Here is a 125107-nt window from a genome sequence, read left to right as displayed (position 1 = left end):
GGAACCTGGTGGTTTTGTGTTGACTATCTTCTCTTAAAAAAAAAAAAAGTCACATCCAAAGACTCCTAATCTGTGCCCCAGGCCGATGATGTCCGCGACTACATTGCTGGATCCTGTTGGTTCAGCTGACTTGACCTAAGGAGTGGCTACTGGCAAGCAGAGCTTGAACCAGATGCACGCCCCCAAGACGCCTTTTCCTTTGGCCAAGGATTATGGCAATTCAAAGTGATGCCTTTCGGATTTTGCAATGCCCCAGCCACATTTAAACGTCTCATGGAAAGGATTTTGTCAGGGGGTGTGGGTTCTTTGTAGCATTTTTCAGGTTCCACCAGAGGGAGCCAGAGGAACCATTTTCTGGAGGGTGTTTTGCACACCTGTGGTGAATTAGGGATCATCTACCAGCACTATATCTGCAGCTGATTGCCAGTCCTTCGTCGCTTGAGCGTTGAGCCTCTGTGGTAAAACCTAAGCCCTCCAGCGAATTCCTGTATCCTCTAACCCTTGAGAAACTTTAAGAATTCTTGTTTTTTTTCCACCCTGCGATGGACTGGCGAGCTGTCCAGGGTGTACCCTGCCTGTCGCCCAAAGCCGGCTGGGATAGGCTCCAGCTTCCCCGCGACCCTGAATTGGAATAAGCGGTTCGGAAAATGAATGAATGAATGAATGTTTTTTTTCCCAGAGACACTCCTTTGTGGACTCTCCCGAGCTACCTGTGATTTTCCTCCCAGCGACCAATCATCTCCAGTAGTGATGGGAAAATGAGGCATCATGAATCAGTGAGGCATCGCTGCCAAGTGTATCACACATTGGTTGGCGCTTCATCAAGGTGCTTCATTTGCTCTATGTCTCCATTGTGTGGACAAAAAAATGAACTACACACTGGTTCAGTTAAAGGGGTTCTGACACAGAGCTGTGAAATGTGCTTGTGTTACTTGTTGTTTGTGCTTTTGTGACTTTATATTTGTGCTTGTGTTACTTGATGTTTGTGCTTATGCAAAACTGAATAAAGATGTAATTTAAAAGTATCCATTTTTTATTTAGAAATATTAATTTATCCAGTGTTTTGGGAGAAAGACGATTTCTTTTTTTGTACAATAGTTCTCCAGCTTTAGAAAATACCCTTTCACAGGGCACAGACGAGGCAGGAGTGCACAGAAATGCCACAGCTAGTTTGTACAGATTTGGATATACAGCCTTCTGTTGCTCCCAATACTTCAGTGGGTCTGATTTCCTCAAGATGTTAGGTTCTGACAGGTAGGCTTGGACCTCCATTGTGGCACCTGCAGTCACATTCGTCGTTCTAGTCTGCTGACTAGTTGCATCAAAGTGATGCCACAATTTGCTTCCTACAAAAAAAATGAATAAATAAACATTACTTATTAGCACAGTTGTACTGTATTAATTACCTTGCTCCACAGATTGAGTAGCTGATGTTGATGGAGTGGATGGAGATGGAGATGATGACTGATGATGCCTTATAATAGCAACACACTCTGATATCAGTCTTGTCTCTGCATCCACTGCTTTATTTGGGCTAAAGAAACCAATTTTTTTAAACCTTGGGTCCAGAAGTGTTGACCAGTACATGATGCTCATTGACTGGATGTTATTTAGTTTGTCCCTCAGCTGTCTTCGAAGAAACTGGGCCATTTCTCTGCTCTCTGCTGTCTGGATCATCCCAATCTCCTCCTCTTCCAGGGAACAGTGGAGCATTGAAAGGAGTGGAATAACTTTTGACCCCGACACTCTCTTCTCCTCAGACAACTCAGTCGTTGCCTGATTGAAAGGCTCCAAAACTTTGAGGCAGTCTTTGATAATTGTAAAAGTATCTGCCGACAGCGGTTGAATGTCAGTTCGCAGTCCGGCCAAAGGCTGGCTGCTGGCTGCTGGTTCCATAGCAACAATTACACAGTTCAAAAACGTGATAATTGTATTGAAACAGCAACAAAGTGGACCCAATAACTCAAGATGAACGAGATGACACGGGCAATCCATTGCGTTTCAACCCCCCTTTTATTTCGAATGCCGCTCCAAAAGCGCAAGACACTTCCTGAACCTGTCACGTGACGCCGCATGCTCGGCGAGGCTTCACGATGCTTCACACGTCACTGCATACGTCAGCGACACACACGTCGACAAGCGCTTCGGCAAAGCGCTTCCGGAATTACTCGATACAAGCTTCGGAGCCCTGCTTCGTATTGGACATCACTAATCTCCAGCAAACACTCCTTACCAATAACCTGGCATTCTCTCCACTGGCTATCCTCCGGATCCGATCAGCTTGTCGCTGCCTATCCGCCCTCCACCGAAAGGACCCTCACTGGCTCCCACTGCCAACATCCATCCTCTCGGACCTCCTGACACCACCCAAATTCACGGCAACTCTGAAACAAGTAGGACATCTTCACTTCCCAGAGATTTATTCCATCATTCCATTACTCATAAATCTATCTTTGCAGAGAACCCCGCCTTCGGGTCTTTCCGGAACCATCCCCTCAGTTCTCCAATAAACTATTTTCACATTCTCCAGATTGCTTGATCGTGCACGTGGGTCCAACATCTTCACACCATGACAGATTTTGGCTGACATTCCACAGAGATACTGTGTTGTCTACTTAGATGACCTTCTTGTCCATGCTACTGACTTCTAACTGGCCTCCGTCTCAATCTCAAGAAGTGTCACCTGTTCTGGCAAGAGACATCCTTTCTTGGTCATGTTTTCAGCGCAGTAGGGGTGGCCACAGACCCGGCAAAAGTAGCTCCTGTGAGGGACTGGTCGATTCCCTGCAGAGTCGGTGAACTGCGGCGCTTCCTAGGATTAGCATCTTACTACCGTCGGTTTATCAGAGACTTTGTGAACATTGCTAGTCCCCTTCAACCACTGACCCAGAAAAGAAAGGTGTTCAAGTGGAGTGCAGTTGGAAGCTTGGTGAAAGCCCAAGCTTTCACCAAGCTTCAGTTAGAACTTGTTCAGGCTCCTGTCTTGCCCTACCCTGACTTCCAGCAGCCTTGCACCATAGGCACAGATGGCTCTGGCAGCTGTGCTGTGGTGGAAACCAGCACACTTTCAGCCATAGATTTTATGTGTTGCTGTATGGTGTCATTGGAGAGAGGAATTCTGTTTTGTCACAAACTTTATCACCAACATGTTAGCCATCACCTTTAAAGCTGGTTTAACTACATTTTCACCTATTGAATGAGGTTTTCCTGCTCTGGCAATCAGCGACACCTTGTAAGAAGCCTCAGTAGTTTTAACATTTTCCCCGGGTGCAAAAAATTGTGAGGCATCCTTCATCATACGCTTCTTCAGTTTGTCACATTTTCTATCAAAGAATCCAACAGGTTTCCCCACGTACTCCCTGTGTTTGGTTTATAAATGTCTCTTCAGCTTTGCCGGTTTCAGAGCCTCCTGAGCCAAAGTTTCAAAACACAGTGCGGTTTGAGATAATTTTCATCTGATGGTTTTTGTTTGACTTTGTTGTTGGATTTTTCCATGTTTATGGCAAGGTTCAAGGTTAGCTTAGCTACATGGATTTGCATCAAGCCATTGCTCCTTTATTGTTGCATCAGATGTTTCATTTGGTTTTCTTCAAAGTGATCCTGTCCTAAACAACTGTTCCATAGTTATTTAGATATAGGACAGTTTTGGTGTCACAAACCTGTCGCAAAACTGAGTCTGACAACACTTTCAAGCCGATAATTCAAATAAACAGGTTGTTCAACTTGTGGACCACCAGGGGTCGCTCACGGGGACCACACTTTGACAAGTGCTGAACTAGACTCATAGCGGAGGGTAATGCATGGCGCTGCAGGATGCTGTGGTGGCCGTTTTGGTTCAGGGTGCCCCACACTTTGTTCAAGTCACCAATCCTGGATCTGGCACCACAACCCCAGACCATCAGACTTCTTCCCCCATATTTGGCAGTTGATGCGCGCACTGCGGAACCATCCTTTCACCTACTTGACGCCTCACAAAGATCCTGAACAAACAAAGATTTTTCAGTCCATAATACCTTCTAGTCTTTAGTTGTCCAATGGGAATGTTTTCTTGCCAAGGCAAGCCTGTTTGTCTTATTCAGACGTCTTGGCAAAGACTTTCTTGGTGCAACCCATCCTATCAAACCTGCAGCTTGAAGTCTTCTCTTCATGGTTGAAACTGAGACTTGCTTACTACGACTGTTATGACGTTGTGTTTGAAGCTGTTGTCCTGTGAGCTGCCTGTCACGCAGGTTCTTAACTCTCATTCTCCAAACTTCTCCAATGCTGTGAGTATGGTGATGAGTACCATGATCTGATTAACTTTGATTCAAGTTTTTGATGTATTTTCCATCTGAACAGTAACAGAACTGGGTTAAACTGCATGATGAAGATGCCCCACAATGGTTTTCTTACACAACAGAGTATAATGCAGCACGTTCTGAGTCTATCCTGTGTCTGCACAGACCCTGCCTTCAACCTCAGGACAGCGTTTGTTCTCCAAATGGAAAGATCTGACTATGAAACTGTTTCTTCTCCTCGCAGTAAACAATAAGCTGTCAAATTAAATAAAAAAATTTAAAAAAACACGTTAGCTTCACAAGCTCAACACAGTTTTATTATGAACAGGATGACTCAAAGAATTTGACAGAGTTACAGTCACTTTATTGTATCATGAGTGGGTTTTTGTGTAAAATCATGTTTGGGCAATGATACCATTTTATTGATTAACAGATTCTATTTTAATGACATCATCAGTCGCCTTTTGTCTTCTTTCCACGCGTCATGTCTTCCCTTCTCCAGCAGAGTCGCCCATTTTTAGCCAAGCAAACAATGGCGCTCCTGCCCAGCACAGTGTGACGTACAGCCATATTCTCTATCGCACTGAATCATTCTGGATTTAAGTGAAGTCAAAGTACCACGGTAACAAGATGTTTGGTAGAAACCTGAGTGGGATTCTGCCTGTTCTTGTTTTTCGTACATGCAGACAAATGAAGATGGAACCATGTGTCTTTATCAGTGCTCCAACGCTACAATTCTGATCCAAAGAGCATCACACGAAGAAGGCACATCAAATACAGGAACACATATATTGTGTATTTAGAACTTGTGAAAATGACTTTATGTCGAACAGAATGAAAAAATAAAGTAATAATCAACCTGTGGAGCATCCGTGTAATCATTTCATTCTTCTGTCTTCTAGAAGTCTTGAGTCTTTGCAGCTTGCAGCTCCTGAATCAGAGCTGGAAGAAACAAACAAGGGGTTATCATCAGGGTGAAGGGCAGGTTGGGGGCAGGGTGGAGCACTGGTGCACCACAAGGAACTGTACTCTGGCCATTCCTCTTCACTCTGTACACCTCAGACTTCCAGTACAACTCTGAGTCCTGTCATCTGCAGAAATACTCTGATGACTCTGCAGTTGTGGGGTGTATCAGGGATGGACAAGAAGCAGAGTACAGAGAACTGGTCAGTCAGTTTGTTAAATGGTGCGGTGACAATCATCTCATATTAAATAGCAGCAAAACAAAAGAGATGATTGTTGACTTCAGGAGGAAGAAGAATAAACAAAGCACTGTTTCCATCCTGGGAGAGGAGGTGGAGGTGGTGGAGGAATACAAGTATCTTGGAGTTCAGCTGGACAACAAACTGGACTGGAAATGCAACACTGACTACATCTACAAGAAAGGTCAGAGCAGACTGTACTTCTTAAGGAAGCTGAGATGGTTTAACGTCTGCACCAAGATGTTGCATATCTTCTAGAAGTCTGTTGTGGAGAGTGCAGTCAGCTTTGCAGCATCTGCTGGGGTAGTAGCATCAGAACCAGAGACTTGAAGAGAATCAACAAACTGATCCAGAAAGCTGCTTCTGTGCTTGGAGTAACTCTGGAGCCGATGGAGCTGATTGTCCAAAGAAGAATGCTGCACAAGCTGATGAAGATGATGGAGGATCCTTCACACCCTCTCCACAACACAGTGATGAAACAACAAAGTGTGTTCAGTGAGAGGCTTCTTCAGGTCTGATGGAAGACTGAAAGATACAGAAGATCATTCCTGCCAGCAGCCATCAGCCTCCAGAACAAGACCTCCTCTAGTTATTATTATTATATACTACTATATTTCCCTTTGGGGATTAATAAAGTATTTTTCATTTCATTTCCTGTTCCCTGAACCACTCTTGCACAGTCTGAGTCTGATGACTCCTGTATTTGCCATCCTGGAACATGCTGATCCAACAGGGAATAGTTTATTAGGATGGCCAGAAAGGAAGAAATGGAATCTTTCCAATCTAATAATTAGTTTTTACATTTTTCCATTTTCTGTCATAGCTCTCATTTTATATTGTCTTTCAGATGATAATTTCCTAAAGCCCATAGCAGCATTTAGTGCTTTTCATAGTGTTATAAAAATGTCCTCCATTGAAGGCACAGTGCTGCTCTGCCTTTTCCTTTCAAATCATCCCAGTGATGTGTCTTCATGCACATGCAGTCAGTTTTTCCATGTAAAACTCATCCAGTAAGGCAGACAGCTTCATGTTTCTGCACTACGCTAACAGTCTACATACATCCAGAGAGAATTTGTGAACAGATGCTCTGCTCTAAGCTACCTGACGTTCTCACCGGAGGGGTAAACCTGCCCAACACGCTGAAACAAATTTCACTTTTCTTTGGAAGAAAAGTGAAATTTGTTGTTTAAAAATATAAAGTTAAGTTTGAAATATTTAGCGAGCTTTGCCAGTTTGAACTTGTGTTTTATCATATGATTTTGTTAGACTGAGCAGGCACATCTGCATCACTCCATTTGCTTCTCATTTTACCCTGATGTTCCCATCACTCTGGAACACCGTCGCTTTGGATTCATCAGACCACACGACCACCTTCCATTGCTCCAGAGTCCAGTCTTTATGCTCCCCAACACATCAGGGATGATAAGCATCATTCAGGGTGTTTTTACGATCACATTTCTACCTAGAAGACGATAGTTCCCAAGCAAAGTGGATCATTCAATGTGCGTTTTCCATTGAAATAGAGGAGCATCCATAACTAGTTTCAAGTAGGTGAGGTTGTAAGACGTCACAGAGCAGGTCTGTCAGAAGCAGATCCACAATGCTCCCAACACACGGCAGCTGTTCATGCCCTTTAACTGTCTTCTTTCTCCAGCAGCTGCTCAGCCTCCCGCCACGCTGACTGCAGACATGTTGGCTTCCTGTTTTACTGAAAAGGTTGCTACCATCAGGAATCACTTCTCTGAGCCTGACCAGCTCAGTCCACCACATCCAGCTAGTGGTGCCTCACTTTGCTCTTTCTGCCCTCTGAATGAGGACCAAGTCTCTAAACTTCTAGTCAACTCTAAAGCCACTAGCTGTCCTCTGGATCCGGTCCCTACCGACATCCTGCAGAGCATTTTACCTCCAATCAATCTGCAGTGACCCATATTATCATCTCCTCTCTGGAATCCGCTGTCTTTCCCTCTGTCTTCCAGCCAACCATCAGGTTCTCCTCTCCACTCTCTGAGCTCGGCATCTCTGGATCTGTCCTCTCGTGGTCCACGTCCTACCTCTCAGGAAGATCCTTCAGAGTATCCTGGTGAGGAGAAGTGTCCAGATCACATGAAAACAGGGGAGCCTCAGGGATCGGTGCTCGGCCCTCTTCTCTTTCCACCATACACCTCCTCACTCGGTGCAGTTAGAAGCTCTCATGGCTTCTCCTACCACTGCTATGCAGATGACACTCAGCTTTTCCTCTCCTTCCCACCAGACGACACAACGTTTCACTGAGAATATCAGCTTGCCTTGCTGATATCTCTGCATGGATGAAGGATCGCCACCTTCAGCTCAATCTGTCCAAGACAGAGCTCATTGTCTGTCCAGCCGATCCTTCCTTACCTCCACAGGTACGTGTGAAGCTCCACTCTATCACACTTGTTCCTACGTCTGCTGCCTGGAATCTGGATGTCATGGTGGATGACCAGCTGACCTTTAAGGTCCATGTTGCCTCGGTTGCCCGTACCTGTCGATATGCTCTCTACAACATCAAGAGTATCAGACCTGACAGAACACACAACTCAGCTTCTGGTTCAGGCTCTGGTCATCTCAGACATGGATTACTGCAGTTCCCTACTGGCAGGTCTGCCTGCATGCTGGTTAAACCTCTGCAGATGATCCAGAACCAGCAGCACGTCTGGTTTTCTACCAACCTAAACGGGCTCATGTCACTCCGCTGCTAATCGCTCTTCACTGGCTTCCAGTCGCAGCACGCATCAAATTCAAAGCTTTGCTTCTGGCTTACAAAACAATAAGTCAAATGTCTCCCGTCTACCTTCACTCCTTCATCCAGACCTACACTCCCTCTCCACAGCTACGTTCCACCAGTGAAAGACGCCTCGTGTTACCACCACAACGTGGGACTAAATCACCAGCCAGACTCTTTTCCTCTGTTGTTCCACGATGGTGGAATGATCTCCCAAACTCTGTCCGCTCTGCAGAGTCCCTGTCTACTTTTAAGACCCAGCTGAAGACTCAGCTCTTCAAGGAGAACTTCAACACTTAGTTTAGCTGTATTTGTTGGAAAGTTGGAGAACTTAGCCCAGTTCTTTGTAATAAACTTTATGGTATTAATTCTTTGTATTGTAACATAGGTGGTATTATGGGATGGGAAGGGAGTAAACAACAAAAACAAAAGCCTGTAGGACTTCATGGAAGGACCTGCGTCCAACTGGACAGTCCACCAGAATCTTCCTACCATGTCCTCTACTGTTTGATTTCCTGCTTGTGTTGTTCTCACTCAGATGTAAGTCGCTTTGGATAAAAGCATCTGCTAAATGACTGTAGAATAGAATAGAATAGAATAGAATAGAATAGAATAGGTTAGCACTGTTTTGTAGCTTTATGCTAACATCAGGTTAATCGTCTTATGTAACATTAGTTGTACTTGCACAGGGACAAGATTTCTCCTGATAAAATTGGTGTAGCAGTACTGGAGATCCATGACCAGTGCCACTCTGGCCAACACCCCTGGATGTGTTAGCGGTCTTTGCATGCAGTGTGTAGATTTGTAGTTTGACCATATGGTAGCGTTCATGTCCATGTTCAACTCACCTGAAATGATGTCCTCCTTCATTTTGTGGAGTTCCTTTTTCACTTCTTCAATGATTTCCTTGAAAACACACACCATAACCATGAAGCTTCAGTTGTTTCTGTTTAGCTCTAATTCACCATATCAGTCAGCTGATTCACTGACATGTTTGTTGTTGTAAATTCAAACAGAAATTAAGAATCTAACCTGTTTGACGCGTTCCATATCGACATTCCCTTCTGCACTATCCAAACTCTTCTTTGTCATCTTCAGCCTGCAGGAAAAAGCATTTTACAGGTTGTCCAACAGAGGGAAACAAACTGACAGCAAACAGAAAGAAGAAATGTTTTCTGTTGTCCGCTATCAGTAACTTCCTCACACTGACTTCCTGCTTCTGGGAAATGTTCACTTTTCCCTCAACACACATGCATTATAGGTCAGGCTGTTACAAACCTATAACCTTTTACCTTGTGCACACAAGCTTCTTCAAAAACATATTAAACAAACCAGTAAACTAAACACCTGCAAGAACAGAACTTCATGTGTAGTTTTCCATCCAGCTTCCACTCGGGTGATAGGTGTGTTACCATGTGTATCACATTCCGAACAATATGTGCAGAAATATTCATTAACTTTGCAAAAGTTTGTGGATCATTCAAGTATATTCCAAATATTAGGCCGTAGCGTAGTCTCTGGTCACTGTCATGACTCTCAGATCACCTCTCCACCAGGATGCAGACAGATGTTCTTCCATCAGGTGTCTGTCAGGGCTCTGTCCCTTCTCCAAATCATGTTCTCATAGTGAAGCAAAGTAAATTTGTTCTTAAATGCTAAAGAAATCCCACAATAAAATCAAACACTCAAAAACTAAAGTTCTAAAGTTTGTCACAAAGGCGGGCTTACCCTGTTCTCTGCAGCAGAGCATCGAGCATCGTCAGTCAGGTTATAGTCCACAAATATCTGCGAGTTTGTCTTTTTCACATCACATAATCGTGTTACACTCAAAGACAAAAGCAAATCTGATTGTCTAAAACACCATCCTTCCCTGATCTTAACATGGAGAAACAATCTGCCTGCATGCATGCAAAGAAACTTCCAAAACTGAACACAGTCTGCTTCATTCAGAACCCTGCTGCTGTTTGTTTGGTTCTCTACTTAAACTCTTCCTCGCTTTTTTATTGATCTCCTCTATGACACACTCTGAGCTAATTCTTCTGCCTCTAGTCTCAGTAGCAAAGTAAACATGTGGTCTTAACATCTAATGCTGCACAAAACCAAGTCTGAGTTCAGACAGTTGTTGCATCCAGTCACTGGGACTTGCTACAAAAACTCTGGAACAGGATGTTTTATTTCTTTTTGTCTTTGGAAGGAAGCCTAGAAGTAGATTTTAATGACACTTGTAAAGATTTTACCACAATCCTTCAGCACTTCATATAGATTTTTTCTTTTAGTTTTTGTGTTCCCGACCCCACTAACCCCATGATGTTTGTGTTGTTCAGCTCAGGGTTCCTGTCTTGTTGCCCATTTTGCTTCCTGTCAATTAGATCCCCTGGTTTTGATTTTCTGGTTCAGTTCACCTTTTGCTCATTACTCCCACTGTGTATTTATCCCCCTCAGCAGGTATGTATTTTGCTGGTTCGTTGTGTTTGCTTGTCTGTAGTCGCCGGTCTGAGGACGGCAGCAGACATCTGAGACCAGAAGCTGCAGGAGGAGGTCTGAGCGGTACTGGTACCTGGAAGCAGGAGCGTTGGCAGAGCATGGAGATGTTCCAGAGCTGGGACTTGGACTTGAGTCCCTCTGGTTACTGGTTAAGGATTTGGGTCTAGTGCACAAACAAGCAAATGTTGGAGGAGATTTTATAAATTCTCTTGTTATTGGAGTTAAATTAAACCCACGAACTGAATGGAGCAGTCTCTCACCTCGGCACGGCTGCAGACTTTTCTTTAAACTGGCTGATATCTGATGAAATATCGTCTGTTATTTTTATGTATTTTCATTGAAAACCTAAAAAGCTTCTTAGTACTGTGAGAGTTCACTCACCTCCTGGTCCTGTAGGTTTTGAGTCACATTCCTCCTGTCATGATGAACAGATCACAGTCAGTCTTACTGATGAGTCTAAAATAAACACACAGTAATGAGATGAAAAGGATGGAGCGACTCACACTGCTTGGTTCTTCCTTTTTCACAGCAGGTTTATCAGCAGCTTTCCTCCTGTTCAGAGTTAAAAACCAGCTCAGTCACTAAGGACAGCAGAACATCAACATCTCTGACATTTAGGTACCATAAGTATCAGCTTGCCTCCTCGCCAGGATGGCACTCATTTCTCCCATTAAGCCACCTCCCCCACCTGACGATGAGGCTGGTTTTGGTGCTGGGGCTTCTCCACCCTCATCCTTCTGCCAAAAAACAAGAAAAGAACCAGCAGGTTACTCCACCTGCACTGCATGAGGGCATAAATCCTCCTTTGCGGGAGTGGGATTTAAATTCAGTGTGTGAAAATAATCAACCTGATGAATCAATTGCTAAAGTCCAGATTTAGTTTGGGATGGAATGTGCGAAGCTGGAAATAATGTCAGTACTTCAGGAAATCATTGGAGCTAAGTTGATTAAAAGGTCACTGGAGGATGAGGACAGAAAAATCTTACCTGTCCAGAATGTACCTGCCTCAACCTGCTAACTGCTGTGTTACACTCCAGCTTTCCCACAAGCCTGAACTGGACTGAGCACCTAATAAATTAATATGTATGTCCGTACAGTATATATAGCCATCTTCATGGATATTGAATAATACATTCCCAATTTTTACCTCATTTCAGCGCTCGTTGGATGTTCTACCTCATTTCAGCGCTCGCTGGATGTTCTACCTCATTTCAGCGCTCGCTGGATGTTCTACCTCATTTCAGCGCTCGCTGGATGTTCTACCTCATTTCAGCGCTCGCTGGATGTTCTACCTCATTTCAGCGCTCGCTGGATGTTCTACCTCATTTCAGCGCTCGCTGGATGTTCTAACTCATTTCAGCGCTCGCTGGATGTTCTACCTCATTTCAGCGCTCGCTGGATGTTCTACCTCATTTCAGCGCTCGCTGGATGTTCTACCTCATTTCAGCGCTCGCTGGATGTTCTACCTCATTTCAGCGCTCGCTGGATGTTCTACCTCATTATTGAGGTTGCTCATACACTTGAACACGACTGCTTGTGTTTGACTTTGGTCGTTCAGTATTCCGGTCGTCTGATTCAAATGAGCTTTACCTTCTCTGTTTTCCTCAGTTTTGCTCCTGCAAGGGCTGCAGCAAGGCCAGCACTGCCTCCACCACCTCCACCTATAGGTGGTGGAGGTGGTGGAGGTGGGACCATGCCATCAGAAGGAGGGGCAGGAGGTGCAGGTGGCCCAGAAGAAGGCGGGGGTGGACCTGGAGGTGGTGGAGGTGCAGGTGGAGCAGGTGGAGCCGGTGGAGCCGGTGGGGCAGGTGGAGTGGCAGGTGGAGCAGCAGGTGGGGCAGCCGGTGGAACAGAGACCTGTTTCTCCGGCCTAAACAGAAACAGATGTGACATGAATGGCTGTCCTGTTTCTGTTAAAGTTATTTGTTGATCTATGTGACAGTTTACTTCCTGTATTTGGTTCCTGCTTTCTGATGAAAGCTCTCCTATTCAGAGATCTAGTTTGTTTTTAAATTTTACAATTCATGTACTCAGTAATTCTGAACTACTGCAAAGCATCCAGGGGCTTTTTCAGATGAAGGAAAGTACATATGCACTGTGAGCTACAAGCATTCTAACAACAGATAAACTAATTATTAATGTGTCACAACTATTGAAGTTAAGTTGTAGAACAACTGAGGTGATGATATGAAATCCTGTCCTACTCTTATTAAATTCAAAAGTACTTTTTAAATAATCATATATTACCAACATACCAGATAAAAACACCTTGAATTATGCATCTTTGTATGTACAGTATGTGTTTATGTATGCTTAAATATACATGAGCAAGTATGTATGAAAGCATGTGTGTATGTGTGTGCATGTATGTGTATACATTTGTTAACATGTAAATGTGAGTCTATATGTAACTATATATGTGTTTTCTTTTTTTTCAGGCAAGTTTGATTTTGCTTATACACATCCATGTGAAAAATAAACTGTCAAACCTTTTACTCTGAACTTCCTGTTCCTTTATGACCATACCTACTTCCTCTTTATCACCTCTTCAGAATGAGGTCTCTGGGTTGTCCTTCGTTATTCAGTTCCTAAACCTCCGTCACTCAGTCAGTCAGACAGTCAGACACTCAGACAGACAGACAGACAGTCAGACAGACAGTCAGACACTCAGACAGTCAGACAGACAGTCAGACAGACAGACATTCAGACAGTCAGACAGACACTCAGACAGACAGACATTCAGACAGTCAGACAGACACTCAGACAGACAGACAGACAGACAGACAGACAGACAGACAGACAGTCAGACAGACAGACAGTCAGACAGACAGACAGACAGACAGACAGACAAGCAGACAGACAGACAGACATTCAGACAGACAGTCAGACAAGCAGACAGACAGACAGACAGTCAGACAGACAGACAGACAGACATTCAGACAGTCAGACAGACAGACAGACAGTCAGACAGACAGACAGTCAGACAGACAGACAGTCAGACAGACAGTCAGACAGACAGTCAGACAGACAGACATTCAGACAGTCAGACAGACAGTCAGACAGACAGTCAGACAGACAGTCAGACAGACAGACATTCAGACAGTCAGACAGACAGTCAGACAGACAGACAGTCAGACAGTCAGACAGACAGTCAGACAGACAGACATTCAGACAGTCAGACAGACAGTCAGACAGACAGACAGTCAGACAGTCAGACAGTCAGACAGACAGACAGTCAGACAGTCAGACAGACAGTCAGACAGACAGTCAGACAGACAGACAGTCAGACATTCAGACAGTCAGACAGACAGACAGTCAGACAGTCAGACAGACAGTCAGACAGACAGTCAGACAGACAGACAGTCAGACAGTCAGACAGACAGACAGTCAGACAGACAGTCAGACAGACAGACAGACATTCAGACAGTCAGACAGACAGACAGTCAGACAGTCAGACAGACAGACAGTCAGACAGACAGTCAGACAGTCAGACAGACAGACAGTCAGACAGACAGTCAGACAGTCAGACAGACAGACAGTCAGACAGACAGTCAGACAGACAGTCAGACAGACAGACATTCAGACAGTCAGACAGACAGTCAGACAGACAGACAGTCAGACAGACAGACAAGCAGACAGACAGACAGACAGTCAGACAGACAGACATTCAGACAGACAGTCAGACAGACAGTCAGACAGACAGACAGACATTCAGACAGTCAGACAGTCAGACAGACAGACAGTCAGACAGACAGTCAGACAGACAGTCAGACAGTCAGACAGTCAGACAGTCAGACAGACAGTCAGACAGACAGACAGTCAGACAGACAGACAAGCAGACAGACAGACAGACAGTCAGACAGACAGACATTCAGACAGACAGTCAGACAGACAGTCAGACAGACAGTCAGACAGACAGTCAGACAGACAGACAGACATTCAGACAGTCAGACAGACAGTCAGACAGACAGACAGTCAGACAGACAGACAAGCAGACAGACAGACAGACAGACAGTCAGACAGACAGACAGTCAGACAGACAGACAGACAGTCAGACAGTCAGACAGACAGACAGTCAGACAGACAGTCAGACAGTCAGACAGACAGTCAGACAGACAGACAGACAGACAGACAGACAGTCAGACAGACAGACAGTCAGACAGACAGTCAGACAGTCAGACATTCAGACAGACAGTCAGACAGACAGTCAGACAGACAGTCAGACAGACAGACAGTCAGACAGACAGACAGACAGACAGTCAGACAGTCAGACAGACAGACAGTCAGACAGACAGTCAGACAGTCAGACAGACAGACAGTCAGACAGACAGTCAGACAGACAGTCAGACAGACAGTCAGACAGACAGACAGACAGACAGACAGACAGTCAGACAGTCAGACAGACAGACAGTCAGACAGACAGTCAGACAGTCAGACAGACAGACAGTCAGACAGACAGTCAGACAGTCAGACAGACAGACAGTCAGACAGACAGTCAGACAGACAGACAGACATTCAGACAGTCAGACAGACAGTCAGATAGACAGACAGTCAGACAGACAGTCAGACAGACAGACAGATAGACAGACAGTCAGACAGACAGACAGACATTCAGACAGTCAGACAGTCAGACAGACAGTCAGATAGACAGACAGTCAGACAGACAGACAGACATTCAGACAGTCAGACAGACAGACAAGCAGACAGACAGACAGACAGACAAGCAGACAGACAGACAGACAGTCAGACAGACAGACATTCAGACAGACAGTCAGACAGACAGTCAGACAGACAGACAGACAGTCAGACAGACAGACAGTCAGACAGACAGTCAGACAGTCAGACAGTCAGACAGACAGACAGTCAGACAGTCAGACAGACAGACAGTCAGACAGACAGTCAGACAGACAGACAGACATTCAGACAGTCAGACAGACAGACAGTCAGACAGACAGACAAGCAGACAGACAGACAGACAGACATTCAGACAGACAGTCAGACAGACAGTCAGACAGTCAGACAGACAGACAGTCAGACAGACAGACAGACAGTCAGACAGACAGACAGTCAGACAGACAGACAGACATTCAGACAGACAGACAGACAGTCAGACAGACAGACAGTCAGACAGTCAGACAGACAGACAGACAGTCAGACAGACATTCAGACAGACAGACAGACAGTCAGACAGACAGACAGTCAGACAGTCAGACAGACAGACAGACAGTCAGACAGACAGACAGTCAGACAGTCAGACAGACAGTCAGACAGACAGTCAGACAGACAGTCAGACAGTCAGACAGACAGTCAGACAGACAGACATTCAGACAGACAGACAGACAGACAGACAGTCAGACAGACAGTCAGACAGTCAGACAGACAGACAGTCAGACAGACAGACAGACAGACAGTCAGACAGACATTCAGACAGTCAGACAGACAGACAGACAGACAGACAGTCAGACAGACAGTCAGTCAGACAGACAGACAGACAGACAGTCAGACAGACAGTCAGACAGTCAGACAGACAGACAGTCAGACAGACAGACAGACAGACAGACAGACAGTCAGACAGACATTCAGACAGTCAGACAGACAGACAGACAGACAGACAGACAGTCAGACAGACAGTCAGACAGACAGACAGTCAGACAGACATTCAGACAGTCAGACAGACAGACAGACAGACAGTCAGACAAACATTCAGACAGTCAGACAGACAGACAGACAGACAGACAGACAGTCAGACAGACAGTCAGACAGACAGACATTCAGACAGACATTCAGACAGTCAGACAGACAGACAGACAGACAGACAGACAGACAGACAGACAGACAGTCAGACAGACATTCAGACAGTCAGACAGACAGACAGACAGACAGACAGACAGACAGACAGACAGACAGTCAGACAGACATTCAGACAGACATTCAGACAGTCAGACAGACAGACAGACAGACAGACAGTCAGACAGACATTCAGACAGTCAGACAGACAGACAGACAGACAGACAGACAGTCAGACAGACAGTCAGACAGACAGACATTCAGACACACAGACAGACAGTCAGACAGACATTCAGACAGTCAGACAGACAGACAGACAGACAGACAAACACACAGACAGACAGTCAGACAAACATGCTATTTGATGGTCATGCTAACAAGCAGCCTACCAATGGGTTTTTGCAAAACCCAGTTTGTAAGTAAATCAACCAGTGTCCTTTTGTTTTCTGCATCTTCCCGGACAGTGTTGGTTTTCTGCAGGTGAAACAGTCACTCAGTGTGTTTCTGCAGGTGAAACAGTCACTCAGTGTGTTTCTGCAGGTGAAACAGTCACTCAGTGTGTTTCTGCAGGTGAAACAGTCATTCAGTGTGTGTCTGCAGGTGAAACAGTCACTCAGTGTGTTTCTGCAGGTGAAACAGTCACTCAGTGTGTTTCTGCAGGTGAAACAGTCATTCAGTGTGTTTCTGCAGGTGAAACAGTCACTCAGTGTGTGTCTGCAGGTGAAACAGTCACTCAGTGTGTGTCTGCAGGTGAAACAGTCATTCAGTGTGTGTCTGCAGGTGAAACAGTCACTCAGTGTGTTTCTGCAGGTGAAACAGTCATTCAGTGTGTGTCTGCAGGTGAAACAGTCACTCAGTGTGTTTCTGCAGGTGAAACAGTCACTCAGTGTGTTTCTGCAGGTGAAACAGTCATTCAGTGTGTTTCTGCAGGTGAAACAGTCACTCAGTGTGTTTCTGCAGGTGAAACAGTCACTCAGTGTGTTTCTGCAGGTGAAACAGTCATTCAGTGTGTGTCTGCAGGTGAAACAGTCATTCAGTGTGTGTCTGCAGGTGACACAGTCACTCAGTGTGTTTCTGCAGGTGAAACAGTCACTCAGTGTGTTTCTGCAGGTGAAACAGTCACTCAGTGTGTTTCTGCAGGTGAAACAGTCACTCAGTGTGTGTCTGCAGGTGAAACAGTCACTCAGTGTGTGTCTGCAGGTGAAACAGTCATTCAGTGTGTTTCTGCAGGTGAAACAGTCATTCAGTGTGTGTCTGCAGGTGAAACAGTCACTCAGTGTGTTTCTGCAGGTGAAACAGTCACTCAGTGTGTTTCTGCAGGTGAAACAGTCATTCAGTGTGTTTCTGCAGGTGAAACAGTCACTCAGTGTGTTTCTGCAGGTGACACAGTCACTCAGTGTGTTTCTGCAGGTGAAACAGTCATTCAGTGTGTTTCTGCAGGTGAAACAGTCACTCAGTGTGTTTCTGCAGGTGAAACAGTCACTCAGTGTGTTTCTGCAGGTGAAACAGTCATTCAGTGTGTTTCTGCAGGTGAAACAGTCATTCAGTGTGTTTCTGCAGGTGAAACAGTCACTCAGTGTGTTTCTGCAGGTGAAACAGTCATTCAGTGTGTTTCTGCAGGTGAAACAGTCATTCAGTGTGTTTCTGCAGGTGAAACAGTCATTCAGTGTGTTTCTGCAGGTGACACAGTCACTCAGTGTGTTTCTGCAGGTGAAACAGTCATTCAGTGTGTTTCTGCAGGTGAAACAGTCATTCAGTGTGTGTCTGCAGGTGAAACAGTCATTCAGTGTGTTTCTGCAGGTGAAACAGTCACTCAGTGTGTTTCTGCAGGTGAAACAGTCACTCAGTGTGTTTCTGCAGGTGAAACAGTCACTCAGTGTGTTTCTGCAGGTGAAACAGTCACTCAGTGTGTTTCTGCAGGTGAAACAGTCATTCAGTGTGTTTCTGCAGGTGACACAGTCACTCAGTGTGTTTCTGCAGGTGAAACAGTCACTCAGTGTGTTTCTGCAGGTGAAACAGTCATTCAGTGTGTGTCTGCAGGTGAAACAGTCACTCAGTGTGTGTCTGCAGGTGAAACAGTCATTTAGTGTTTGTCGTGTTTACTTTCGGAGGTTTGTCTTCAAGCATATTCAGAGATTTTCAGAATGAATATCAATGTAATGAAGACAGACCTTCTCTCCAGCTGCTGTGGAGACGCTCCGTTCTGAGGTGGACCTGTGGAAACAGGACGGCATGTTATTAACTCAGTGTGTGATGGGACTGTAGGACGGCGTGTTATTAACTCAGTGTGTGATGGGACTGTAGGACGGCGTGTTATTAACTCAGTGTGTGATGTGACCGTAGGACGGCGTGTTATTAACTCAGTGTGTGATGGGACTGTAGGACGGCGTGTTATTAACTCAGTGTGTGTGATGTGACTGTAGGACGGTGTGTTATTAACTCAGTATGTGATGTGACTGTAGGACGGTGTGTTATTAACTCAGTATGTGATGTGACTGTAGGACGGCGTGTTATTAACTCAGTGTGTGTGATGGGACTGTAGGACGGTGTGTTATTAACTCAGTGTGTGTGATGGGACTGTAGGACGGTGTGTTATTAACTCAGTGTGTGTGATGGGACTGTAGGACGGCGTGTTATTAACTCAGTGTGTGTGATGGGACTGTAGGATGGCGTGTTATTAACTCAGTGTGTGTGATGTGACTGTAGGACGGTGTGTTATTAACTCAGTATGTGATGTGACTGTAGGACGGTGTGTTATTAACTCAGTATGTGATGTGACTGTAGGACGGCGTGTTATTTACTCAGTATGTGATGTGACTGTAGGACGGCGTATCATTAACTCAGTATGTGATGTGACTGTAGGACGGCGTATCATTAACTCAGTGTGTGATGGGACTGTAGGACGGCGTGTTATTAACTAAGTATGTGATGGGACTGTAGGACGGCGTGTTATTACCTCAGTATGTGATGTGACTGTAGGACGGCGTATTATTAACTCAGTGTGTGATGGGACTGTAGGACGGTGTTTTATTAACTCAGTGTGTGTGATGTGACTGTAGGACGGCGTGTTATTAACTCAGTATGTGATGTGACTGTAGGACGGTGTGTTATTAACTCAGTATGTGATGTGACTGTAGGACGGCGTGTTATTAACTCAGTGTGTGTGATGGGACTGTAGGACGGCGTGTTATTAACTCAGTGTGTGATGGGACTGTAGGACGGTGTGTTATTAACTCAGTGTGTGTGATGGGACTGTAGGACGGTGTGTTATTAACTCAGTGTGTGTGATGGGACTGTAGGACGGCGTGTTATTAACTCAGTGTGTGATGGGACGGTAGGACGGTGTGTTATTAACTCAGTGTGTGTGATGGGACTGTAGGACGGCGTATTATTAACTCAGTGTGTGATGGGACTGTAGGACGGTGTGTTATTAACTCAGTGTGTGTGATGGGACTGTAGGACGGCGTGTTATTAACTCAGTGTGTGTGATGGGACTGTAGGATGGCGTGTTATTAACTCAGTGTGTGTGATGTGACTGTAGGACGGCGTATTATTAACTCAGTGTGTGATATGACTGTAGGACGGTGTGTTACTAACTCAGTATGTGATGTGACTGTAGGACGGTGTGTTATTAACTCAGTATGTGATGTGACTGTAGGACGGTGTGTTATTAACTCAGTATGTGATGTGACTGTAGGACGGCGTGTTATTAACTCAGTGTGTGTGATGGGACTGTAGGACGGTGTGTTATTAACTCAGTGTGTGTGATGGGACTGTAGGACGGCGTGTTATTAACTCAGTATGTGATGTGACTGTAGGACGGCGTGTTATTAACTCAGTATGTGTGATGGGACTGTAGGACGGCGTGTTATTAACTCAGTGTGTGTGATGGGACTGTAGGATGGCGTGTTATTAACTCAGTGTGTGTGATGTGACTGTAGGACGGCGTATTATTAACTCAGTGTGTGATATGACTGTAGGACGGTGTGTTACTAACTCAGTATGTGATGTGACTGTAGGACGGTGTGTTATTAACTCAGTATGTGATGTGACTGTAGGACGGTGTGTTATTAACTCAGTATGTGATGTGACTGTAGGACGGCGTGTTATTAACTCAGTGTGTGTGATGGGACTGTAGGACGGTGTGTTATTAACTCAGTGTGTGTGATGGGACTGTAGGACGGCGTGTTATTAACTCAGTATGTGATGTGACTGTAGGACGGCGTGTTATTAACTCAGTATGTGTGATGGGACTGTAGGACGGTGTGTTATTAACTCAGTGTGTGTGATGGGACTGTAGGATGGCGTGTTATTAACTCAGTATGTGATGTGACTGTAGGACGGCGTATCATTAACTCAGTGTGTGATGGGACTGTAGGACGGCGTGTTATTAACTCAGTGTGTGTGATGTGACTGTAGGACGGCGTATCATTAACTCAGTGTGTGTGATGGGACTGTAGGACGGCGTGTTATTAACTCAGTGTGTGTGATGTGACTGTAGGACGGCGTGTTATTAACTAAGTATGTGATGGGACTGTAGGACGGCGTGTTATTAACTCAGTGTGTGATATGACTGTAGGACGGTGTTTTATTAACTCAGTGTGTGTGATGTGACTGTAGGACGGCGTGTTATTAACTCAGTATGTGATGTGACTGTAGGACGGTGTGTTATTAACTCAGTGTGTGTGATGGGACTGTAGGACGGCGTGTTATTACCTCAGTATGTGATGTGACTGTAGGACGGCGTATTATTAACTCAGTGTGTGATGGGACTGTAGGACGGTGTTTTATTAACTCAGTGTGTGTGATGTGACTGTAGGACGGCGTGTTATTAACTCAGTATGTGATGTGACTGTGGGACGGTGTGTTATTAACTCAGTATGTGATGTGACTGTAGGACGGCGTGTTATTAACTCAGTGTGTGTGATGGGACTGTAGGACGGCGTGTTATTAACTCAGTGTGTGATGGGACGGTAGGACGGTGTGTTATTAACTCAGTGTGTGTGATGGGACTGTAGGACGGCGTATTATTAACTCAGTGTGTGATGGGACTGTAGGACGGTGTGTTATTAACTCAGTGTGTGTGATGGGACTGTAGGACGGTGTGTTATTAACTCAGTGTGTGTGATGGGACTGTAGGACGGCGTGTTATTAACTCAGTGTGTGATGGGACGGTAGGACGGTGTGTTATTAACTCAGTGTGTGTGATGGGACTGTAGGACGGCGTATTATTAACTCAGTGTGTGATGGGACTGTAGGACGGTGTGTTATTAACTCAGTGTGTGTGATGGGACTGTAGGACGGCGTGTTATTAACTCAGTGTGTGTGATGGGACTGTAGGATGGCGTGTTATTAACTCAGTGTGTGTGATGTGACTGTAGGACGGCGTATTATTAACTCAGTGTGTGATATGACTGTAGGACGGTGTGTTACTAACTCAGTATGTGATGTGACTGTAGGACGGTGTGTTATTAACTCAGTGTGTGTGATGTGACTGTAGGATGGCGTGTTATTAAGTCAGTGTGTGTGATGTGACTGTAGGACGGTGTGTTATTAACTCAGTATGTGATGTGACTGTAGGACGGTGTGTTATTAACTCAGTATGTGATGTGACTGTAGGACGGCGTGTTATTAACTCAGTGTGTGATGGGACTGTAGGACGGCGTGTTATTAACTCAGTTTGTGTGATGTAACTGTAGGACGGCGTGTTATTAACTCAGTATGTGATGTGACTGTAGGACGGTGTGTTATTAACTCAGTGTGTGATGTGACTGTAGGACGGTGTGTTATTAACTCAGTATGTGATGGGACTGTAGGACGGCATGTTATTAACTCAGTGTGTGATGGGACTGTAGGACGGCGTGTTATTAACTCAGTGTGTGGGATGGGACTGTAGGACGGCGTGTTATTAACTCAGTGTGTGGGATGGGACTGTAGGATGGCGTGTTATTAACTCAGTATGTGATGGGACTGTAGGACGGTGTTATATTTCCTCAGTATGTGATGGGACTGTAGGACGGTGTTATATTTCCTCAGTGTGTGATGGGACTGTAGGACGGCGTGTTATTAACTCAGTATGTGATGTGACTGTAGGACGGCATGTTATTAACTCAGTGTGTGATGGGACTGTAGGACGGCGTGTTATTAACTCAGTATGTGATGGGACTGTAGGACGGCGTGTTATTAACTCAGTATGTGATGTGACTGTAGGACGGCGTGTTATTAACTCAGTATGTGATGTGACTGTAGGACGGTGTGTTATTAACTCAGTATGTGATATGACTGTAGGACGGTGTGTTATTAACTCAGTGTGTGATGTGACTGTAGGACGGCGTGTTATTAACTCAGTATGTGATGTGACTGTAGGACGGTGTGTTATTAACTCAGTGTGTGTGATGTGACTGTAGGACGGTGTGTTATTAACTCAGTGTGTGTGATGGGACTGTAGGACGGCGTGTTATTAACTCAGTGTGTGTGATGGGACTGTAGGATGGCGTGTTATTAACTCAGTATGTGATATGACTGTAGGACAGCGTGTTATTAACTCAGTGTGTGTGATGGGACTGTAGGACGGCGTGTTATTAACTCAGTATGTGATGTGACTGTAGGACGGCATGTTATTAACTCAGTGTGTGATGGGACTGTAGGACGGCATGTTATTAACTCAGTATGTGTCATGGGACTGTAGGACGGTTTGTTATTAACTCAGTGTGTGTGATGGGACTGTAGGACGGCATGTTATAAACTCAGTATGTGTGATGGGACTGTAGGACGGTTTGTTATTAACTCAGTGTGTGTGATGGGACTGTAGAACAGCGTGTTATTAACTCAGTATGTGTGATGGGACTGTAGGACGGCGTGTTATTAACTCAGTATGTGATGTGACTGTAGGACGGCATGTTATTAACTCAGTGTGTGATGGGACTGTAGGACGGCGTGTTATTAACTCAGTGTGTGGGATGGGACTGTAGGACGGTGTTATATTTCCTCAGTGTGTGATGGGACTGTAGGATGGTTTGTTATTAACTCAGTGTGTGATGGGACTGTAGGACGGTGTGTTATTAACTCAGTATGTGATGGGACTGTAGGACGGCATGTTATTAACTCAGTAAGTGATGGGACTGTAGGACGGCGTGTTATTAACTCAGTATGTGATGTGACTGTAGGACGGTGTGTTATTAACTCAGTATGTGATATGACTGTAGGACGGTGTGTTATTAACTCAGTGTGTGATGTGACTGTAGGACGGCGTGTTATTAACTCAGTATGTGATGTGACTGTAGGACGGTGTGTTATTAACTCAGTGTGTGTGATGTGACTGTAGGACGGTGTGTTATTAACTCAGTGTGTGTGATGGGACTGTAGGACGGCGTGTTATTAACTCAGTGTGTGTGATGGGACTGTAGGATGGCGTGTTATTAACTCAGTATGTGATATGACTGTAGGACAGCGTGTTATTAACTCAGTGTGTGTGATGGGACTGTAGGACGGCGTGTTATTAACTCAGTATGTGATGTGACTGTAGGACGGCATGTTATTAACTCAGTGTGTGATGGGACTTTAGGACGGCATGTTATTAACTCAGTATGTGTCATGGGACTGTAGGACGGTTTGTTATTAACTCAGTGTGTGTGATGGGACTGTAGGACGGCGTGTTATTAACTCAGTATGTGTGATGGGACTGTAGGACGGCATGTTATTTACTCAGTATGTGTGATGGGACTGTAGGACGGTTTGTTATTAACTCAGTGTGTGTGATGGGACTGTAGGACGGCGTGTTATTAACTCAGTATGTGTGATGGGACTGTAGGACGGCGTGTTATTAACTCAGTATGTGATGTGACTGTAGGACGGCATGTTATTAACTCAGTGTGTGATGGGACTGTAGGACGGCATGTTATTAACTCAGTATGTGTCATGGGACTGTAGGACGGTTTGTTATTAACTCAGTGTGTGTGATGGGACTGTAGGACGGCGTGTTATTAACTCAGTATGTGTGATGGGACTGTAGGACGGTGTTATATTTCCTCAGTATGTGATGGGACTGTAGGACGGTGTTATATTTCCTCAGTGTGTGATGGGACTGTAGGATGGTGTGTTATTAACTCAGTGTGTGATGGGACTGTAGGACGGCGTGTTATTAACTCAGTATGTGATGGGACTGTAGGACGGTGTGTTATTAACTCATTATGTGATGTGACTGTAGGACGGCGTGTTATTTACTCAGTATGTGATGTGACTGTAGGACGGTGTCTTATTAACTCAGTATGTGATATGACTGTAGGACGGTGTGTTATTAACTCAGTGTGTGATGTGACTGTAGGACGGCGTGTTATTAACTCAGTATGTGATGTGACTGTAGGACGGTGTGTTATTAACTCAGTGTGTGTGATGTGACTGTAGGACGGTGTGTTATTAACTCAGTGTGTGTGATGGGACTGTAGGACGGCGTGTTATTAACTCAGTGTGTGTGATGGGACTGTAGGACGGCGTGTTATTAACTCAGTGTGTGTGATATGACCGTAGGACGGAGTGTTATTAACTCAGTGTGTGTGATGGGACTGTAGGACGGCGTGTTATTAACTAAGTATGTGATGTGACTGTAGGACGGTGTGTTATTAACTCAGTGTGTGTGATGTGACTGTAGGACGGTGTGTTATTAACTCAGTGTGTGTGATGGGACTGTAGGACGGCGTGTTATTAACTCAGTGTGTGTGATGGGACTGTAGGACGGCGTGTTATTAACTCAGTATGTGATATGACCGTAGGACGGCGTGTGATTAACTCAGTGTGTGTGATGGGACTGTAGGACGGCGTGTTATTAACTAAGTATGTGATGTGACTGTAGGACGGCATGTTATTAACTCAGTGTGTGATGGGACTGTAGGACGGCGTGTTATTAACTCAGTGTGTGGGATGGGACTGTAGGATGGCGTGTTATTAACTCAGTATGTGATGGGACTGTAGGACGGTGTTATATTTCCTCAGTATGTGATGGGACTGTAGGACGGTGTGTTATTAACTCAGTATGTGATGTGACTGTAGGACGGTGTGTTATTAACTCAGTGTGTGTGATGTGACTCTAGAACGGTGTGTTATTAACTCAGTGTGTGTGATGGGACTGTAGGACGGCGTGTTATTAACTCAGTGTGTGTGATGGGACTGTAGGACGGCGTGTTATTAACTCAGTATGTGTGATGGGACTGTAGGACGGCGTGTTATTAACTCAGTATGTGATGGGACTGTAGGACGGCGTGTTATTAACTCAGTGTGTGTGATGGGACTGTAGGACGGCGTGTTATTAACTCAGTATGTGATGTGACTGTAGGACGGTGTGTTATTATCTCAGTATGTGATATGACTGTAGGACGGTGTGTTATTAACTCAGTGTGTGTGATGGGACTGTAGGACGGCATGTTATTAACTCAGTGTGTGATGGGACTGTAGGACGGCGTGTTATTAACTCAGTGTGTGTGATGGGACTGTAGGACGGCGTGTTATTAACTAAGTATGTGATGTGACTGTAGGACGGCATGTTATTAACTCAGTGTGTGATGGGACTGTAGGACGGCGTGTTATTAACTCAGTGTGTGGGATGGGACTGTAGGACGGCGTGTTATTAACTCAGTGTGTGTGATGGGACTGTAGGACGGCGTGTTATTAACTAAGTATGTGATGTGACTGTAGGACGGCATGTTATTAACTCAGTGTGTGATGGGACTGTAGGACGGCGTGTTATTAACTCAGTGTGTGGGATGGGACTGTAGGATGGCGTGTTATTAACTCAGTATGTGATGGGACTGTAGGACGGTGTTATATTTCCTCAGTATGTGATGGGACTGTAGGACGGTGTGTTATTAACTCAGTATGTGATGTGACTGTAGGACGGTGTGTTATTAACTCAGTGTGTGTGATGTGACTCTAGAACGGTGTGTTATTAACTCAGTGTGTGTGATGGGACTGTAGGACGGCGTGTTATTAACTCAGTGTGTGATGTGACTGTAGGACGGTGTGTTATTAACTCAGTGTGTGTGATGTGACTCTAGAACGGTGTGTTATTAACTCAGTGTGTGTGATGGGACTGTAGGACGGCGTGTTATTAACTCAGTGTGTGTGATGGGACTGTAGGACGGCGTGTTATTAACTCAGTATGTGTGATGGGACTGTAGGACGGCGTGTTATTAACTCAGTGTGTGATGGGACTGTAGGACGGCGTGTTATTAACTCAGTGTGTGGGATGGGACTGTAGGATGGCGTGTTATTAACTCAGTATGTGATGGGACTGTAGGACGGTGTTATATTTCCTCAGTATGTGATGGGACTGTAGGACGGTGTGTTATTAACTCAGTATGTGATGTGACTGTAGGACGGTGTGTTATTAACTCAGTGTGTGTGATGTGACTCTAGAACGGTGTGTTATTAACTCAGTGTGTGTGATGGGACTGTAGGACGGTGTGTTATTAACTCAGTGTGTGTGATGGGACTGTAGGACGGCGTGTTATTAACTCAGTATGTGTGATGGGACTGTAGGACGGCGTGTTATTAACTCAGTATGTGATGGGACTGTAGGACGGCGTGTTATTAACTCAGTGTGTGTGATGGGACTGTAGGACGGCGTGTTATTAACTCAGTATGTGATGTGACTGTAGGACGGTGTGTTATTATCTCAGTATGTGATATGACTGTAGGACGGTGTGTTATTAACTCAGTGTGTGATGTGACTGTAGGACGGCGTGTCATTAACTCAGTATGTGATGTGACTGTAGGACGGTGTGTTATTAACTCAGTGTGTGTGATGTGACTGTAGAACGGTGTGTTATTAACTCAGTGTGTGTGATGGGACTGTAGGACGGCGTGTTATTAACTCAGTGTGTGTGATGGGACTGTAGGACGGCGTGTTATTAACTCAGTGTGTGTCATGGGACTGTAGGACGGTTTGTTATTAACTCAGTGTGTGTGATGGGACTGTAGGACGGCGTGTTATTAACTCAGTATGTGTGATGGGACTGTAGGACGGCATGTTATTAACTCAGTGTGTGATGGGACTGTAGGACGGCGTGTTATTAACTCAGTGTGTGTGATGGGACTGTAGGACGGCGTGTTATTAACTAAGTATGTGATGTGACTGTAGGACGGCATGTTATTAACTCAGTGTGTGATGGGACTGTAGGACGGCGTGTTATTAACTCAGTGTGTGGGATGGGACTGTAGGACGGCGTGTTATTAACTCAGTGTGTGTGATGGGACTGTAGGACGGCGTGTTATTAACTAAGTATGTGATGGGACTGTAGGACGGCATGTTATTAACTCAGTGTGTGATGGGACTGTAGGACGGCGTGTTATTAACTCAGTGTGTGGGATGGGACTGTAGGATGGCGTGGTATTAACTCAGTATGTGATGGGACTGTAGGACGGTGTTATATTTCCTCAGTATGTGATGGGACTGTAGGACGGTGTGTTATTAACTCAGTATGTGATGTGACTGTAGGACGGTGTGTTATTAACTCAGTGTGTGTGATGTGACTCTAGAACGGTGTGTTATTAACTCAGTGTGTGTGATGGGACTGTAGGACGGCGTGTTATTAACTCAGTGTGTGATGTGACTGTAGGACGGTGTGTTATTAACTCAGTGTGTGTGATGTGACTCTAGAACGGTGTGTTATTAACTCAGTGTGTGTGATGGGACTGTAGGACGGCGTGTTATTAACTCAGTGTGTGTGATGGGACTGTAGGACGGCGTGTTATTAACTCAGTATGTGTGATGGGACTGTAGGACGGCGTGTTATTAACTCAGTATGTGATGGGACTGTAGGACGGCGTGTTATTAACTCAGTGTGTGTGATGGGACTGTAGGACGGCGTGTTATTAACTCAGTATGTGATGTGACTGTAGGACGGTGTGTTATTAACTCAGTATGTGATATGACTGTAGGACGGTGTGTTATTAACTCAGTGTGTGATGTGACTGTAGAACGGTGTGTTATTAACTCAGTGTGTGTGATGGGACTGTAGGACGGCGTGTTATTAACTCAGTGTGTGTGATGGGACTGTAGGACGGCGTGTTATTAACTCAGTGTGTGTGATGGGACTGTAGGACGGCGTGTTATTAACTCAGTGTGTGTCATGGGACTGTAGGACGGTTTGTTATTAACTCAGTGTGTGTGATGGGACTGTAGGACGGCGTGTTATTAACTCAGTAGCTGTGATGGGACTGTAGGACGGCATGTTATTAACTCAGTGTGTGTCATGGGACTGTAGGACGGTTTGTTATTAACTCAGTGTGTGTGATGGGAATGTAGGACGGCGTGTTATTAACTCAGTAGCTGTGATGGGACTGTAGGACGGCATGTTATTAACTCAGTGTGTGATGGGACTGTAGGACGGCGTGTTATTAACTCAGTGTGTGTGATGGGACTGTAGGACGGCGTGTTATTAACTAAGTATGTGATGTGACTGTAGGACGGCATGTTATTAACTCAGTGTGTGATGGGACTGTAGGACGGCGTGTTAGTAACTCAGTGTGTGGGATGGGACTGTAGGACGGCGTGTTATTAACTCAGTGTGTGGGATGGGACTGTAGGATGGCGTGATATTAACTCAGTATGTGATGGGACTGTAGGACGGTGTTATATTTCCTCAGTATGTGATGGGACTGTAGGACGGCGTGTTATTAACTCAGTATGTGATGTGACTGTAGGACGGCATGTTATTAACTCAGTGTGTGATGGGACTGTAGGACGGCGTGTTATTAACTCAGTGTGTGGGATGGGACTGTAGGACGGTGTTATATTTCCTCAGTGTGTGATGGGACTGTAGGATGGTTTGTTATTAACTCAGTGTGTGATGGGACTGTAGGACGGCGTGTTATTAACTCAGTATGTGATGGGACTGTAGGACGGCGTGTTATTAACTCAGTATGTGATGTGACTGTAGGACGGCGTGTTATTAACTCAGTATGTGATGTGACTGTAGGACGGTGTGTTATTAACTCAGTATGTGATATGACTGTAGGACGGTGTGTTATTAACTCAGTGTGTGTGATGTGACTGTAGGACGGTGTGTTATTAACTCAGTGTTTGTGATGTGACTGTAGGACGGTGTGTTATTAACTCAGTGTGTGTGATGGGACTGTAGGACGGTGTGTTATTAACTCAGTGTGTGTGATGGGACTGTAGGACGGCGTGTTATTAACTCAGTGTGTGTGATGGGACTGTAGGACTGCGTGTTAATAACTCAGTATGTGATGGGACTGTAGGACGGTTTGTTATTAACTCAGTGTGTGTGATGTGACATTAGGACGGTGTGTTACTAACTCAGTGTGTGTGATGGGACTGTAGGACGGCGTGTTATTAACTCAGTGTGTGTGATGGGACTGTAGGATGGCGTGTTATTAACTCAGTATGAGATATGACTGTAGGACGGCGTGTTATTAACTCAGTGTGTGTGATGGGACTGTAGGACGGCGTGTTATTAACTCAGTATGTGATGTGACTGTAGGACGGCATGTTATTAACTCAGTGTGTGATGGGACTGTAGGACGGCATGTTATTAACTCAGTATGTGTCATGGGACTGTAGGACGGTTTGTTATTAACTCAGTGTGTGTGATGGGACTGTAGGACGGCGTGTTATTAACTCAGTATGTGTGATGGGACTGTAGGACGGTTTGTTATTAACTCAGTGTGTGTGATGGGACTGTAGGACGGCGTGTTTTTAACTCAGTATGTGTGATGGGACTGTAGGACGGCGTGTTATTAACTCAGTATGTGATGTGACGGTAGGACGGCATGTTATTAACTCAGTGTGTGATGGGACTGTAGGACGGCATGTTATTAACTCAGTATGTGTCATGGGACTGTAGGACGGTTTGTTATTAACTCAGTGTGTGTGATGGGACTGTAGGACGGCGTGTTATTAACTCAGTGTGTGTGATGGGACTGTAGGACGGCGTGTTATTAACTCAGTATGTGTGATGGGACTGTAGGATGGCGTGTTATTAACTCAGTGTGTGATGGGACTGTAGGACGGTGTTATATTTCCTGAGTATGTGATGGGACTGTAGGATGGTGTGTTATTAACTCAGTGTGTGATGGGACTGTAGGACGGCGTGTTATTAACTCAGTATGTGATGGGACTGTAGGACGGTGTGTTATTAACTCATTATGTGATGTGACTGTAGGACGGCGTGTTATTAACTCAGTATGTGATGTGACTGTAGGACGGTGTGTTATTAACTCAGTATGTGATATGACTGTAGGACGGTGTGTTATTAACTCAGTGTGTGATGTGACTGTAGGACGGCGTGTTATTAACTCAGTATGTGATGTGACTGTAGGACGGTGTGTCATTAACTCAGTGTGTGTGATGTGACTGTAGGACGGTGTGTCATTAACTCAGTGTGTGTGATGGGACTGTAGGACGGCGTGTCATTAACTCAGTGTGTGTGATGGGACTGTAGGACGGCATGTTATTAACTCAGTATGTGATATGACCGTAGGACGGCGTGTTATTAACTCAGTGTGTGTGATGGGACTGTAGGACGGCGTGTTATTAACTAAGTATGTGATGTGACTGTAGGACGGCATGTTATTAACTCAGTGTGTGTGATGGGACTGTAGGACGGCGTGTTATTAACTCAGTGTGTGTGATGGGACTGTAGGATGGCGTGTTATTAACTCAGTATGAGATATGACTGTAGGACGGCGTGTTATTAACTCAGTGTGTGTGATGGGACTGTAGGACGGCGTGTTATTAACTCAGTATGTGATGTGACTGTAGGACGGCATGTTATTAACTCAGTGTGTGATGGGACTGTAGGACGGCATGTTATTAACTCAGTATGTGTCATGGGACTGTAGGACGGTTTGTTATTAACTCAGTGTGTGTGATGGGACTGTAGGACGGCGTGTTATTAACTCAGTATGTGTGATGGGACTGTAGGACGGTTTGTTATTAACTCAGTGTGTGTGATGGGACTGTAGGACGGCGTGTTTTTAACTCAGTATGTGTGATGGGACTGTAGGACGGCGTGTTATTAACTCAGTATGTGATGTGACGGTAGGACGGCATGTTATTAACTCAGTGTGTGATGGGACTGTAGGACGGCATGTTATTAACTCAGTATGTGTCATGGGACTGTAGGACGGTTTGTTATTAACTCAGTGTGTGTGATGGGACTGTAGGACGGCGTGTTATTAACTCAGTGTGTGTGATGGGACTGTAGGACGGCGTGTTATTAACTCAGTATGTGTGATGGGACTGTAGGATGGCGTGTTATTAACTCAGTGTGTGATGGGACTGTAGGACGGTGTTATATTTCCTGAGTATGTGATGGGACTGTAGGATGGTGTGTTATTAACTCAGTGTGTGATGGGACTGTAGGACGGCGTGTTATTAACTCAGTATGTGATGGGACTGTAGGACGGTGTGTTATTAACTCATTATGTGATGTGACTGTAGGACGGCGTGTTATTAACTCAGTATGTGATGTGACTGTAGGACGGTGTGTTATTAACTCAGTATGTGATATGACTGTAGGACGGTGTGTTATTAACTCAGTGTGTGATGTGACTGTAGGACGGCGTGTTATTAACTCAGTATGTGATGTGACTGTAGGACGGTGTGTCATTAACTCAGTGTGTGTGATGTGACTGTAGGACGGTGTGTCATTAACTCAGTGTGTGTGATGGGACTGTAGGACGGCGTGTCATTAACTCAGTGTGTGTGATGGGACTGTAGGACGGCATGTTATTAACTCAGTATGTGATATGACCGTAGGACGGCGTGTTATTAACTCAGTGTGTGTGATGGGACTGTAGGACGGCGTGTTATTAACTAAGTATGTGATGTGACTGTAGGACGGCATGTTATTAACTCAGTGTGTGATGGGACTGTAGGACGGCGTGTTATTAACTCAGTGTGTGGGATGGGACTGTAGGATGGCGTGTTATTAACTCAGTATGTGATGGGACTGTAGGACGGTGTTATATTTCCTCAGTATGTGATGGGACTGTAGGACGGTGTTATATTTCCTCATTGTGTGATGGGACTGTAGGACGGCATGTTATTAACGCAGTGTGTGATGGGACTGTAGGACGGCGTGTTATTAACTCAGTGTGTGTGATGGGACTGTAGGACGGCATGTTATTAACTCAGTATGTGTCATGGGACTGTAGGACGGTTTGTTATTAACTCAGTGTTTGTGATGGGACTGTAGGACGGCGTGTTATTAACTCAGTATGTGTGATGGGACTGTAGGATGGCGTGTTATTAACTCAGTATGTGATGGGACTGTAGGACGGTGTTATATTTCCTCAGTATGTGATGGGACTGTAGGACGGTGTTATATTTCCTCAGTGTGTGATGGGACTGTAGGATGGTGTGTTATTAACTCAGTGTGTGATGGGACTGTAGGTCGGCGTGTTATTAACTCAGTATCTGATGGGACTGTAGGACGGTGTGTTATTAACTCATTATGTGATGTGACTGTAGGACGGCGTGTTATTAACTCAGTATGTGATGTGACTGTAGGACGGTGTGTTATTAACTCAGTATGTGATATGACTGTAGGACGGTGTGTTATTAACTCAGTGTGTGATGTGACTGTAGGACGGCGTGTTATTAACTCAGTATGTGATGTGACTGTAGGACGGTGTGTTATTAACTCAGTGTGTGATGGGACTGTAGGACGGTGTGTTATTAACTCAGTATGTGATATGACTGTAGGACGGTGTGTTTTTAACTCAGTGTGTGTGATGGGACTGTGGGACGGCGTGTTATTAACTGACTGTGTGTGATGGGATTGTAGGACGGTGTGTTATTAACTTAGTGTGTGTGATGGGACTGTGGGACGGCGTGTTATTAACTGACTGTGTGTGATGGGATTGTAGGACGGCGTATTATTAACTCAGTGTGTGTGATGGGACTGTAGGACGGTGTGTTATTAACTCAGTGTGTGATGGGACTGTAGGACGGCGTGTTATTAACTCAGTGTGTGTGATGGGACTATAGGATGATGGCTTATTAACTCAGTATGTGATGTGACTGTAGGATGGCGTGTTATTAACTCAGTATGTGATGTGACTGTAGGACGGTGTGTTATTAACTCAGTGTGTGTGATGGGACTGTAGGACGGTGTGTTATTAACTTAGTGTGTGTGATGTGACTTTAGGACGGTGTGTTATTAACTCAGTGTGTGATGGGACTGTAGGACCGCGTGTTAACTCAGTGTGTGTGATGGGACTGTAGGACGGCGTGTTATTAACTCAGTATGTGATGTGACTGTAGGACGGCGTGTTATTAACTCAATGTGTGTGATGGGACTGTGGGACGGCGTGTTATTAACTCAGTATGTGATGGGACTGTAGGACGGCGTGTTATTAACTCGGTGTGTGTGATGTGAATGTAGGACGGTGTGTTATTAACTCAGTGTGTGATGTGACTGTAGGACGGCGTGTTATTAACTCAGTGTGTGTGATGTGACTGTAGGACGGCGTGTTATTAACTCAGTGTGTGTGATGTGACTGTAGGACGTTGTGTTATTAACTCAGTGTGTGTGATGGGACTGTAGAACCGTGTGTTATTAACTCAGTATGTAATGTGACTGTAGGACGGTGTGTTATTAACTCAGTATGTGATGTGACTGTAGGACGGTGTGTTATTAACTCAGTGTGTGTGATGTGACTGTAGGACGGTGTGTTATTAACTCAGTGTGTGTGATGTGACTGTAGGACGGTGTGTTATTAACTCAGTGTGTGATGGGACTCTAGGACGGCGTGTTAACTCAGTGTGTGATGGGACTGTAGAACCGTGTGTTATTAACTCAGTATGTGATGTGACTGTAGGACGGTGTGTTATTAACTCAGTGTGTGTGATGGGACTGTAGGACGGCGTGTTATTAACTCAGTGTGTGTGATGGGACAGTAGGACGGTGTGTTATTAACTCAGTGTGTGATGGGACTGTAGGACGACGTGTTAACTCAGTATGTGTGATGGTACTGTAGGACGGCGTGTTATTAAAACAGAGTGTGTGATGTGACTGTAGGACGGTGTGTTATTAACTCAGTGTGTGTGATGGGACTGTAGGACGGTGTGTTATTAACTCAGTGTGTGATGTGACTGTATGATGGCGTGTTATTAACTCAGTGTGTGTGATGTGACTGTAGGACGGTGTGTTAACTCAGTATGTGTGATGGGACTGTTGGACGGCGTGTTCTTAACTCAGTGTGTGATGTGACTGTAGGACGGTGTGTTAACTCAGTATGTGTGATGGGACTGTAGGACGGCGTGTTAACACAGTATGTGTGATGGGACTGTAGGACGGCGTGTTATTAACTCAGTGTGTGTGATGGGACTGTAGGACGGTGTGTTATTAACTCAGTGTGTGTGATGTGACTTTAGGACCGTGTGTTATTAACTCAGTGTGTGATGGGACTGTAGGACGGCGTGTTAACTCAGTGTGTGTGATGGGACTGTAGGACGGTGTGTTATTAACTCAGTGTGTGTGATGTGACTGTAGGACGGTGTGTTATTAACTCAGTGTGTGTGATGTGACTGTAGGACGGTGTGTTATTAACTCAGTGTGTGTGATGTGACTGTAGGACGGTGTGTTATTAACTCAGTGTGTGTGATGGGACTGTAGGACGGCGTGTTATTAACTCAGTGTGTGTGATGTGACTGTAGGACGGCGTGTTATTAACTCAGTGTGTGTGATGTGACTGTAGGACGGTGTGTTATTAACTCAGTGTGTGTGATGTGACTGTAGGACGGCATGTTAACTCAGTGTGTGATGTGACTGTAGGACGGCGTGTTATTAACTCAGTGTGTGTGATGTGACTGTAGGACGGTGTGTTATTAACTCAGTGTGTGTGATGGGACTGTAGGACGGCGTGTTATTAACTCAGTATGTGATGTGACTGTAGGACGGCGTGTTATTAACTCAGTGTGTGTGATGCGACTGTAGGACGGCATGTTATTAACTCAGTGTGAGTGATGGGACTGTGGGACGGCGTGTTATTAACTCAGTATGTGATGGGACTGTAGGACGGCGTGTTATTAACTCAGTATGTGATGTGACTGTAGGACGGCGTGTTATTAACTCAGTGTGTGTGATGGGACTGTAGGACGGCGTGTTATTAACTCAGTGTGTGTGATGGGACTGTAGGACGGTGTGTTATTAACTCAGTGTGTGTGATGTGACTGTAGGACGGTGTGTTATTAACTGAGTGTCTGACGGGACTGTAGGACGGTGTGTTATTAACTCAGTGTGTGATGGGACTGTAGGACGGCGTGTTATTAACTCAGTGTGTGTGATGGGACTGTAGGACGGAGTGTTATTGGCTCAGTGTGTGTGATGTGACTGTAGGACGGTGTGTTATTAACTCAGTGTGTGTGATGTGATTGTAGAACCGTGTGTTATTAACTCAGTATGTGATGTGACTGTAGGACGCTGTGTTATTAACTCAGTGTGTGTGATGGGACTGTAGGACGGCGTGTTATTAACTCAGTGTGTGTGATGGGACAGTAGGACGGTGTGTTATTAACTCAGTGTGTGATGGGACTGTAGGACGGCGTGTTAACTCAGTGTGTGATGGTACTGTAGGACGGCGTGTTATTAACACAGTGTGTGTGATGTGACTGTAGGACGGTGTGTTTTTAACTCAGTGTGTGATGGGACTGTAGGACGGCGTGTTAACTCAGTGTGTGATGGGACTGTAGGACGGCGTGTTATTACCTCAGTATGTGATGGGACTGTAGGACGGCGTGTTATTAACTCAGTATGTGATGTGACTGTAGGACGGCGTATTATTAACTCAGTGTGTGTGATGGGACTCTAGGACGGCATGTTATTAATTCAGTGTGTGTGATGGGACTGTAGGACGGTGTGTTATTAACTCAGTGTGAGTGATGGGACTGTAGGACGGCGTAATAACTCAGTGTGTGTGATGTGACTGTAGGACGGCGTGTTATTAACTCAGTGTGTGTGATGTGACTGTAGGACGGTGTGTTATTAACTCAGTGTGTGTGATGGGACTGTAGGACGGCGTGTTATTAACTCAGTATGTGATGTGACTGTAGGACGGCGTGTTATTAACTCAGTGTGTGTGATGGGACTGTAGGACGGCGTGTTATTAACTCAGTGTGTGTGATGGGACTGTAGGACGGTGTGTTATTAACTCAGTGTGTGTGATGTGACTGTAGGACGGTGTGTTATTAACTCAGTGTCTGACGGGACTGTAGGACGGTGTGTTATTAACTCAGTGTGTGATGGGACTGTAGGACGGCGTGTTATTAACTCAGTGTGTGTGATGTGACTGTAGGACGGCGTGTTATTGGCTCAGTGTGTGTGATGTGACTGTAGGACGGTGTGTTATTAACTCAGTGTGTGTGATGTGATTGTAGAACCGTGTGTTATTAACTCAGTATGTGATGTGACTGTAGGATGGTGTGTTATTAACTCAGTGTGTGTGATGGGACAGTAGGACGGTGTGTTATTAACTCAGTGTGTGATGGGACTGTAGGACGGCGTGTTAACTCAGTATGTGTGATGGTACTGTAGGACGGCGTGTTAACTCAGTGTGTGATGGGACTGTAGGACGGTGTGTTATTAACTCAGTGTGTGTGATGGGACTGTAGAACCGTGTGTTATTAACTCAGTATGTAATGTGACTGTAGGACGGTGTGTTATTAACTCAGTATGTGATGTGACTTTAGGACGGTGTGTTATTAACTCAGTGTGTGTGATGTGACTGTAGGACGGTGTGTTATTAACTCAGTGTGTGTGATGTGACTGTAGGACGGTGTGTTATTAACTCAGTGTGTGATGGGACTATAGGACGGCGTGTTAACTCAGTGTGTGATGGGACTGTAGGACGGCATGTTATTAACTCAGTGTGTGATGGGACTGTAGAACCGTGTGTTATTAACTCAGTATGTGATGTGACTGTAGGACGGTGTGTTATTAACTCAGTGTGTGTGATGGGACTGTAGGACGGCGTGTTATTAACTCAGTGTGTGTGATGGGACAGTAGGACGGTGTGTTATTAACTCAGTGTGTGATGGGACTGTAGGACGGCGTGTTAACTCAGTATGTGTGATGGTACTGTAGGACGGCGTGTTATTAAAACAGAGTGTGTGATGTGACTGTAGGACGGTGTGTTATTAACTCAGTGTGTGTGATGGGACTGTAGGACGGTGTGTTATTAACTCAGTGTGTGATGTGACTGTAGGATGGCGTGTTATTAACTCAGTGTGTGTGATGTGACTGTAGGACGGTGTGTTAACTCAGTATGTGTGATGGGACTGTTGGACGGCGTGTTCTTAACTCAGTGTGTGATGTGACTGTAGGACGGTGTGTTAACACAGTATGTGTGATGGGACACTAGGACGGCGTGTTAACACAGTATGTGTGATGTGACTGTAGGACGGCGTGTTATTAACTCAGTGTGTGTGATGTGACTGTAGGACGGTGTGTTATTAACTCAGTGTGTGTGATGTGACTGTAGGACGGCATGTTAACTCAGTGTGTGATGTGACTGTAGGACAGCGTGTTATTAACTCAGTGTGTGTGATGTGACTGTAGGACGGTGTGTTATTAACTCAGTGTGTGTGATGGGACTGTAGGACGGCGTGTTATTAACTCAGTATGTGATGTGACTGTAGGACGGCGTGTTATTAACTCAGTGTGTGTGATGCGACTGTAGGACGGCATGTTATTAACTCAGTGTGAGTGATGGGACTGTGGGACGGCGTGTTATTAACTCAGTATGTGATGGGACTGTAGGACGGCGTGTTATTAACTCAGTATGTGATGTGACTGTAGGACGGCGTGTTATTAACTCAGTGTGTGTGATGGGACTGTAGGACGGCGTGTTATTAACTCAGTGTGTGTGATGGGACTGTAGGACGGTGTGTTATTAACTCAGTGTGTGTGATGTGACTGTAGGACGGTGTGTTATTAACTCAGTATGTGATGTGACTGTAGGACGGCGTGTTATTAACTCAGTGTGTGTGATGGGACTGTAGGACGGCGTGTTATTAACTCAGTGTGTGTGATGGGACTGTAGGACGGTGTGTTATTAACTCAGTGTCTGACGGGACTGTAGGACGGTGTGTTATTAACTCAGTGTGTGATGGGACTGTAGCACGGCGTGTTATTAACTCAGTGTGTGTGATGTGACTGTAGGACGGAGTGTTATTGGCTCAGTGTGTGTGATGTGACTGTAGGACGGTGTGTTATTAACTCAGTGTGTGTGATGTGATTGTAGAACCGTGTGTTATTAACTCAGTATGTGATGTGACTGTAGGACGGTGTGTTATTAACTCAGTGTGTGTGATGGGACTGTAGGACGGCGTGTTATTAACTCAGTGTGTGTGATGGGACAGTAGGACGGTGTGTTATTAACTCAGTGTGTGATGGGACTGTAGGACGGCGTGTTAACTCAGTGTGTGATGGTACTGTAGGACGGCGTGTTATTAACACAGTGTGTGTGATGTGACTGTAGGACGGTGTGTTTTTAACTCAGTGTGTGATGGGACTGTAGGACGGCTTGTTAACTCAGTGTGTGATGGGACTGTCGGACGGCGTGTTATTACCTCAGTATGTGATGGGACTGTAGGACGGCGTGTTATTAACTCAGTATGTGATGTGACTGTAGGACGGCGTATTATTAACTCAGTGTGTGTGATGGGACTCTAGGACGGCATGTTATTAATTCAGTGTGTGTGATGGGACTGTAGGACGGCGTGTTATTAACTCAGTGTGAGTGATGGGACTGTAGGACGGCGTGTTAACTCAGTGTGTGTGATGTGACTGTAGGACGGTGTGTTATTAACTCAGTGTGAGTGATGGGACTGTAGGACGGCGTGTTAACTCAGTGTGTGTGATGTGACTGTAGGACGGTGTGTTATTAACTCAGTGTGTGATGTGACTGTAGGACGGTGTGTTATTAACTCAGTGTGTGTGATGGGACTGTAGGACGGCGTGTTATTAACTCAGTATGTGATGTGACTGTAGGACGGCGTGTTATTAACTCAGTGTGTGTGATGCGACTGTAGGACGGAATGTTATTAACTCAGTGTGAGTGATGGGACTGTGGGACGGCGTGTTATTAACTCAGTATGTGATGTGACTGTAGGACGGCGTGTTATTAACTCAGTGTGTGTGATGGGACTGTGGGACGGCGTGTTATTAACTCAGTATGTGATGTGACTGTAGGACGGCGTGTTATTAACTCAGTGTGTGTGATGGGACTGTAGGACGGCGTGTTATTAACTCAGTATGTGATGTGACTGTAGGACGGCGTGTTATTAACTCAGTGTGTGTGATGGGACTGTGTGACGGCGTGTTATTAACTCAGGATGTGATGGGACTGTAGGACGGCGTGTTATTAACTCAGTATGTGATGTGACTGTAGGACGGCGTGTTATTAACTCAGGATGTGATGGGACTGTAGGACGGCGTGTTATTAACTCAGTGTGTGTGATGGGACTGTGGGACGGCGTGTTATTAACTCAGTATGTGATGGGACTGTAGGACGGCGTGTTATTAACTCAGTATGTGATGTGACTGTAGGACGGCGTGTTATTAACTCAGGATGTGATGGGACTGTAGGACGGCGTGTTATTAACTCAGTGTGTGTGATGGGACTGTGGGACGGCGTGTTATTAACTCAGTATGTGATGGGACTGTAGGACGGTGTGTTATTAACTCAGTGTGTGTGATGCGACTGTAGGACGGTGTGTTATTAACTCAGTGTGTGATGGGACTGTAGGACGGCGTGTTATTAACTCAGTGTGTGTGATGCGACTGTAGGACGGCGTGTTATTAACTCAGTGTGTGTGATGCGACTGTAGGACGGTGTGTTATTAACTCAGTGTCTGACGGGACTGTAGGACGGTGTGTTATTAACTCAGTGTGTGATGGGACTGTAGGACGGCGTGTTATTAACTCAGTGTGTGTGATGTGACTGTAGGACGGCGTGTTATTGGCTCAGTGTGTGTGATGTGACTGTAGGACGGTGTGTTATTAACTCAGTGTGTGTGATGTGATTGTAGAACCGTGTGTTATTAACTCAGTATGTGATGTGACTGTAGGATGGTGTGTTATTAACTCAGTGTGTGTGATGGGACTGTAGGACGGCGTGTTATTAACTCAGTGTGTGTGATGGGACAGTAGGACGGTGTGTTATTAACTCAGTGTGTGATGGGACTCTAGGACGGCGTGTTAACTCAGTATGTGTGATGGTACTGTAGGACGGCGTGTTAACTCAGTGTGTGATGGGACTGTAGGACGGCGTGTTATTACCTCAGTATGTGATGGGACTGTAGGACGGCGTGTTATTAACTCAGTATGTGATGTGACTGTAGGACGGCGTATTATTAACTCAGTGTGTGTGATGGGACTCTAGGACGGCATGTTATTAATTCAGTGTGTGTGATGGGACTGTAGGACGGTGTGTTATTAACTCAGTGTGTGTGATGTGACTGTAGGACGGTGTGTTATTAACTCAGTGTGTGTGATGTGATTGTAGAACCGTGTGTTATTAACTCAGTATGTGATGTGACTGTAGGACGGTGTGTTATTAACTCAGTGTGTGTGATGGGACTGTAGGACGGCGTGTTATTAACTCAGTGTGTGTGATGGGACAGTAGGACGGTGTGTTATTAACTCAGTGTGTGATGGGACTGTAGGACGGCGTGTTAACTCAGTGTGTGATGGTACTGTAGGACGGCGTGTTATTAACACAGTGTGTGTGATGTGACTGTAGGACGGTGTGTTTTTAACTCAGTGTGTGATGGGACTGTAGGACGGCGTGTTAACTCAGTGTGTGATGGGACTGTAGGACGGCGTGTTATTACCTCAGTATGTGATGGGACTGTAGGACGGCGTGTTATTAACTCAGTATGTGATGTGACTGTAGGACGGCGTATCATTAACTCAGTGTGTGTGATGGGACTCTAGGACGGCATGTTATTAATTCAGTGTGTGTGATGGGACTGTAGGACGGTGTGTTATTAACTCAGTGTGAGTGATGGGACTGTAGGACGGCGTGTTAACTCAGTGTGTGTGATGTGACTGAAGGACGGCGTGTTATTAACTCAGTGTGTGTGATGTGACTGTAGGACGGTGTGTTATTAACTCAGTGTGTGTGATGGGACTGTAGGACGGCGTGTTATTAACTCAGTATGTGATGTGACTGTAGGACGGCGTGTTATTAACTCAGTGTGTGTGATGCGACTGTAGGACGGAATGTTATTAACTCAGTGTGAGTGATGGGACTGTGGGACGGCGTGTTATTAACTCAGTATGTGATGGGACTGTAGGACGGCGTGTTATTAACTCAGTATGTGATGTGACTGTAGGACGGCGTGTTATTAACTCAGTGTGTGTGATGGGACTGTAGGACGGCGTGTTATTAACTCAGTGTGTGTGATGGGACTGTAGGACGGTGTGTTATTAACTCAGTGTGTGTGATGTGACTGTAGCACGGTGTGTTATTAACTCAGTATGTGTGATGGGACTGTAGGACGGCGTGTTATTAACTCAGTGTGTGTGATGTGACTGTAGGACGGTGTGTTATTAACTCAGTGTCTGACGGGACTGTAGGACGGTGTGTTATTAACTCAGTGTGTGTGATGGGACTGTAGGACGGTGTGTTATTAACTCAGTGTCTGACGGGACTGTAGGACGGTGTGTTATTAACTCAGTGTGTGATGGGACTGTAGGACGGCGTGTTATTAACTCAGTGTGTGTGATGTGACTGTAGGACGGCGTGTTATTGGCTCAGTGTGTGTGATGTGACTGTAGGACGGTGTGTTATTAACTCAGTGTGTGTGATGTGATTGTAGAACCGTGTGTTATTAACTCAGTATGTGATGTGACTGTAGGATGGTGTGTTATTAACTCAGTGTGTGTGATGGGACTGTAGGACGGCGTGTTATTAACTCAGTGTGTGTGATGGGACAGTAGGACGGTGTGTTATTAACTCAGTGTGTGATGGGACTGTAGGACGGCGTGTTAACTCAGTATGTGTGATGGTACTGTAGGACGGCGTGTTAACTCAGTGTGTGATGGGACTGTAGGACGGCGTGTTAACTCAGTGTGTGATGGTACTGTAGGACGGCGTGTTATTAACACAGTGTGTGTGATGTGACTGTAGGACGGTGTGTTTTTAACTCAGTGTGTGATGGGACTGTAGGACGGCGTGTTAACTCAGTGTGTGATGGGACTGTAGGACGGCGTGTTATTACCTCAGTATGTGATGGGACTGTAGGACGGCGTGTTATTAACTCAGTATGTGATGTGACTGTAGGACGGCGTATCATTAACTCAGTGTGTGTGATGGGACTCTAGGACGGCATGTTATTAATTCAGTGTGTGTGATGGGACTGTAGGACGGTGTGTTATTAACTCAGTGTGAGTGATGGGACTGTAGGACGGCGTGTTAACTCAGTGTGTGTGATGTGACTGAAGGACGGCGTGTTATTAACTCAGTGTGTGTGATGTGACTGTAGGACGGTGTGTTATTAACTCAGTGTGTGTGATGGGACTGTAGGACGGCGTGTTATTAACTCAGTATGTGATGTGACTGTAGGACGGCGTGTTATTAACTCAGTGTGTGTGATGCGACTGTAGGACGGAATGTTATTAACTCAGTGTGAGTGATGGGACTGTGGGACGGCGTGTTATTAACTCAGTATGTGATGGGACTGTAGGACGGCGTGTTATTAACTCAGTATGTGATGTGACTGTAGGACGGCGTGTTATTAACTCAGTGTGTGTGATGGGACTGTAGGACGGCGTGTTATTAACTCAGTGTGTGTGATGGGACTGTAGGACGGTGTGTTATTAACTCAGTGTGTGTGATGTGACTGTAGCACGGTGTGTTATTAACTCAGTATGTGTGATGGGACTGTAGGACGGCGTGTTATTAACTCAGTGTGTGTGATGTGACTGTAGGACGGTGTGTTATTAACTCAGTGTCTGACGGGACTGTAGGACGGTGTGTTATTAACTCAGTGTGTGTGATGGGACTGTAGGACGGTGTGTTATTAACTCAGTGTCTGACGGGACTCTAGGACGGTGTGTTATTAACTCAGTGTGTGATGGGACTGTAGGACGGCGTGTTATTAACTCAGTGTGTGTGATGTGACTGTAGGACGGCGTGTTATTGGCTCAGTGTGTGTGATGTGACTGTAGGACGGTGTGTTATTAACTCAGTGTGTGTGATGTGATTGTAGAACCGTGTGTTATTAACTCAGTATGTGATGTGACTGTAGGATGGTGTGTTATTAACTCAGTGTGTGTGATGGGACTGTAGGACGGCGTGTTATTAACTCAGTGTGTGTGATGGGACAGTAGGACGGTGTGTTATTAACTCAGTGTGTGATGGGACTGTAGGACGGCGTGTTAACTCAGTATGTGTGATGGTACTGTAGGACGGCGTGTTAACTCAGTGTGTGATGGGACTGTAGGACGGCGTGTTATTACCTCAGTATGTGATGGGACTGTAGGACGGCGTGTTATTAACTCAGTATGTGATGTGACTGTAGGACGGCGTATTATTAACTCAGTGTGTGTGATGGGACTCTAGGACGGCATGTTATTAATTCAGTGTGTGTGATGGGACTGTAGGACGGTGTGTTATTAACTCAGTGTGAGTGATGGGACTGTAGGACGGCGTGTTAACTCAGTGTGTGTGATGTGACTGTAGGACGGCGTGTTATTAACTCAGTGTGTGTGATGTGACTGTAGGACGGTGTGTTATTAACTCAGTGTGTGTGATGGGACTGTAGGACGGCGTGTTATTAACTCAGTATGTGATGTGACTGTAGGACGGCGTGTTATTAACTCAGTGTGTGTGATGGGACTCTAGGACGGCATGTTATTAATTCAGTGTGTGTGATGGGACTGTAGGACGGTGTGTTATTAACTCAGTGTGAGTGATGGGACTGTAGGACGGCGTGTTAACTCAGTGTGTGTGATGTGACTGTAGGACGGCGTGTTATTAACTCAGTGTGTGTGATGTGACTGTAGGACGGTGTGTTATTAACTCAGTGTGTGTGATGGGACTGTAGGACGGCGTGTTTTTAACTCAGTATGTGATGTGACTGTAGGACGGCGTGTTATTAACTCAGTGTGTGTGATGCGACTGTAGGACGGAATGTTATTAACTCAGTGTGAGTGATGGGACTGTGGGACGGCGTGTTATTAACTCAGTATGTGATGGGACTGTAGGACGGCGTGTCATTGACTCAGTGTGTGTGATGTGACTGTAGGACGGCGTGTTATTAACTCAGTGTGTGTGATGTGACTGTAGGACGGCGTGTTATTAACTCAGTGTGTGTGATGGGACTGTAGGACGGCGTGTTATTAACTCAGTGTGTGTGATGTGACTGTAGGACGGCGTGTTATTAACTCAGTGTGTGTGATGGGACTGTAGGACGGTGTGTTATTAACTCAGTGTGTGTGATGGGACTGTAGGACGGTGTGTTATTAACTCAGTGTGTGTGATGTGACTGTAGGACGGTGTGTTATTAACTCAGTGTCTGACGGGACTGTGGGACGGCGTGTTATTAACTCAGTGTGTGATGGGACTGTAGGACGGCGTGTTATTAACTCAGTGTGTGTGATGTGACTGTGGGACGGCGTGTTATTAGGTCAGTGTGTGTGATGTGACTGTAGGACGGTGTGTTATTAACTCAGTGTGTGTGATGGGACTGTAGGACGGCATGTTATTAATTCAGTGTGTGTGATGGGACTGTAGGACGGTGTGTTATTAACTCAGTGTGTGTGATGTGACTGTAAGACCGTGTGTTATTAACTCAGTGTGTGATGGGACTGTAGGACGGCGTGTTAACTCAGTGTGTGTGATGTGACTGTAGGACGGCGTGATATTAACTCAGTGTGTGTGATGTGACTGTAGGACGGTGTGTTACTAACTCAGTGTGTGTGATGGGACTGTAGGACGGCGTGTTATTAACTCAGTATGTGATGTGACTGTAGGACGGCGTGTTATTAACTCAGTGTGTGTGATGCGACTGTAGGACGGCATGTTATTAACTCAGTGTGTGTGATGGGACTGTGGGACGGCGTGTTATTAACTCAGTATGTGATGGGACTGTAGGACGGCGTGTTATTAACTCAGTGTGTGTCATGGGACTGTAGGATGGTGTGTTATTAACTCAGTATGTGATGTGACTTTAGGACGGCGTGTTATTAACTCAGTGTGTGTGATGGGACTGTAGGACGGTGTGTTATTAACTCAGTGTGTGTGATGTGACTGTAGGACGGTGTGTTATTAACTCAGTGTCTGACGGGACTGTAGGACGGTGTGTTATTAACTCAGTGTGTGATGGGACTGTAGGACGGTGTGTTATTAACTCAGTGTGTGTGATGGGACTGTAGGACGGTGTGTTATTAACTCAGTGTGTGTGATGGGACAGTAGGACGGTGTGTTATTAACTCAGTGTGTGATGGGACTGTAGGACGGCGTGTTAACTCAGTATGTGTGATGGTACTGTAGGACGGCGTGTTATTAACACAGTGTGTGTGATGTGACTGTAGGACGGTGTGTTATTAACTCAGTGTGTGTGATGGGACTGTAGGACGGTGTGTTATTAACTCAGTGTGTGATGTGACTGTAGGATGGCGTGTTATTAACTCAGTGTGTGTGATGTGACTGTAGGACGGTGGGTTAACTCAGTATGTGTGATGGGACTGTTGGACGGCGTGTTCTTAACTCAGTGTGTGATGTGACCGTAGGACGGTGTGTTAACTCAGTGTGTGTGATGGGACTGTAGGACGGTGTGTTATTAACTCAGTGTGTGTGATGGGACTGTAGGACGGTGTGTTATTAACTCAGTGTGTGTGATGTGACTGTAGGACCGTGTGTTATTAACTCAGTGTGTGATGGGACTGTAGGACGGCGTGTTAACTCAGTGTGTGTGATGGGACTGTAGGACGGTGTGTTATTAACTCAGTGTGTGTGATGTGACTGTAGGACCGTGTGTTATTAACTCAGTGTGTGTGATGTGACTGTAGGACGGTGTGTTATTAACTCAGTGTGTGTGATGTGACTGTAGGACGGTGTGTTATTAACTCAGTGTGTGTGATGGGACTGTAGGACGGTGTGTTATTAACTCAGTGTGTGTGATGTGACTGTAGGACGGCGTGTTATTAACTCAGTGTGTGTGATGGGACTCTAGGACGGCATGTTATTAATTCAGTGTGTGTGATGGGACTGTAGGACGGTGTGTTATTAACTCAGTGTGTGTGATGTGACTGTAGGACGGTGTGTTATTAACTCAGTGTGTGTGATGTGATTGTAGAACCGTGTGTTATTAACTCAGTATGTGATGTGACTGTAGGACGGTGTGTTATTAACTCAGTGTGTGTGATGGGACTGTAGGACGGCGTGTTATTAACTCAGTGTGTGTGATGGGACAGTAGGACGGTGTGTTATTAACTCAGTGTGTGATGGGACTGTAGGACGGCGTGTTAACTCAGTGTGTGATGGTACTGTAGGACGGCGTGTTATTAACACAGTGTGTGTGATGTGACTGTAGGACGGTGTGTTTTTAACTCAGTGTGTGATGGGACTGTAGGACGGCGTGTTAACTCAGTGTGTGATGGGACTGTAGGACGGCGTGTTATTACCTCAGTATGTGATGGGACTGTAGGACGGCGTGTTATTAACTCAGTATGTGATGTGACTGTAGGACGGCGTATCATTAACTCAGTGTGTGTGATGGGACTCTAGGACGGCATGTTATTAATTCAGTGTGTGTGATGGGACTGTAGGACGGTGTGTTATTAACTCAGTGTGAGTGATGGGACTGTAGGACGGCGTGTTAACTCAGTGTGTGTGATGTGACTGAAGGACGGCGTGTTATTAACTCAGTGTGTGTGATGTGACTGTAGGACGGTGTGTTATTAACTCAGTGTGTGTGATGGGACTGTAGGACGGCGTGTTATTAACTCAGTATGTGATGTGACTGTAGGACGGCGTGTTATTAACTCAGTGTGTGTGATGCGACTGTAGGACGGAATGTTATTAACTCAGTGTGAGTGATGGGACTGTGGGACGGCGTGTTATTAACTCAGTATGTGATGGGACTGTAGGACGGCGTGTTATTAACTCAGTATGTGATGTGACTGTAGGACGGCGTGTTATTAACTCAGTGTGTGTGATGGGACTGTAGGACGGCGTGTTATTAACTCAGTGTGTGTGATGGGACTGTAGGACGGTGTGTTATTAACTCAGTGTGTGTGATGTGACTGTAGCACGGTGTGTTATTAACTCAGTATGTGTGATGGGACTGTAGGACGGCGTGTTATTAACTCAGTGTGTGTGATGTGACTGTAGGACGGTGTGTTATTAACTCAGTGTCTGACGGGACTGTAGGACGGTGTGTTATTAACTCAGTGTGTGTGATGGGACTGTAGGACGGTGTGTTATTAACTCAGTGTCTGACGGGACTGTAGGACGGTGTGTTATTAACTCAGTGTGTGATGGGACTGTAGGACGGCGTGTTATTAACTCAGTGTGTGTGATGTGACTGTAGGACGGCGTGTTATTGGCTCAGTGTGTGTGATGTGACTGTAGGACGGTGTGTTATTAACTCAGTGTGTGTGATGTGATTGTAGAACCGTGTGTTATTAACTCAGTATGTGATGTGACTGTAGGATGGTGTGTTATTAACTCAGTGTGTGTGATGGGACTGTAGGACGGCGTGTTATTAACTCAGTGTGTGTGATGGGACAGTAGGACGGTGTGTTATTAACTCAGTGTGTGATGGGACTGTAGGACGGCGTGTTAACTCAGTATGTGTGATGGTACTGTAGGACGGCGTGTTAACTCAGTGTGTGATGGGACTGTAGGACGGCGTGTTATTACCTCAGTATGTGATGGGACTGTAGGACGGCGTGTTATTAACTCAGTATGTGATGTGACTGTAGGACGGCGTATTATTAACTCAGTGTGTGTGATGGGACTCTAGGACGGCATGTTATTAATTCAGTGTGTGTGATGGGACTGTAGGACGGTGTGTTATTAACTCAGTGTGAGTGATGGGACTGTAGGACGGCGTGTTAACTCAGTGTGTGTGATGTGACTGTAGGACGGTGTGTTATTAACTCAGTGTGTGTGATGGGACTGTAGGACGGCGTGTTATTAACTCAGTATGTGATGTGACTGTAGGACGGCGTGTTATTAACTCAGTGTGTGTGATGGGACTCTAGGACGGCATGTTATTAATTCAGTGTGTGTGATGGGACTGTAGGACGGTGTGTTATTAACTCAGTGTGAGTGATGGGACTGTAGGACGGCGTGTTAACTCAGTGTGTGTGATGTGACTGTAGGACGGCGTGTTATTAACTCAGTGTGTGTGATGTGACTGTAGGACGGTGTGTTATTAACTCAGTGTGTGTGATGGGACTGTAGGACGGCGTGTTATTAACTCAGTATGTGATGTGACTGTAGGACGGCGTGTTATTAACTCAGTGTGTGTGATGCGACTGTAGGACGGAATGTTATTAACTCAGTGTGAGTGATGGGACTGTGGGACGGCGTGTTATTAACTCAGTATGTGATGGGACTGTAGGACGGCGTGTCATTGACTCAGTGTGTGTGATGTGACTGTAGGACGGCGTGTTATTAACTCAGTGTGTGTGATGTGACTGTAGGACGGCGTGTTATTAACTCAGTGTGTGTGATGGGACTGTAGGACGGCGTGTTATTAACTCAGTGTGTGTGATGTGACTGTAGGACGGCGTGTTATTAACTCAGTGTGTGTGATGGGACTGTAGGACGGTGTGTTATTAACTCAGTGTGTGTGATGGGACTGTAGGACGGTGTGTTATTAACTCAGTGTGTGTGATGTGACTGTAGGACGGTGTGTTATTAACTCAGTGTCTGACGGGACTGTGGGACGGCGTGTTATTAACTCAGTGTGTGATGGGACTGTAGGACGGCGTGTTATTAACTCAGTGTGTGTGATGTGACTGTGGGACGGCGTGTTATTAGGTCAGTGTGTGTGATGTGACTGTAGGACGGTGTGTTATTAACTCAGTGTGTGTGATGGGACTGTAGGACGGCATGTTATTAATTCAGTGTGTGTGATGGGACTGTAGGACGGTGTGTTATTAACTCAGTGTGTGTGATGTGACTGTAAGACCGTGTGTTATTAACTCAGTGTGTGATGGGACTGTAGGACGGCGTGTTAACTCAGTGTGTGTGATGTGACTGTAGGACGGCGTGATATTAACTCAGTGTGTGTGATGTGACTGTAGGACGGTGTGTTACTAACTCAGTGTGTGTGATGGGACTGTAGGACGGCGTGTTATTAACTCAGTATGTGATGTGACTGTAGGACGGCGTGTTATTAACTCAGTGTGTGTGATGCGACTGTAGGACGGCATGTTATTAACTCAGTGTGTGTGATGGGACTGTGGGATGGCGTGTTATTAACTCAGTATGTGATGGGACTGTAGGACGGCGTGTTATTAACTCAGTGTGTGTCATGGGACTGTAGGATGGTGTGTTATTAACTCAGTATGTGATGTGACTTTAGGACGGCGTGTTATTAACTCAGTGTGTGTGATGGGACTGTAGGACGGTGTGTTATTAACTCAGTGTGTGTGATGTGACTGTAGGACGGTGTGTTATTAACTCAGTGTCTGACGGGACTGTAGGACGGTGTGTTATTAACTCAGTGTGTGATGGGACTGTAGGACGGTGTGTTATTAACTCAGTGTGTGTGATGGGACTGTAGGACGGTGTGTTATTAACTCAGTGTGTGTGATGGGACAGTAGGACGGTGTGTTATTAACTCAGTGTGTGATGGGACTGTAGGACGGCGTGTTAACTCAGTATGTGTGATGGTACTGTAGGACGGCGTGTTATTAACACAGTGTGTGTGATGTGACTGTAGGACGGTGTGTTATTAACTCAGTGTGTGTGATGGGACTGTAGGACGGTGTGTTATTAACTCAGTGTGTGATGTGACTGTAGGATGGCGTGTTATTAACTCAGTGTGTGTGATGTGACTGTAGGACGGTGTGTTAACTCAGTATGTGTGATGGGACTGTTGGACGGCGTGTTCTTAACTCAGTGTGTGATGTGACTGTAGGACGGTGTGTTAACTCAGTGTGTGTGATGGGACTGTAGGACGGTGTGTTATTAACTCAGTGTGTGTGATGGGACTGTAGGACGGTGTGTTATTAACTCAGTGTGTGTGATGTGACTGTAGGACCGTGTGTTATTAACTCAGTGTGTGATGGGACTGTAGGACGGCGTGTTAACTCAGTGTGTGTGATGGGACTGTAGGACGGTGTGTTATTAACTCAGTGTGTGTGATGTGACTGTAGGACGGTGTGTTATTAACTCAGTGTGTGTGATGTGACTGTAGGACGGTGTGTTATTAACTCAGTGTGTGTGATGTGACTGTAGGACGGTGTGTTATTAACTCAGTGTGTGTGATGGGACTGTAGGACGGTGTGTTATTAACTCAGTGTGTGTGATGTGACTGTAGGACGGCGTGTTATTAACTCAGTGTGTGTGATGTGACTGTAGGACGGTGTGTTATTAACGCAGTGTGTGTGATGGGACTGTAGGACGGCGTGTTATTAACTAAGTATGTGATGGGACTGTAGGACGGCGTGTTATTAACTCAGTATGTGATGTGACTGTAGGACGGCGTGTTATTAACTCAGTGTGTGTGATGCGACTGTAGGACGGCATGTTATTAACTCAGTGTGAGTGATGGGACTGTGGGACGGCGTGTTATTAACTCAGTATGTAATGGGACTGTAGGACGGCGTGTTATTAACTCAGTATGTGATGTGACTGTAGGACGGTGTGTTATTAACTCAGTGTGTGTGATGGGACTGTAGGACGGCGTGTTATTAACTCAGTGTGTGTGATGGGACTGTAGGACGGTGTGTTATTAACTCAGTGTGTGTGATGTGACTGTAGGACGGTGTGTTATTAACTCAGTGTGTTATAGGACTGTAGGACGGCGTGTTATTAACTCAGTGTGTGTGATGGGACAGTAGGACGGTGTGTTATTAACTCAGTGTGTGATGTGATTGTAGAACCGTGTGTTATTAACTCAGTATGTGATGTGACTGTAGGACGGTGTGTTATTAACTCAGTGTGTTATAGGACTGTAGGACGGCGTGTTATTAACTCAGTGTGTGTGATGGTACTGTAGGACGGTGTGTTATTAACTCAGTGTGTGATGGGACTGTAGGACGGCGTGTTAACTCAGTATGTGTGATGGTACTGTAGGACGGCGTGTTATTAACACAGTGTGTGTGATGTGACTGTAGGACGGTGTGTTATTAACTCAGTGTGTGATGGGACTGTAGGACGGCATGTTAACTCATTGTGTGATGTGACTGTAGGACGGTGTGTTATTAACTCAGTGTGTGTGATGGGACTGTAGGACGGTGTGTTATTAACTCAGTGTGTGTGATGTGACTGTAGGACGGTGTGTTATTAACTCAGTGTGTGATGGGACTGTAGGACGGCGTGTTAACTCAGTGTGTGATGTGACTGTAGGACGGCGTGTCATTAACTCAGTGTGTGTGATGCGACTGTAGGACGGCATGTTATTAACTCAGTGTGAGTGATGGGACTGTGGGACGGCGTGTTATTAACTCAGTATGTGATGGGACTGTAGGACGGCGTGTTATTAACTCAGTGTGTGAGATGGGACTGTAGGATGGTGTGTTATTAACTCAGTATGTGATGTGACTGTAGGACGGCGTATTATTAACTCAGTGTGTGTGATAGGACTGTAGGACGGCGTGTTATTAACTCAGTGTGTGTGATGGGACTGTAGGACGGTGTGTTATTAACTCAGTGTGTGTGATGTGACTGTAGGACGGTGTGTTATTAACTCAGTGTCTGACAGGACTGTAGGACGGTGTGTTATTAACTCAGTGTGTTATAGGACTGTAGGACGGCGTGTTATTAACTCAGTGTGTGTGATGGGACAGTAGGACGGTGTGTTATTAACTCAGTGTGTGATGGGATTGTAGGACGGCGTGTTAACTCAGTATGTGTGATGGTACTGTAGGACGGCGTGTTATTAACACAGTGTGTGTGATGTGACTGTAGGACGGTGTGTTATTAACTCAGTGTGTGATGGGACTGTAGGACGGCATGTTAACTCATTGTGTGATGTGACTGTAGGACGGTGTGTTATTAACTCAGTGTGTGTGATGGGACTGTAGGACGGTGTGTTATTAACTCAGTGTGTGTGATGTGACTGTAGGACGGTGTGTTATTAACTCAGTGTGTGATGGGACTGTAGGACGGCGTGTTAACTCAGTGTGTGATGTGACTGTAGGACGGCGTGTCATTAACTCAGTGTGTGTGATGCGACTGTAGGACGGCATGTTATTAACTCAGTGTGAGTGATGGGACTGTGGGACGGCGTGTTATTAACTCAGTATGTGATGGGACTGTAGGACGGCGTGTTATTAACTCAGTGTGTGTGATGGGACTGTAGGATGGTGTGTTATTAACTCCGTATGTGATGTGACTGTAGGACGGCGTATTATTAACTCAGTGTGTGTGATAGGACTGTAGGACGGCGTGTTATTAACTCAGTGTGTGTGATGGGACTGTAGGACGGTGTGTTATTAACTCAGTGTGTGTGATGTGACTGTAGGACGGTGTGTTATTAACTCAGTGTCTGACAGGACTGTAGGACGGTGTGTTATTAACTCAGTGTGTGATGGGACTGTAGGACGGCGTGTTATTAACTCAGTGTGTGTGATGTGACTGTAGGACGGTGTGTTATTAACTCAGTGTGTGTGATGTGACTGTAGGACGGTGTGTTATTAACTCAGTGTGTGTGATGTGACTGTAGAACCGTGTGTTATTAACTCAGTATGTGATGTGACTGTAGGACGGTGTGTTATTAAGTCAGTGTGTGTGATGTGACTGTAGGACGGTGTGTTATTAAGTCAGTGTGTGTGATGGGACTGTAGGACGGCGTGTTAACTCAGTATGTGTGATGGTACTGTAGGACGGCGTGTTATTAACACAGTGTGTGTGATGTGACTGTAGGACGGTGTGTTATTAACTCAGTGTGTGATGGGACATTAGGACGGCGTGTTAACTCGTTGTGTGATGTGACTGTAGGACGGTGTGTTATTAACTCAGTGTGTGTGATGGGACTGTAGGACGGTGTGTTATTAACTCAGTGTGTGATGGGACTGTAGGATGGCGTGTTATTAACTCAGTGTGTGTGATGGGACTGTAGGACGGTGTGTTAACTCAGTATGTGTGATGGGACTGTAGGACGGTGTGTTAACTCAGTATGTGTGATGGGACTGTAGGACGGCGTGTTCTTAACTCAGTCTGTGATGTGACTGTAGGACGGTGTGTTAACTCAGTATGTGTGATGGGACTGTAGGACGGCGTGTTAACACAGTATGTGTGATGGGACTGTAGGACGGCGTGTTATTAACTCAGTGTGTGTGATGTGACTGTAGGACGGTGTGTTAACTCAGTATGTGTGATGGGACTGTAGGACGGCGTGTTCTTAACTCAGTGTGTGATGTGACTGTAGGACGGTGTGTTAACTCAGTATGTGTGATGGGACTGTAGGACGGTGTGTTATTAACTCAGTATGTGTGATGGGACTGTAGGACGGCGTGTTAACACAGTATGTGTGATGTGACTGTAGGACGGTGTGTTATTAACTCAGTGTGTGTGATGGGACTGTAGGACGGTGTGTTATTAACTCAGTGTGTGTGATGTGACTGTAGGACGGCGTGTTAACTCAGTGTGTGTGATGCGACTGTAGGACGGCATGTTATTAACTCAGTGTGAGTGATGGGACTGTGGGACGGCGTGTTATTAACTCAGTATGTGATGTGACTGTAGGACGGCGTCTTATTAACTCAGTGTGTGTGATAGGACTGTAGGACGGCGTGTTATTAACTCAGTATGTGATGGGACTGTAGGACGGCGTGTTATTAACTCAGTGTGTGTGATGGGACTGTAGGATGGTGTGTTATTAACTCAGTATGTGATGTGACTGTAGGACGGCGTGTTATTAACTCAGTGTGTGTGATGGGACTGTAGGATGGTGTGTTATTAACTCAGTATGTGATGTGACTGTAGGACGGCGTGTTATTAACTCAGTGTGTGTGATGGGACTGTAGGATGGTGTGTTATTAACTCAGTATGTGATGGGACTGTAGGACGGCGTGTTATTAACTCAGTGTGTGTGATGGGACTGTAGGATGGTGTGTTATTAACTCAGTATGTGATGTGACTGTAGGACGGCGTCTTATTAACTCAGTGTGTGTGATAGGACTGTAGGACGGCGTGTTATTAACTCAGTGTGTGTGATGGGACTGTAGGACGGTGTGTTATTAACTCAGTGTGTGTGATGTGACTGTAGGACGGTGTGTTATTAACTCAGTGTCTGACGGGACTGTAGGACGGTGTGTTATTAACTCAGTGTGTGTGATGGGACTGTAGGACGGCATGTTATTAATTCAGTGTGTGTGATGGGACTGTAGGACGGTGTGTTATTAACTCAGTGTGTGTGATGGGACTGTAGGACGGTGTGTTATTAACTCAGTGTGTGTGATGTGACTGTAGGACGGTGTGTTATTAACTCAGTGTGTGATGGGACTGTAGGACGGCGTGTTAACTCAGTGTGTGTGATGTGACTGTAGGACGGCGTGTTATTAACTCAGTGTGTGATGGGACTGTAGGACGGCGTGTCATTAACTCAGTGTGTGATGGGACTGTAGGACGGCGTGTTATTAACTCAGCGTGTGATGTGACTGTAGGACGGTGTGTTAACTCAGTATGTGTGATGGGACTGTAGGACGGCGTGTTAACACAGTATGTGTGATGGGACTGTAGGACGGCGTGTTATTAACTCAGTGTGTGTGATGTGACTGTAGGACGGTGTGTTAACTCAGTATGTGTGATGGGACTGTAGGACGGCGTGTTCTTAACTCAGTGTGTGATGTGACTGTAGGACGGTGTGTTAACTCAGTATGTGTGATGGGACTGTAGGACGGCGTGTTAACACAGTATGTGTGATGGGACTGTAGGACGGCGTGTTATTAACTCAGTGTGTGTGATGGGACTGTAGGACGGCGTGTTATTAACTCAGTGTGTGATGTGACTGTAGGACGGCGTGTTATTAACTCAGTGTGTGTGATGTGACTGTAGGACGGCGTGTTAACTCAGTGTGTGTGATGTGACTGTAGGACGGCATGTTATTAACTCAGTGTGAGTGATGGGACTGTGGGACGGCGTGTTATTAACTCAGTATGTGATGGGACTGTAGGACGGCGTGTTATTAACTCAGTGTGTGTGATGGGACTGTAGGATGGTGTGTTATTAACTCAGTATGTGATGTGACTGTAGGACGGCGTCTTATTAACTCAGTGTGTGTGATAGGACTGTAGGACGGCGTGTTATTAACTCAGTGTGTGTGATGGGACTGTAGGACGGTGTGTTATTAACTCAGTGTGTGTGATGTGACTGTAGGACGGTGTGTTATTAACTCAGTGTCTGACGGGACTGTAGGACGGTGTGTTATTAACTCAGTGTGTGATGGGACTGTAGGACGGCGTGTTATTAACTCAGTGTGTGTGATGTGACTGTAGAACCGTGTGTTATTAACTCAGTATGTGATGTGACTGTAGGACGGTGTGTTATTAACTCAGTGTGTGTGATGGGACAGTAGGACGGTGTGTTATTAACTCAGTGTGTGATGGGACTGTAGGACGGCGTGTTATTAAGACAGTGTGTGTGATGTGACTGTAGGACGGTGTGTTATTAACTCAGTGTGTGATGGGACATTAGGACGGCGTGTTAACTCATTGTGTGATGTGACTGTAGGACGGTGTGTTATTAACTCAGTGTGTGTGATGGGACTGTAGGACGGTGTGTTATTAACTCAGTGTGTGATGGGACTGTAGGATGGCGTGTTATTAACTCAGTGTGTGTGATGTGACTGTAGGACGGTGTGTTAACTCAGTATGTGTGATGGGACTGTAGGACGGCGTGTTATTAATTCAGTGTGTGATGTGACTGTAGGACGGCGTGTTATTAACTCAGTGTGTGTGATGTGACTGTAAGACGGCGTGTTAACTCAGTGTGTGTGATGTGACTGTAGGACGGCGTGTTATTAACTCAGTGTGTGTGATGGGACTGTAGGACGGCATGTTATTAATTCAGTGTGTGTGATGGGACTGTAGGACGGTGTGTTATTAACTCAGTGTGTGTGATGGGACTGTAGGACGGCGTGTTAACTCAGTGTGTGTGATGTGACTATAGGACGGCGTGTTATTAACTCAGTGTGGGTGATGTGACTGTAGGACGGCGTGTTATTAACTCAGTGTGTGTGATGGGACTGTAGGACGGCGTGTTATTAACTCAGTGTGTGATGGGACTGTAGGACGGCGTGTTATTAACTCAGTGTGTGATGGGACTGTAGGACGGCGTGTTATTAACTCAGCGTGTGATGGGACTGTAGGACGGCGTGTCATTAACTCAGTGTGTGTGATGGGACTATAGGACGGCGTGTTATTAACACAGTGTGTGTGATGGGACTGTAGGACGGCGTGTTATTAACTCAGTGTGTGTGATGTGACTGTAGGACAGCGTGTTATTAACTCAGTGTGTGATGGGACTGTAGGACGGCGTGTTATTAACTCAGTGTGTGTGAAGGGACTGTAGGATATCGTGTCATTAATTCAGTGTGTGATGTGACTGTAGGACGGTGTGTTATTGACTCAGTGTGTGTGATGGGACTGTAGGACGACGTGTTATTAAATCAGTGTGTGTGATGGGACTGTAGTATATCGTGTCATTAACTCAGTTTGTGATGTGACTGTAGGACGGTGTGTTATTGACTCAGTGTGTGTGATGTGACTGTAGGACGGCCTGTTATTAACTCAGAGTTTGTGATGTGACTGTAGGACGGTGTGTTATTAACTCAGTGTGTGTGATGTGACTGTAGGACGGCGTGTTATTAACTCAGTGTGTGTGATGGGACTGTAGAATATCGTGTCATTAACTCAGTGTGTGATGTGACTGTAGGACGGTGTGTTATTAACTCAGTGTGTGTGATGGGACTGTAGGACGGCGTGTTATTGACTCAGTGTGTGTGATGTGACTGTAGGACGGCCTGTTATTAACTCAGAGTTTGTGATGTGACTGTAGGACGGTGTGTTATTAACTCAGTGTGTGTGATGTGACTGTAGGACGGCGTGTTAACTCAGTGTGTGTGATGGGGTTGTAGGACGGTGTTATATTTCCTCAGTATGTGATGGGACTGTAGGACGGTGTGTTATTAACTCAGTGTGTGTGATGTGACTGTAGGACGGTGTGTTATTAACTCAGTGTGTGATGGAACTGTAGGACGGTGTGTTAACTCAGTATATGTGATGGTACTGTAGGACGGCGTGTTATTAACTCAGTGTGTGTGATGGGACTGTAGGACGGCGTGTTATTAACTCAGTATGTGATGGGACTGTAGGACGGTGTGTTATTAACTCAGTGTGTGTGATGTGACTGTAGGACGGTGTGTTATTAACTCAGTGTGTGATGGGACTGTAGGACGGTGTGTTATTAACTCAGTGTGTGATGGGACTGTAGGACGGCGTGTTATTAACTCAGTGTGTGTGATGGGACTATAGGACGGCGTGTTATTAACACAGTGTGTGTGATGGGACTGTAGGACGGCGTGTTATTAACTCAGTGTGTGTGATGGGACTGTAGGACGACGTGTTATTAACTCAGTGTGTGTGATGGGACTGTAGGACGGCGTGGTATCAACTCAGTGTGTGTGATGTGACTGTAGGACAGCGTGTTATTAACTCAGTGTGTGATGGGACTGTAGGACGGCGTGTTATTAACTCAGTGTGTGTGATGGGACTGTAGTATATCGTGTCATTAACTCAGTGTGTGATGTGACTGTAGGACGGTGTGTTATTGACTCAGTGTGTGTGATGGGACTGTTGGATGGCGTGTTATTAACTCAGTGTGTGTGATGGGACTGTAGTATATCGTGTCATTAACTCAGTGTGTGATGTGACTGTAGGACGGTGTGTTATTGACTCAGTGTGTGTGATGTGACTGTAGGACGGTGTGTTATTAACTCAGTGTGTGTGATGTGACTGTAGGACGGCGTGTTATTAACTCAGTGTGTGTGATGGGACTGTAGTATATCGTGTCATTAACTCAGTGTGTGATGTGACTGTAGGACGGTGTGTTATTGACTCAGTGTGTGTGATGGGACTATAGGACGGCGTGTTATTGACTCAGTGTGTGTGATGTGACTGTAGGACGGCCTGTTATTAACTCAGAGTTTGTGATGTGACTGTAGGACGGTGTGTTATTAACTCAGTGTGTGTGATGTGACTGTAGGACGGTGTGTTATTAACTCAGTGTGTGTGATGTGACTGTAGGACGGCGTGTTAACTCAGTGTGTGTGATGGGGTTGTAGGATGGTGTTATATTTCCTCAGTATGTGATGGGACTGTAGGACGGCGTTTTATTAACTCAGTATGTGACTGGACTATTGGACGGTGTTTTATTTCCTCAGTATGTGATGGGACTGCTGGACGGTGTGTTATTAACTCAGTGTGTGTGATGGGACTGTAGGACGGTGTGTTAACTCAGTATATGTGATGGTACTGTAGGACGGCGTGTTATTAACTCAGTGTGTGTGATGTGACTGTAGGACGGTGTGTTATTAACTCAGTATGTGATGGGACTGTAGGACGGTGTGTTAACTCAGTGTGTGATGTGACTGTAGGACGGTGTGTTATTAACTCAGTATGTGATGGGACTGTAGGACGGTGTGTTAACTCAGTGTTTGATGGGACTGTAGGACGGTGTGTTATTAACTCAGTGTGTGATGTGACTGTAGGACGGCGTATTATTAACTCAGTATGTGTGATGGGACTGTAGGACGGCGTGTTATTAACTCAGTGTGTGTGATGGGACTGTAGGACGGCGTGTTATTAACTCAGTGTGTGTGATGGGACTGTAGGACGGCGTGTTAACTCAGTATGTGTGATGGGACTGTAGGACGGTGTGTTATTAACTCAGTGTGTGTGATGGGACTGTAGGACGGCGTGTTATTAACTCAGTGTGTGTGATGGGACTGTAGGACGGCGTGTTATTAACTCAGTATGTGTGATGTGACTGTAAGACGGTGTGTTAACTCAGTATGTGTGATGGGACTGTAGGACGGCGTGTTATTAACTCTGTGTGATGTGACTGTAGGACGGCGTATTATTAACTCAGTGTGTGATGTGACTGTACGACGGTGTGTTATTAACTCAGTATGTGTGATGGGACTGTAGGACGGTGTGTTATTAACTCAGTGTGTGATGGGACTGTAGGACGGCGTGTTATTAACTCAGTGTGTGATGGGACTGTAGGACGGCGTGTTATTAACTCAGTGTGTGTGATGGGACTGTAGGACGGTGTGTTATTAACTCAGTGTGTGTGATGGGACTGTAGGACGGCGTGTTATTAACTCAGTGTGTGATGGGACTGTAGGACGGCGTGTTATTAACTCAGTGTGTGATGGGACTGTAGGACGGCGTGTTATTAACTCAGTGTGTGATGTGACTGTAGGATGGTGTGTTATTAACTCAGTGTGTGATGGGACTGTAGGACGGTGTGTTATTGACTCAGTGTGTGTGATGGGGTTGTAGGACGGTGTTATATTTCCTCAGTATGTGATGGGACTGTAGGACGGCGTTTTATTAACTCAGTATGTGACTGGACTATTGGACGGTGTTATATTTCCTCAGTTTGTGATGGGACTGTTGGACGGTGTGTTATTAACTCAGTTAGTAATGGGACTGTAGGACGGTGTGTTATTAACTCAGTGTGTGTGATGTGACTGTAGGACGGTGTGTTATTAACTCAGTGTGTGATGGGACTGTAGGACGGTGTGTTAACTCAGTATATGTGATGGTACTGTAGGACGGCGTGTTATTAACTCAGTGTGTGTGATGTGACTGTAGGACGGTGTGTTATTAACTCAGTATGTGATGGGACTGTAGGACGGTGTGTTATTAACTCAGTGTGTGTGATGTGACTGTAGGACGGCGTGTTATTAACTCTGTGTGATGGGACTGTAGGACGGTGTGTTATTAACTCAGTGTGTGTGATGTGACTGTAGGACGGCGTGTTATTAACTCAGTGTGTGATGTGGTGTTTTATTAACTCAGTGTGTGATGTGACTGTAGGACGATGTGTTATTAACTCAGTATGTGTGATGGGACTGTAGGACGGTGTGTTATTAACTCAGTGTGTGATGGGACTGTAGGACGGCGTGTTATTAACTCAGTGTGTGATGGGACTGTAGGACGGCGTGTTATTAACTCAGTGTGTGTGATGGGACTGTAGGACGGTGTGTTATTAACTCAGTGTGTGTGATGGGACTTTAGGACGGCGTGTTATTAACTCAGTGTGTGATGGGACTGTAGGACGGCGTGTTATTAACTCAGTGTGTGATGCGACTGTAGGACGGCGTGTTATTAACTCAGTGTGTGATGTGACTGTAGGATGGTGTGTTATTAACTCAGTGTGTGATGGGACTGTAGGACGGTGTGTTATTAACTCAGTGTGTGATGGGACTATAGGACGGTGTGTTATTAACTCAGTGTGTGATGGGACTGTAGGACGGTGTGTTATTAACTCAGTGGGTGATGGGACTGTAGGACGGTGTGTTATTAACTCAGTGTGTGATGGGACTGTAGGACAGTGTGTTATTAACTCAGTGTGTGTGATGGGACTGTAGGACGGTGTGTTATTAACTCAGTGTGTGATGGGACTGTAGGACGGCGTGTTATTAACTCAGTGTGTGTGATGGGACTGTAGGACGGCGTGTTATTAACTCAGTGTGTGATGGGACTGTAGGACGGTGTGTTATTAACTCAGTGTGTGATGGGACTGTAGGACGGCGTGTTATCAACTCAGTGTGTGTGATGTGACCGTAGGACGGCGTGTTATTAACTCAGTGTGTGATGGGACTTTAGGACGGCGTGTTATTAACTCAGTGTGTGTGATGTGACCGTAGGACGGCGTGTTATTAACTCAGTGTGTGATGGGACTGTAGGACGGTGTGTTATTAACTCAGTGTGTGTAATGGGACTGTAGGACGGCGTGTTATTAACTCAGTGTGTGATGTGACTGTAGGACGGCGTGTCATTAACTCAGTGTGTGATGGGACTGTAGGACGGTGTGTTATTAACTCAGTGTGTGATGGGACTTTAGGACGGCGTGTTATTAACTCAGTGTGTGATGGGACTGTAGGACGGCGTGTTAATAACTCAGTGTGTGTGATGGGACTGTAGGACGGCGTGTTATTAACTCAGTGTGTGTGATGTGACTGTAGGACGGCGTGTTATTAACTCAGTGTGTGATATGACTGTAGGACGGCATGTTATTAACTCAGTGTGTGATGGGACTGTAGGACGGCGTGTTATTAACTCAGTGTGTGTGATGGGACTGTAGGACGGCGTGTTATTAACTCAGTGTGTGATGGGACTGTAGGATGGCGTGTTATTAACTCAGTGTGTGTGATGTGACCGTAGGACGGCGTGTTATTAACTCAGTGTGTGATGGGACTGTAGGACGGTGTGTTATTAACTCAGTGTGTGATGTGACTGTAGGACGGTGTGTTATTAACTCAGTGTGTGATGGGACTGTAGGACGGTGTGTTATTAACTCAGTGTGTGTGATGGGACTGTAGGACGGAGTGTTATTAACTCAGTGTGTGTGATGGGACTGTAGGACGGTGTGTTATTAACTCAGTGTGTGATAGGACTTTAGGACGGCGTGTTATTAGCTCAGTGTGTGATGGGACTGTAGGACGGCGTGTTATTAACTCAGTGTGTGATGGGACTGTAGGACGGCGTGTTATTAACTCAGTGTGTGTGATGGGACTGTAGGACGGCGTGTTATTAACTCAGTGTGTGATGGGACTGTAGGACGGCGTGTTATTAACTCAGTGTGTGATGGGACTGTAGGACGGCGTGTTATTAACTCAGTGTGTGATGGGACTGTAGGACGGCGTTTTATTAACTCAGTGTGTGATGGGACTGTAGGACAGGTGTTATTAACTCAGTGTGTGTGATGTGACCGTAGCACGGCGTGTTATTAACTCAGTGTGTGATGGGACTGTAGGACGGTGTGTTATTAACTCAGTGTGTGATGGGACGGTAGGACGGCGTGTTATTAACTCAGTGTGTGATGGGACTGTAGGACGGTGTGTTATTAACTCAGTGTGTGATGGGACTTTAGGACGGTGTGTTATTAACTCAGTGTGTGATGGGACTGTAGGACGGCGTGTTATTAACTCAGTGTGTGTGATGTGACCGTAGGACGGCGTGTTATTAACTCAGTGTGTGATGTGACTGTAGGACGGTGTGTTATTAACTCAGTGTGTGATGGGACTGTAGGACGGCGTGTTATTAACTCAGTGTGTGATGTGACTGTAGGACGGTGTGTTATTAACTCAGTGTGTGTGATGGGACTGTAGGACGGTGTGTTATTAACTCAGTATGTGATGTGACTGTAGGACGGTGTGTTATTAACTCAGTGTGTGATGGGACTGTAGGACGGTGTGTTATTAACTCAGTGTGTGATGGACTTTAGGACGGCGTGTTATTAACTCAGTGTGTGATGGGACTGTAGGACGGCGTGTCATTAACTCAGTGTGTGTGATGTGACTGTAGGACGGAGTGTTATTAACTCAGTGTGTGTGATGGGACTGTAGGACGGTGTGTTATTAACTCAGTGTGTGATAGGACTTTAGGACGGCGTGTTATTAGCTCAGTGTGTGATGGGACTGTAGGACGGCGTGTTATTAACTCAGTGTGTGATGGGACTGTAGGACGGTGTGTTATTAACTCAGTGTGTGATGGGACTTTAGGACGACGTGTTATTAACTCAGTGTGTGATGGGACTGTAGGACGGTGTGTTATTAACTCAGTGTGTGATGGGACTGTAGGACGGCGTGTTATTAACTCAGTGTGTGATGGGACTGTAGGATGGCGTGTTATTAACTCAGTGTGTGTGATGTGACTGTAGGACGGTGTGTTATTAACTCAGTGTGTGATGTGACTGTAGGACGGCGTGTTATTAACTCAGTGTTTGATGGGACTGTAGGACGGTGTGTTATTAACTCAGTGTGTGATGGGACTTTAGGACGGCGTGTTATTAACTCAGTGTGTGATGGGACTGTAGGACGGCGTGTTATTAACTCAGTGTGTGTGATGTGACCGTAGGACGGCGTGTTATTAAGTCAGTGTGTGATGGGACTGTAGGACAGCGTGTTATTAACTCAGTGTGTGTGATTTGACCGTAGGACGGCGTGTTATTAACTCAGTGTGTGATGGGACTGTAGGAGGTGTGTTATTAACTCAGTGTGTGATGGGACGGTAGGACGGAGTGTTATTAACTCAGTGTGTGATGGGACTGTAGGACGGTGTGTTATTAACTCAGTGTGTGATGGGACTTCAGGACGGTGTGTTATTAACTCAGTGTGTGATGGGACTGTAGGACGGCGTGTTATTAACTCAGTGTGTGTGATGTGACCGTAGGACGGTGTGTTATTAACTCAGTGTGTGATGGGACTTTAGGACGACGTGTTATTAACTCAGTGTGTGTGATGTGACCGTAGGACGGCGTGTTATTAACTCAGTGTGTGATGGGACTGTAGGACGGCGTGTTATTAACTCAGTGTGTGTGATGTGACCGTAGGACGGCGTGTTATTAACTCAGTGTGTGATGGGACTGTAGGACGGCGTGTTATTAACTCAGTGTGTGTGATGGGACTGTAGGACGGCGTGTTATTAACTCAGTGTGTGATGGGACTTTAGGACGGCGTGTTATTAACTCAGTGTGTGATGGGACTGTAGGACGGCGTGTTATTAACTCAGTGTGTGTGATGTGACCGTAGGACGGCGTGTTATTTACTCAGTGTGTGATGTGACTGTAGGACGGTGTGTTATTAACTCAGTGTGTGTGATGGGACTGTAGGACGGTGTGTTATTACCTCAGTGTGTGATGGACTTTAGGACGGCGTGTTATTAACTCAGTGTGTGATGGGACTGTAGGACGGCGTGTTATTAACTCAGTGTGTGTGATGTGACTGTAGGACGGCGTGTTATTAACTCAGTGTGTGTGATGGGACTGTAGGACGGTGTGTTATTAACTCAGTGTGTGATGGGACTTTAGGAGGGCGTGTTATTAACTCAGTGTGTGATGGGACTGTAGGACGGCTTGTTATTAACTCAGTGTGTGATGGGACTTTAGGACGGCGTGTTATTAACTCAGTGTGTGATGGGACTGTTGGACGGTGTGTTATTAACTCAGTGTGTGTGATGGGACTGTAGGACGGTGTGTTATTAACTCAGTGTGTGATGGGACTGTAGGACGGTGTGTTATTAACTCAGTGTGTGATGGGACTGTAGGAAGGCGTGTTATTAACTCAGTGTGTGATGGGACTGTAGGACGGTGTGTTATTAACTCAGTGTGTGATGGGACTTTAGGACGGCGTGTTATTAACTCAGTGTGTGATGGGACTGTAGGACGGTGTGTTATTAACTCAGTGTGTGATGGGACTGTAGGACGGCGTGTTATTAACTCAGTGTGTGATGTGACTGTAGGACGGCGTGTTATTAACTCAGTGTGTGTGATGTGACTGTAGGACGGTGTGTTATTAACTCAGTGTGTGATGTGACTGTAGGACGGCGTGTTATTAACTCAGTGTGTGATGGGACTGTAGGACGGTGTGTTATTAACTCAGTGTGTGATGGGACTTTAGGACGGCGTGTTATTAACTCAGTGTGTGATGGGACTGTAGGACGGCGTGTTATTAACTCAGTGTGTGTGATGTGACCGTAGGCCGGCGTGTTATTAACTCAGTGTGTGATGGGACTGTAGGACAGCGTGTTATTAACTCAGTGTGTGTGATGTGACCGTAGGACGGCGTGTTATTAACTCAGTGTGTGATGTGACTGTAGGACGGTGTGTTATTAACTCAGTGTGTGTGATGGGACTGTAGGACGGTGTGTTATTACCTCAGTGTGTGATGGACTTTAGGACGGCGTGTTATTAACTCAGTGTGTGATGGGACTGTAGGACGGCGTGTTATTAACTCAGTGTGTGTGATGTGACTGTAGGACGGCGTGTTATTAACTCAGTGTGTGTGATGGGACTGTAGGACGGTGTGTTATTAACTCAGTGTGTGATGGGACTTTAGGACGGCGTGTTATTAACTCAGTGTGTGATGGGACTGTAGGACGGTTTGTTATTAACTCAGTGTGTGATGGGACTTTAGGACGGCGTGTTATTATCTCAGTGTGTGATGGGAGTGTTGGACGGTGTGTTATTAACTCAGTGTGCGATGTGACTGTAGGACGGCGTGTTATTAACTCAGTGTGTGATGGGACTGTAGGACGGTGTGTTATTAACTCAGTGTGTGATGGGACTGTAGGACGGTGTGTTATTAACTCAGTGTGTATGATGGGACTGTAGGACGGTGTGTTATTAACTCAGTGTGTGTGATGGGACTGTAGGACGGCGTGTTATTAACTCAGTGTGTGATGGGACTGTAGGACGGCGTGTTATTAACTCAGTGTGTGATGGGACTGTAGGACGGTGTGTTATTAACTCAGTGTGTGATGGGACTGTAGGACGGTGTGTTATTAACTCAGTATGTGATGGGACTGTAGGACGGTGTGTTATTAACTCAGTGTGTGTGATGTGACTGTAGGACGGTGTGTTATTAACTCAGTGTGTGTGATGGGACTGTAGGATGGCGTGTTATTAACTCATTGTGTGATGGGACTGTAGGACGGCGTGTTAATAACTCAGTGTGTGTGATGGGACTGTAGGACGGCGTGTTATTAACTCAGTGTTTGTGATGTGACTGTAGGAAGGTTTGTTATTAACTCAGTGTGTGTGATGTGACTGTAGGACGGTGTGTTATTAACTCAGTGTTTTTGATGTGACTGTAGGACGGTGTGTTATTAACTCAGTGTGTGTGATGGGACTGTAGGACGGTGTGTTATTAACTCAGTGTGTGATGGGACTGTAGGACGGTGTGTTATTAACTCAGTGTGTGATGGGACTGTAGGAAGGCGTGTTATTAACTCAGTGTGTGATGGGACTGTAGGACGGCGTGTTATTAACTCAGTGTGTGATGGGACTGTAGGACGGCGTGTCATTAACTCAGTGTGTGTGATGTGACTGTAGGACGGCGTGTTATTAACTCAGTGTGTGTGATGGGACTGTAGGACGGTGTGTTATTAACTCAGTGTGTGATGGGACTTTAGGACGGCGTGTTATTAGCTCAGTGTGTGATGGGACTGTAGGACGGCGTGTTATTAACTCAGTGTGTGATGGGACTGTAGGACGGTGTGTTATTAACTCAGTGTGTGATGGGACTTTAGGACGACGTGTTATTAACTCAGTGTGTGATGGGACTGTAGGACGGTGTGTTATTAACTCAGTGTGTGATGGGACTGTAGGACGGCGTGTTATTAACTCAGTGTGTGATGGGACTGTAGGACGGCGTGTTATTAACTCAGTGTGTGTGATGTGACTGTAGGACGGTGTGTTATTAACTCAGTGTGTGATGTGACTGTAGGACGGCGTGTTATTAACTCAGTGTGTGATGGGACTGTAGGACGGTGTGTTATTAACTCAGTGTGTGATGGGACTTTAGGACGGCATGTTATTAACTCAATGTGTGATGGGACTGTAGGACGGCGTGTTATTAACTCAGTGTGTGTGATGTGACCGTAGGCCGGCGTGTTATTAACTCAGTGTGTGATGGGACTGTAGGACAGCGTGTTATTAACTCAGTGTGTGTGATGTGACCGTAGGACGGCGTGTTATTAACTCAGTGTGTGATGGGACTGTAGGACGGTGTGTTATTAACTCAGTGTGTGATGGGACGGTAGGACGGAGTGTTATTAACTCAGTGTGTGATGGGACTGTAGGACGGTGTGTTATTAACTCAGTGTGTGATGGGACTGTAGGACGGCGTGTTATTAACTCAGTGTGTGTGATGTGACCGTAGGACGGTGTGTTATTAACTCAGTGTGTGATGGGACTTTAGGACGACGTGTTATTAATTCAGTGTGTGTGATGTGACCGTAGGACGGCGTGTTATTAAGTCAGTGTGTGATGGGACTGTAGGACGGCGTGTTATTAACTCAGTGTGTGTGATGTGACCGTAGGACGGCGTGTTATTAGCTCAGTGTGTGATGGGACTGTAGGACGGTGTGTTATTAACTCAGTGTGTGATGGGACTGTAGGACGGCGTGTTATTAACTCAGTGTGTGATGGGACTGTAGGACGGCGTGTTATTAACTCAGTGTGTGTGATGTGACTGTAGGACGGTGTGTTATTAACTCAGTGTGTGATGTGACTGTAGGACGGCGTGTTATTAACTCAGTGTGTGATGGGACTGTAGGACGGTGTGTTATTAACTCAGTGTGTGATGGGACTTTAGGACGGCGTGTTATTAACTCAGTGTGTGATGGGACTGTAGGACGGCGTGTTATTAACTCAGTGTGTGTGATGTGACCGTAGGCCGGCGTGTTATTAACTCAGTGTGTGATGGGACTGTAGGACAGCGTGTTATTAACTCAGTGTGTGTGATGTGACCGTAGGACGGCGTGTTATTAACTCAGTGTGTGATGGGACTGTAGGACGGTGTGTTATTAACTCAGTGTGTGATGGGACGGTAGGACGGAGTGTTATTAACTCAGTGTGTGATGGGACTGTAGGACGGTGTGTTATTAACTCAGTGTGTGATGGGACTGTAGGACGGCGTGTTATTAACTCAGTGTGTGTGATGTGACCGTAGGACGGTGTGTTATTAACTCAGTGTGTGATGGGACTTTAGGACGACGTGTTATTAACTCAGTGTGTGTGATGTGACCGTAGGACGGCGTGTTATTAAGTCAGTGTGTGATGGGACTGTAGGACGGCGTGTTATTAACTCAGTGTGTGTGATGTGACCGTAGGATGGCGTGTTATTAACTCAGTGTGTGATGGGACTGTAGGACGGCGTGTTATTAACTCAGTGTGTGATGGGACTGTAGGACGGCGTGTTATTAACTCAGTGTGTGTGATGTGACCGTAGGACGGTGTGTTATTAACTCAGTGTGTGATGGGACTTTAGGACGACGTGTTATTAACTCAGTGTGTGTGATGTGACCGTAGGACGCGTGTTATTAACTCAGTGTGTGATGGGACTGTAGGACGGCGTGTTATTAACTCAGTGTGTGTGATGGGACCGTAGGACGGCGTGTTATTAACTCAGTGTGTGATGGGACTGTAGGACGGCGTGTTATTAACTCAGTGTGTGTGATGGGACTGTAGGACGGCGTGTTATTAACTCAGTGTGTGATGGGACTTTAGGACGGCGTGTTATTAACTCAGTGTGTGATGGGACTGTAGGACGGCGTGTTATTAACTCAGTGTGTGTGATGTGACCGTAGGACGGTGTGTTATTAACTCAGTGTGTGATGGGACTTTAGGACGACGTGTTATTAACTCAGTGTGTGTGATGTGACCGTAGGACGGCGTGTTATTAACTCAGTGTGTGATGGGACTGTAGGACGGCGTGTTATTAACTCAGTGTGTGTGATGTGACCGTAGGACGGCGTGTTATTAACTCAGTGTGTGATGGGACTGTAGGACGGCGTGTTATTAACTCAGTGTGTGTGATGGGACTGTAGGACGGCGTGTTATTAACTCAGTGTGTGATGGGACTTTAGGACGGCGTGTTATTAACTCAGTGTGTGATGGGACTGTAGGACGGCGTGTTATTAACTCAGTGTGTGTGATGGGACTGTAGGACGGCGTGTTATTAACTCAGTGTGTGATGTGACTGTAGGGCGGTGTGTTATTAACTCAGTGTGTGTGATGGGACTGTAGGACGGTGTGTTATTACCTCAGTGTGTGATGGACTTTAGGACGGCGTGTTATTAACTCAGTGTGTGATGGGACTGTAGGACGGCGTGTTATTAACTCAGTGTGTGTGATGTGACTTTAGGACGGCGTGTTCTTAACACAGTGTGTGTGATGGGACTGTAGGACGGTGTGTTATTAACTCAGTGTGTGATGGGACTTTAGGACGGCGTGTTATTAACTCAGTGTGTGATGGGACTGTAGTACGGCTTGTTATTAACTCAGTGTGTGATGGGACTTTAGGACGGCGTGTTATTAACTCAGTGTGTGATGGGACTGTTGGACGGTGTGTTATTAACTCAGTGTGTGATGTGACTGTAGGACGGCGTGTTATTAACTCAGTGTGTGATGGGACTGTAGGACGGCTTGTTATTAACTCAGTGTGTGATGGGACTTTAGGACGGCGTGTTATTAACTCAGTGTGTGATGGGACTGTTGGACGGTGTGTTATTAACTCAGTGTGTGATGTGACTGTAGGACGGCGTGTTATTAACTCAGTGTGTGATGGGACTGTAGGACGGTGTGTTATTAACTCAGTGTTTGTGATGTGACTGTAGGACGGTGTGTTATTAACTCAGTGTGTGTGATGGGACTGTAGGACGGTGTGTTATTAACTCAGTGTGTGATGGGACTGTAGGACGGTGTGTTATTAACTCAGTGTGTGATGGGACTGTAGGACGGCGTGTTATTAACTCAGTGTGTGTGATGTGACTTTAGGACGGCGTGTTCTTAACACAGTGTGTGTGATGGGACTGTAGGACGGTGTGTTATTAACTCAGTGTGTGATGGGACTTTAGGACGGCGTGTTATTAACTCAGTGTGTGATGGGACTGTAGGACGGCGTGTTATTAACTCAGTGTGTGATGGGACTGTAGGACGGTGTGTTATTAACTCAGTGTGTGATGGGACTGTAGGACGGTGTGTTATTAACTCAGTATGTGATGGGACTGTAGGACGGTGTGTTATTAACTCAGTGTGTGTGATGTGACTGTAGGACGGTGTGTTATTAACTCAGTGTGTGTGATGGGACTGTAGGATGGCGTGTTATTTACTCAGTGTGTGATGGGACTGTAGGACGGTTTGTTATTAACTCAGTGTGTGTGATGTGACTGTAGGACGGTGTGTTATTAACTCAGTGTTTGTGATGTGACTGTAGGACGGTGTGTTATTAACTCAGTGTGTGTGATGGGACTGTAGGACGGTGTGTTATTAACTCAGTGTGTGATGGGACTGTAGGACGGTGTGTTATTAACTCAGTGTGTGATGGGACTGTAGGACGGTGTGTTATTAACTCAGTGTGTGATGGGACTGTAGGACGGCGTGTTATTAACTCAGTGTGTGTGATGTGACTGTAGGACGGTTTGTTATTAACTCAGTGTGTGTGATGGGACTGTAGGACGGCGTGTTATTAACTCAGTGTGTGTGATGGGACTGTAGGACGGTGTGTTATTAACTCAGTGTGTGATGGGACTTTAGGACGGCGTGTTATTAACTCAGTGTGTGATGGGACTGTAGGACGGCGTGTTATTAACTCAGTGTTTGATGGGACTGTAGGACGGTGTGTTATTAACTCAGTGTGTGATGGGACTTTAGGACGACGTGTTATTAACTCAGTGTGTGATGGGACTGTAGGACGGTGTGTTATTAACTCAGTGTGTGATGGGACTGTAGGACGGCGTGTTATTAACTCAGTGTGTGATGGGACTGTAGGACGGCGTGTTATTAACTCAGTGTGTGTGATGTGACTGTAGGACGGTGTGTTATTAACTCAGTGTGTGATGTGACTGTAGGACGGCGTGTTATTAACTCAGTGTGTGATGGGACTGTAGGACGGTGTGTTATTAACTCAGTGTGTGATGGGACTTTAGGACGGCGTGTTATTAACTCAGTGTGTGATGGGACTGTAGGACGGCGTGTTATTAACTCAGTGTGTGTGATGTGACCGTAGGCCGGCGTGTTATTAACTCAGTGTGTGATGGGACTGTAGGACAGCGTGTTATTAACTCAGTGTGTGTGATGTGACCGTAGGACGGCGTGTTATTAACTCAGTGTGTGATGGGACTGTAGGACGGTGTGTTATTAACTCAGTGTGTGATGGGACGGTAGGACGGAGTGTTATTAACTCAGTGTGTGATGGGACTGTAGGACGGTGTGTTATTAACTCAGTGTGTGATGGGACTGTAGGACGGCGTGTTATTAACTCAGTGTGTGTGATGTGACCGTAGGACGGTGTGTTATTAACTCAGTGTGTGATGGGACTTTAGGACGACGTGTTATTAACTCAGTGTGTGTGATGTGACCGTAGGACGGCGTGTTATTAAGTCAGTGTGTGATGGGACTGTAGGACGGCGTGTTATTAACTCAGTGTGTGTGATGTGACCGTAGGACGGCGTGTTATTAACTCAGTGTGTGATGGGACTGTAGGACGGCGTGTTATTAACTCAGTGTGTGATGGGACTGTAGGACGGCGTGTTATTAACTCAGTGTGTGTGATGTGACCGTAGGACGGCGTGTTATTAACTCAGTGTGTGATGGGACTTTAGGACGACGTGTTATTAACTCAGTGTGTGTGATGTGACCGTAGGACGGCGTGTTATTAACTCAGTGTGTGATGGGACTGTAGGACGGCGTGTTATTAACTCAGTGTGTGTGATGTGACTTTAGGACGGCGTGTTCTTAACACAGTGTGTGTGATGGGACTGTAGGACGGTGTGTTATTAACTCAGTGTGTGATGGGACTTTAGGACGGCGTGTTATTAACTCAGTGTGTGATGGGACTGTAGGACGGCGTGTTATTAACTCAGTGTGTGTGATGGGACTGTAGGACGGTGTGTTATTACCTCAGTGTGTGATGGACTTTAGGACGGCGTGTTATTAACTCAGTGTGTGATGGGACTGTAGGACGGCGTGTTATTAACTCAGTGTGTGTGATGTGACTTTAGGACGGCGTGTTCTTAACACAGTGTGTGTGATGGGACTGTAGGACGGTGTGTTATTAACTCAGTGTGTGATGGGACTTTAGGACGGCGTGTTATTAACTCAGTGTGTGATGGGACTGTAGTACGGCTTGTTATTAACTCAGTGTGTGATGGGACTTTAGGACGGCGTGTTATTAACTCAGTGTGTGATGGGACTTTTGGACGGTGTGTTATTAACTCAGTGTGTGATGTGACTGTAGGACTTCGTGTTATTAACTCAGTGTGTGATGGGACTGTAGGACGGCTTGTTATTAACTCAGTGTGTGATGGGACTTTAGGACGGCGTGTTATTAACTCAGTGTGTGATGGGACTGTTGGACAGTGTGTTATTAACTCAGTGTGTGATGTGACTGTAGGACGGCGTGTTATTAACTCAGTGTGTGATGGGACTGTAGGACGGTGTGTTATTAACTCAGTGTTTGTGATGTGACTGTAGGACGGTGTGTTATTAACTCAGTGTGTGTGATGGGACTGTAGGACGGTGTGTTATTAACTCAGTGTGTGATGGGACTGTAGGACGGTGTGTTATTAACTCAGTGTGTGATGGGACTGTAGGACGGCGTGTTATTAACTCAGTGTGTGTGATGTGACTTTAGGACGGCGTGTTCTTAACACAGTGTGTGTGATGGGACTGTAGGACGGTGTGTTATTAACTCAGTGTGTGATGGGACTTTAGGACGGCGTGTTATTAACTCAGTGTGTGATGGGACTGTAGGACGGCGTGTTATTAACTCAGTGTGTGATGGGACTGTAGGACGGTGTGTTATTAACTCAGTGTGTGATGGGACTGTAGGACGGTGTGTTATTAACTCAGTATGTGATGGGACTGTAGGACGGTGTGTTATTAACTCAGTGTGTGTGATGTGACTGTAGGACGGTGTGTTATTAACTCAGTGTGTGTGATGGGACTGTAGGATGGCGTGTTATTTACTCAGTGTGTGATGGGACTGTAGGACGGTTTGTTATTAACTCAGTGTGTGTGATGTGACTGTAGGACGGTGTGTTATTAACTCAGTGTTTGTGATGTGACTGTAGGACGGTGTGTTATTAACTCAGTGTGTGTGATGGGACTGTAGGACGGTGTGTTATTAACTCAGTGTGTGATGGGACTGTAGGACGGTGTGTTATTAACTCAGTGTGTGATGGGACTGTAGGACGGTGTGTTATTAACTCAGTGTGTGATGGGACTGTAGGACGGCGTGTTATTAACTCAGTGTGTGTGATGTGACTGTAGGACGGTTTGTTATTAACTCAGTGTGTGTGATGGGACTGTAGGACGGCGTGTTATTAACTCAGTGTGTGTGATGGGACTGTAGGACGGTGTGTTATTAACTCAGTGTGTGATGGGACTTTAGGACGGCGTGTTATTAGCTCAGTGTGTGATGGGACTGTAGGACGGCGTGTTATTAACTCAGTGTTTGATGGGACTGTAGGACGGTGTGTTATTAACTCAGTGTGTGATGGGACTTTAGGACGACGTGTTATTAACTCAGTGTGTGATGGGACTGTAGGACGGTGTGTTATTAACTCAGTGTGTGATGGGACTGTAGGACGGCGTGTTATTAACTCAGTGTGTGATGGGACTGTAGGACGGCGTGTTATTAACTCAGTGTGTGTGATGTGACTGTAGGACGGTGTGTTATTAACTCAGTGTGTGATGTGACTGTAGGACGGCGTGTTATTAACTCAGTGTGTGATGGGACTGTAGGACGGTGTGTTATTAACTCAGTGTGTGATGGGACTTTAGGACGGCGTGTTATTAACTCAGTGTGTGATGGGACTGTAGGACGGCGTGTTATTAACTCAGTGTGTGTGATGTGACCGTAGGCCGGCGTGTTATTAACTCAGTGTGTGATGGGACTGTAGGACAGCGTGTTATTAACTCAGTGTGTGTGATGTGACCGTAGGACGGCGTGTTATTAACTCAGTGTGTGATGGGACTGTAGGACGGTGTGTTATTAACTCAGTGTGTGATGGGACGGTAGGACGGAGTGTTATTAACTCAGTGTGTGATGGGACTGTAGGACGGTGTGTTATTAACTCAGTGTGTGATGGGACTGTAGGACGGCGTGTTATTAACTCAGTGTGTGTGATGTGACCGTAGGACGGTGTGTTATTAACTCAGTGTGTGATGGGACTTTAGGACGACGTGTTATTAACTCAGTGTGTGTGATGTGACCGTAGGACGGCGTGTTATTAAGTCAGTGTGTGATGGGACTGTAGGACGGCGTGTTATTAACTCAGTGTGTGTGATGTGACCGTAGGACGGCGTGTTATTAACTCAGTGTGTGATGGGACTGTAGGACGGCGTGTTATTAACTCAGTGTGTGATGGGACTGTAGGACGGCGTGTTATTAACTCAGTGTGTGTGATGTGACCGTAGGACGGCGTGTTATTAACTCAGTGTGTGATGGGACTTTAGGACGACGTGTTATTAACTCAGTGTGTGTGATGTGACCGTAGGACGGCGTGTTATTAACTCAGTGTGTGATGGGACTGTAGGACGGCGTGTTATTAACTCAGTGTGTGTGATGTGACCGTAGGACGGCGTGTTATTAACTCAGTGTGTGATGGGACTGTAGGACGGCGTGTTATTAACTCAGTGTGTGTGATGGGACTGTAGGACGGCGTGTTATTAACTCAGTGTGTGATGGGACTTGAGGACGGCGTGTTATTAACTCAGTGTGTGATGGGACTGTAGGACGGCGTGTTATTAACTCAGTGTGTGTGATGTGACCGTAGGACGGCGTGTTATTAACTCAGTGTGTGATGTGACTGTAGGGCGGTGTGTTATTAACTCAGTGTGTGTGATGTGACCGTAGGACGGTGTGTTATTAACTCAGTGTGTGATGGGACTTTAGGACGACGTGTTATTAACTCAGTGTGTGTGATGTGACCGTAGGACGGCGTGTTATTAACTCAGTGTGTGATGGGACTGTAGGACGGCGTGTTATTAACTCAGTGTGTGTGATGTGACCGTAGGACGGCGTGTTATTAACTCAGTGTGTGATGGGACTGTAGGACGGCGTGTTATTAACTCAGTGTGTGTGATGGGACTGTAGGACGGCGTGTTATTAACTCAGTGTGTGATGGGACTTTAGGACGGCGTGTTATTAACTCAGTGTGTGATGGGACTGTAGGACGGCATGTTATTAACTCAGTGTGTGTGATGTGACCGTAGGACGGCGTGTTATTAACTCAGTGTGTGATGTGACTGTAGGGCGGTGTGTTATAAACTCAGTGTGTGTGATGGGACTGTAGGACGGTGTGTTATTACCTCAGTGTGTGATGGACTTTAGGACGGCGTGTTATTAACTCAGTGTGTGATGGGACTGTAGGACGGCGTGTTATTAACTCAGTGTGTGTGATGTGACTTTAGGACGGCGTGTTATTAACACAGTGTGTGTGATGGGACTGTAGGACGGTGTGTTATTAACTCAGTGTGTGATGGGACTTTAGGACGGCGTGTTATTAACTCAGTGTGTGATGGGACTGTAGGACGGCTTGTTATTAACTCAGTGTGTGATGGGACTTTAGGACGGCGTGTTATTAACTCAGTGTGTGATGGGACTGTTGGACGGTGTGTTATTAACTCAGTGTGTGATGTGACTGTAGGACGGCGTGTTATTAACTCAGTGTGTGATGGGACTGTAGGACGGCTTGTTATTAACTCAGTGTGTGATGGGACTTTAGGACGGCGTGTTATTAACTCAGTGTGTGATGGGACTGTTGGACGGTGTGTTATTAACTCAGTGTGTGATGTGACTGTAGGACGGCGTGTTATTAACTCAGTGTGTGATGGGACTGTAGGACCTTGTGTTATTAACTCAGTGTGTGAAGGGACTGTAGGACGGTGTGTTATTAACTCAGTGTGTGTGATGGGACTGTAGGACGGTGTGTTATTAACTCAGTGTGTGTGATGGGACTGTAGGACGGCGTGTTATTAACTCAGTGTGTGATGGGACTGTAGGACGGCGTGTTATTAACTCAGTGTGTGATGGGACTGTAGGACGGTGTGTTATTAACTCAGTGTGTGATGGGACTGTAGGACGGTGTGTTATTAACTAAGTATGTGATGGGACTGTAGGACGGTGTGTTATTAACTCAGTGTGTGTGATGTGACTGTAGGACGGTGTGTTATTAACTCAGTGTGTGTGATGGGACTGTAGGATGGCGTGTTATTTACTCAGTGTGTGATGGGACTTTAGGACGGCGTGTTAATAACTCAGTGTGTGTGATGGGACTGTAGGACGGCGTGTTATTAACTCAGTGTTTGTGATGTGACTGTAGGACGGTGTGTTATTAACTCAGTGTTTGTGATGTGACTGTAGGACGGTGTGTTATTAACTCAGTGTGTGTGATGGGACTGTAGGACGGTGTGTTATTAACTCAGTGTGTGATGGGACTGTAGGACGGTGTGTTATTAACTCAGTGTGTGATGGGACTGTAGGACGGTGTGTTATTAACTCAGTGTGTGATGGGACTGTAGGACGGCATGTTATTAACTCAGTGTGTGTGATGTGACTGTAGGACGGTTTGTTATTAACTCAGTGTGTGTGATGGGACTGTAGGACGGCGTGTTATTAACTCAGTCTGTGTGATGGGACTGTAGGACGGCATGTTATTAACTCAGTGTGTGATGTGACTGTAGGACGGTGTTTTATTAACTCAGTGTGTGATGGGACTGTAGGACGGCGTGTTATTAACTCAGTGTGTGTGATGGGACTGTAGGACGGCGTGTTATTAACTCAGTGTGTGTGATGGGACTGTAGGACGGCGTGTTAACTCAGTGTGTGATGTGACTGTAGGACGGTGTTTTATTAACTCAGTGTGTGATGGGACTGTAGGACGGTGTGTTATTAACTCAGTGTGTGTGATGGGACTGTAGGACGGTGTGTTATTAACTCAGGGTGTGATGGGACTGTAGGACGGCGTGTTATTAACTCTGTCTGTGTGATGGGACTGTAGGACGGCGTGTTATTAACTCAGTGTGTGATGTGACTGTAGGACGGTGTTTTAATAACTCAGTATGTGATGGGACTGTAGGACGGTGTGTTATTAACTCAGTGTGTGTGATGGGACTGTAGGACGGCGTGTTATTAACTCAGTGTGTGATGGGACTGTAGGACGGTGTGTTATTAACTCAGTGTGTGTGATGTGACTGTAGGACGGTGTGTTATTAACTCAGTGTGTGTGATGTGACTGTTGGACGGTGTGTTATTAACTCAGTGTGTGTGATGGGACTGTAGGACGGTGTGTTAATAACTCAGTGTGTGTGATGGGACTGTAGGACGGCGTGTTATTAACTCAGTGTGTGTGATGTGACTGTAGGACGGCGTGTTATTAACTCAGTGTGTGATATGACTGTAGGACGGCGTGTTATTAACTCAGTGTGTGATCGGACTGTAGGACGGCGTGTTATTAACTCAGTGTGTGTGATGGGACTGTAGGACGGTGTGTCATTAACTCAGTGTGTGATGGGACTTTAGGACGGCGTGTTATTAACTCAGTGTGTGATGGGACTGTAGGATGGCGTGTTATTAACTCAGTGTGTGTGATGTGACTGTAGGACGGCGTGTTATTAACTCAGTGTGTGTGATGGGACTGTAGGACGGTGTGTTATTAACTCAGTGTGTGATGGGACTTTAGGACGGCGTGTTATTAACTCAGTGTGTGATGGGACTGTAGGACGGCGTGTTATTAACTCAGTGTGTGATGTGACTGTAGGACGGTGTTTTATTAACTCAGTGTGTGATGGGACTGTAGGACGGTGTGTTATTAACTCAGTGTGTGATGGGACTGTAGGACGGTGTGTTATTAACTCAGTGTGTGATGTGACTGTAGGACAGCGTGTTATTAACTCAGTGTGTGATGGGACTGTAGGACCTTGTGTTATTAACTCAGTGTGTGAAGGGACTGTAGGACGGTGTGTTATTAACTCAGTGTGTGTGATGGGACTGTAGGACGGTGTGTTATTAACTCAGTGTGTGTGATGGGACTGTAGGACGGCGTGTTATTAACTCAGTGTGTGATGGGACTGTAGGACGGCGTGTTATTAACTCAGTGTGTGATGTGACTGTAGGACGGCGTGTTATTAACTCAGTGTGTGATGGGACTGTAGGACCTTGTGTTATTAACTCAGTGTGTGAAGGGACTGTAGGACGGTGTGTTATTAACTCAGTGTGTGTGATGGGACTGTAGGACGGTGTGTTATTAACTCAGTGTGTGTGATGGGACTGTAGGACGGCGTGTTATTAACTCAGTGTGTGATGGGACTGTAGGACGGCGTGTTATTAACTCAGTGTGTGATGGGACTGTAGGACGGTGTGTTATTAACTCAGTGTGTGATGGGACTGTAGGACGGTGTGTTATTAACTAAGTATGTGATGGGACTGTAGGACGGTGTGTTATTAACTCAGTGTGTGTGATGTGACTGTAGGACGGTGTGTTATTAACTCAGTGTGTGTGATGGGACTGTAGGATGGCGTGTTATTTACTCAGTGTGTGATGGGACTTTAGGACGGCGTGTTAATAACTCAGTGTGTGTGATGGGACTGTAGGACGGCGTGTTATTAACTCAGTGTTTGTGATGTGACTGTAGGACGGTGTGTTATTAACTCAGTGTTTGTGATGTGACTGTAGGACGGTGTGTTATTAACTCAGTGTGTGTGATGGGACTGTAGGACGGTGTGTTATTAACTCAGTGTGTGATGGGACTGTAGGACGGTGTGTTATTAACTCAGTGTGTGATGGGACTGTAGGACGGTGTGTTATTAACTCAGTGTGTGATGGGACTGTAGGACGGCATGTTATTAACTCAGTGTGTGTGATGTGACTGTAGGACGGTTTGTTATTAACTCAGTGTGTGTGATGGGACTGTAGGACGGCGTGTTATTAACTCAGTCTGTGTGATGGGACTGTAGGACGGCATGTTATTAACTCAGTGTGTGATGTGACTGTAGGACGGTGTTTTATTAACTCAGTGTGTGATGGGACTGTAGGACGGCGTGTTATTAACTCAGTGTGTGTGATGTGACTGTAGGACGGTGTTTTAATAACTCAGTATGTGATGGGACTGTAGGACGGTGTGTTATTAACTCAGTGTGTGTGATGGGACTGTAGGACGGCGTGTTATTAACTCAGTGTGTGATGGGACTGTAGGACGGTGTGTTATTAACTCAGTGTGTGTGATGTGACTGTAGGACGGTGTGTTATTAACTCAGTGTGTGTGATGTGACTGTTGGACGGTGTGTTATTAACTCAGTGTGTGTGATGGGACTGTAGGACGGTGTGTTAATAACTCAGTGTGTGTGATGGGACTGTAGGACGGCGTGTTATTAACTCAGTGTGTGTGATGTGACTGTAGGACGGCGTGTTATTAACTCAGTGTGTGATATGACTGTAGGACGGCGTGTTATTAACTCAGTGTGTGATCGGACTGTAGGACGGCGTGTTATTAACTCAGTGTGTGTGATGGGACTGTAGGACGGTGTGTCATTAACTCAGTGTGTGATGGGACTTTAGGACGGCGTGTTATTAACTCAGTGTGTGATGGGACTGTAGGATGGCGTGTTATTAACTCAGTGTGTGTGATGTGACTGTAGGACGGCGTGTTATTAACTCAGTGTGTGTGATGGGACTGTAGGACGGTGTGTTATTAACTCAGTGTGTGATGGGACTTTAGGACGGCGTGTTATTAACTCAGTGTGTGATGGGACTGTAGGACGGCGTGTTATTAACTCAGTGTGTGATGTGACTGTAGGACGGTGTGTTATTAACTCAGTGTGTGATGGGACTGTAGGACGGTGTGTTATTAACTCAGTGTGTGATGGGACTGTAGGACGGTGTGTTATTAACTCAGTGTGTGATGTGACTGTAGGACAGCGTGTTATTAACTCAGTGTGTGATGTGACTGTAGGACGGCGTGTTATTAACTCAGTGTGTGATGGGACTGTAGGACGGTGTGTTATTAACTCAGTGTGTGATGGGACTGTAGGACGGTGTTTTATTAACTCAGTGTGTGATGGGACTGTAGGACGGTGTGTTATTAACTCAGTGTGTGATGGGACTGTAGGACGGTGTGTTATTAACTCAGTGTGTGATGTGACTGTAGGACAGCGTGTTATTAACTCAGTGTGTGATGTGACTGTAGGACGGCGTGTTATTAACTCAGTGTGTCATGGGGCTGTTGGACGGCGTGTTATTAACTCAGTGTGTGTGATGGGACTTTAGGACGGCGTGTTATTAACTCAGTGTGTGTGATGGGACTGTAGGACGGCTTGTTATTAACTCAATGTGTGATGGGACTGTAGGACGGTGTGTTATTAACTCAGTGTGTGATGGGACTGTAGGACCTTGTGTTATTAACTCAGTATGTGATGGGACTGTAGGACGGCGTGTTATTAACTCAGTGTTTGTGATGTGACTGTAGGACGGTGTGTTATTAACTGAGTGTGTGATGTGACTGTAGGACGGTGTTTTAATAACTCAGTATGTGATGGGACTGTAGGACGGTGTGTTATTAACTCAGTGTGTGTGATGTGACTGTAGGACGGCGTGTTATTAACTCAGTGTGTGATGGGACTGTAGGACGGTGTGTTATTAACTCAGTGTGTGTGATGTGTCTGTAGGACGGTGTGTTATTAACTCAGTGTGTGTGATGGGACTGTAGGACGGTGTGTTAATAACTCAGTGTGTGTGATGGGACTGTAGGACGGCGTGTTATTAACTCAGTGTGTGTGATGTTACTGTAGGACGGCGTGTTATTAACTCAGTGTGTGATATGACTGTAGGACGGCGTGTTATTAACTCAGTGTGTGATGGGACTGTAGGACGGCGTGTTATTAACTCAGTGTGTGATGGGACTGTAGGACGGCGTGTTATTAACTCAGTGTGTGTGATGTGACTGTAGGACGGCGTGTTATTAACTCAGTGTGTGATGTGACTGTAGGACGGTGTGTTATTAACTCAGTGTGTGTGATGGGACTTTAGGACGGTGTGTTATTAACTCAGTGTGTGATGGGACTTTAGGACGGCGTGTCATTAACTCAGTGTGTGATGGGACTGTAGGATGGCGTGTTATTAACTCAGTGTGTGTGATGTGACTGTAGGACGGCGTGTTATTAACTCAGTGTGTGTGATGGGACTGTAGGACGGCGTGTTATTTACTCAGTGTGTGATGGGACTTTAGGACGGCGTGTTATTAACTCAGTGTGTGATGGGACTGTAGGACGGCGTATTATTAACTCAGTGTGTGATGGGACAGTAGGATGACGTGTTATTAACTCAGTGTGTGTGATGGGACTGTAGGACGGTGTGTTATTAACTCAGTGTGTGATGGGACTGTAGGACGGCGTGTTATTAACTGAGTGTGTGATGTGACTGTAGGACGGTGTTTTAATAACTCAGTATGTGATGGGACTGTAGGACGGTGTGTTATTAACTCAGTGTGTGTGATGTGACTGTAGGACGGCGTGTTATTAACTCAGTGTGTGATGGGACTGTAGGACGGTGTGTTATTAACTCAGTGTGTGTGATGTTACTGTAGGACGGCGTGTTATTAACTCAGTGTGTGATATGACTGTAGGACGGCGTGTTATTAACTCAGTGTGTGATGGGACTGTAGGACGGCGTGTTATTAACTCAGTGTGTGATGGGACTGTAGGACGGCGTGTTATTAACTCAGTGTGTGTGATGTGACTGTAGGACGGCGTGTTATTAACTCAGTGTGTGATGTGACTGTAGGACGGTGTGTTATTAACTCAGTGTGTGTGATGGGACTTTAGGACGGTGTGTTATTAACTCAGTGTGTGATGGGACTTTAGGACGGCGTGTCATTAACTCAGTGTGTGATGGGACTGTAGGATGGCGTGTTATTAACTCAGTGTGTGTGATGTGACTGTAGGACGGCGTGTTATTAACTCAGTGTGTGTGATGGGACTGTAGGACGGCGTGTTATTTACTCAGTGTGTGATGGGACTTTAGGACGGCGTGTTATTAACTCAGTGTGTGATGGGACTGTAGGACGGCGTATTATTAACTCAGTGTGTGATGGGACAGTAGGATGACGTGTTATTAACTCAGTGTGTGTGATGGGACTGTAGGACGGTGTGTTATTAACTCAGTGTGTGATGGGACTGTAGGACGGCGTGTTATTAACTGAGTGTGTGATGTGACTGTAGGACGGTGTTTTAATAACTCAGTATGTGATGGGACTGTAGGACGGTGTGTTATTAACTCAGTGTGTGTGATGTGACTGTAGGACGGCGTGTTATTAACTCAGTGTGTGATGGGACTGTAGGACGGTGTGTTATTAACTCAGTGTGTGTGATGTGTCTGTAGGACGGTGTGTTATTAACTCAGTGTGTGTGATGGGACTGTAGGACGGTGTGTTAATAACTCAGTGTGTGTGATGGGACTGTAGGACGGCGTGTTATTAACTCAGTGTGTGTGATGTGACTGTAGGACGGCGTGTTATTAACTCAGTGTGTGATATGACTGTAGGACGGCGTGTTATTAACTCAGTGTGTGATGGGACTGTAGGACGGCGTGTTATTAACTCAGTGTGTGATGGGACTGTAGGACGGCGTGTTATTAACTCAGTGTGTGTGATGTGACTGTAGGACGGCGTGTTATTAACTCAGTGTGTGATGTGACTGTAGGACGGTGTGTTATTAACTCAGTGTGTGTGATGGGACTTTAGGACGGTGTGTTATTAACTCAGTGTGTGATGGGACTGTAGGACGGCGTGTCATTAACTCAGTGTGTGATGGGACTGTAGGATGGCGTGTTATTAACTCAGTGTGTGTGATGTGACTGTAGGACGGCGTGTTATTAACTCAGTGTGTGTGATGGGACTGTAGGACGGCGTGTTATTTACTCAGTGTGTGATGGGACTTTAGGACGGCGTGTTATTAACTCAGTGTGTGATGGGACTGTAGGACGGCGTATTATTAACTCAGTGTGTGATGGGACTGTAGGACGACGTGTTATTAACTCAGTGTGTGTGATGGGACTGTAGGACGGTGTGTTATTAACTCAGTGTGTGATGGGACTGTAGGACGGCGTGTTATTAACTCAGTGTGTGATGGGACTGTAGGACGGCGTGTTATTAACTCAGTCTGTGTGATGGTACTGTAGGACGGCGTGTTATTAACTTAGTGTGTGATGTGACTGTAGGACGGTGTTTTATTAACTCAGTGTGTGATGGGACTGTAGGACGGCGTGTTATTAACTCAGTGTGTGATGTGACTGTAGGACGGTGTGTTATTAACTCAGTGTGTGATGGGACTGTAGGACGGTGTGTTATTAACTCAGTGTGTGATGTGACTGTAGGACGTCGTGTTGTGAACTCAGTGTGTGATGGGACTGTAGGACGGTGTGTTATTAACTCAGTGTGTGATGTGACTGTAGGACGGTGTGTCATTAACTCAGTGTGTGATGTGACTGTAGGACGGTGTGTTATTAACTCAATGTGTGATGTGACTGTAGGACGGCGTGTTATTAACTCAGTGTGTGATGGGACTGTAGGACGGCGTGTTATTAACTCAGTGTGTGTGATGGGACTTTAGGACGGTGTGTTATTAACTCAGTGTGTGTGGTGGGACTGTAGGACGGCTTGTTATTAACTCAGTGTGTGATGGGACTTTAGGACGGTGTGTTATTAACTCAGTGTGTGACGGGACTGTAGGACCTTGTGTTATTAACTCAGTATGTGATGGGACTGTAGGACGGCGTGTTATTAACTCAGTGTTTGTGATGTGACTGTAGGACGGTGTGTTATTAACTCAGTGTGTGTGATGGGACTGTAGGACGGTGTGTTATTAACTCAGTGTGTGATGGGACTGTAGGACGGTGTGTTATTAACTCAGTGTGTGTGATGGGACTGTAGGACGGTGTGTTATTAACTCGGTGTTTGTGATGTGACTGTAGGACGGTTTGTTATTAATTCAGTGTGTGTTTGATGTGACTGTAGTACGGCGTGTTTTTAACTCAGTGTGTGATGTGACTGTAGGATGGTGTGTTATTAACTCAGTGTGTGATGGGACTGTAGGACGGTGTGTTATTAACTCAATGTGTGATGGGACTGTAGGACGGTGTGTTATTAACTCAGTATGTGATGGGACTGTAGGACGGCGTGTTATTAACTCAGTGTTTGTGATGTGACTGTAGGACGGTGTGTTATTAACTCAGTGTGTGATGTGACTGTAGGACGGTGTTTTAATAACTCAGTATGTGATGGGACTGTAGGACGGTGTGTTATTAACTCAGTGTGTGTGATGTGACTGTAGGACGGTGTGTTATTAACTCAGTGTGTGATGGGACTGTAGGACGGTGTGTTATTAACTCAGTGTGTGTGATGATTCTAGGACGGTGTGTTATTAACTCAGTGTGTGTGATGGGACTGTAGGACGGTGTGTTAATAACTCAGTGTGTGTGATGGGACTGTAGGACGGCGTGTTATTAACTCAGTGTGTGTGATGGGACTGTAGGACGGCGTGTTATTAACTCAGTGTGTGATATGACTGTAGGACGGCGTGTTATTAACTCCGTGTGTGATGGGACTGTAGGACGGCGTGTTATTAACTCAGTGTGTGATGGGACTGAAGGACGGCGTGTTATTAACTCAGTGTGTGTGATGTGACTGTAGGACGGCGTGTTATTAACTCAGTGAGTGATGTGACTGTAGGACGGTGTGTTATTAACTCAGTGTGTGTGATGGGACTGTAGGACGGTGTGTTATTAACTCAGTGTGTGATGGGACTTTAGGACGGCGTGTTATTAACTCAGTGTGTGATGGGACTGTAGGATGGCGTGTTATTAACTCAGTGTGTGTGATGTGACTGTAGGACGGCGTGTTATTAACTCAGTGTGTGTGATGGGACTGTAGGACGGCGTGTTATTAACTCAGTGTGTGATGGCACTTTAGGACGGTGTGTTATTAACTCAGTGTGTGATGGGACTGTAGGACGGCGTATTATTAACTCAGTGTGTGATGGGACTGTAGGACGGTGTGTTATTAACTCAGTGTGTGATGGGACTGTAGGACGGCGTGTTATTAACTCAGTGTGTGATGGGACTGTAGGACGGCGTGTTATTAACTCAGTCTGTGTGATGGGACTGTAGGACGGCGTGTTTTTAACTTAGTGTGTGATGGGACTGTAGGACGGTGTGTTATTAACTCAGTGTGTGATGTGACTGTAGGACGGTGTGTTATTAACTCAGTGTGTGATGTGACTGTAGGACGGCGTGTTATGAACTCAGTGTGTGATGTGACTGTAGGACGGCGTGTTATTAACTCAGTGTGTGATGGGACTGTAGGACGGCGTGTTATTAACTCAGTGTGTGTGATGGGACTTTAGGACGGTGTGTTATTAACTCAGTGTGTGTGATGGGACTGTAGGACGGCTTGTTATTAACTCAGTGTGTGTGAAGTGAATGTAGTACGGCGTGTTATTAACTCAGTGTGTGATGGGACTGTAGGACGGCGTGTTATTAACTCAGTATGTGTGATGGGACTGTAGGACGGCGTGTTATTAACTCAGTGTGTGTGATGGGACTGTAGGACGGCGTGTTATTAACTCAGTCTGTGTGATGGGACTGTAGGACGGCGTGTTATTAACTCAGTGTGTGATGTGACTGTAGGACGGTGTTTTATTAACTCAGTGTGTGATGGGACTGTAGGACGGCGTGTTATTAACTCAGTGTGTGATGGGACTGTAGGACGGTGTGTTATTAACTCAGTGTGTGATGTGACTGTAGGACGGCGTGTTATTAACTCAGTGTGTGATGGGACTGTAGGACGGTGTGTTATTAACTCAGTATGTGATGTGACTGTAGGACGGCGTGTTATTAACTCAGTGTGTGATTTGACTGTAGGACGGTGTGTTATTAACTCAGTGTGTGATGTGACTGTAGGACGGCGTGTTATTAACTCAGTGTGTGATGTGACCGTAGAACGGCGTGTTATTAACTCAGTGTGTGATGGGACTGTAGGACGGTGTGTTACTAACTCAGTGTGTGTGATGGGACTGTAGGACGGCGTGTTATTAACTCAGAGTGTGTGATGGGACTGTAGGACGGCGTGTTAATAACTCAGTATGTGATGGGACTGTAGGACGGTTTGTTATTAACTCAGTGTGTGTGATGTGACTGTAGGACGGTGTGTTATTAACTCAGTGTTTGTGATGTGACTGTAGGACGGTGTGTTATTAACTCAGTGTGTGTGATGGGACTGTAGGACGGTGTGTTATTAACTCAGTGTGTGTGATGGGACTGTAGGACGGCGTGTTATTAACTCAGTGTGTGTGATGGGACTGTAGGACTGCGTGTTAATAACTCAGTTTGTGATGGGACTGTAGGACGGTTTGTTATTAACTCAGTGTGTGTGATGTGACTGTAGGACGGTGTGTTATTAACTCAGTGTTTGTGATGTGACTGTAGGACGGTGTGTTATTAACTCAGTGTGTGTGATGGGACTGTAGGACGGTGTGTTATTAACTCAGTGTGTGTGATGGGACTGTAGGACGGTGTGTTATTAACTCAGTATGTGATGTGACTGTAGGACGGTGTGTTATTAACTCAGTGTTTGTGATGGGACTGTAGGACGGCGTGTTATTAACTCAGTGTGTGTGATGGGACTGTAGGACGGTGTGTTATTAACTCAGTGTGTGTGATGGGACTGTAGGACGGTTTGTTATTAACTCAGTGTGTGTGATGTGACTGTAGTACGGCGTGTTATTAACTCAGTGTGTGATGGGACTGTAGGACGGCGTGTTATTAACTCAGTCTGTGTGATGGGACTGTAGGACGGCATGTTATTAACTCAGTGTGTGATGTGACTGTAGGACGGTGTTTTATTAACTCAGTGTGTGATGGGACTGTAGGACGGCGTGTTATTAACTCAGTGTGTGATGGGACTGTAGGACGGCGTGTTATTAACTCAGTATGTGATGGGACTGTAGGACGGTGTGTTATTAACTCAGTGTGTGATGTGACTGTAGGACGGCGTGTTATTAACTCAGTGTGTGATGGGACTGTAGGACGGCGTGTTATTAACTCAGTGTGTGTGATGTGACTGTAGGACGGTGTGTTATTAACTCAGTGTGTGATGGGACTGTAGGACGGCGTGTTATTAACTCAGTGTGTGATGGGACTGTAGGACGGCGTGTTATTAACTCAGTGTGTGTGATGGGACTGTAGGACGGCGTGTTAATAACTCAGTGTGTGATGGGACTGTAGGACGGTGTGTTATTAACTCAGTGTGTGACGGGACTGTAGGACGGTGTGTTATTAACTCAGTATGTGATGGGACTGTAGGACGGCGTGTTATTAACTCAGTGTTTGTGATGTGACTGTAGGACGGTTTGTTATTAACTCAGTGTGTGTGATGTGAATGTAGTACGGCGTGTTATTAACTCAGTGTGTGATGTGACTGTAGGACGGTTTGTTATTAACTCAGTGTGTGTGAAGTGAATGTAGTACGGCGTGTTATTAACTCAGTGTGTGATGGGACTGTAGGACGGCGTGTTATTAACTCAGTATGTGTGATGGGACTGTAGGACGGCGTGTTATTAACTCAGTGTGTGTGATGGGACTGTAGGACGGCGTGTTATTAACTCAGTCTGTGTGATGGGACTGTAGGACGGCGTGTTATTAACTCAGTGTGTGATGTGACTGTAGGACGGTGTTTTATTAACTCAGTGTGTGATGGGACTGTAGGACGGCGTGTTATTAACTCAGTGTGTGATGGGACTGTAGGACGGTGTGTTATTAACTCAGTGTGTGATGTGACTGTAGGACGGCGTGTTATTAACTCAGTGTGTGATGGGACTGTAGGACGGTGTGTTATTAACTCAGTATGTGATGTGACTGTAGGACGGCGTGTTATTAACTCAGTGTGTGATTTGACTGTAGGACGGTGTGTTATTAACTCAGTGTGTGATGTGACTGTAGGACGGCGTGTTATTAACTCAGTGTGTGATGTGACCGTAGAACGGCGTGTTATTAACTCAGTGTGTGATGGGACTGTAGGACGGTGTGTTATTAACTCAGTGTGTGTGAGGGGACTGTAGGACGGCGTGTTATTAACTCAGTGTGTGTGATGGGACTGTAGGACGGCGTGTTAATAACTCAGTATGTGATGGGACTGTAGGACGGTTTGTTATTAACTCAGTGTGTGTGATGTGACTGTAGGACGGTGTGTTATTAACTCAGTGTTTGTGATGTGACTGTAGGACGGTGTGTTATTAACTCAGTGTGTGTGATGGGACTGTAGGACGGTGTGTTATTAACTCAGTGTGTGTGATGGGACTGTAGGACGGCGTGTTATTAACTCAGTGTGTGTGATGGGACTGTAGGACTGCGTGTTAATAACTCAGTATGTGATGGGACTGTAGGACGGTTTGTTATTAACTCAGTGTGTGTGATGTGACTGTAAGACGGTGTGTTATTAACTCAGTGTTTGTGATGTGACTGTAGGACGGTGTGTTATTAACTCAGTGTGTGTGATGGGACTGTAGGACGGTGTGTTATTAACTCAGTGTGTGTGATGGGACTGTAGGACGGTGTGTTATTAACTCAGTATGTGATGTGACTGTAGGACGGTGTGTTATTAACTCAGTGTTTGTGATGGGACTGTAGGACGGCGTGTTATTAACTCAGTGTGTGTGATGGGACTGTAGGACGGTGTGTTATTAACTCAGTGTGTGTGATGGGACTGTAGGACGGTTTGTTATTAACTCAGTGTGTGTGATGTGACTGTAGTAAGGCGTGTTATTAACTCAGTGTGTGATGGGACTGTAGGACGGCGTGTTATTAACTCAGTCTGTGTGATGGGACTGTAGGACGGCGTGTTATTAACTCAGTGTGTGATGTGACTGTAGGACGGTGTTTTATTAACTCAGTGTGTGATGGGACTGTAGGACGGCGTGTTATTAACTCAGTGTGTGATGGGACTGTAGGACGGCGTGTTATTAACTCAGTGTGTGATGGGACTGTAGGACGGTGTGTTATTAACTCAGTGTGTGATGTGACTGTAGGACGGCGTGTTATTAACTCAGTGTGTGATGGGACTGTAGGACGGTGTTTTATTAACTCAGTGTGTGATGTGACTGTAGGACGGCGTGTTATTAACTCAGTGTGTGATGTTGTTGTAGGACGGCGTGTTATTAACTCAGTGTGTGATGGGACTGTAGGACGGCGTGTTATTAACTCAGTGTGTGTGATGGGACTGTAGGACGGCGTGTTATTAACTCAGTGTGTGTGATGGGACTGTAGGACGGCGTGTTATTAACTCAGTGTGTGTGATGGGACTGTAGGACGGCGTGTTAATAACTCAGTGTGTGATGGGACTGTAGGACGGTGTGTTATTAACCCAGTGTGTGACGGGACTGTAGGACGGTGTGTTATTAACTCAGTATGTGATGGGACTGTAGGACGGTGTGTTATTAACTCAGTGTGTGATGTGACTGTAGGACGGCGTGTTATTAACTCAGTGTGTGATGTTGTTGTAGGACGGCGTGTTATTAACTCAGTGTGTGATGGGACTGTAGGACGGCGTGTTATTAACTCAGTGTGTGTGATGGGACTGTAGGACGGCGTGTTATTAACTCAGTGTGTGTGATGGGACTGTAGGACGGCGTGTTAATAACTCAGTGAGTGATGGGACTGTAGGACGGTGTGTTATTAACTCAGTGTGTGACGGGACTTTAGGACGGTGTGTTATTAACTCAGTATGTGATGGGACTGTAGGACGGCGTGTTATTAACTCAGTGTTTGTGATGTGACTGTAGGACGGTTTGTTATTAACTCAGTGTGTGTGATGTGACTGTAGGACGGTGTGTTATTAACTCAGTGTTTGTGATGTGAATGTAGGACGGTGTGTTATTAACTCAGTGTGTGTGATGGGACTGTAGGACGGTGTGTTATTAACTCAGTGTGTGATGGGACTGTAGGACGGTGTGTTATTAACTCAGTGTGTGTGATGGGACTGTAGGACGGCGTTTTATTAACTCAGTGTTTGTGATGTGACTGTAGGACGGTTTATTATTAACTCAGTGTGTGTGAAGTGAATGTAGGACGGTTTGTTATTAACTCAGTGTGTGATGGGACTGTAGGACGGCGTGTTATTAACTCAGTGTGTGATGGGACTGTAGGACGGTGTGTTATTAACTCAGTGTGTGATGTGACTGTAGGACGGCGTGTTATTAACTCAGTGTGTGATGGGACTGTAGGACGGTGTGTTATTAACTCAGTATGTGATGTGAGTGTAGGACGGCGTGTTATTAACTCAGTGTGTGATTTGACTGTAGGACGGTGTGTTATTAACTCAGTGTGTGATGTGACTGTAGGACGGCGTGTTATTAACTCAGTGTGTGATGTGACCGTAGAACGGCGTGTTATTAACTCAGTGTGTGATGGGACTGTAGGACGGTGTGTTATTAACTCAGTGTGTGTGATGGGACTGTAGGACGGCGTGTTATTAACTCAGTGTGTGTGATGGGACTGTAGGATGGCGTGTTAATAACTCAGTATGTGATGGGACTGTAGGACGGTTTGTTATTAACTCAGTGTGTGTGATGTGACTGTAGGACGGTGTGTTATTAACTCAGTGTTTGTGATGTGACTGTAGGACGGTGTGTTATTAACTCAGTGTGTGTGATGGGACTGTAGGACGGTGTGTTATTAACTCAGTGTGTGTGATGGGACTGTAGGACGGCGTGTTATTAACTCAGTGTGTGTGATGGGACTGTAGGACTGCGTGTTAATAACTCAGTATGTGATGGGACTGTAGGACGGTTTGTTATTAACTCAGTGTGTGTGATGTGACTGTAGGACGGTGTGTTATTAACTCAGTGTTTGTGATGTGACTGTAGGACGGTGTGTTATTAACTCAGTGTGTGTGATGGGACTGTAGGACGGTGTGTTATTAACTCAGTGTTTGTGATGTGACTGTAGGACGGTTTGTTATTAACTCAGTGTGTGTGAAGTGAATGTAGTACGGCGTGTTATTAACTCAGTGTGTGATGGGACTGTAGGACGGCGTGTTATTAACTCAGTCTGTGTGATGGGACTGTAGGACGGCGTGTTATTAACTCAGTGTGTGATGTGACTGTAGGACGGTGTTTTATTAACTCAGTGTGTGATGGGACTGTAGGACGGCGTGTTATTAACTCAGTGTGTGATGGGACTGTAGGACGGTGTGTTATTAACTCAGTGTGTGATGTGACTGTAGGACGGCGTGTTAATAACTCAGTGTGTGATGGGACTGTAGGACGGTGTGTTATTAACTCAGTATGTGATGTGAGTGTAGGACGGCGTGTTATTAACTCAGTGTGTGATTTGACTGTAGGACGGTGTGTTATTAACTCAGTGTGTGATGTGACTGTAGGACGGCGTGTTATTAACTCAGTGTGTGATGTGACCGTAGAACGGCGTGTTATTAACTCAGTGTGTGATGGGACTGTAGGACGGTGTGTTATTAACTCAGTGTGTGTGATGGGACTGTAGGACGGCGTGTTATTAACTCAGTGTGTGTGATGGGACTGTAGGATGGCGTGTTAATAACTCAGTATGTGATGGGACTGCAGGACGGTTTGTTATTAACTCAGTGTGTGTGATGTGACTGTAGGACGGTGTGTTATTAACTCAGTGTTTGTGATGTGACTGTAGGACGGTGTGTTATTAACTCAGTGTGTGTGATGGGACTGTAGGACGGTGTGTTATTAACTCAGTGTGTGTGATGGGACTGTAGGACGGCGTGTTATTAACTCAGTGTGTGTGATGGGACTGTAGGACTGCGTGTTAATAACTCAGTATGTGATGGGACTGTAGGACGGTGTGTTATTAACTCAGTGTGTGTGATGTGACTGTAGGACGGTGTGTTATTAACTCAGTGTTTGTGATGTGACTGTAGGACGGTGTGTTATTAACTCAGTGTGTGTGATGGGACTGTAGGACGGTGTGTTATTAACTCAGTGTGTGTGATGGGACTGTAGGACGGTGTGTTATTAACTCAGTATGTGATGTGACTGTAGGACGGTGTGTTATTAACTCAGTGTTTGTGATGGGACTGTAGGACGGCGTGTTATTAACTCAGTGTGTGTGATGGGACTGTAGGACGGTGTGTTATTAACTCAGTGTGTGTGATGGGACTGTAGGACGGTTTGTTATTAACTCAGTGTGTGTGATGTGACTGTAGTACGGCGTGTTATTAACTCAGTGTGTGATGGGACTGTAGGACGGCGTGTTATTAACTCAGTCTGTGTGATGGGACTGTAGGACGGCGTGTTATTAACTCAGTGTGTGATGTGACTGTAGGACGGTGTTTTATTAACTCAGTGTGTGATGGGACTGTAGGACGGCGTGTTATTAACTCAGTGTGTGATGGGATTGTAGGACGGCGTGTTATTAACTCAGTGTGTGATGGGACTGTAGGACGGTGTGTTATTAACTCAGTGTGTGATGTGACTGTAGGACGGCGTGTTATTAACTCAGTGTGTGATGGGACTGTAGGACGGTGTCTTATTAACTCAGTATGTGATGTGACTGTAGGACGGCGTGTCATTAACTCAGTGTGTGATTTGACTGTAGGACGGTGTGTTATTAACTCAGTGTGTGATGTGACTGTAGGACGGCGTGTTATTAACTCAGTGTGTGATGTGACTGTAGAACGGCGTGTTATTAACTCAGTGTGTGTGATGGGACTGTAGGACGGCGTGTTATTAACTCAGTGTGTGTGATGGGACTGTAGGACGGAGTATTATTAACTCAGTGTGTGATTTGACTGTAGGACGGCGTGTTATTAACTCAATGTGTGTGATGGGACTGTAGGACGGCGTGTTATTAACTCAGTATGTGATGTGACTGTAGGACGGTGTGTCATTAACTCAGTGTGTGTGATGGGACTGTAGGACGGCGTGTTATTAACTCAGTGTGTGTGATGGGACTGTAGGACGGAGTATTATTAACTCAGTGTGTGATGTGACTGTAGGACGGTGTGTTATTAACTCAGTGTGTGTGATGTGACTGTAGGACGGCGTGTTATTAACTCAGTATGTGATGGGACTGTAGGACGGCGTGTTATTAACTCAGTGTGTGTGATGTGCCTGTAGGACGGCGTGTTATTAACTCAGTGTTTGTGATGTGACTGTAGGACGGTGTGTTATTAACTCAGTGTGTGTGATGGGACTGTAGGACGGTGTGTTATTAACTCAGTGTGGGTGATGGGACTGTAGGACGGTGTCTTATTAACTCAGTATGTGATGTGACTGTAGGACGGTGTGTTATTAACTCAGTGTTTGTGATGGGACTGTAGGACGGCGTGTTATTAACTCAGTGTGTGTGATGGGACTGTAGGACGGTGTGTTATTAACTCAGTGTGTGTGATGGGACTGTAGGACGGCGTGTTATTAACTCAGTGTGTGTGATGGGACTGTAGGACGGTGTGTTATTAACTCAGTGTGTGATGGGACTGTAGGACGGCGTGTCATTAACTCAGTGTGTGTGATGGGACTGTAGGACGGTGTGTTATTAACTCAGTGTGTGATGGGACTGTAGGACGGTGTGTTATTAACTCAGTGTGTGATGGGACTGTAGGACGGTGTGTTATTAACTCAGTATGTGATGGGACTGTAGGACGGTGTGTTAACTCAGTGTGTGATGGGACTGTAGGACGGTGTGTTATTAACTCAGTGTTTGTGATGGGACTGTAGGACGGCGTGTTATTAACTCAGTGTGTGTGATGGGACTGTAGGACGGTGTGTTATTAACTCAGTGTGTGATGGGACTGTAGGACGGCGAGTCATTAACTCAGTGTGTGTGATGGGACTGTAGGACGGTGTGTTATTAACTCAGTGTGTGATGGGACTGTAGGACGGTGTGTAATTAACTCAGTGTGTGATGTGACTGTAGGACGGCGTGTCATTAACTCAGTATGTGATGGGACTGTAGGACGGTGTGTTAACTCAGTGTGTGATGGGACTGTAGGACGGCGTGTTATTAACTCAGTGTGTGATGTGACTGTAGGACGGCGTGTTATTAACTCAGTATGTGTGATGGGACTGCAGGACGGTGTGTTATTAACTCAGTGTGTGATGGGACTGTAGGACGGTGTGTTATTAACTCAGTATGTGATGTGACTGTAGGACGGTGTGTTATTAACTCAGTGTTTGTGATGGGACTGTAGGACGGCGTGTTATTAACTCAGTATGTGTGATGGGACTGCAGGACAGTGTGTTATTAACTCAGTGTGTGATGGGACTGTAGGACGGTGTGTTATTAACTCAGTGTGTGTGATGTGACTGTAGGACGGCGTGTTATTAACTCAGCATGTGTGATGGGACTGTAGGACGGTGTGTTATTAACTCATTATGTGATGTGACTGTAGGACGGCGTGTTATTAACTCAATGTGTGTGATGGGACTGTAGGACGGCGTGTTATTAACTCAGTATGTGATGTGACTGTAGGACGGTGTGTCATTAACTCAGTGTGTGTGATGGGACTGTAGGACGGCGTGTTATTAACTCAGTGTGTGTGATGGGACTGTAGGACGGCGTATTATTAACTCAGTGTGTGATGTGACTGTAGGACGGTGTGTTATTAACTCAGTGTGTGTGATGTGACTGTAGGACGGCGTGTTATTAACTCAGTATGTGATGGGACTGTAGGACGGCGTGTTATTAACTCAGTGTGTGTGATGTGCCTGTAGGACGGCGTGTTATTAACTCAGTGTTTGTGATGTGACTGTAGGACGGTGTGTTATTAACTCAGTGTGTGTGATGGGACTGTAGGACGGTGTGTTATTAACTCAGTGTGGGTGATGGGACTGTAGGACGGTGTGTTATTAACTCAGTGTGTCTGATGGGACTGTAGGACGGTGTCTTATTAACTCAGTATGTGATGTGACTGTAGGACGGTGTGTTATTAACTCAGTGTTTGTGATGGGACTGTAGGACGGCGTGTTATTAACTCAGTGTGTGTGATGGGACTGTAGGACGGTGTGTTATTAACTCAGTGTGTGTGATGGGACTGTAGGACGGCGTGTTATTAACTCAGTGTGTGTGATGGGACTGTAGGACGGTGTGTTATTAACTCAGTGTGTGATGGGACTGTAGGACGGCGTGTCATTAACTCAGTGTGTGTGATGGGACTGTAGGACGGTGTGTTATTAACTCAGTGTGTGATGTGACTGTAGGACGGCGTGTCATTAACTCAGTATGTGATGGGACTGTAGGACGGTGTGTTAACTCAGTGTGTGATGGGACTGTAGGACGGCGTGTTATTAACTCAGTGTGTGATGTGACTGTAGAACGGCGTGTTATTAACTCAGTGTGTGATGTGACTGTAGGACGGCGTGTTTTTAACTCAGTGTGTGATGTGACTGTAGAACGGCGTGTTATTAACTCAGTGTGTGATGGGACTGTAGGACGGCGTGTTATTAACTCAGTGTGTGATGGGACTGTAGGACGGTGTGTTATTAACTCAGTGTGTGTGATGGGACTGTAGGACGGTGTGTTATTAACTCAGTGTGTGTGATGGGACTGTAGGACGGCGTGTTATTAACTCAGTGTGTGTGATGGGACTGTAGGACGGCGTGTTAATAACTCAGTGTGTGATGGGACTGTAGGACGGTGTGTTATTAACTCAGTGTGTGTGATGTGACTGTAGGACGGCGTGTTATTAACTCAGTATGTGTGATGGGACTGCAGGACGGTGTGTTATTAACTCAGTGTGTGATGGGACTGTAGGACGGTGTGTTATTAACTCAGTGTGTGTGATGTGACTGTAGGCCGGCGTGTTATTAACTCAGTATGTGTGATGGGACTGCAGGACGGTGTGTTATTAACTCAGTGTGTGTGATGGGACTGTAGAACGGCGTGTTATTAACTCAGTGTGTGTGATGGGACTGTAGGACGGTGTGTTATTAACTCATTATGTGATGTGACCGTAGAACGGCGTGTTATTAACTCAGTGTGTGATGGGACTGTAGGACGGTGTGTTATTAACTCAGTGTGTGTGATGGGACTGTAGGACGGCGTGTTATTAACTCAGTGTGTGTGATGGGACTGTAGGATGGCGTGTTAATAACTCAGTATGTGATGGGACTGCAGGACGGTTTGTTATTAACTCAGTGTGTGTGATGTGACTGTAGGACGGTGTGTTATTAACTCAGTGTTTGTGATGTGACTGTAGGACGGTGTGTTATTAACTCAGTGTGTGTGATGGGACTGTAGGACGGTGTGTTATTAACTCAGTGTGTGTGATGGGACTGTAGGACGGCGTGTTATTAACTCAGTGTGTGTGATGGGACTGTAGGACTGCGTGTTAATAACTCAGTATGTGATGGGACTGTAGGACGGTTTGTTATTAACTCAGTGTGTGTGATGTGACTGTAGGACGGTGTGTTATTAACTCAGTGTTTGTGATGTGACTGTAGGACGGTGTGTTATTAACTCAGTGTGTGTGATGGGACTGTAGGACGGTGTGTTATTAACTCAGTGTGTGTGATGGGACTGTAGGACGGTGTGTTATTAACTCAGTATGTGATGTGACTGTAGGACGGTGTGTTATTAACTCAGTGTTTGTGATGGGACTGTAGGACGGCGTGTTATTAACTCAGTGTGTGTGATGGGACTGTAGGACGGTGTGTTATTAACTCAGTGTGTGTGATGGGACTGTAGGACGGTTTGTTATTAACTCAGTGTGTGTGATGTGACTGTAGTACGGCGTGTTATTAACTCAGTGTGTGATGGGACTGTAGGACGGCGTGTTATTAACTCAGTCTGTGTGATGGGACTGTAGGACGGCGTGTTATTAACTCAGTGTGTGATGTGACTGTAGGACGGTGTTTTATTAACTCAGTGTGTGATGGGACTGTAGGACGGCGTGTTATTAACTCAGTGTGTGATGGGATTGTAGGACGGCGTGTTATTAACTCAGTGTGTGATGGGACTGTAGGACGGTGTGTTATTAACTCAGTGTGTGATGTGACTGTAGGACGGCGTGTTATTAACTCAGTGTGTGATGGGACTGTAGGACGGTGTCTTATTAACTCAGTATGTGATGTGACTGTAGGACGGCGTGTCATTAACTCAGTGTGTGATTTGACTGTAGGACGGTGTGTTATTAACTCAGTGTGTGATGTGACTGTAGGACGGCGTGTTATTAACTCAGTGTGTGATGTGACTGTAGAACGGCGTGTTATTAACTCAGTGTGTGATGTGACTGTAGGACGGCGTGTTTTTAACTCAGTGTGTGATGTGACTGTAGAACGGCGTGTTATTAACTCAGTGTGTGATGGGACTGTAGGACGGCGTGTTATTAACTCAGTGTGTGATGGGACTGTAGGACGGTGTGTTATTAACTCAGTGTGTGTGATGGGACTGTAGGACGGTGTGTTATTAACTCAGTGTGTGTGATGGGACTGTAGGACGGCGTGTTATTAACTCAGTGTGTGTGATGGGACTGTAGGACGGCGTGTTAATAACTCAGTGTGTGATGGGACTGTAGGACGGTGTGTTATTAACTCAGTGTGTGTGATGTGACTGTAGGACGGCGTGTTATTAACTCAGTATGTGTGATGGGACTGCAGGACGGTGTGTTATTAACTCAGTGTGTGATGGGACTGTAGGACGGTGTGTTATTAACTCAGTGTGTGTGATGTGACTGTAGGACGGCGTGTTATTAACTCAGTATGTGTGATGGGACTGTAGGACGGTGTGTTATTAACTCATTATGTGATGTGACTGTAGGACGGCGTGTTATTAACTCAATGTGTGTGATGGGACTGTAGGACGGCGTGTTATTAACTCAGTATGTGATGTGACTGTAGGACGGTGTGTCATTAACTCAGTGTGTGTGATGGGACTGTAGGACGGCGTGTTATTAACTCAGTGTGTGTGATGGGACTGTAGGACGGAGTATTATTAACTCAGTGTGTGATGTGACTGTAGGACGGTGTGTTATTAACTCAGTGTGTGTGATGTGACTGTAGGACGGCGTGTTATTAACTCAGTATGTGATGGGACTGTAGGACGGCGTGTTATTAACTCAGTGTGTGTGATGTGCCTGTAGGACGGCGTGTTATTAACTCAGTGTTTGTGATGTGACTGTAGGACGGTGTGTTATTAACTCAGTGTGTGTGATGGGACTGTAGGACGGTGTGTTATTAACTCAGTGTGGGTGATGGGACTGTAGGACGGTGTCTTATTAACTCAGTATGTGATGTGACTGTAGGACGGTGTGTTATTAACTCAGTGTTTGTGATGGGACTGTAGGACGGCGTGTTATTAACTCAGTGTGTGTGATGGGACTGTAGGACGGTGTGTTATTAACTCAGTGTGTGTGATGGGACTGTAGGACGGCGTGTTATTAACTCAGTGTGTGTGATGGGACTGTAGGACGGTGTGTTATTAACTCAGTGTGTGATGGGACTGTAGGACGGCGTGTCATTAACTCAGTGTGTGTGATGGGACTGTAGGACGGTGTGTTATTAACTCAGTGTGTGATGGGACTGTAGGACGGTGTGTTATTAACTCAGTGTGTGATGGGACTGTAGGACGGTGTGTTATTAACTCAGTATGTGATGGGACTGTAGGACGGTGTGTTAACTCAGTGTGTGATGGGACTGTAGGACGGTGTGTTATTAACTCAGTGTTTGTGATGGGACTGTAGGACGGCGTGTTATTAACTCAGTGTGTGTGATGGGACTGTAGGACGGTGTGTTATTAACTCAGTGTGTGATGGGACTGTAGGACGGCGAGTCATTAACTCAGTGTGTGTGATGGGACTGTAGGACGGTGTGTTATTAACTCAGTGTGTGATGGGACTGTAGGACGGTGTGTAATTAACTCAGTGTGTGATGTGACTGTAGGACGGCGTGTCATTAACTCAGTATGTGATGGGACTGTAGGACGGTGTGTTAACTCAGTGTGTGATGGGACTGTAGGACGGCGTGTTATTAACTCAGTGTGTGATGTGACTGTAGGACGGCGTGTTATTAACTCAGTATGTGTGATGGGACTGCAGGACGGTGTGTTATTAACTCAGTGTGTGATGGGACTGTAGGACGGTGTGTTATTAACTCAGTATGTGATGTGACTGTAGGACGGTGTGTTATTAACTCAGTGTTTGTGATGGGACTGTAGGACGGCGTGTTATTAACTCAGTATGTGTGATGGGACTGCAGGACAGTGTGTTATTAACTCAGTGTGTGATGGGACTGTAGGACGGTGTGTTATTAACTCAGTGTGTGTGATGTGACTGTAGGACGGCGTGTTATTAACTCAGTATGTGTGATGGGACTGTAGGACGGTGTGTTATTAACTCATTATGTGATGTGACTGTAGGACGGCGTGTTATTAACTCAATGTGTGTGATGGGACTGTAGGACGGCGTGTTATTAACTCAGTATGTGATGTGACTGTAGGACGGTGTGTCATTAACTCAGTGTGTGTGATGGGACTGTAGGACGGCGTGTTATTAACTCAGTGTGTGTGATGGGACTGTAGGACGGCGTATTATTAACTCAGTGTGTGATGTGACTGTAGGACGGTGTGTTATTAACTCAGTGTGTGTGATGTGACTGTAGGACGGCGTGTTATTAACTCAGTATGTGATGGGACTGTAGGACGGCGTGTTATTAACTCAGTGTGTGTGATGTGCCTGTAGGACGGCGTGTTATTAACTCAGTGTGTGTGATGGGACTGTAGGACGGTGTGTTATTAACTCAGTGTGGGTGATGGGACTGTAGGACGGTGTGTTATTAACTCAGTGTGTCTGATGGGACTGTAGGACGGTGTCTCATTAACTCAGTATGTGATGTGACTGTAGGACGGTGTGTTATTAACTCAGTGTGTGTGATGGGACTGTAGGACGGTGTGTTATTAACTCAGTGTGGGTGATGGGACTGTAGGACGGTGTGTTATTAACTCAGTGTGTCTGATGGGACTGTAGGACGGTGTCTTATTAACTCAGTATGTGATGTGACTGTAGGACGGTGTGTTATTAACTCAGTGTTTGTGATGGGACTGTAGGACGGCGTGTTATTAACTCAGTGTGTGTGATGGGACTGTAGGACGGTGTGTTATTAACTCAGTGTGTGTGATGGGACTGTAGGACGGCGTGTTATTAACTCAGTGTGTGTGATGGGACTGTAGGACGGTGTGTTATTAACTCAGTGTGTGATGGGACTGTAGGACGGCGTGTCATTAACTCAGTGTGTGTGATGGGACTGTAGGACGGTGTGTTATTAACTCAGTGTGTGATGTGACTGTAGGACGGCGTGTCATTAACTCAGTATGTGATGGGACTGTAGGACGGTGTGTTAACTCAGTGTGTGATGGGACTGTAGGACGGCGTGTTATTAACTCAGTGTGTGATGTGACTGTAGAACGGCGTGTTATTAACTCAGTGTGTGATGTGACTGTAGGACGGCGTGTTTTTAACTCAGTGTGTGATGTGACTGTAGAACGGCGTGTTATTAACTCAGTGTGTGATGGGACTGTAGGACGGCGTGTTATTAACTCAGTGTGTGATGGGACTGTAGGACGGTGTGTTATTAACTCAGTGTGTGTGATGGGACTGTAGGACGGCGTGTTAATAACTCAGTGTGTGATGTTGTTGTAGGACGGCGTGTTATTAACTCAGTGTGTGATGGGACTGTAGGACGGCGTGTTATTAACTCAGTGTGTGTGATGGGACTGTAGGACGGCGTGTTAATAACTCAGTGTGTGATGGGACTGTAGGACGGTGTGTTATTAACTCAGTGTGTGTGATGTGACTGTAGGACGGCGTGTTATTAACTCAGTATGTGTGATGGGACTGCAGGACGGTGTGTTATTAACTCAGTGTGTGATGGGACTGTAGGACGGTGTGTTATTAACTCAGTGTGTGTGATGTGACTGTAGGACGGCGTGTTATTAACTCAGTATGTGTGATGGGACTGCAGGACGGTGTGTTATTAACTCAGTGTGTGTGATGGGACTGTAGAACGGCGTGTTATTAACTCAGTGTGTGTGATGGGACTGTAGGACGGTGTGTTATTAACTCATTATGTGATGTGACTGTAGGACGGCGTGTTATTAACTCAATGTGTGTGATGGGACTGTAGGACGGCGTGTTATTAACTCAGTATGTGATGTGACTGTAGGACGGTGTGTCATTAACTCAGTGTGTGTGATGGGACTGTAGGAAGGCGTGTTATTAACTCAGTGTGTGATGGGACTGTAGGACGGCGTGTTATTAACTCAGTGTGTGATGGGACTGTAGGACGGTGTGTTATTAACTCAGTGTGGGTGATGGGACTGTAGGACGGTGTCTTATTAACTCAGTATGTGATGTGACTGTAGGACGGTGTGTTATTAACTCAGTGTTTGTGATGGGACTGTAGGACGGCGTGTTATTAACTCAGTGTGTGTGATGGGACTGTAGGACGGTGTGTTATTAACTCAGTGTGTGTGATGGGACTGTAGGATGGCGTGTTATTAACTCAGTGTGTGTGATGGGACTGTAGGACGGTGTGTTATTAACTCAGTGTGTGATGGGACTGTAGGACGGCGTGTCATTAACTCAGTGTGTGTGATGGGACTGTAGGACGGTGTGTTATTAACTCAGTGTGTGATGGGACTGTAGGACGGTGTGTTATTAACTCAGTGTGTGATGGGACTGTAGGACGGTGTGTTATTAACTCAGTATGTGATGGGACTGTAGGACGGTGTGTTAACTCAGTGTGTGATGGGACTGTAGGACGGTGTGTTATTAACTCAGTGTTTGTGATGGGACTGTAGGACGGCGTGTTATTAACTCAGTGTGTGTGATGGGACTGTAGGACGGTGTGTTATTAACTCAGTGTGTGATGGGACTGTAGGACGGCGAGTCATTAACTCAGTGTGTGTGATGGGACTGTAGGACGGTGTGTTATTAACTCAGTGTGTGATGGGACTGTAGGACGGTGTGTAATTAACTCAGTGTGTGATGTGACTGTAGGACGGTGTGTTATTAACTCAGTATGTGATGGGACTGTAGGACGGTGTGTTAACTCAGTGTGTGATGGGACTGTAGGACGGCGTGTTATTAACTCAGTATGTGATGGGACTGTAGGACGGTGTGTTAACTCAGTGTGTGATGGGACTGTAGGACGGTGTGTTATTAACTCAGTGTGTGATGTGACTGTAGGACGGTGTGTTATTAACTCAGTGTGTGTGATGGGACTGTAGGACGGTGTGTTATTAACTCAGTGTGTGATGGGACTGTAGGACGGCGTGTTATTAACTCAGTGTGTGTGATGGGACTGTAGGACGGTGTGTTATTAACTCAGTGTGTGATGGGACTGTAGGACGGTGTGTTATTAACTCAGTGTGTGATGGGACTGTAGGACGGTGTGTTGTTAACTCAGTATGTGATGGGACTGTAGGACGGCGTGTTATTAACTCAGTGTGTGTGATGTGACTGTAGGACGGTGTGTTATTAACTCAGTGTTAGTGATGTGACTGTAGGACGGTGTGTTATTAACACAGTGTGTGTGATGTGACTGTAGGACGGTTTGTTATTAACTCAGTGTTTGTGATGTGACTGTAGGACGGTGGGTTATTAACTCAGTGTGTGTGATGTGACTGTAGGACGGTGTGTTATTAACTCAGTGTTAGTGATGTGACTGTAGGACGGTGTGTTATTAACTCAGTGTGTGTGATTGGACTGTAGGACGGTGTGTTATTAACTCAGTGTGTGATGGGACTGTAGAACCGTATGTTATTAACTCAGTATGTGATGGGACTGTAGGACGGCGTGTTATTAACTCAGTGTGTGTGATGGGACTGTAGGACGGCGTGTTATTAACTCAGTGTGTGATGGGACTGTAGGACGGCGTGTTATTAACTCAGTGTGTGTGATGGGACTGTAGGACGGTGTGTTATTAACTCAGTGTGTGTGATGGGACTGTAGGACGGTGTGTTATTAACTCAGTATGTGAGGGGACTGTAGGACGGCGTGTTATTAACTCAGTGTGTGATGGGACTGTAGGACGGCGTGTTATTAACTCAGTGTGTGTGATGGGACTGTAGGACGGTGTGTTATTAACTCAGTGTGTGTGATGGGACTGTAGGACGGTGTGTTATTAACTCAGTGTGTGTGATGTGACTGTAGGACGGCGTGTTATTAACTCAGTATGTGATGGGACTGTAGGACGGCGTGTTATTAACTCAGTGTGTGATGGGACTGTAGGACGGCGTGTTATTAACTCAGTGTGTGATGTGACTGTAGGACGGCGTGATATTAACTCAGTGTGTGTGATGGGACTGTAGGACTGCGTGTTATTAACTCAGTGTGTGTGATGGGACTGTAGGACGGCGTGTCATTAACTCAGTATGTGATGGGACTGTAGGACGGTGTGTTAACTCAGTGTGTGATGGGACTGTAGGACGGTGTGTTATTAACTCAGTGTTTGTGATGGGACTGTAGGACGGCGTGTTATTAACTCAGTGTGTGTGATGGGACTGTAGGACGGTGTGTTATTAACTCAGTGTGTGTGATGGGACTGTAGGACGGCGTGTTATTAACTCAGTGTGTGTGATGGGACTGTAGGACGGTGTGTTATTAACTCAGTGTGTGATGGGACTGTAGGACGGCGAGTCATTAACTCAGTGTGTGTGATGGGACTGTAGGACGGCGTGTTATTAACTCAGTGTGTGATGGGACTGTAGGACGGCGTGTTATTAACTCAGTGTGTGATGTGACTGTAGGACGGCGTGATATTAACTCAGTGTGTGTGATGGGACTGTAGGACGGCGTGTTATTAACTCAGTGTGTGTGATGGGACTGTAGGACGGCGTGTTATTAACTCAGTATGTGATGGGACTGTAGGACGGTGTGTTAACTCAGTGTGTGATGGGACTGTAGGACGGTGTGTTATTAACTCAGTGTTTGTGATGGGACTGTAGGACGGCGTGTTATTAACTCAGTGTGTGTGATGGGACTGTAGGACGGTGTGTTATTAACTCAGTGTGTGTGATGGGACTGTAGGACGGCGTGTTATTAACTCAGTGTGTGTGATGGGACTGTAGGACGGTGTGTTATTAACTCAGTGTGTGATGGGACTGTAGGACGGTGTGTTATTAACTCAGTGTGTGTGATGGGACTGTAGGACGGTGTGTTATTAACTCAGTGTGTGATGGGACTGTAGGACGGTGTGTTATTAACTCAGTGTGTGATGGGACTGTAGGACGGCGAGTCATTAACTCAGTGTGTGTGATGGGACTGTAGGACGGTGTGTTATTAACTCAGTGTGTGATGGGACTGTAGGACGGTGTGTTATTAACTCAGTGTGTGATGTGACTGTAGGACGGTGTGTTATTAACTCAGTATGTGATGGGACTGTAGGACGGTGTGTTAACTCAGTGTGTGATGGGACTGTAGGACGGCGTGTTATTAACTCAGTATGTGATGGGACTGTAGGACGGTGTGTTAACTCAGTGTGTGATGGGACTGTAGGACGGTGTGTTATTAACTCAGTGTGTGATGGGACTGTAGGACGGCGAGTCATTAACTCAGTGTGTGTGATGGGACTGTAGGACGGTGTGTTATTAACTCAGTGTGTGATGGGACTGTAGGACGGTGTGTTATTAACTCAGTGTGTGATGGGACTGTAGGACGGTGTGTTATTAACTCAGTGTGTGATGGGACTGTAGGACGGTGTGTTATTAACTCAGTGTGTGATGGGACTGTAGGACGGTGTGTTATTAACTCAGTGTGTGATGTGACTGTAGGACGGTGTGTCATTAACTCAGTATGTGATGGGACTGTAGGACGGTGTGTTAACTCAGTGTGTGATGGGACTGTAGGACGGCGTGTTATTAACTCAGTATGTGATGGGACTGTAGGACGGTGTGTTAACTCAGTGTGTGATGTGACTGTAGAACGGCGTGTTATTAACTCAGTGTGTGATGGGACTGTAGGACGGTGTGTTATTAACTCAGTGTGTGTGATGGGACTGTAGGACGGTGTGTTATTAACTCAGTGTGTGTGATGGGACTGTAGGACGGCGTGTTATTAACTCAGTGTGTGTGATGGGACTGTAGGACGGCGTGTTAATAACTCAGTGTGTGATGGGACTGTAGGACGGTGTGTTATTAACTCAGTGTGTGTGATGTGACTGTAGGACGGCGTGTTATTAACTCAGTATGTGTGATGGGACTGCAGGACGGTGTGTTATTAACTCAGTGTGTGATGGGACTGTAGGACGGTGTGTTATTAACTCAGTGTGTGTGATGTGACTGTAGGCCGGCGTGTTATTAACTCAGTATGTGTGATGGGACTGCAGGACGGTGTGTTATTAACTCAGTGTGTGTGATGGGACTGTAGAACGGCGTGTTATTAACTCAGTGTGTGTGATGGGACTGTAGGACGGTGTGTTATTAACTCATTATGTGATGTGACCGTAGAACGGCGTGTTATTAACTCAGTGTGTGATGGGACTGTAGGACGGTGTGTTATTAACTCAGTGTGTGTGATGGGACTGTAGGACGGCGTGTTATTAACTCAGTGTGTGTGATGGGACTGTAGGATGGCGTGTTAATAACTCAGTATGTGATGGGACTGCAGGACGGTTTGTTATTAACTCAGTGTGTGTGATGTGACTGTAGGACGGTGTGTTATTAACTCAGTGTTTGTGATGTGACTGTAGGACGGTGTGTTATTAACTCAGTGTGTGTGATGGGACTGTAGGACGGTGTGTTATTAACTCAGTGTGTGTGATGGGACTGTAGGACGGCGTGTTATTAACTCAGTGTGTGTGATGGGACTGTAGGACTGCGTGTTAATAACTCAGTATGTGATGGGACTGTAGGACGGTTTGTTATTAACTCAGTGTGTGTGATGTGACTGTAGGACGGTGTGTTATTAACTCAGTGTTTGTGATGTGACTGTAGGACGGTGTGTTATTAACTCAGTGTGTGTGATGGGACTGTAGGACGGTGTGTTATTAACTCAGTGTGTGTGATGGGACTGTAGGACGGTGTGTTATTAACTCAGTATGTGATGTGACTGTAGGACGGTGTGTTATTAACTCAGTGTTTGTGATGGGACTGTAGGACGGCGTGTTATTAACTCAGTGTGTGTGATGGGACTGTAGGACGGTGTGTTATTAACTCAGTGTGTGTGATGGGACTGTAGGACGGTTTGTTATTAACTCAGTGTGTGTGATGTGACTGTAGTACGGCGTGTTATTAACTCAGTGTGTGATGGGACTGTAGGACGGCGTGTTATTAACTCAGTCTGTGTGATGGGACTGTAGGACGGCGTGTTATTAACTCAGTGTGTGATGTGACTGTAGGACGGTGTTTTATTAACTCAGTGTGTGATGGGACTGTAGGACGGCGTGTTATTAACTCAGTGTGTGATGGGATTGTAGGACGGCGTGTTATTAACTCAGTGTGTGATGGGACTGTAGGACGGTGTGTTATTAACTCAGTGTGTGATGTGACTGTAGGACGGCGTGTTATTAACTCAGTGTGTGATGGGACTGTAGGACGGTGTCTTATTAACTCAGTATGTGATGTGACTGTAGGACGGCGTGTCATTAACTCAGTGTGTGATTTGACTGTAGGACGGTGTGTTATTAACTCAGTGTGTGATGTGACTGTAGGACGGCGTGTTATTAACTCAGTGTGTGATGTGACTGTAGAACGGCGTGTTATTAACTCAGTGTGTGATGTGACTGTAGGACGGCGTGTTTTTAACTCAGTGTGTGATGTGACTGTAGAACGGCGTGTTATTAACTCAGTGTGTGATGGGACTGTAGGACGGCGTGTTATTAACTCAGTGTGTGATGGGACTGTAGGACGGTGTGTTATTAACTCAGTGTGTGTGATGGGACTGTAGGACGGTGTGTTATTAACTCAGTGTGTGTGATGGGACTGTAGGACGGCGTGTTATTAACTCAGTGTGTGTGATGGGACTGTAGGACGGCGTGTTAATAACTCAGTGTGTGATGGGACTGTAGGACGGTGTGTTATTAACTCAGTGTGTGTGATGTGACTGTAGGACGGCGTGTTATTAACTCAGTATGTGTGATGGGACTGCAGGACGGTGTGTTATTAACTCAGTGTGTGATGGGACTGTAGGACGGTGTGTTATTAACTCAGTGTGTGTGATGTGACTGTAGGACGGCGTGTTATTAACTCAGTATGTGTGATGGGACTGTAGGACGGTGTGTTATTAACTCATTATGTGATGTGACTGTAGGACGGCGTGTTATTAACTCAATGTGTGTGATGGGACTGTAGGACGGCGTGTTATTAACTCAGTATGTGATGTGACTGTAGGACGGTGTGTCATTAACTCAGTGTGTGTGATGGGACTGTAGGACGGCGTGTTATTAACTCAGTGTGTGTGATGGGACTGTAGGACGGAGTATTATTAACTCAGTGTGTGATGTGACTGTAGGACGGTGTGTTATTAACTCAGTGTGTGTGATGTGACTGTAGGACGGCGTGTTATTAACTCAGTATGTGATGGGACTGTAGGACGGCGTGTTATTAACTCAGTGTGTGTGATGTGCCTGTAGGACGGCGTGTTATTAACTCAGTGTTTGTGATGTGACTGTAGGACGGTGTGTTATTAACTCAGTGTGTGTGATGGGACTGTAGGACGGTGTGTTATTAACTCAGTGTGGGTGATGGGACTGTAGGACGGTGTCTTATTAACTCAGTATGTGATGTGACTGTAGGACGGTGTGTTATTAACTCAGTGTTTGTGATGGGACTGTAGGACGGCGTGTTATTAACTCAGTGTGTGTGATGGGACTGTAGGACGGTGTGTTATTAACTCAGTGTGTGTGATGGGACTGTAGGACGGCGTGTTATTAACTCAGTGTGTGTGATGGGACTGTAGGACGGTGTGTTATTAACTCAGTGTGTGATGGGACTGTAGGACGGCGTGTCATTAACTCAGTGTGTGTGATGGGACTGTAGGACGGTGTGTTATTAACTCAGTGTGTGATGGGACTGTAGGACGGTGTGTTATTAACTCAGTGTGTGATGGGACTGTAGGACGGTGTGTTATTAACTCAGTATGTGATGGGACTGTAGGACGGTGTGTTAACTCAGTGTGTGATGGGACTGTAGGACGGTGTGTTATTAACTCAGTGTTTGTGATGGGACTGTAGGACGGCGTGTTATTAACTCAGTGTGTGTGATGGGACTGTAGGACGGTGTGTTATTAACTCAGTGTGTGATGGGACTGTAGGACGGCGAGTCATTAACTCAGTGTGTGTGATGGGACTGTAGGACGGTGTGTTATTAACTCAGTGTGTGATGGGACTGTAGGACGGTGTGTAATTAACTCAGTGTGTGATGTGACTGTAGGACGGCGTGTCATTAACTCAGTATGTGATGGGACTGTAGGACGGTGTGTTAACTCAGTGTGTGATGGGACTGTAGGACGGCGTGTTATTAACTCAGTGTGTGATGTGACTGTAGGACGGCGTGTTATTAACTCAGTATGTGTGATGGGACTGCAGGACGGTGTGTTATTAACTCAGTGTGTGATGGGACTGTAGGACGGTGTGTTATTAACTCAGTATGTGATGTGACTGTAGGACGGTGTGTTATTAACTCAGTGTTTGTGATGGGACTGTAGGACGGCGTGTTATTAACTCAGTATGTGTGATGGGACTGCAGGACAGTGTGTTATTAACTCAGTGTGTGATGGGACTGTAGGACGGTGTGTTATTAACTCAGTGTGTGTGATGTGACTGTAGGACGGCGTGTTATTAACTCAGTATGTGTGATGGGACTGTAGGACGGTGTGTTATTAACTCATTATGTGATGTGACTGTAGGACGGCGTGTTATTAACTCAATGTGTGTGATGGGACTGTAGGACGGCGTGTTATTAACTCAGTATGTGATGTGACTGTAGGACGGTGTGTCATTAACTCAGTGTGTGTGATGGGACTGTAGGACGGCGTGTTATTAACTCAGTGTGTGTGATGGGACTGTAGGACGGCGTATTATTAACTCAGTGTGTGATGTGACTGTAGGACGGTGTGTTATTAACTCAGTGTGTGTGATGTGACTGTAGGACGGCGTGTTATTAACTCAGTATGTGATGGGACTGTAGGACGGCGTGTTATTAACTCAGTGTGTGTGATGTGCCTGTAGGACGGCGTGTTATTAACTCAGTGTGTGTGATGGGACTGTAGGACGGTGTGTTATTAACTCAGTGTGGGTGATGGGACTGTAGGACGGTGTGTTATTAACTCAGTGTGTCTGATGGGACTGTAGGACGGTGTCTCATTAACTCAGTATGTGATGTGACTGTAGGACGGTGTGTTATTAACTCAGTGTGTGTGATGGGACTGTAGGACGGTGTGTTATTAACTCAGTGTGGGTGATGGGACTGTAGGACGGTGTGTTATTAACTCAGTGTGTCTGATGGGACTGTAGGACGGTGTCTTATTAACTCAGTATGTGATGTGACTGTAGGACGGTGTGTTATTAACTCAGTGTTTGTGATGGGACTGTAGGACGGCGTGTTATTAACTCAGTGTGTGTGATGGGACTGTAGGACGGTGTGTTATTAACTCAGTGTGTGTGATGGGACTGTAGGACGGCGTGTTATTAACTCAGTGTGTGTGATGGGACTGTAGGACGGTGTGTTATTAACTCAGTGTGTGATGGGACTGTAGGACGGCGTGTCATTAACTCAGTGTGTGTGATGGGACTGTAGGACGGTGTGTTATTAACTCAGTGTGTGATGTGACTGTAGGACGGCGTGTCATTAACTCAGTATGTGATGGGACTGTAGGACGGTGTGTTAACTCAGTGTGTGATGGGACTGTAGGACGGCGTGTTATTAACTCAGTGTGTGATGTGACTGTAGAACGGCGTGTTATTAACTCAGTGTGTGATGTGACTGTAGGACGGCGTGTTTTTAACTCAGTGTGTGATGTGACTGTAGAACGGCGTGTTATTAACTCAGTGTGTGATGGGACTGTAGGACGGCGTGTTATTAACTCAGTGTGTGATGGGACTGTAGGACGGTGTGTTATTAACTCAGTGTGTGTGATGGGACTGTAGGACGGCGTGTTAATAACTCAGTGTGTGATGTTGTTGTAGGACGGCGTGTTATTAACTCAGTGTGTGATGGGACTGTAGGACGGCGTGTTATTAACTCAGTGTGTGTGATGGGACTGTAGGACGGCGTGTTAATAACTCAGTGTGTGATGGGACTGTAGGACGGTGTGTTATTAACTCAGTGTGTGTGATGTGACTGTAGGACGGCGTGTTATTAACTCAGTATGTGTGATGGGACTGCAGGACGGTGTGTTATTAACTCAGTGTGTGATGGGACTGTAGGACGGTGTGTTATTAACTCAGTGTGTGTGATGTGACTGTAGGACGGCGTGTTATTAACTCAGTATGTGTGATGGGACTGCAGGACGGTGTGTTATTAACTCAGTGTGTGTGATGGGACTGTAGAACGGCGTGTTATTAACTCAGTGTGTGTGATGGGACTGTAGGACGGTGTGTTATTAACTCATTATGTGATGTGACTGTAGGACGGCGTGTTATTAACTCAATGTGTGTGATGGGACTGTAGGACGGCGTGTTATTAACTCAGTATGTGATGTGACTGTAGGACGGTGTGTCATTAACTCAGTGTGTGTGATGGGACTGTAGGAAGGCGTGTTATTAACTCAGTGTGTGATGGGACTGTAGGACGGCGTGTTATTAACTCAGTGTGTGATGGGACTGTAGGACGGTGTGTTATTAACTCAGTGTGTGATGGGACTGTAGGACGGTGTCTTATTAACTCAGTATGTGATGTGACTGTAGGACGGTGTGTTATTAACTCAGTGTTTGTGATGGGACTGTAGGACGGCGTGTTATTAACTCAGTGTGTGTGATGGGACTGTAGGACGGTGTGTTATTAACTCAGTGTGTGTGATGGGACTGTAGGATGGCGTGTTATTAACTCAGTGTGTGTGATGGGACTGTAGGACGGTGTGTTATTAACTCAGTGTGTGATGGGACTGTAGGACGGCGTGTCATTAACTCAGTGTGTGTGATGGGACTGTAGGACGGTGTGTTATTAACTCAGTGTGTGATGGGACTGTAGGACGGTGTGTTATTAACTCAGTGTGTGATGGGACTGTAGGACGGTGTGTTATTAACTCAGTATGTGATGGGACTGTAGGACGGTGTGTTAACTCAGTGTGTGATGGGACTGTAGGACGGTGTGTTATTAACTCAGTGTTTGTGATGGGACTGTAGGACGGCGTGTTATTAACTCAGTGTGTGTGATGGGACTGTAGGACGGTGTGTTATTAACTCAGTGTGTGATGGGACTGTAGGACGGCGAGTCATTAACTCAGTGTGTGTGATGGGACTGTAGGACGGTGTGTTATTAACTCAGTGTGTGATGGGACTGTAGGACGGTGTGTAATTAACTCAGTGTGTGATGTGACTGTAGGACGGTGTGTTATTAACTCAGTATGTGATGGGACTGTAGGACGGTGTGTTAACTCAGTGTGTGATGGGACTGTAGGACGGCGTGTTATTAACTCAGTATGTGATGGGACTGTAGGACGGTGTGTTAACTCAGTGTGTGATGGGACTGTAGGACGGTGTGTTATTAACTCAGTGTGTGATGTGACTGTAGGACGGTGTGTTATTAACTCAGTGTGTGTGATGGGACTGTAGGACGGTGTGTTATTAACTCAGTGTGTGATGGGACTGTAGGACGGCGTGTTATTAACTCAGTGTGTGTGATGGGACTGTAGGACGGTGTGTTATTAACTCAGTGTGTGATGGGACTGTAGGACGGTGTGTTATTAACTCAGTGTGTGATGGGACTGTAGGACGGTGTGTTGTTAACTCAGTATGTGATGGGACTGTAGGACGGCGTGTTATTAACTCAGTGTGTGTGATGTGACTGTAGGACGGTGTGTTATTAACTCAGTGTTAGTGATGTGACTGTAGGACGGTGTGTTATTAACACAGTGTGTGTGATGTGACTGTAGGACGGTTTGTTATTAACTCAGTGTTTGTGATGTGACTGTAGGACGGTGGGTTATTAACTCAGTGTGTGTGATGTGACTGTAGGACGGTGTGTTATTAACTCAGTGTTAGTGATGTGACTGTAGGACGGTGTGTTATTAACTCAGTGTGTGTGATTGGACTGTAGGACGGTGTGTTATTAACTCAGTGTGTGATGGGACTGTAGAACCGTATGTTATTAACTCAGTATGTGATGGGACTGTAGGACGGCGTGTTATTAACTCAGTGTGTGTGATGGGACTGTAGGACGGCGTGTTATTAACTCAGTGTGTGATGGGACTGTAGGACGGCGTGTTATTAACTCAGTGTGTGTGATGGGACTGTAGGACGGTGTGTTATTAACTCAGTGTGTGTGATGGGACTGTAGGACGGTGTGTTATTAACTCAGTATGTGAGGGGACTGTAGGACGGCGTGTTATTAACTCAGTGTGTGATGGGACTGTAGGACGGCGTGTTATTAACTCAGTGTGTGTGATGGGACTGTAGGACGGTGTGTTATTAACTCAGTGTGTGTGATGGGACTGTAGGACGGTGTGTTATTAACTCAGTGTGTGTGATGTGACTGTAGGACGGCGTGTTATTAACTCAGTATGTGATGGGACTGTAGGACGGCGTGTTATTAACTCAGTGTGTGATGGGACTGTAGGACGGCGTGTTATTAACTCAGTGTGTGATGTGACTGTAGGACGGCGTGATATTAACTCAGTGTGTGTGATGGGACTGTAGGACTGCGTGTTATTAACTCAGTGTGTGTGATGGGACTGTAGGACGGCGTGTCATTAACTCAGTATGTGATGGGACTGTAGGACGGTGTGTTAACTCAGTGTGTGATGGGACTGTAGGACGGTGTGTTATTAACTCAGTGTTTGTGATGGGACTGTAGGACGGCGTGTTATTAACTCAGTGTGTGTGATGGGACTGTAGGACGGTGTGTTATTAACTCAGTGTGTGTGATGGGACTGTAGGACGGCGTGTTATTAACTCAGTGTGTGTGATGGGACTGTAGGACGGTGTGTTATTAACTCAGTGTGTGATGGGACTGTAGGACGGCGAGTCATTAACTCAGTGTGTGTGATGGGACTGTAGGACGGCGTGTTATTAACTCAGTGTGTGATGGGACTGTAGGACGGCGTGTTATTAACTCAGTGTGTGATGTGACTGTAGGACGGCGTGATATTAACTCAGTGTGTGTGATGGGACTGTAGGACGGCGTGTTATTAACTCAGTGTGTGTGATGGGACTGTAGGACGGCGTGTTATTAACTCAGTATGTGATGGGACTGTAGGACGGTGTGTTAACTCAGTGTGTGATGGGACTGTAGGACGGTGTGTTATTAACTCAGTGTTTGTGATGGGACTGTAGGACGGCGTGTTATTAACTCAGTGTGTGTGATGGGACTGTAGGACGGTGTGTTATTAACTCAGTGTGTGTGATGGGACTGTAGGACGGCGTGTTATTAACTCAGTGTGTGTGATGGGACTGTAGGACGGTGTGTTATTAACTCAGTGTGTGATGGGACTGTAGGACGGTGTGTTATTAACTCAGTGTGTGTGATGGGACTGTAGGACGGTGTGTTATTAACTCAGTGTGTGATGGGACTGTAGGACGGTGTGTTATTAACTCAGTGTGTGATGGGACTGTAGGACGGCGAGTCATTAACTCAGTGTGTGTGATGGGACTGTAGGACGGTGTGTTATTAACTCAGTGTGTGATGGGACTGTAGGACGGTGTGTTATTAACTCAGTGTGTGATGTGACTGTAGGACGGTGTGTTATTAACTCAGTATGTGATGGGACTGTAGGACGGTGTGTTAACTCAGTGTGTGATGGGACTGTAGGACGGCGTGTTATTAACTCAGTATGTGATGGGACTGTAGGACGGTGTGTTAACTCAGTGTGTGATGGGACTGTAGGACGGTGTGTTATTAACTCAGTGTGTGATGGGACTGTAGGACGGCGAGTCATTAACTCAGTGTGTGTGATGGGACTGTAGGACGGTGTGTTATTAACTCAGTGTGTGATGGGACTGTAGGACGGTGTGTTATTAACTCAGTGTGTGATGGGACTGTAGGACGGTGTGTTATTAACTCAGTGTGTGATGGGACTGTAGGACGGTGTGTTATTAACTCAGTGTGTGATGGGACTGTAGGACGGTGTGTTATTAACTCAGTGTGTGATGTGACTGTAGGACGGTGTGTCATTAACTCAGTATGTGATGGGACTGTAGGACGGTGTGTTAACTCAGTGTGTGATGGGACTGTAGGACGGCGTGTTATTAACTCAGTATGTGATGGGACTGTAGGACGGTGTGTTAACTCAGTGTGTGATGGGACTGTAGGACGGTGTGTTATTAACTCAGTGTGTGATGTGACTGTAGGACGGTGTGTTATTAACTCAGTGTGTGTGATGGGACTGTAGGACGGTGTGTTATTAACTCAGTATGTGATGTGACTGTAGGACGGCGTGTTATTAACTCAGTATGTGTGATGGGACTGTAGGACGGCGTGTTATTAACTCAGTGTGTGTGATGTAACTGTAGGACGGTGTGTTATTAACTCAGTGTGTGTGTGATGTGATTGTAGGACGGCGTGTTATTAACTCAGTGTGTGTGTGATGTGACTGTAGGACGGCGTGTTATTAACTCAGTATGTGTGATGGGACTGTAGGACGGTGTGTTATTAACTCAGTATGTGATGTGACTGTAGGACGGCGTGTTATTAACTCAGTGTGTGTGATGGGACTGTACGACGGTGTGTCATTAACTCAGTGTGTGATGGGACTGTAGGACGGTGTGTTATTAACTCAGTGTGTGATGGGACTGTAGGACGGTGTGTTATTAACTCAGTATGTGATGGGACTGTAGGACGGTGTGTTAACTCAGTGTGTGATGGGACTGTAGGACGGTGTGTTATTAACTCAGTGTGTGATGGGACTGTAGGACGGTGTGTTAACTCAGTGTGTGTGATGTGACTGTAGGACGGTGTGTTATTAACTCAGTGTGTGTGATGTGACTGTAGGACGGTGTGTTATTAACTCAGTGTGTGTGATGGGACTGTAGGACGGTGTGTTATTAACTCAGTGTGTGATGGGACTGTAGGACTTTGTGTTATTAACTCAGTGTGTGTGATGGGACTGTAGGACGGCGTGTTATTAACTCAGTGTGTGATGGGACTGTAGGACTTTGTGTTATTAACTCAGTGTCTGATGGGACTGTAGGACGGTGTGTTATTAACTCAGTATGTGATGGGACTGTAGGACGGTGTGTTATTAACTCAGGATGTGATGGGACTGTAGGACGGTGTGTTATTAACTCAGTGTGTGATGGGACTGTAGGACTTTGTGTTATTAACTCAGTGTCTGATGGGACTGTAGGACGGTGTGTTATTAACTCAGTATGTGATGGGACTGTAGGACGGTGTGTTATTAACTCAGGATGTGATGGGACTGTAGGACGGTGTGTTATTAACTCAGTGTGTGTGATGGGACTGTAGGACGGCGTGTTATTAACTCAGTGTGTGTGATGGGACTGTAGGACGGTGTGTTATTAACTCAGTGTGTGATGGGACTGTAGGACGGTGTGTTATTAACTCAGGATGTGATGGGACTGTAGGACGGCGTGTTATTAACTCAGTGTGTGTGATGGGACTGTAGGACGGCGTGTTATTAACTGAGTGTGTGTGATGGGACTGTAGGACGGTGTGTTATTAACTCAGTGTGTGATGGGACTGTAGGACGGCGTGTTATTAACTCAGTGTGTGTGATGGGACTGTAGGACGGCGTGTTATTAACTCAGTCTGTGTGATGGGACTGTAGGACGGCGTGTTATTAACTCAGTGTGTGTGATGGGACTGTAGGACGGTGTGTTATTAACTCAGTATGTGATGGGACTGTAGGACGGCGTGTAATTAACTCAGTGTGTGATGGGACTGTAGGACGGCGTGTAATTAACTCAGTGTGTGATGGGACTGTAGGACGGTGTGTTATTAACTCAGTATGTGATGGGACTGTAGGACGGCGTGTAATTAACTCAGTGTGTGATGGGACTGTAGGACGGCGTGTAATTAACTCAGTGTGTGATGGGACTGTAGGACGGTGTGTTATTAACTCAGGATGTGATGGGACTGTAGGACGGCGTGTTATTAACTCAGTGTGTGTGATGGGACTGTAGGACAGCGTGTTATTAACTCAGTCTGTGTGATGGGACTGTAGGACGGCGTGTAATTAACTCAGTGTGTGATGGGACTGTAGGACGGCGTGTTATTAACTCAGTATGTGATGGGACTGTAGGACGGTGTGTTTTAACTCAGGATGTGATTGGACTGTAGGACGGTGTGTTATTAACTCAGTGTGTGTGATGGGACTGTATGACGGCGTGTTATTAACTCAGTGTGTGTGATGGGACTGTAGGACGGTGTGTTATTAACTCAGTGTGTGTGATGGGAGTGTAGGACGGCGTGTTATTAACTCAGGATGTGATTGGACTGTAGGACGGTGTGTTATTAACTCAGTGTGTGTGATGGGACTGTAGGACGGTGTGTTAACTCAGTGTGTGATGGGACTGTAGGACGGTGTGTTATTAACTCAGTGTGTGATGGGACTGTAGGACTTTGTGTTATTAACTCAGTGTCTGATGGGACTGTAGGACGGTGTGTTATTAACTCAGTATGTGATGGGACTGTAGGACGGTGTGTTATTAACTCAGGATGTGATGGGACTGTAGGACGGTGTGTTATTAACTCAGTGTGTGTGATGGGACTGTAGGACGGCGTGTTATTAACTCAGTATGTGATGGGACTGTAGGACGGTGTGTTATTAACTCAGTATGTGATGGGACTGTAGGACGGTGTGTTATTAACTCAGTGTGTGTGATGGGACTGTAGGACGGCGTGTTATTAACTCAGTGTGTGTGATGGGACTGTAGGACGGTGTGTTATTAACTCAGTGTGTGATGGGACTGTAGGACGGTGTGTTATTAACTCAGGATGTGATGGGACTGTAGGACGGCGTGTTATTAACTCAGTGTGTGATGGGACTGTAGGATGGCGTGTTATTAACTCAGTGTGTGTGATGGGACTGTAGGACGGCGTGTTATTAACTGAGTGTGTGATGGGACTGTAGGACGGCGTGTTATTAACTCAGTGTGTGTGATGGGACTGTAGGACGGCGTGTTATTAACTCAGTGTGTGATGGGACTATAGGACGGTGTGTTATTAACTCAGTGTGTGATGGGACTGTAGGACGGTGTGTTATTAACTCAGTGTGTGTGATGGGACTGTAGGACGGCGTGTTATTAACTCAGTGTGTGATGGGACTGTAGGACGGTGTGTTATTAACTCAGTGTGTGTGATGGGACTGTAGGACGGCGTGTTATTAACTCAGTGTGTGTGATGGGACTGTAGGACGGTGTGTTATTAACTCAGTATGTGTGATGGGACTGTAGGACGGTGTGTTATTAACTCAGTGTGTGATGGGACTGTAGGACGGCGTGTTATTAACTCAGTGTGTGTGATGGGACTGTAGGACGGCGTGTTATTAACTCAGTGTGTGTGATGGGACTGTAGGACGGTGTGTTATTAACTCAGTATGTGATGGGACTGTAGGACGGTGTGTTATTAACTCAGGATGTGATGGGACTGTAGGACGGCGTGTTATTAACTCAGTCTGTGTGATGGGACTGTAGGACGGCGTGTTATTAACTCAGTGTGTGTGATGGGACTGTAGGACGGCGTGTTATTAACTCAGTCTGTGTGATGGGACTGTAGGACGGCGTGTTATTAACTCAGTATGTGATGGGACTGTAGGACGGTGTGTCATTAACTCAGGATGTGATGGGACTGTAGGACGGTGTGTTATTAACTCAGTATGTGATGGGACTGTAGGACGGTGTGTTATTAACTCAGGATGTGATTGGACTGTAGGACGGTGTGTTATTAACTCAGTGTGTGTGATGGGACTGTATGACGGCGTGTTATTAACTCAGTGTGTGATGGGACTGTAGGACGGTGTGTTATTAACTCAGTGTGTGATGGGACTGTAGGACGGTGTGTTATTAACTCAGTGTGTGATGGGACTGTAGGACGGCGTGTTATTAACTCAGTGTGTGTGATGGGACTGTAGGACGGTGTGTTATTAAGTCAGTGTGTGTAATGGGACTGTAGGACGGCGTGTTATTAACTCAGTGTGTGTGATGGGACTGTAGGGGTGATGATGGTGGTCTCTGTCTTGGTCCTGTGGTGGACAGGTGATTTGTCCAGGTTTCACCTGTCTGTGTTGCTTTGAACAACATACTCATGTCCTTTTTCTGACAGTGTTTTTAACTTGCTCCGATGTAAAAGAGTTTATCTTTGTCTGAACGTAATGCAGCTGAGTCAGTAGTCTGACGGCTGTGCCCTACATCGCTTCCAGGTAGATTGTGATTGGTTCTCCAAATCTACACATTCTCTGTGAAGCTGCAGCTTAGATTAATCTTCTTAAAGTCTAAAAAGGAATAAATACTTTAAAGTCAGCGTACATGTGAGGTTGTTGGAAAGTTGAGACCCGTGGCAGCTTCACATCCAGCAACTCAGACAGTGTTGCTGTGGCAACAGCTCCTGGTGGTGTGGCGTGTTTACCTGGTGGTGCGTTCAGGGTCTGTAATGCCTGCATCATGCAGCTTGCAAAAGAAGCCGCATCTTCTTTGCTCCCAAAGTTCAAGCCCCACACCTGTTTGGGATCCCTCCACTGGTGGAAGCTTGGCGTGGCCTGGTTGTACTTCATCCCTTTTAAGATGGGACAGTTGATCACCACCTGACTCACAGCAGGACAGGAGAGGAGGAGAGGAAGCTGACTCTGCCATGAAGTTATATCTAACATGTTATTCACACATTCAGACGGAATCAGACATGAAGAAAAGCAGCTGGATGCTGGGCACCACGAGGGGTCATGGAGGTCAACGCCCAGCTGGTCTCATACCTGCTGGTCGGCTTGCATTTTGCGTCCCACCACTCTGAAGGTGTTGGCTGCAGGGTTGTGGAAGACATGGACCCGGCTGATGGAAGAACTCGGGTCAGAGCCTGCAGGAATCCAGCGCTTGTTGCTGTCGTCATACAGCATGACCGTCGCTCTCACCTGGCAGAGGCTGGACTCCCTGGAGAGGAAACGCAGACAGGAAAGCCGGAAGGAGTCATCTCTGATCCACACACTCATTTCACACAAGTACACATCTGGAATTTCACTTTTCCTCTTCAGATGGTAAGGTTCTGGTTCTGGTTCTGGTTCTGGTTCTGGTTCTTGCTCTGGCTCTGGCTCTGGTTCTGACTCTGGCTCTGGCTCTGGTTCTGGTTCAGGTTCAGGTTCAGTTTCAGGTTCAGGTTCTGGTTCAGGTTTTGGCTCTGGTTCCGGTTCTGGCTCTGGCTCTGGCTCTGGCTCTGGTTCCGGTTCCGGTTCTGGCTCTGGCTCTGGCTCTGGCTCTGGCTCTGGCTCTGGCTCTGGTTCAGGTTCTGGTTCAGGTTCAGGTTCTGGTTCTGGTTCTGGAACCTGAGCTGGATATTGGTGGATGGATTCTGGTCCCTTTCCCTGGTATCCTGCCACCCGTAGTGATTTTGAAAACATCTTGCAGAACTTGGTCTACCAGAAGAAATGGTTTATTTCCCGGTTCTGGCGCGCTTTGCTCTGCTTATTGGGGTCGCTGTGACTCTGACCTCAGGATATCATCCTCGGTCTAATGGACAATCCGAGCGGAAGATTTCCAGGAGATCAGGAGTTTTGGCCCCCGGACCGAACCTTCTACTCCCGCTACTGTAAATCCTTGTGGTCCATAAGCTTTGAGAGACCTACTGCATTTGTAAATAACACCTGCACCATGTTAACGAGGAGGTCATGATGCTCGCAGGATCACAGCACAAATGATTTAGTTTTTTTTACAAACAGACTTTTGGAATTGATATTATTTACCCGCTGGAGAGTTTGCAGGATGGAGAAAAGTTGTGTTTTCATCTGAACATAAGCTGAGACCCGAGCATGTGGAGGCTCTTTATGACATCAGTGCTGAGAAGTGGAACTTCCTCTTGAAACAACTTGCGGCTGGTTTCTCTCACTGTGCTGCAGTAGATCGGTCTTCAAACGATGTGTGCTTGCAAACAAAGTTTGGTTTTTCATCCTAACAGACTTATTTTAACTTCAGCTGCTATTTTGCCTAAATGAGCAGAAAAACAGGCGTTTCTTTCCTGCTGACTGGAAATAAAGAGGAAAACAGTTGATGTGTCTGGGCGTCAAACTCGCACCTCATGTCTGAAAGTACTGCGTTTAAAGTTTGCTTTCTGCAGCTCGTGAAGTCTTTGGAAAATCTTTACTTCCTGTTTGAAAAGTTTTCATGTTGTGACCACTTCCTGTGCTCAGCTCGACGCTTCCTAATAAGGACTGCACCTGTCGGGTGAGAACATGTCCGCCTGACTGACATGATCTTTCTGAAGCATCTGTTTTCTGCAGAGGCTGCAGATCAGAGCAGGACACAAGTGTTGGCTTGTCAGTGTATGAAGCTGCATCGGCCCTGCTCTGACTGAACACACAGCCTGTTGGCTCAGCGTTGGCAGGAAGCTGCAGCAGCTCTGGACACAATGAAAACCCACTGAAATATAGAAACATCAGCATTGAAAGCGTAGAAAACAACTCACCCCATGTTGCAGACAAAGTTCCGTCCCGTCTCTCACGATCAGAGTCAAAGTGCAGGTCTTTTACGTCAGTATGAGAAGAGAAGTCTGTCAGTGGTGCCTGAACACCTCCATGGCTCTCATCATACTAACACGTCTGCCTTTCTGTCTCGTTTCCTCGACAGCTTTTTGTCTCTTCCTGTTCTCGTCTCCTCATTTGCTCGGCTAAACTTTCACACCTCCTCTGGTTGTCTGTGGCGTGGCTCTGATTTCTCTCCATTTTCTCCTGCTGGACACGTGCTTGTGCACGTTTAGGATATGAACGGCGAAGGAGACGATGATGCCGTCACTGTGTGGAAATATTTAACATCATTATCGAGGAGTTTGTTATTATTATTCCCTCCACTAGCAGGGATGCCAAATATATGGCTTGAGGTCCAGAACTGGCCCTCCAGAGATACAATCAGGCCCCTGAATAGATCTGACTTATGGTGTGAGTCAGTTCAGGTACTCAGGATCACTACACATATGTGGAAATGTACATGTATGTGCATTTAAAATAACTTGTAAAGGGATAAAAGTTACTCTGATCATTGCAATGACATTTTTTTTCTGCTGAAAGACGTAAAAGACTGAAGTTCTTGTTCGTGTCCTGACAGATTTCTCCCTGAGATTGTAAAGTTTGGGATGCTTGTGTCACATGTAAAGTTTTCACCCTTCATATCAAATCCCTGCTGCATTCCTGTTTTATCATTTCAAAATGGCACCGAGCTGAGTTCACTTGTGTCATGGTCTGTGCAGGAGATGATTATATATGCCTTTCATTTAGTCTTAACTGTCTTTTCATGTTTAATTTTTTTTTCTTACTTGTGGGTGTCTTGTCCAGCATTTAAGCAGCAGAATGATGGTCTGGATGCTGTGTTCTGTGAGAAAAAAAGAGAAAGCACCTCATAGAGAAAGTGAAAGAGAGAGAGATAAAGAGAGAGGGGGAAAAAAACATAGTAACTAAACTATGAATCTAAAAAGTTAAATATTAATGAGAAACACAGAAAGAAAACCAGCAGCTGTTAGTAAATAAACCTGCAGACGACTCAGTGACTGTCACATGCAGAATGTACAGAGTGGAACGTGTTCAGAGAAGAGTGATTGTGCCAGTGTGGCTCCGCCCACACAATGTAGCCCCGCCCATATAAAGGCAGGAGGCATGCCAAGAGGACCCCCAAGACCCGGGCCACTGGTAGCTTCCCCCAAGCGCAGACCCCCCCGTACACACAAACACACCTCATAACACACCCCCCCCCCCCCCCCCACAAGCTCCCCCTATATACACCTCAACATGCACACCCCCGTTCACATACTCCCTTCTTTATACACACACCCCATCACACACACATCCCCGCTCCCTCTCCAATCACCCACTCCTTCCACACATACCCCAACCCATCCCTGCACCTCCACTCCTACACTGCCCCCTATAGGTGCCTACGCCTCCCACCCAATCCCTCCACCTCTACCCACCCACACACGCGCCATCAACCAACCCCCTGCCCCCCAACTAATATACTCCCCCATTTATTCAAGAACACGCCCCATCGCGCACTCTCCCAACTCACCTCCACTCTACAACACCTCCCTACACTCCCTCCATCCATATTCACACTCCTCCTTATACACATGCACACTCCATCATACCCACACCCACCCCATCACCCCCCCTGCCACCAACATACCCCCCAGAAGGAGAGAGAGAGACCAAGAACCCACTGCCCCACATCCCCAGGACACTCCTCCACCCGGAGACACGTTGCATTCCCTCCTCATCTATGCACCAATACTTTCACACTCCCTCACCATCAGCCTGGTAAAGACACACATCTACACACCTACATACACACCTATTCTGACACAAACAAGCCCAAACATTTAGTCCTAACCCTGTCCACCCTCCAAAACCCTACATCCCACTCACACCACAAAAAAACACCCCTTCCCATTCTACCTACCCTAGAACAAACCACCACAACTCCTCACCGCTCTCACTTCAATCCTACCCCCTTTCTAACCCCCCGCCCCATACACACTTACCACTACACCTACATGCACCCCTACACTCCTCTATATAAGAACCCCTACCTCCCATGCAATTAACACGAAACTCCTCATACACAAGCCCCTACCCCCAACCACACCACACCTCTCCCTCATATGTACCCCCCTACTCCCCACACACATACATACATGCCCCCAACACACTCCCCCATTACCCCCCCCCCCCCACCCCCCCACCCCACCCCATTCACACACAGGCACACACGCACCCCCCTACCCCCCACACACGCATGTACTATCACACTCCCCAAAACCCCCACCCCTTCATCCCCATACATACATGCCCCAACACACTCCCCCATTCACACATTGCAACCCCCCCACGCACTGATGCACAACTACACTCCCCCATACACACACACACAGACACACACACACACACCATCCTCAACTATCTTGTTCCCGGGGCTCTACACCAGACACCAGGGCAAGGACCTGCCCCCCACTGCAGCGGCAGATCTAGGTCAGCCCAACCCACCCCCCAGCGGAAGCCGCCCCCACCCCTGAGAGACAGGGGACAGCACCGGAGCCCAGGGCCCGTGCCCAGCCCACCCCCAGCCACCCGCCAAAGGTTTCATTAAAAAATGGCGGGAATGTCTTCAGCTTGTCCAGATCACTGCTAGAAGGTTATATCTTCCAGGTATTCAGGTCGCAAGCTCGCAGCACTGCGCTTTCTTCATGACAGACTGCGTGTAAACATTTTGGTTTTAACATAGAGCTCTAAAAGATTGCAGTCAGGGACCTATTTTCAGCCTGATGCCTCAGCAGGCCCCTGAGATCATGTGATCAGGGTCTGCTATTTGTGACCAAACCTTCCCCGCAGAGCTGCCTTCCTCTGAGATCTGCACACTCACTCACCACTCAAGTCCTGACTTTCCTTCACTTTTAAAACAGTAGTTTCATTACATGTAAACATTGTGATGGACATGTTTGTACTTCTTTATACCAAAACAATGGGGGAAATCTTGGCATTTTTAGTTAATAGAATGTTACTTTACTGGTCCTGTCCAGTGGAGATCAGGTTAGGCTACATGTGAATTAAAAAGAGTTTGGCCTGCCGATTTGCAGCATCAACCACAGCAGAGGCTGAAAGCTTCTGCAGCTGCAGACGTTGGCTTTGCAACACGCTGTTGAGGGGGGGGAGGAGAACTGACAGCAAGTAGAAACCACATAAAAATGCTCTGTGTCATGGCAAAACATGACAACTATTGATCAGTTTGATAAGTAAAGGGATTGATGCACTGAATGGAGTAAAAACTGTGAAGCACGAGTATCTCAGCGTGCTTTCAGGACAATAATGTCCTTTGTGTTGATGATGAAGCCAAAAAATCTACTGTTTATTACATCTTTTCTATGCAGCCCTCCACTTCCTTGTTGAACGATGAACGACGCCAGACTTCATGATTTTTGACAGAATCACAAGGTTTAGGAGATCAAATATATTTGGTGCTCCACGTGATAGATCCCTGGGATCTACCCACCCAGGCTGATGTGTTTGTTTGTTGAAAACTTGAGAGGAAATGGAATTCAGATGAAGAATGTGATCTTCCCCTGTCGAAAACAGTAAGCTTTTACTGGCAGTAAAACCTGTTTTTTATAGATATGCTTCTGAGTGCGTCCAGAAAAAAACTGTAGATGAGTCAGCTGTGTATTAGCAGATATGTGGTATATATTTACTGAGCGTGTGTGTGCGCTCTGTGTAACCTCTGCCAGTATCTATATTTGTTTTGATGCATGAATCTGAAACTGATAAACAGTTTGTGTGTAACCTGCTTGTCTCTGGCCACATTTCCACTAAAGTCTCACCATCAACCTCTACTTCCTCTTTTTCCAAAC

At 46.0% G+C, this 125107-nt stretch overlaps 1 protein-coding gene across 1 annotated transcript; it reads right to left on the bottom strand.

The window, feature by feature from the left end:
• Positions 1–4836: 4836 nt before the first annotated feature.
• On the bottom strand, positions 4837–121306 carry LOC306761178 (uncharacterized protein). Its single transcript, XM_079247276.1, has 13 exons — positions 121187–121306; positions 119487–119661; positions 119147–119321; positions 18665–18707; positions 12297–12576; positions 11346–11443; positions 11210–11258; positions 11088–11121; positions 10967–11006; positions 10780–10869; positions 9255–9321; positions 9071–9128; positions 4837–5219 (listed from the first exon to the last, which is right to left on the bottom strand). The coding sequence occupies exons 1-13, from the start codon at positions 121189–121191 to the stop codon at positions 5176–5178; spliced, it is 1158 nt and encodes a 385-aa protein (XP_079103402.1). The 5' UTR covers positions 121192–121306; the 3' UTR covers positions 4837–5175.
• Positions 121307–125107: the final 3801 nt, after the last annotated feature.

Source organism: Telmatherina bonti (genome assembly GCF_933228915.1).
Source record: "Telmatherina bonti genome assembly, chromosome: 10".
NCBI lineage: Eukaryota > Metazoa > Chordata > Actinopteri > Atheriniformes > Telmatherinidae > Telmatherina > Telmatherina bonti.
The sequence above is the reverse complement of the archived record's forward strand: the minus strand, read 5'-3'. Positions and strand labels throughout refer to the sequence as shown.

Excerpts from the sequence above, each read along its gene's own strand:
- LOC306761178 (XM_079247276.1), bottom strand. Across the intron at positions 11,444-12,296 it reads AACTGAGGAAAACAGAGAAG|AAGGATGAGGGTGGAGAAGC; the intron begins GTAAAGCTCATT and ends GTTTTTTGGCAG. Across the intron at positions 9,129-9,254 it reads ATATGGAACGCGTCAAACAG|GAAATCATTGAAGAAGTGAA; the intron begins GTTAGATTCTTA and ends TGTGTTTTCAAG.